General features: G+C 46.6%; 2 protein-coding genes and 1 pseudogene across 4 annotated transcripts; 2 read left to right on the top strand and 1 right to left on the bottom strand.

The window, feature by feature from the left end:
* Window positions 1-38,533: 38,533 nt before the first annotated feature.
* On the bottom strand, window positions 38,534-39,556 carry LOC134376245 (ADP-ribosylation factor-like protein 5A; annotated as a pseudogene).
* Window positions 39,557-64,633: 25,077 nt separating this feature from the next.
* Window positions 64,634-89,555, top strand: PEDS1 (plasmanylethanolamine desaturase 1). The gene is made up of 6 exons (XM_063096074.1): window positions 64,634-64,838; window positions 72,386-72,505; window positions 82,356-82,447; window positions 83,603-83,747; window positions 85,190-85,402; window positions 87,383-89,555. The coding sequence occupies exons 1-6, from the start codon at window positions 64,715-64,717 to the stop codon at window positions 87,502-87,504; spliced, it is 816 nt and encodes a 271-aa protein (XP_062952144.1). The 5' UTR covers window positions 64,634-64,714; the 3' UTR covers window positions 87,505-89,555.
* Window positions 89,556-97,461: 7,906 nt separating this feature from the next.
* On the top strand, window positions 97,462-130,572 carry UBE2V1 (ubiquitin conjugating enzyme E2 V1). Of its 3 annotated transcripts, none has more exons than XM_063096083.1 (4): window positions 97,462-97,532; window positions 113,667-113,815; window positions 127,520-127,645; window positions 128,795-130,572. In XM_063096083.1, the coding sequence occupies exons 1-4, from the start codon at window positions 97,511-97,513 to the stop codon at window positions 128,939-128,941; spliced, it is 444 nt and encodes a 147-aa protein (XP_062952153.1). In that variant the 5' UTR covers window positions 97,462-97,510; the 3' UTR covers window positions 128,942-130,572. The 3 variants fall into 3 exon arrangements, with proteins under 3 accessions (XP_062952153.1, XP_062952157.1, XP_062952162.1); XM_063096087.1 differs by lacking the exon at window positions 97,462-97,532 and adding an exon at window positions 99,930-100,103; XM_063096092.1 differs by lacking the exon at window positions 97,462-97,532 and adding an exon at window positions 112,949-112,988.
* Window positions 130,573-135,922: the final 5,350 nt, after the last annotated feature.

The following is a 135,922-nucleotide window of genomic DNA, read 5'->3' as shown; positions in this document are numbered from 1 at the left end:
CTGGGCTCCCGCTATACTTCGTGCCTCTACATCTTAATCTGCCCCTGCTGGACTTAATTTTGGGTAATCTCTCTCTCCTGAGAGCTCCTCAAGGTCAGCCCAGTCGAGGTCATCTCTGTCCCCTCCCCACATACACAGTGAAATCCTGTACATGCTGAGTAGATGCTTGGTGATTTGAGGACTCAACACAGAAAATACACATTTGCTCACCCACGACCTCCCCACGCAGCCGGGCCCAGCGCCGGCATCTGGGGTTGCACTGCACAGAAAAGCCACCAGGTGGCGCCAGAGCCCCGCCTCTGACCTCTGCTGGTGCTGTCGGATTTGGGAAACCTCTTTTAGGACCAGGCTTGGTTGGGGAACCTAGGACAGGAGGTTCCAAGCCCAGCTTTAAAGAGAAACTTCCCATCCTTATTACCCACTCCCCTCCTCCTCAAGGAAATTAACTAATGGTAGGCATGCTTCCCACCGACAGATGCAACCTGGGTGAATCTCCAAAATCTTTGCCGAGTGAAAGAAACCAGACACAAAAAAAACCTCCTGCGTGATTTTATTTATACAAAGCTCTAGAATAAGCAAAACTCACACATTATGAAAAATATCAGAGCAGAGATTGCTTCTAGCTGGACGAGGGCTCAAGAGTAGTTGTTGGGATCATAGTAAATGTTCTGTATTCATTTCCTAGAGCTGCCATTAATAAAATACCACAGACTAGGTGGATTAAAACAACAGAATTTATTCTCAAAACTATTCTGGAGGCCAGAGGTCTGAAATCAGGGCCATGCTCCCTCTGAAGGCTCCAGTCTAGGGAAGAATCCTTCTTTGCCCTTTCCAGTTGCTGGTGGCTGCTGCCGTCCTTGGCATTCCTTGGCTTGTAGCTGCATCACTCCAGTCTCTGCCTTGGTCTTTGATGGCCTTCTTCCCTCTGTGTGTCAGTGCCCAAATCCCCCTCTCCTTTCATTTATACAGACACTGGTCATTGGACGTAGAGCCCACCCTGATCCAATATGATCTCATCTTAAATCGGATTATATTTACAAAACCCTATTTCCAAATAAGGTCACATTCATAGGTACCAGGGGTTAGGACTTGAACATACCTTTTGGGGGGAACGCAATTCAGCCCACTATATATTTTATATCTTGGAAGGAGTTTGGGTAACCCAGGTAAGTGCATTTGTCAAAAATAATCGGAAGTACACCTAAGATTTGTACCTTTCACCCAATGCAAGTTTTACAGACAAAGAAACAAACATTGACCTCTAGTTAATGATGTGCATGCTGAAGTGTGTGTAGGGGTGAGGTATACTGGTGCCTGCAACTTACTTGAAATGAATCAAAAAGTAAAATGTATAAGGGGATCAATAGAGGGAGGGAGAGATGGGGAGGTACGTAGTCAAACCCCAGCAATGCCACTTCTGAAAATTTATCCTGAGGAACTCAGCATGGAGATGAACTCAAGCAAGCTCATCACACTGTCATTTAAACATCGTCATAGTGAGGAAAATGGAAACCATCTCAGCACTCTGAGTTGCTCCTCTGCCAGGGCACCCGGGGACCCTTAACCTGAAGTCTGCAGAAGGCATTCGGTGCAGGAAGTGATGAAATGATGGGAGAGGTTCTAGGTGGTCATGTCTGCTTTATTACAGGGAGAATGTCTCCAGCTTTCATCCAGTTCTTGGGGCCAAGTTGGTGACTCCTAGAAAGGTTAGATGCCTGGGCAGTCAGGCACCAGCTGTTTACCAGGTGCTGACATGCCCCTCTCTGGCCCCTCAAGAGGAAAGAGCAGCCTCCTTAAAAAGGAAGCCAGCATTGGTGCCAGCCTAGCCACCAGCAGCTGCAAGCTGGGCCTCTGCTTACTGGGCACTTGTGTTGCACTCAGTTTTGTGCCAAGGGTTTCGGTTTTCTTCTTCATGCATCCATTCTCTTGTCTCCCAGTACCTGCCATCCGCCTCCTCTTCGCCCCCCACTCAAAGACAGCCATTCTGTTGTTTTGTGTCTTTTTGTTTGAATGTGTGTCCCTGCAACACATGCATGGTTATTCTGTGGCATAAATGTTTAATTTGTAAAGGGTTTTACAAAAAGAGTACGTGGCTCATCCTGTTTCTTTTACTTGGCAGGACTTGAAGAGCCATTTGTGTGATGGTGGGTGTATGTGGCCCGTTGCTCTAATGTCTGGCTGCACAGTCCTCTGTGAGCATCCCCCATCTCAGCTGCCCAACCCCTGGGGTAAACACCCGGGTTACCCCCAGCTTGCCCCACTACAAATAATGTGGGCATCTTCCTCCCCACACCCTCATGAGCTTGTGTAAGGAGGTCTTTGGGACTTTTACTTGGGAGTGGGTCCCAGGGTGTGGGGGTATGTAACGTGACTGAGGACCACCAGGTTGTTTTTACAGAAAGGCCATCCCACCTACCCCCACCGGCTGTGCCCCAGGGCTTTCATCACCCCTTGGTACTATCCACCTTTCAAATATCTAATTTTGAAATAATTTCAGACTTAGAGAAAAGTTACAAATAGTCCAAATATTTCCCAGATTCCCAAATGTTATTTTGCTACAGTTGATTTATCATATTCCCCACCCCCATACACATATATATATACACAATTTTTTAAACTGTTTCAGAGTAAAATACCAACCAGTTGCTAAAAAAACAAAAATAAAAAACAGAGTAAGTGGCAGACACCATGCTTCTTTATCCCTAAATTCCTTGGGGTATTTTTCCTAAGAGTAAGGACATTCTCTTATGTAACCACAATATCAGGAAATTAACACTGATACAATGTTATCTAGCCTATAGTTTCTACTCACGTGTCACAATTATTGTCTCAGTAATGTCCGCTGTAGGTCCAGGATTTAATCCACCTGCATTTAGCTGTCCTGTCTCTTTGGTCTCCTTTAATTAGGAACAGTTCCTCAGTCTTTGTCATTCATGACCTTGATACATTAGAAGAGAACAGGCAGGCTACTATGTAGAATGTCCCTCAGTGTGGGTCTGTCTGAACTTTCCTCTTGGTTAGGCTCAGGCTCTTTGCCTCTGTCAGGAGCCACAGAAGTGATGCTGTGTCCTTCTCGGTGCATCTATGTGGATCCCCGGGAGATCTTTGTGTTCCATTACTGTGATGTTACTATCGAGGATTTGGTCAAGGGGATGTCTGCTGGGTTTTACCACCACCATGTAATTGTTCTCTTTGTCATGAATAAGTTCCTTGCAGAGAGATATTTTCAGACTATTTAAATATCCTATTACACTTCCAACTTCCACCCACTAGTGTTAACATCCATTTACAATGTTTGTCTCAATCAATCCACTGCTCTATAACAAATTACCCCAAAATTTAGTAGCTTAAAAGAATAATCATCCAGGGCCGGCCCGTGGCTCACTTGGGAGAGCGTGGTGCTGATAATACCAAGTCAAGGGTTAAGATCCCCTTACCGGTCATCTTTAAAAAAAAAAAAGAAGAATCATCATCCATTTTTTCGCTGTTGTTGTGGGTCAGGGGTTCAAGGGCGGTGTGGCTGGAAGGTTCTTGCTTAAAGACCCTCAGATGGTGGCAGACAGCTGGGGCTACAGTTATCTGAAGGGTCAGCTGGACCTGGAATTGCACTGGCCAGGTGAGCCACCAGTATGAACCACATATTTAATTTTGAATTTTCTGGTAGCCACATTTTTAAAAGTAAAAAGAAGATACAAGCAAAGTTCATTTTAATATATTTTATTTAACCCATTTCAACATGCAATCAATATTAAAAATATTAAGTGGATATCTGACATTCTTTTTGTCATGCTGTTTTTGAAACTCAGTGTGTATTTAACACAGCTCGTTCCAATTTGATCAAGCCACGTTGTAAATGCACAATATGTGCTTAGTAGCTATTGGATGGGACAGCTCAGTGCTGAAGAGGGCCCACTCCCACAGCTGTTGGTGGCGGCCCCAGTTCTCCCAACACGGCCCCTTCAGAGGGCTGCTGAGTATCCTCGTGATACGCAACTATCTTCCCCCAGAGAGACAGCGAGGAGAAAGAGCAGTGCCTGTTATGCCTGTCTCAGACGCTGCATCCGTCTGCCGTATCCTACTCCTTAGAATCACTTACTCCAATCCCCACTCCAGGGAAAGGGAATTAGACTCCACCTTTTGAAGAGAGAAGTGCCAGGGCTGGCTAGTTAGCTCTCTTGGCAGAGATAACAGCAAGGTCAAGGGTTTGGATCCCCTTACCAGCCAGCCACCAAAAAAAAAAAAAAATGAATAGTGTCAAAGAAATTGCGGACATGTTTTAAAATCATACTCCCATTTATTTGTTTATTCCTTTACATCAGTATGGACTAGGGGATTTTATTTTATTCCATATGTTATAAATCCATTACTACCATTATTTATGTTTTTGCTCAAACTGACTCTGATCTGGCCAGTTTGAGCCCCTTTTGGCTGGCTTCTGGGCCCTTTCAACATGTCCCCATCATTTTTGAGTATTTCCTTATTTTCTGGCACAACAAAATGTTTCAGGCTTAATTTCTACTTTTTGTACCCCAACTCTGATTCTTTTAGTGGAGACTGGCGTTTTGAAACCAAAATCTGGGTACTGTCCGACTTTTTAATCTTTACCAGTCTAATAGGTGTACAGTGATATCTCATTGTTGTTTTAGTTTGCATTTCCTATTACTGATGAGCCTTCTTCCCGTGCGGTGGTTTTCCTCCTCCGTAAAGTGCTTTTCACATCCATCGCCTGCTTTCCCTCGGAGCCGCTGTCTTTTCTGTGTTTATGCACAGGAGTGTCTGGTATATTCTAAGCTCTGCAATTTTAGACACTGCAACACCTTACTGTAGCATCTACCTATTAACTTCGTACATGGATTTTCTTCTTTTGGCCAAAATTCCTTCATTTTGATATAATCAAAATAATTTTTTAAAACATTCTTTGCCTTTTCTGCATTTGTGCTTTTTGTTGTGGTAAAATATAGAGCAGGTTAAATTTACCACTTTTAAGTGTGTAGTTCAGTGGCACGAAGCACATTCACAATGTTGTGCAACCGTCACCACTATCCATTTCCAGAACGTTTTCATCATCCCAAACAGAAACTCTGTACCCATTAAACAATAGCCCCTGTCCCCCTACCCCAGCCCCAGGTAACCTCTAATCTACTTTCTGTTTCAATGAATTTGACTAATCTATGTACCTCCCATAAACAGAATCATACAGTATTTGTCCTTTTGTGTCTGGCTTATTTCCCTTAGCGTAATATTTTCAAGGTTCATCCATGTTGTAGCATGTGTCAGAAAACCATTCCTTTTTAAGTCTGAGTAATATTTCATTGTGTGTATGTACCATGGTCTGTTTACCCATCCATCCATCAATGGATGTTTGTTTCACCTTTTAGCTGTTGTGAATACTGCTGCCATGAACATGGGTGTGCATGTATCCGTTTGAGTCACTGCTTTCAATTCTTTTGTGTAGATACCCAGCAGTGGAATTGCAGGATCATATGGTAATGCTATTTTTAACCTTTTGAGGAACCAACACACTGTTTTCCACAGATGCTGCACTATTTTACATTTCCATCAGCAATGCACAGGCATTCCAGTTTCTCCACATCCTTTCCAACACTTATTTCCATTTTGTTTTTTGTTTGTCTTTAATAATAACCATCCTAATGGGTGTGAAGTGGTAATTTGTTGAGGGGCTTTTTTGGTTTTGCTTTTGTGTTTTGTGGCTGGGCAGTATGGAGATCTGAACCCTTGACCTTGATAACTCAGTGTGGTTTTAATTTGCATTTCCTCAGTGACTGGTGATCTCAAGCATCTCTTCATGTGCTGTTGGCCATGGGTATATCTTGTTTGAAAAAATGTCTATTCAAGTCTTTTGCCCATTTTTGAATTGGGTTGTTTGCACTTGTACTTTTAAAGTTTGCTTTTAGAAGTCCTTTCTCACCTCTAGTCACAAAAATGCTTTCTGGCTTTTCTTCTACTAATTTGGGGGATTGGGCATTAACTTTTTTGTTTGTTTTTTATTGTGGTAAAATATATATAACATAATATTTATCGTTTTCACCATTTTTAAGTATACAACTCCGTGGTGTTAATTATATTCACAGTGCTGTGTACCCATCATCACTATTTATACCCCAAAGTTTTTCATAGTCTCCAACATAAACTCTGTCCCCATTAAACAATAAGTCCCTCCCTCCAGCCCCTGGCAACCTCTATTCCACATTCTGTCTCTATGGATTTGCCCAAAAGCCAAACAGAGGACTGGGAAGAAGCTCACAGAAAGAAATTCGCAGCAGCAGAAAGCCATTGCCACCTCTACACTGGAGGGACCAAGGTAGGAGATGAGGTTACAGTAGCCCAGCTGGCAGCACAGGGGGCTTGTGCTGCGGGAGCCGGAACCAGGGAGGAGATTCGGTCATGGATGGAGACACGGCCCAGGATGCAGGAAGAGAGGGAGCGATACTCTTTCCTGCTTGCCATCTCCCACCGCAGCCTCCCACTGGCCAACTGGGAAAGGCAGCCTGTAGAGCACAGCCCCTCTGTATACCGAGCAGAACAGGGGAGGGCAGGCAATGGATCCAAGGGCAAAGAGGACCGTCCCTGCCCAATAGGATATCCCTTCCTGGTCTCAGTTCTGACCAGGCAGCCTCCACCACACTTTAAACTCGGGGGATCGGTGATACCACAGTTCCCCCCCCAATCCCTCTGGCATAGGGTGGGAGCAGCCTTCAGCTGCAGCTAATCCCAGGGTGCCTCACCCTGACCTTCCAGCATCTCAGCTCTCCCTTCATCTGTATGAGCAATTCCTGAGTTCAATTCCTTCTCTTTGAAAGGCCTACAGTGGGTTCAATTTTCCAGACTGGACTATATAGCTAAATGCACTAGCCATGCCATCATTTATGGAATGGCCACAGTGCTACCATGCCAGGTGTATGGATTGACTGAGTAATGGACCAGAAGGGAGGGCAGGAGTTAGGTGAGATTGGTCCCCAAGAGAGGGCCAACCCATTGTAACTGCAGGATCTCAAGATTGACTCCAAGCTCTGCAGAGATGCTGAGTAGTCACAAGTCAGGCCCAGGCCCTGCAGAGATGCTCCAGGGGGAGCCTGGCCAACAAAACCAGCCTCTGTGAGGCCTACTGTGTGCCTGTCTGTCTGTATTCATACATCACCCTGTATTAGTTTCCTCTGGCTGCTGTAACAAAGTACAGACTGGGGGATTTAAACAGCACTTCTGTGGGGCCTTGGCCTGTGAGTGCAGTTGGTTGGGGGCACTTCCCATGGGTGCAGTTGTGTAGGGGCTGAGCCCTGGAGTATACTTTGGGGAGGTTGTGTCCTTGGGGGTACTTTGAGGGAGGCTTGGCCTGTGAGGGTACTTTGGTGGAGACTGAGCCCATGGGTACAGTTGGAGGTGGGCTGGGACCGAAGGTGCAGTTGGGTAGGAACTGGTCCTATGGGTGTACTTTGGGGTGGGACTGGTCGCATTGGGTACTTCAGGGGGCACTGTGCCCACTGGGGTACTTTGGTGGGGACTGGCCCCCTGGGTGTAGTTCGATGGGGGCTGGGCCTGTGGGTGCACTTTGGTGGGGAGCTGGATTAAGACTAGCCATATAGGGCCGACCCCGTGGCTCATTCAGGAGAGTACGGCGCTGGGAGCGCAGTGACGCTCCCGCCGCGGGTTTGGATCCTATATAGGGATGGCCGGTGCGCTCACTGGCTGAGCACTGTGCGGGCGACACCAAGCCAAGGGTTCTGATCCCCTTACCAGTCACAAAAAAAAAAAAAAAAAAAAGACTAGCGATATAAATTTGGGGCTCATAGTCATATAGGAGGTGTTTAAAGCTATGAGACTAAATGACACCGATGTCAGAGGTAGAGTCCAGCCGGGGTGGAAGGAGGCGCCAGTAGTTGTCCTCAACCCTCCCAGTCCTCTTATCAGGTTCTTGACTCCACCACAGGAAAGAATTCAAGAACAGAGTCATGGTAAAAAGTGAGAACTAGTTTAATAGAACAGAGAAGAAATACAGAAATGCAGGTTCCATAGAGACAATGTGGCCTAGCTCCAGAGACTGAGCCGGGCCCACACCAAGTGTAACACAAAGGTCAGTTCAGTGCAGACATCAAGTCTAACTCAAAAGCAAGAAATATATCAGTTCAGTACAGAGCGCAGGCTGGCTCAAGAGACTGAGCAGCCACCTGCTGAAGGTAAGTTCTGTACAAAGTAAAGCCCACACTCCTCAGCCAGGGAAGCGCAGGCTGCCTCCAGGAGAGGAAGCAACAACCCTGCCTTCAGCCGGGATTTTGGAGTCCATAGTTTCTTTACCTAAGAAATATTCAGTTAAGGGGGTGGCTCCCATTGATGGAACATTAGTCTTGGACATGCTGAGTCTGTCTCTTCCTGGAGTGTGTTTGTTGGTCAGACCCTGTGGCGTGTACCGGGCACATTCAAGAATGCCTGTGCTCTCTCCTGAACATGCCCAGCCACCGGATTTGCATAAGCCAGCACCTTGTGGTCTCATTTTCCCCATGTTGGTGCTAAAAATAAGTCTAGCTGGCAACTGTAACTTTCCTCCAGGGAAGAACCCAGAGGAGGGGGCCTAAGACTTTAGGGAGTGTCCTGAAACCCAAACCCCGGGGAAACTGAACACCTCCTGTGTCAACATCATGGAATGGTGACTGTGAATGTAAAAGAGAAGTCTCAGGACGGAAGCCAGGTGAAAGAAGGTGAGTAGGGATGGCTACAGTGGGGTAACATCTGAGTTGGATCTTCAAGATTGGGTAGAATTTGATCAGTAAGTGATGAAAGATGACGTGTTAGGAGAATAAAAAAACAGAACACAGGTGTGAGTGCAGTTGGGTGGGGTCTTGGCCCGTGGGTGCATTGGTGGGGGGCTGGGCCCATAGGTATAGTTGGGTGGGGGCTGGGCCAGTGAGTGCAGGTGGTGGGGGCTGGGCCTGTGGGTGCAGTTTGGTGGGGGCTGGGCTTGTGGGTGCAGTTGGGGTGGGGGTGGGTTCGTGGGTGCACTTTTGGGGGACCTGGGCCCATGGGTCCACTTTTGGCAGTATGAGTCCGTGGGTGCAGTTTGGTGGGGGTTGTGAGATGAGTGTTTTGAAGGGCTGGGGTTGGGTCCTGTATTGGTTTGCTGGGGCTATTGTAACAAAGCACCACAACCTGGGGGCTTAGACAACAGAAGCTTCCTGTCTCAGAGCTCTGGAGGCTGGATGTCTGAGATCCAGGTGTGGCAGGGCTGGTTCCTCCTGAAGCCTGCTTGGCTTGCAGATGTTGTCTCTATATTCCCATGGTGGTCTCCTCCAAGTTTCCCCTTTTTATGAGGATACAGGACACATTGGAAGAGGACCCTCATGCAACCTCATTTTAACTCGATTACATCTTCAAAGGCCGTCTCCAAATATAGTACCATTCTTAGGTCCTGGGGGTTGGGACTCCAGCAGGTGAGCTATGAGGGGACGCAGCTCAGCCCAAGGCAGTCCCCTGCAAGTCTCCCTCCTAACTAAATGGCAGCGTGAGGGCCAGCCAACACAGCAGGAGGGTAGCGCTGAGTATCTGTTCTTTCATGTGCGTGTCAGGGACCCAAAGCCCACACAGTCTCTGTTCTGGGAGACACAAAATAGATGTTCCACAACTATTTGTTCAATCAATGAGTGAAAATGGCAGGGGCGTCTCAGAGACTCCAGGAGATCAGGGCAGGAGCCAGGTCAGAGTCGGGGCTTCTCAGAAGAACAGGCCCCAGCCCACCTGGAAGGTCCCTCTCTCCTTCGGAGGGGTGAGAAGACAGGCTAAGCACATGCTCTCCCAAGGCTCTGTGGGTGTTCACACGTGTGTGCACATGCATGTGTGGGGGAGCGCATGTATGTGGGAGTGCACATGCAGGTAGGTGTGTGTGTGTGTGCACGTGCTTGTGCATGTGTGTGCATACGTGTGTGGGTGTGGGTGTATGCATGTGCATGCCTGTATGTGTGCACATGTGCATGTGTGTGTGATCCTTTTGCGCTGAGTCTGTTGTGAGATTTCAGTACAATTGTTGCTCTGCTCAGAATGGCAGATGCTTGCAAATAAGAGCCTAGACTTTGGAAACTGTGTTAGGCATGGGTTTTAAGACCCTGGCTTAGAATTCAAAGCCAAGGCGGCCCTCTGCTCACCTCAAGCTCAGCCTTTTTAATGTGGAGAGAGTCACGTGGAGGGGAAGAAGCACCAAGAGTAACAATGTTTCAGGACATTATTCTGCTCATTAAGATCAGCAGGTGTAATGACTCGTGTCTCAGAGGCCTTCAGGGATAAGAAAAAAGCTGAAAGAGCCAGAATTCAGCAACCTTGGCACGATTTAGTCTCTTACCTTCTTTAATGTGAATGACAGGTGTCACCTTTGTTGAAGCCACTTTTCCTTTCCACCTCATGAATTTCCTGACCTGAGTAGAAGGAAAGAGTGTCCCCTTAGTAGTGATACTAATTTTGATCATGTCCTTGAATGGCCCAAAATGATATTGTAATGAGGAGAGAAATGGGTAGAAATGTAAACACGTGATTCACCACATGGGAAGAGCTGCTCCACTCAGCTCCTGTCATCAATGTGTGTGCAGATGGCTTTCCACAGTCAGGGGGAAAGAAATACTTTGTACCTTCACATAACACAAAAATAGCACAGCCACTCTATCTAGTTTGGCACCCCAATAACAAAGTGTTGAGCATTTCCTGTAAACCTAGACTCTGTAGCTGAAACAACCTCCGCTCTGATGTCTGAGGAAGTAACATAGTGTTGCAGGTGATAATTATGCGAGGAGTTGGTGTTTTTCTACCTTGAAGAGGCAGGTGAAAACATGGTAATCTTGTGGAGTTTTTTAAAATATTAAATACTGGTTTTTTGTGCATGTTCGGTTTTTTTTGTTTGTTTGTTTTGTTGTTTTTGGTGTGTTTTTATTGGATAAGCTAGTCTTACTGAAATCTACTCCCTTGCCCCATTTTGAAAACCAACTTCTTTTCCTTTTGGAATACTTTTCATCTCTGAATGTTCCTTTGACAGGTCCAACAAATGTTAAGTGCTGAATATTTGTGTCCCCCCAAATTTATATGCGGAAGCCTAAATCCCCAAGGTGGTGTTGTTAGGAGGTGGGGCTTTTGGAAGGTGGTTAGGTCATGAGGGTGGAGTCCTCGTGAACAGGATTAGTGTCTATATAGGAAACAAGAGAGCTTTCCTAGGAATGAGGACACAGGAAGAGGGGCCTCACCAGACACTGCATCTGCCATGGCCTGATCTTGGACTTCCAGCCTCCAGAACTGTCAGAATTAAATGCCTGTTGTTTATAAGCTGCCCAGGCTAGGCTGCTTTGTTACGGTAGCCCAAACAGACTAAGACACCTGCCATACCCATTTCTCCAGAGAGCTCTTTAAGAAGTAAATCCTCGGGGCCAGCCCGTGGCTCACTCGGGAGAGTGCGGTGCTGATAACACCAAGGCCCCGGGTTCGGATCCCATATACGGATGGCCGGTTCGCTCACTGGCTGAGCGTGGTGCTCACAACACCAAGTCAAGGGTTAAGATCCCCTTACCGGTCATCTTTTAAAAAAAAAAAAAGTAAATCCTCCTCACCCCCAAGACTGAATTCCAAGACAGAGTTATTTTAAATTAAGTGTGTAATACGTGCCTAGTCTGAGCAGTACAACAGGAGGTGACGTTTGTGTCAGGCCACAGCACTTCTCGTGCAAGCTGTGACGCAGTTCTTTTTTTTTTTTTTTTAATAAAGATGGCCGGTAAGGGGATCTCAACCCTTGACTTGGTGTTGTCAGCACCACACTCTCCCAAGTGAGCCAACCGGCCATCTCCTATATAGGGATCCGAACCTGTGGCCTTGGTGTTATCAGCACCACACTCTCCCAAGTGAGCCACGGGCCGGCCCCGAGCGACATGGTTCTGCAGGGTCCATGACAGCTTCTAATGGAACTGCCGTGTGCTTTCACTCACAGTGTGCAAGTCCTGCAGGAGGCTGCGATGCTTTCTTTCTCTGTTTACTTATTTACACACTGTCTCGTTCCAGAAAAGAATTAGGATAGTTCAAGCAAGATGATAAATGATAAAATAAAAACAAGTGAAGAAATTGGGACGCAGAGGGTTGGTAGGCTGAAATAAGTCTAGAAGTGAGATTAGTACACAGGCAGGTGCAAAGGGTGCCTTGAGTCTGGTTCTGGGATTACTAAGAGTTTATGCTAAGAGGGGATGAAAGCAGGTGTAATGTTGTGTTAAACATGTCTTTTTATTCTGATGCTTGGTACGCTGAGCCTGGAGAACTACCTGTCCCAGGGCTAGCCCATCCCTACAGATAGGTAAGGACTAGGCTTTGAGCACAACCTGCCTGTGCAAACCAACCAGTACTGAACCAGCCCACTTCCCCATGGGCTCTCACGCTCAGGGACACTACCCCCTGCCCTAATCACCCAGGGCCAGGTACAGGCAACCAGGGGCAGCCCCTGAAACTATTCAAAGTAGACGCCCCTAAGCCTGCTTGCCCTGGCTCCCTGTTCCTTCCCGAGGAAACCACACTAAAAGCTCTGCTCACTTTCCGCCCATGTCTGCCTCCTGCCCGACCCTGTGTGCCCTGCACGGTGGCTGGCCCTCCTGTTTTTAGGGATCTGTGAGTACAGACTTCCTTCATGATGGTCATTTCTGTGTCTACATGTCTCACCCTACCCGATTAAAACAAATCCCAAGTATAATGATTCATGATGTCCAGTGAGAAAAACAGGCACAATTATTCATAAGAGTCAGGCCAGACATCATGATCTCCCATGAGTCCTCTTAAAGGGGACACTGTGTCACAGAGAAAGTCCTCAAAGCCAAATCCATAATGCAGCCCCCTGAGGGTCAGTCAGGATGCTTTCAGCAGCAAGGAACGGGACACCGAGTGGAAGAGGCCTCAACACCAAAGTTCCAGGCTGGGGCTTCCATGGAACCTACAGCTCCAGGGAGCCTGGCTTCCTCTGGAATCTGCTGGTTTTCTCTTTTCTTTTGCTTCAACCCTGAGCACTTTTTGAAACTTAGTAGATCTGTTTAATCTTACCGTGGTAGGAAAATATTTTGAAATATTTATTGATCATTTTTATTATTCTTGGCATTTCTTTCTACCATTAGAGGCCAAATTCAGAGACAGAAAACAAAGTCACAGTCTCTGTCTTGATCCTAAAATAGTCTCAGGAACACCACAGCAGAGATGATGTCTTGAAAACCAAGGACTTCGGTGGCTGGGGTTTGGTTTTGGGGGAGGATGAAAAAGGTATTTGACCATCAAAAGGCTAAGAAATGAGGACTAGGTGTGTGAAGTTTCCCTGCAGGCAGTAGGTTGGAAGAACACTTAGCCCATTTGTTTTCATCACAGGCTGAGGGGAGGGAAGCCCTTTCTGGGCTGTGGGAAGAAGTGTTTCCCAAATTTGGGAAGTTATAGCAGGGAAATTAACTGATATGCTGAGTCTCTCACAGAGGGGAGACCCCATGTGCTGGCACGTGTGGGCTGATGGTGCTGGTGATGACCCTGCAGAAGTTTCCATGTGTGACTCCTCAGACACCCAGGATTTTTCTGCCTTGCTGTGCATTGTCTCTAGTCACGCACTTGCCTCCTGGCCCAGTGAGGTTGCTCAGGCCCAGCCATCACATACAAATCCCAGCCAGCAGGAGGGAGGATGGGCCCAGCTGTCTTTTATGGAATGCTCCTGGAAGCTGCCTGTGACTCCATCACTTCCATCTTGGTCAGAACTTGGTCAGATGGCAATATGTTACTTCAAGGGTGATTTGGTGTAGTGGATTGAATTATGTCCCCCCAAAACTCATTGAAGCTTGAATTGTATCCCCCATGTTTTATGTATTAGAAACTTAGCCCCCACTGTGACTGTTAAGAGGGTGGGAGATCCTATTATGGTAATTGAAAGGTGGAGCCTTGAAGAGGCAATTAGATCATAGGACTGTGCAGTAGTGAATGGATTAAAAATGGTGGTGAGGAGTGTGGTTCTGAGGACTTTAAAAGAAGAGAAGAGTCTGTCTCTCTCACTGCCTCTGTTCTCTCTGCTTCTACCACCTTGCAATGTGAGACCCCTGGGTCACTCTCACCACCACCAGACTTCAGGCTTCCCAGCCTCAGAAACTGTAAGCAATAAATTTCATTTTCTTTATAAATAGCCCAGTTTCAGGTATTTTGTTATAAGCAACAAAAATGGACTAATACACTTGGAAAAGTAATGTTTACTCAGGTAGCCAGGTACTCACTGAAGAGTGGGGTTCTATAATGACTGAACTAAGTGAGAGTGGTTTGGGGATAACTAGCAATCTCTGCTGAGCACAGTACTTTAGGTATGGTTTGTGTATGTCGATTTAACTTCAAAAGTGCTCTCCAAGCATCTACTATGACACAGGCACTGGCAAGCTGGGCACTGGAGCGGGCCCCTGGAGGTCTCCACTGCCACACCACCCTCCCTCTGCCAAGGCAGCCACTTCTACGTCTCCTCCAATCTGGTTTGGGTTTGCAGACACATTTCTTTAAAAATGTTCTGCACTGGCCTTGTTGCCTGACACAGAACACAGAAAGTGAACAACTCCATTCCACCAGCCGGCTACTTGGATCTTCAATGAGCAGTCACCCTGGCCCACAGTCTCCCCAGGTCTGGGCATCAGTGGTCGATGCTTATGCTCTCAGATCCAGAATTGCCGAGTCCTGAAGCTGCGATGGTCTAAGGGGCACCCAGCCTAGCCCCTGATTTCACACTTCCTGGGAGGCACCAGGTGGCCCCCACCAGCCCCTCTGCTTCCTGTCACCAGCCTCAGGGCCAGCATTGGAGCAGAGGCCAGCAGCCCCTGCCACATGGCACTGGGGAGTGCCTGGGGAGGCGATACCTGATGCCTGATCCTGTCCCCTAGTCCCCGGTGACCCATCCCAATTCTGCAGACACACGTTTCTGAGCCCTGCTTGAGGCAAACCTAAGGTTTGGATTTGTGTCATCTGGGCACTCCTCCTACCCCTCCAGCACCCACCTGGCTGAACTTCAGTAGGCCAAGGTGTCCTGAATAGGCAGGTACACATAACTGTTGCCTGGTGGTTGACAGTCTGAAGTGATTAACAGTAAAAGTGAAAATCTGATAATGCTTGCATGTATGGGGAGGGTCGAGATTCTCTCTATTAATGCCGTTCTCACTCACCTTCCTGAGGGGGCGGGAAGAGCTCAAGTTACAGCAAGGGGGGCTGGGGATTAACTGGCCCTGGCACACCTGGGGGACTGTCACAGAGGGTCTTGGGCTTCTTACATCAGCCTGCCAGGAGGCGGGTGCTAACCTCTACTCCACACAGCCTCCCTCCTTCCATCGCCTGTCAGAGAAGGGACTGGGGAGTGGGTTGGGAGACACCCTGTACAGGGCCTCCCATGTCATGTGGGGGCTCAGACCCTACAGGGGACTGAGCAGTGCTGGCTCCTGTGAAGGACAGAGCAGCCCACTGCACAGTGTGGGGTCCCCAGGGCTGCTGTCCTTGACACACAGGACCTTGCTCCTGTGCTCTCCCTGGAAGACTCAGAGCAAAAGCAGTTTCCCTGGCCCACATTGTCACAGTAAGACTCAAGACAGGCAGGTGGCCCAGTGCTCTCAGAAGCCATGACCCTCATCTCCAAATTCTCTGGGCACTGGAGGAGGGTCAGCCAAGGAGTTCCCCCCTCCTGTGTGTGCATAAATGAGAGGTACAGATGGCATCACAGGAAAGCTCCTGAAATAAAAAGAGAAGGGGAACCCCCACACCATCACCCCTCACTCCCAAGTGTTGCACTCTTTTTGGCACCTCTCTCCCCCTGGGTGACAGAGATGCAAAGGATTACTCAAAACCCATTTCTTCTGAGCAGTGAGAAGCCCTGAAGGGGTTAATTTTCCAGGAACCCTCAAGAGAGAGGCATTTCTCCTTGGAAAAATAACACCAGCCTGGGGTCTTCACCCAGTATTTATCTTCCAGGGCAGGAGGTTACAGAAAAGGAACATAGGTGGAGTTATGGCTAAGTATAGTTTAACAATAGAAGCTGGTAACATCAGTGAAATAACAAAGTGATATTCCTTCCATAATGCAATTTGCAAAAGGTTAAGTCGATCCACCAACAAAAGCTTGTTCTTAGCAAAGACTCTCTTTTCCTACAGCAATCTCTGTAGTATTTTTACATTACAATCAAGTATCTTTAGGTTAACCTGCTCCAAGGATATCTGTCCTTGAGCCGACAACTTTGCTGTGTTACAATTCTTTATCTACAACAGAGACTTTAGCCTGGGGAAAGTTTCCTGTCTTTTGCAAGCTTAACATTTCTATGTGTAATTTTAAAAGTTAGGCTAAACCTGAAACTACAGGGCTTTGGAGGCTAGGTCCTGTGAAATACATTTGCTTTATAAATGTTAGTATACTCCACACCCAAGTGATCCAGAATGAGTCCCCCTCCCACCCACTCTCAGTGGAAACTGAGTCTGGGGAAGGAGTCTGACTCAAGGTTACAATTAGGCAGATGTTTGGCACAAGGCGGGGGCAGTCAGGGCTGTCAACTCGCTGGTCTGAGCCATCCTTTAATGCATGGGGGCACCTGGTAAATATGTGTGCTGGGAAGGGGGTACCTATTCTGATCCAGAATGTGGCAGTGGAAGTGTTGCCTGATATGGCAGAAGCTCTTTTCCCTACATGCTTCTTACCATGTGTGTCAATCCAGCAAGGCGGGGCTTCCCATGTGTATGGCCCCCAGACCTCCACACCAAAGTCCCCTGTGGTGCTCATGGACACATAGGTCCCAGGGTTCCAGCCCCACCAGGATCAGGGCGGGCCCTGGACTCTGCAGTGTAACCAAATCCTGATGACTGTTGTGCAGACGCTAGCTGGTGAGCAGCTGCTCCAGGGGACAGAAACTTCCTCCCATTCATGGCAGAGCCTGGGTTGCTGTGGCCCATGGCTTGTGCAGATGTTGTAGAACATCTGGAATCTGGAGATCTGCTTTGTTGGATGGCTGCAGTATTTAGCACTTCAGATCTGCCATAAAGAAGCCCTGGAAAGATGGCTGCCTAGAGGAAACATGATTCAGGAGGAGCACACAGGCAGGGCACAGAAGGGCCCCGCATGGGTCACCTCTCTCTTCTCTGGCAGTCACCAACCCTTCCAGGGCTGGTGGGCAGGACCCTGGATGTGAACCCAGGATGGGGGTGGTGGTGGTCAGTAGAGCCTCTGCAAGGAGAGATGCAGGGCAGCGCAGTGGGCTCTGCTGCTACCCCGCAGGGCTCTGTGTGTGGCACTGCTCCTGGACTCCAGACCCTATGCCTGAAAAACACAGGTGAAGAGTCTCGTGTGGATCGAATCACAGGCCCCAGGTGAATTCTCAAGCAGATGGCGTGATCCCCTCGACATTCACACTGGTGGCTACTGAAACCCTAGAAAAAGTGTAAATAGGAGATAAACCACCCCAGCTCCTTAGACTCCTTTCTCTTGTCAAGTGATCCGTCTCATCCTTTAAGAATGATTTGCCTCCCACGGAGGCTGTGACTTTGTCTCAGACTTCCCTGATGGTTCCCACCTTAACTTTAATGCAGAAGATTGTACCAACCCTCGTGTGACCACTACCACCAACCACAAGCACAATGCCCTTCTGGGTGAAAGGACTCATGCTTTGTGAAGCACTTTTCCTTATCCAAGCTCTCCAGAGGCACGGACAACCCCTCCCTCCCCCTCTCTTCCTTCCTTCTGCAGATTTCTATCGTACACCTACTGTGTGTGTGTGTGGGCATTACAGAGTGAAGAGAGCCAGCTCCCGGTGCTAGTTGGCCACACAGCATTGGCAGAGACAGACAAGCAAGAGGTCAGAAGCACTGTCCTGGGGGAGTGGTGCCTTGAGTGAGCCTGAAGTGAGCAGGAGGCTTATAGGGAAGGATGCTGAGCCAGGATAGAATGTCTTTCCCACTCAGGGAGCTGTGAGCAGCTCAGTGCAGCTGCAGCTCAGGAGAAGCCTGGGCTGGAGGCAGCAAAGTGTAGAAAGGCCGCGGAGGCCAGAGCAGGAGAGGCTGTCTCCACCCTGCTAAGGCGTTTGGCTTTTCCTCTGTAGGATCCCCTATGGTCTACGAGGAGCATCAGTAAGATGACTGCCTGGAAAGAAATACCCAGCATGAATCAGGCCTGTGCCTGAACTAGTGGAGAGAGGTTTGCTAACACAGTGCCATCGCAGATCAGCTCTCCTGCTTCCCTTCACCCCCATCTGAAGAGAGGTACTGGTGTCCTGGACAGGTCTACTCAGGGAACCAGGGGCTGTCCACCCACCCTAGGCCCGAGATGGAGACAGTGGGACTGAGGGGGCCCAGCCACCACATTCATTTTAAAATAATCAACGGGGAAAACATTTGCCACAACTTGACATATAGTCAATACATTCCTACCTAAAGAAAGCAGGAAATTGACCTTTAAAAAAGACCCAAATAGAAAAGAGGGCAAAGGACATGTATAAACAAATAATAACTTAACTAATATATAGAAGCATGAGAAAGATAAAATAAGAAATACACAAATCAGTGCACATGAAAAATGTGTAACATTGTCAGTGATCAAGGTAAGAGTCACTTAAGCAACAAGAGGTGGCCCCTTCCACATACTGAATTGGCAGATACTTTAGAACCAAACGCACAGCTCTGAGCAGCACTGAGAAAACCGTGGTGAGGTGGGCCCTGCTCCACACTGCTGGCGCATGGAAATTGGAAACTCTAGAAAGCCACTTGGAAAATTAAAACAAAAAGCCATAAAAATTTCTTTTTCTGTGATTCTACTTTCAGGGATCTGTCTTACAGGACTAATAAATGAGGCAGTGAAGACGTGTGTACAATGCACAGTGTCATCTGTGTTTTTCCTAAACAGGAGGCAGTGAGTCCCCCCTCCCAGCCCTATCTGCGAGATCACAGCATGTGGCGTAAGGTGAACTCCTGTGTGACGCGGAGGATGCACTCAGAGGATTTGAAATGAAATGGGAAAACAACCAAGATATTGTAAGTTCAGTGCACACACCGAGTCTAACACAAGCAAGAAAAACATACTTAAAGTTCAGGACAAAGTGCAGGCTGGCTCAAGAGATTGAGCAGCTACTTGCTGAAAATAAGTTTGATACAACGTAAAGCATTGACACCTCAGCCAGCAAAGTGCAGGCTGGCTCAAGAGAGTGAGCAGCTGCTGCTGAAAGTACGTTTGATAGAAAGTAAAGTACACACCCCTCACCCAGCAAAGTGCAGGTTGCTTCCAGGAAAGAAGCAACAGTCATGCCTTTTGCTGGGATTCGGCTTTTATAGTTTCGCTACCTAATGAATATTCAACTAAAGGGATGGCTCCCAGTTATGTAACATTTCGTCTTACACATGCTCAGTCACTCTCTTCCTGGAGCGTGTTCATTGGTTAGATCCTATCACATGCACCAGGCACATATGAAAATATTCTGTGCTCTCTACTGAGAATACCCAGTCACTGGATTTTCTGAAGCCAGTCCCCTTGTGGTCTCATTTTCTGCTTGTTGGTGCTAAAAATAGGTCTAACTGAAAACAGTACCTTTCCTCCAGGGGATAGCCTGGAGGAGGGGGCCTGAGACCTCAGGGAGTGGCTGGAAACCCAGGGACATGTCCTGAAATCTGAGTGGCCTCTCTGCTCCGCCAGGTGCTCAAACTCTGTGAAAACCACCATGAAGGGTCACAAAGGAGCTGCATGGGCACCAAGTGAGAGCCCCACCCACTTCCCCAAGGGGGGCCCCTCCCTGGGGTGGGCGGGGCCAGCAATCAGCTTTCATTGTGACTCCACCCTTCCCTGTGTCCTGGCCACACCCCCATTAGTTTCATCTTTCTCATCCACCAATGGGCTGTGAGCATTGAGGCCACACCCACTTCAGTGTTGCTTAGCACCAGGGCTCCCACTGGCTCTGGCTCTGTTGCACATCTGCACCCTTAGCTGAAAGAAGCAATTCCCCTGTGCTTGGATGGTGGTGATGCGGCCCCCCTTTCCTTTTCCCTGCCCCAGGATGTCGGAGGAAATCTGACAGAGGAAATTGGCTGTGGCTGAGAATAAGGTATAGCATGTTGGGTCGCAGGCTCTGGACCCAGCCCTAGGTCCCTCTGATGGTGGGACAGGGACAGGACTCAGTGTCACTTCTGAGTCACACAGGGCTTGCCCCTCTGATGGTGGGACAGGGGCAGGACTCAGTGTCACTTCTGAGGCACACAGGGCTTGCCCCTCTGTGCCTATTGACTCCCCTCACCAAAGTCTTCTCAGCCATCCCTGCACCCTCAGCAGCCCAGCCCCTGCCCTTGCCAGGCGCCACCTGTCATTACTGCCTGGAGCCCAGCCTTTGACCTAATGACCCAGTCCCCTAAGTGTTTTCACCCTCTTTCCAGCTTCTCTGGTCATGGCACAAATTTCCATTTGGAAGGGCACTTGGGACTAGGGGAACCAGGGCTGAGAGGTTTCTGGCTCCCTCACTCCCTTCAGTTAGACATTGACTATCTGAAAAGCTTACACTTCACCAGTGAGCTCGAAATGTTGACAATATCTCTGGGTGACAATTGGGAAAATGGGTTTGGTTTGGTTTTCTCCCAGGTTTCTACTCTCTAGAGACAATTTACAGTTTATTTCTGAGTCTGTATCTCACATTAGAAATCCCTAGGATTCTGGGACCAGAGCACCTTTCAGTTAGTGCTCTCCGGAGGGAGATGTGCTTATCTTCTGTGGAACAAATCCTGGGCAAGTGAACTTCACAGCTTGAATCTTGCCCAGATCATCTCAATCTGGGGTGCCACAGGATTCATAGGGGGCATCTTTCTAAAGAATCAGATTTGCTTGATTCTTTTGAGAGAGAAAAAAACCTATTTATATACTTAGAATTGACATTTGCCTGGATTTGTAAGATCGTAATAGACTTCTCTCTGAAATGATGCTTGGGTTGTCCTCTTTTTGTTAAGTCCCCAGATCCCTAGGGGTGTGCCCTCATGACTTCTGCCATTAGGATACATTGATGTAAACATTTGAGAAGTACTGGTGTGCAGCTCTCACAGCTCTGTAAAGGAGGACCCCAATGTCTGATTTGTATTTTGCCACCTGGCAGCTACTGATTCATGACAAAGCCCCAGAAGACTGAAGTTAAATTCCATTATTGCCTTTTTTTAGTTGTGTTATCAATCCATTTCTTCAACCATTTAGTAATCATTACAACACCTTACATGGTTGCTGGCTGCATTAAGTCAGATGGTATAAGTAAAAATATTTTGTAAAACTGTAAAGTAGGATGGAAGTTTAGGAGCTTACAGGTCTCCCGAACATTACTGCTTTTCCCTTTCACAGTTAAGAAATTACCAATGGAGAAATGGGCCTGGTGGTCCTCCAGGAGCAAAGAACAAAATGAAAACTGGCAGTAGCCCTGATTCAACCACTTCTGGGGGTTGCCATTTGCCTAAGGAGGTGAGTCTTGGCTGGTCAGGCTCCTGGGAACAGGGGGCTCAAGAGACAGTAGAGGGTAATAGTAATGATCGTGGAAGAAGTGTCAGGGACTGAGTAAGAAGTCTGGGTTTGAATCCTACCTATCCCTCTGCTATGGATATAATTTAGGACTCTTCTCTGAGTCTTCTCCCTTGAAGCTGTACACACAAAGATGGCCCATGAGATTGGCTATCTCATTGTATCCCGCTGCAGGAAACACAAGATTATGTAGATAACACCAATGTCCAGAGCTCAATCTCTGTACTGGATACCACCAAGTACACACACACACACACACACACACACACACACACACACACACACACACACGATTAGTGCTGCTTGGGAGGGGAGGGACAATGGGGGAGAGAGACCTTGAGAAGTGGGCACAAAGGGGCTACAAGTGGAGGGCCTGGTCCAGGTCAGGCAAGAAAGAGACTTTTGCCAGCTGATGGGAAAGAAAGGACAGCAGAGGGCTTAGCCATTGAGGGGGACAGAACATCTCCATGTGCACTCTCATCTCCTAGCCCACATCACACATCAGTGGGGAGGCCTTTGTGACATCAGTGGGGAGTCCATTGTGACCTCACTGGGGAGACCTGTGTGACATCAGTTTACTTGAAGGAGCTGGAGGTAAGTGCCCCTGCAGGCCAACCTCTTGACCACCTCCCATGGTAATGGCTGGGTGCCCCGCTGCCAGCTGAGACAGCTCCCATCCCCACCCCTAATGATCACTCTCTCTACCTCTCCCCGCAGACCTCCTCCAACTCCTCCTCTCTGCATGTGCCTCAGAGCCTGTACCTAGATCTGGCAGTAGCCTGGTACTCGAGCTACATAGAAAACAAACATCAAAGGCGCATGATCCAGGAATTGGTAAGAGTCCAGTGGGGTCCCCTGATTCCACGCTGCCAATCCTGGGCTTCAATTTCCCCCTGCGGCTTTGAAGAAAAGGGCTGGGGCCCCTGACGCCAAGGGAGAATGGGGCGCTGGGGGGCCTAGGTCTCAGTGGGAGGGACCCCAGACCATGCAGCATGGCTCTTTCTGTTGCTGCCCTATCTGCCCACTCTCTCTTCTCCAGACACCCCTGTTTGAGTCCTCACCACACATTCCCTGGGCTGTTCCCCTGCTGGAAACACTAAGCTGACTGTCAGAAGTCCTGTGTCCCCCCTCCCCCCCCCGACTTAGTTCCTGCTTTGCTTTGTCTTTGGTTTTGGATAAGCCACCTCTCCTGCCTGGGCTTCAGTATCCTGAGATAGAATTAGAGGGTGTCAAGTATCCCTTTCAGCTCTAAGAATGGAAGATTTCCAGGTGCACTTGAAACATCAGGGAGACAGGGATCTTGTCTGTCCTTTACAGGATCCCAGGATCCCTGCTATTAAGAACAGTTCCAGTCCCATAGTGTGTGGTTCGTGGTGAATACATGCACCCTTGTGAATTGCAAGCTGGGAGAAGGGTAGTCTTTCCTTTCTCAGCCTCCATTTCTAGAGGTTTCTGTGGCTGTCTTTTAAAGAGAACCCAGATTCAGATGTTCAGCTCTCTAGCTGTGAGTGAAAACCAGCAAAGACCCAAATTCTCTTTCCTTGTGAGTTTGAGGAGAGTTTGTTAATTTGCATCCCCACAGGGGGAGAGATCTTTGCCTTGAAAACCCATTCCTGTTCCCTGCCCACCACTCTGGTCTGGGGAATGGAGCTGAGGAGGACAACCTCAGTCACTTTCCTGTGATTCTCCACACAGAAAAAGCAGCACCAGGAAACTCTGGATGAACTGGAAAGAGGAACATGATTTCTTTCTTTGCTCATACCATGGCTGATGGGTTTGGGGAAAGACTCAGATGGAGAGGCTGCAGGCTTGTCTTGCCCACTCCTAACCTGAAGAAGGCTCACCCCTGCACCCCACCCTCAGCCCCATCAGTGAGAATCTGGTCTCACTGATGGGCCTATCCTGGGCCACTGGTGGCATTACTGGGGCCTGTCCCTTGCTGTTGCATCTCTGCCTCCCCAGTAAGAGATGTTTCCTCTTGCTACAGCAGGAGAGTAGGTGTCAGCATGCAAACCCCTTGCAGGAACAATGGCAGGTGAGTGGACCATATGGCATCCCTCACATCCCCTAGAGAACTTTCCTTTCCCTCTCTCTCAGGACCTGTTTGGCTTTTCTCCCAGAGGCTCAGATTTGGACCACTGATGTCTTAATATCTGAAAAGGCACAGTTAGAGAGAGCCCTGGCCGATGCTCACCACGCAGTCTGGCAGAAAGCAGGTGTGAATCTGGGCACGCTTCTTCCCTCAACCTGGTGTCTTGGCATGCCTTTGGGGGAGTCCTTTGGGCTCCATCTTGACCTCTGTCATTCCAGGGGAGTGTGAACATCTGGCAAGCTGCCTGTGCTCACATGAGTGCAGATAAAAGAGCTGCAGTGGAGTCTGACCACTGTCTCTGCACAACAGAAGGAGGCAGAGAGGGTGAGTCCAGCCACTTGCCCTGAGGCTTGTGCCTCCACCCCCAGGGGAAAAACGGCCTTAGAGAATTAGATAGACCTGGATGTTCACATCCCAGCTGTACGTGATCTTAGCACTTAACCTCTAATACTTTGTATTTCATCCTCAAAATGGAGGTAGTAATAGTAACTGCCTCCTATGGTGGTTGTGAGGATTAGATGGATTGTTAGCATGGTGCCTGGTGATGCGCTCAATACAGAGTCAAACAATGGTGATGATAGTCATAACAATGGCAACATGACCTTATATTCCTGGGCCTCAGTCAGTGAGCTGTAAATCAGGTCTCTTTCCCTGCCTCTTCCACCCTTACTGAGCTCTTAGTAAAACCAACTGAGAACATGGGCTTGGCAATGCCTTGAAAAAGATGTCAAGTGTGATTCAGAGGGAGGAAATGTCACTGCTGAATTGTTGCTGTAGGTGTTAGTGTGAGTGTGCCCCGACTACATCTTCTCCCTGCCGAATCCTGACTTCACCTTTCTGTATTTGCAGTCCTACCATGACTTGAGGAAGGAGTGAGACACTCTCCACCTGCACTTGGAGGACAACAAGTAGGAGGGGGAAGTGGATGGCAGGTCTGGGGGGCTTCAGTGCGGGCAATGTGGTGGGAGGTGGGAGGGTACATGCGAGCACGACGAGGTGGATGCACAGGCTTGGACATGTGCAGAGCCAAGCTCTGGCCCCAGCTGTGCCAGTGATTTGTGTGTGGCCTCAGGCAATTCATGTCCACTCTCTGGATTGGCACTTGTGACACTTGGTTCCTTGGGCCCCCTTCCCCTCCCATGGTCCTCTGGTTGTGTGGCAAAGTCAGTGCGTTGATCACCAAAGTGGTTTTTTCTGTTCTTCATTCTTCCATTCTCCACCACCTCTGGCCACAGGAACAATGATGAGGACCACAAGTGTCACCATTCCCAACTGAAGAGGAAGCTTCAGGTCCTTGTGATGGAGAAGGCAGCCTTGCAGCTCCAGATGAAGAAGCTTGAGACATGCAAGCTCCTGCCACAGCAAGTGGGTAGCTGCAGCCCAGGGTTTTGGTTTTATGGGGGTGGGGTAGAGAGGGAGGTGGCAGCCTGTCCATTCTGCAGCCGCTCCCTCCGTGGCTCATGCCCCTGTGCTCTGGGCAGGTGCACGCCTCGAGGGAGGAGCAGGGCCTGTGTCAGGTCCAGGAGCCAGAGACCTGCTTTGCCAATGTAAGCAGGCAGACAGGTAAGCTGCGGCTGGTGTGGCCTGGGAGCAGGTGTGGGGAAGAAAAAGAGGCGTGCACCAGCAGACAGCAAGTCTACTCATGTGAGCCTCAGTGTCCCCATCTGCAAAGAGGGGTGGGGTGCCCATTGTCAGCCCCCACAGTTGTCTTGAGCACAAGAGTGTGAAGAACTCTGTTTGAAAGTGGTTTGAATGATTGACCATCATCTGGGCATGAGGAATGATTAGACAGGAAGCCATTGTCTGGGGCAAGGCTGAATTAGGAGCAGTGGGTCAAGAAGAGGGTTTTGTGCAACTCCAGAAGCCAGAATCCCTTATGGTCCAATTCCTTCTCAGCTGAGCCTCGACCCATGGAGCCTCCATCAGGGTCCAGTGAGAAAGAACGGTGGCTGCAGGTGGAGGCCGAGCAGCTGCAGAAGCGGCTGGATAGCCTGGCGGGTCAGCTCCAGGCTCAGGTAAAGGACAACAAGGGTCTGAGCCACCTGTACCAGGAGCAGGAGGAGCAGCTGCTGGAGTGGGGGCAGGCTGCTGGGTTCTGACGCAAGCAGCACAGGCAGGTGCTGGAGGCCACACAGCACCACCACGCCACCACCAGCTGCGTGCTGTCCCAGGCCCGTGAGCTCCAGGAGCAGCTGGCTGAGCTGTAGACTGGCTTCATCAGGCTGGTGCGCCACCCGCCCTGCCGGCTTGCCTTCCACACTCATCCCCTGGGCCTTTATTTCCCCACCTGCAAACTGGGGTGGTGGAGATGTCACATGAAATGGTACCTGGGAAGGCCCCCTGTGAGCCAGTGCCCTGTGCCCCCTTCCCTGTGCCAGGGGTCTCCAGCTGCATCAGGTGGCCACCGATTGCTTCTCTCCATCCAGACCAATTAGAACATGGAGGTAGCCAGTGCAGCATGTGAAGATGGAGCTGGCTGAGAAGTTGTGTCAGAAAAGAAAACAACCAAAAGAAGAATTAAATATCAAGAAGGAGAAAACACCCAAAAGGAGAAAATACCCAAAAGAAGAACAAAACACCCATAAAAGGAAGAAAACACCCAACATAGGAAGAAAACACCCAGAAGAAGACAACTCCCAAAAAGGAAGAAAACCCCAAGCAGAAGAAAACACACCAAATAGGAAAATACTCCAAAGAGGAAATCACCCAAAAGAGGAAGAAAACACCTCAAAAATGAAGAAAACACCCAACGAAGTAGAAAACACCCACAAGAAGAAGAAAACACCCAAAACAGGAAAATCTCAACAAAAGGAAGAGAACTACAACATAAAGAAACCCCCTCAAAAGAAAAAAAACACCAAAGAAGACAACCCCAACAAAAAGAACACCAAGAGAAGGAAGAAAAATCCCGCCCCAAATCCCCAAATAAGAAAACCCCAACAAAAAGAAGAAAACCCCTATAAAAGAAGGAAAATTTAAAAACCCAAATAGAACAAAAGCCCAACAAAAAGAAAACTCCAGTTCTGGCCCATGGCTCACTTGGGAGAGCGTGGTGCTGACAACACCAAGTCAAGGGTTAAGATTCCCTTACCAGTCATCTTTTTAGAAAAAAGTTAAAAAAAGAAAAGAAAAGAAAAACTCCAACAGAAAGAAGAAAACCCCACATGAAAAGAAGAAAAGCCCCCCAAAAGAAAAATGTACCCCCATGAAAGCAAGAAAACCCAAAAAAAAGTCCCAGAAGAAGAAAACCCCCACAAAACAAAACCCCAACAAAAAGAAGAAAATCAAAAAAGAGTGCCCAAAAAAGTAGAAAACAAAAAAAAAGAGGACAGAAAAATATGAAAAACAAAAAAATGCAAAAAAAAAAAAAAAACCCAGAAAAAATACAAAGAAAAATAGTAAAAAGAAAAAAAAAAAGAAAGAAAGAAAGAAAGAAAAGAAAAGCAAGCAAGCGGCTTGGTGCCCTTACCAGTATAGTTCAGCCTCCGGGGCCTGTAGGGGGAGACCAGCACAATTGGTCCCTTGGGCAGGCTAGGCCAGGGGGCCCTAGGGTCAGGCCAGGGTAGATAAGGCCAGGGGAGCTCTTACCACGAAGACAGCCTGAGGGGTCCCTAGACAGGCCAGTCAACAGGGCACTTAGGGCACTTAGGGGTGCCTTTAGTGGCAGGGTGGCCCTTATGGCAGTGGTCCATTAGGGGCAGGCCAGTAAAGGGGGGCCATATGACAGACCAGGCCAGCGGGTTCCTTGGGCAGGACAAGCCAGGCCGCCCTTAGCGGTAGGAGGCCCTTGGCAGCCTAGGAGCCAAGGCAGCCCTTAGTGGCACATGAGGGCACAGGGGCCCTAGGGGCAGGTCAGGCCATGGGAGCACTTAGTAGAAGGCAAGCCCAGGCAGGGATGCCCTTAGCAGAAGGCCAGGACAAAGATGGCCCATACATAGTGCCAGGCCAGGACAGGCCAGCAGGGCCCTGGGAGCAGCCCAGGACAGGCCAAGGTGGTCCTTGGCTCTGGGCCAGGCTGGGCCATGCAGGCCCATCATGCCAGGTCAGGCCTGCAAGATCCTAAGCATAGGCCAGGTCAGGCCAGGGCAGCTCTGAGGCAGTGGGTCTCCGGTTCACACCTGGCCAGGCCCACCCTTAATGGTAGTGGGGCCATAAAAAGGCCTGACCAGGGAAGCCCTTAGTGGCAGGCCAGGAAACGCCAGAGGTGCCCTTAGTGGCAGGACAGGTGAGGCCAGGGGCTCTCTTAGAGGAAGACCAGGCCAGGCCAAGGGGGCCCTAGGGGGACTCTTTCTTTCTCTCTTCCTTCCTCCCTCCTTCCTTCACTAACCTTCACTAACCTTCCCTAACCTTCCCTAACCCTTCCCTCCCCTCCCGTTTCCTTCTTTCCTCCTTTATTTATTTAGGGGCTCTTTATTTCTTTGCTTCTTTCTTTCGTTTCTTTCCTTCCTTCCTTCTTTGCTTCCTCCCTTCACTAACCTTCGTTAACGTTCACTAACCTTCACTAACCTTCCATAACCTTCTCTTAACCTTCCCTAACCTTCCCTTAACCTTCCCTTAACCTTCCCTAACCTTCCCTCAACCTTCCCTTAATCTTCACTAACCTTCCCTTAACATTCCCTTAACCTTCCCCTTCCCTCCCCTGTTTCCTTCCTTCTTTCCTTTATTTATTTAGGGGCTCTTTCTTTCTCTCTTCTTTCTTTCCTTTCTTTCCTACCTTTTCTTTCTTTCCTTCCTTCCTTCTTTGCTTCCTTCTTTCTTTCCTTCTTTCTTTCTCTTTCTTCCTTTTTATCTTTCCTTCTTTCTTTCTTTCTTTCTCTCTCTCTCTCTCTCTCCTTCCTTTCTTCTTTCTTTCTTTCTTCCTTGGGAGCCCTAGGGGACTTAGGCCAGGAGAGCACTTACTAGAAGGCCAGGTCAGGCCAGTCCAGAACAGGGGGCTACTTAGAGGCAGGTCAGTCCAGGCTAGTAGGGGCACTTTTGTTCTTTCCTTCCTTCTATTCTTCCTTCCTTTGTTCCCTGCCTTCTTTCCCTGCCTTCCTGCAGTCCCTCCTTTCCTTCCTTCCTTTTCTTTCCTTCCTTCCTTCTTTTCTTTGGGGGCTCTTTCTTTCCTTCCTTCCTCCTTTCTTTCCTTTCTTTGGGATCTGTTTCTCTCTCTCTCTCTCTCTTCCTGTCTTCTTCCCTTCTTTTTCTCTCTCTCCCTCTTTCTTTCTTTCCTTCCATGTTTCCTTCTTTCTTCTAGCCCACGTGTGTCCCTCCTGGCTTGCCCTGCCACTAACAGGCAGGAGGCCCTGGCCTGACCTCCCCTTGGGCCCCCAAGAAAGAAAGACACCCCCCTAGGGCACCCTCAGCCTGGCCTGCTTCTAAGAGACTCCCTGGCCTCGTCTGGCCTGTCCTGCCACTAATGGTGCCCCTGGACTTTCCTGGCCTTCCACTAATGGTCCCTGGCCAGGCCTGCTAAGGACTCCACTGCCACTATGGGTGAGCCTGACCAGGTGTAGAGAAGAGACCCACTGGTTGGGCCTGTCTCAGGTCTGCCCTGGCCTGACCTGGTCTGCCTCTAAGAGACCCCCAGGGCAGGCCACGCCAGTCCAGGGGGTCTTTTACAGGCAGGCAGGTGAGGTCAGGGGGGCCATAGCACTAAGCAGGCCAAGGAGGCCATGGACCAGGCCATTCAAAGAGGGTCCTTAGTGGCAGGGCAATCCAGGCCAGGTGATCTCTTAGAGGCAGGCCAGGGGGGCCCTTAGCACCAATATAGGCCAAGGGGGCCCAGGGACAGGCCAGTCAACTGGGGCACTTAGTAGCAGAGGTACCCTTAGTGACAGGGTGGACTTTATGGCTGTGGTCTGCGAGGGGCAGACTAGTAAAGGAGGGCCATATGGCAGAACAACCAGTGGGTTCCTTGGGCAGGGCAGGCCAGGCCGGCCCTTAGTAGTATGAGGCCCTTGGGAGCCTAGGAGCCAAGGCAGCCCTTAGTGGCATTTGAGGGCACAGGGACCCTAGGGGCAGATGAGTCCATGGGTGTCCTTAGTGGCAGATCAGGCCAGGACAGAGGTGGCCCAAAGTGCTAAGCCAGCAGGTCCCTTGGGACAGCCCAGGAGAGATCAGGGGGGTCCTTGGCTCTGAGCCAGTCTAGGCCAAGCCAGCAGTATCCTAGGGACAGTCTAAGCCAGGCTAGGAAAGCTCTAGGGGCAGGCCAGGCAAGGCCAGGGCTTCCCTAGGAGCAGGCCATGCCAGGTTAGGGGGCACTTGGGGTAGGCCTGCCTGGACAGGGGAGCCCTAGTGGCAGGCCAGGCCACCCTATGGGGTTCCTGGAGGCAGGCCAGTGCAGGGGACCCTAGGAACAGGCAAGACCCCTGGGCCTCTTAGTGCCAGGCCAGGCCAGGGAGGCTCTTAGCAGAAGGGGGGCTGTTAGCAGCAGGGGGGCCCAGAACAGTAGGCCTGTCCATGGAGGCCCTTAGTGCCAAGTATTCTGTTATAGCCACACAAAATGGACTAAAAGAGAAAATTGGTGCCAGGAGTGGGTTGTTGCTCATAACAAACAGTTGAAAATGTGGAAATGGTTTCGGAACTGGCGGTTGAAAGTTTGGAGGAGTTTGGAGGACTCAGAAGAAGACAAAAAGATGAGGGAAAGTTTGGAATATCTTAGAGACCTATGAAATGGTGATGAGCAGAATGCTTATGGAAATATGGACTGTAAAGACCATTCGAAGGAGGTCTCCAAAATAAGGAGTTTATTGGAAACTGAAGCAAAGATCACCCTTGCTGTGAACTGGCAAAGAACTTGGCTGCATTATGTCCATGCCATAGGACTGTGTGGAAGTTCAAACTTAAGAGCTGTGAACCAGAGTATTGGGTGGAAGAAATTTCTAAGCAGCAAAGCATTAAGAGAGTTGCATGGTTACTTGTAAGAGGTTATTCTGAGTTATGGTGGCAAAGGCATGACAGAAAGCCAGAATTTAAAAGGGAAGCAGAGTGTAAAGATTTAGAAAATTTGCAGCCTGGCCATGTGGTAGAGAAGCAGAGAGCATTTGCAGAAGGAAAATTCAATGGTACTAAGAAAATTAACACAAAAGAATGGTATTATCAAGCAAAGGAGAAAAAGGCCCTGAAGGCATTGCAGAAGGCTCTGGGGCCATCTCTTCTATTTCAGGCCCAAAGATCTAGGGAGACAAAATGGTCTTGGGGAATAAGCTTGAGGAGCCCTTCACAGGCTCACTGCTCAGGGTCACCTTGGGAAACTGCTTCTAGCACCAGCACCCTGGATGCTTTGGCTGCTCCAGCTGTGGCTAAATTGTACCCAGGTATGGCTGGACCTGCAGCTTTGGAAAATACAAGCCAGAAGCCTTGGTGGAGTCCATGTGGTATTAGTTCTTCAGGCTCACAGAATACCAGAGCTCAGAAGGCTTGGGAGCCTCCATCCAGATTTCAAAGGATGTATGGAAAAGTTTGGGGGCCCAGGAAGAGAGCTGTCACAGGGACAGAGTCACTGCAGACAGCCTTTGCTAGAGCAATGCCAAGTGGAAAGGTGGGGTCAGAGTTGCAGCAGGGAAACCCCATCAGCACCATGTCTAGTGAAGCCATGAGAGCAAGACTACCATGGAGACCCCAGACCTGTGGAGCGACAGAGTGGAATGACAGCCTGGGATTGCTGAAGTGTGGCCTGCAACCAGGAAAGCAGAGCTGCCCAAGGATGTGCAGATCCAACCCCCACACCAGCATGCAGAGGACATGGAACATGGACTTGAGGTATATGATTCACCATCTTTGAGATTTAATGCCTGCCCTGCTGGATTTTGGATTTGCTCAGAACCCAATACCCCTTTCTTTTGGCCTATTTCTCCCTTTTGGAAAGTGAGTATGTACCCAATGTTTGTCCCACCACTGTATATTGGAAGGAGATAAATTGTATTGATTTCACAGATGGGACTTTGAACTTTGGACTCTCGAGTTGAAACAAGTTAAGAATGTGGGAGTGAAATGAATGTATTTGCATGTGAAAAGGACATGAGTTTGGGGGTCCAGGGGCAGACCATGCCAAATTGTATTGATTAAAAATGGTGGTCAGGTGTATGGTTCTGAGGGCTTTTTTAAAAAGAGCACATGAGAGTCTGTCTGTCTCTGCTTTCTCTGCTTCCAGCATCTTGCAGTATGAGTCCCCTGGGTCACTGTTGTCACCACCAGATGGACTTTGTACTTCCTAGCCTCAGAAACTATAAGCAATAAATTTCATTTTTCTTTATAAATTACCCAGTTCCAAGTATTATGTTATAGCAGTACAAAACAAACTAAAACAGGGGCACTGAGGTAGGCCAGGCCAGTGGATCTCTTGTGTAGACCTGGCCAGGCCTGCCCTTAGTGACAGTGAGGCTCTTAGCAGCAGACTTTGCCAGGGCAGCTCGTAGTGGTAGGCCAAGAAAGGCCAAGGGCACTCCTGGTGGAAGGGCAGGGCAAGGGGGCCCTGGGGCAGGCCATTTGAGGGGGCTCCTTAGTGGCAGGCCAGGCTGGTTGGGGACCCTTAGCAATGTTTTATCATTTATTCTTGGCCAGAAATTTTTCTTTTTTATTAAAGTATCAAACTTACTTATGAAATGTCTATATTAATAATTATCTTTATTTTTGTAGTTTCTTCAGAATCTACATTTATGTTTTTTTCACTCCCTCATTTGTGTATTTTTATTTGAGTCAAATTAATTTCATTAAAATAAACACTGAAAGTGAATACATGGTTTTTGTTTGGTTTTTATTATTGAAATAAACAGCTTTCAGATTTATTAGTCTGTCAATTCTGTCATTTTCTCCTCTCCTGATAATTCGATTTCATTTTTTTGTGTTTAGTATATCCATTGTCCTATGAATCTTAGGTTTGTTATTATTTTCTTACCTTTTTATGATGAACAAGTAGTTTTAGACTATTTTGATGTTTATTGTTTAATAATGACATATAAGGGTGTGAATTTGCTTTAGAAAAGAAATTTGACATTATCTGCTTCATTTTAGCAATTTAACTATGATGGAGTGTAGCATGATTTTCTTCTCTTTTCCTTTTTATTCCCAATTGAGGTTTGCTGATCTAATTGGGGTTCTTTAATCTGTGGATTGATGTATTATACCCATTTTGGAAAATCCTCGGCCATTACACCTTCTGATGGCTTCTGCCCCCTTCTCTGTGTCCCCCTCTGAGTCCAATTACCCATATGCAGTTGTAATGAGGTTCATCCATCTCTGCTTCTTCTATCTTCCTCAGGGAAGGCCCTTCAGGAATTTGGATGGAAATTCTAGTGGGTCACTGGTCAGTCATGAAAGACTGTGACAAATCCACCTGTGACCTTTGGAGGTTTCAGCTTGCTGCTTTAGCACCCACACCCTGCAGCTTTCAAATGAAGCAAAAATCTTGAGGGACCAATCAGCAGCCCTATCCTTCTGGGGAAACATTATCTCCCAAGCGCTTTGATTCAGGCAGATTTTACTCTGACTTTTAGGAACACTTGGCCTGGCTCCTCAATCCTCCATGTTCATCCCCAGAACACAGAGAATGTCCTGTGGAAAATACCAACCATGTCAGTGCTGCTCGAGTTGTGTGATCTCTCACGCCAGCACCAGCCTTGAGTGACCAACCAGAACTTCCCTGGTTTCTCGGTCCCCTGTGTGGGCCAAGTGTGATCATCAGTCCCTGCTGAGAATTAGCAAAAACCCTGCCCTATTACATGAATTGGAATTTCAGAGAGGGAGATTTCCAGGGCAGAGTTCTTGCAGGAGGTGGCAGGAAAATCAGTAAATCAGTAAAGGAATCAGTAAATCATGAAATACTACATGGCCCTCAAAATATATCAGCTGAAACTGAAGTACGGGCCCCAGAGATAAACTTTTGTGAATCTCCACCCAAGGAGGATTCGGGATCTCCACACCCACCTGCCCCTGTTTTATGTCATGCGTCATCCATGACAGGAAATCTCAATCTGTCATCTTTAGACTGTAACCTGTACTAGCCAAGGGCTCAAGGTTTAGCCTTGTGTGACAACCTCCTGAGTTCCCACTGTTGCCCAAAGGCCACATCCTTCCCAGGCCCAAATACAACTTTGGCTTCAGGACTGGCCATTGACTATGTCCCATAGTTGAACTCTCCAAGTTGAACCGGCTGGTATCCTTCATTTACCTGAGGACCTCAGCAAGGACCTGGATGGAAAGTTAGGCAGGAACTTTGGCTATATAAGACATCGCCTTTCCCTTGTTCGGGGAGACACTACTTTGGGAGCGATCCCCAGTGTTCTCCTTACTTGCAGGTAATAAAGCCTTTTCCTCCCTCCCTGGTCTTGATGGGTTTTGTGCTTTCCAAGGGGTGGTCACCCGCTATCCAGTAACCACCTCAATCCTCGGGGCTTCACTAACCTGCAGCCTGCATGGGGCCTGGAGAGGAAAGCACCGGCGGTGGGTTTTCCTTGTCAGCGTCTGCCCCACCCATGGTTTTGTGTGCTGCAGTGGAAATCGGAGCTGCTGTGGCCTCACCATCCTTCTAGGGAGCAGCACACTGCGGGGTAGCACGGGGAGTTTCACCTGAGTTGCAGACTCCAGACCCAGGTGATACTGCTGGGCCTTCTGAAGATACTGCTGCTCCTGGATACACTGTGGGACCCTTTTCTGGTGATTTCCAAGGCATCATGGAGAATAGTACAAGTACCAAGAGGACTGGAGTTGGGAAAAGGAAAAATACATCCTAGGAAACTGTCGGTCTGCTTGACATTGCTTCCCGAAAGCTCCTGGGACAGATGGTTGAACTTAAGATTTGTGACCATTGGGAAGAGGGTAGAGAGATCGCCGGGCACCTGCGCTAGGTCAGAGAGAGATTGCTGGGCATCTGCGCTACGTGAAAGACAGCAACCCATCCCAAACTCACCCATTCCTTGTTTAGATAGAGATACTCAGTGAATTCTCAGAAAAACTCCAGAGGGAGCATTTAAAAATTTTTTCCTAAGGTATTTATTGTAAAATCTTATATATGAAAAAGAGAAATATGGCCCGTGTGGTAGCACACTTGGAAAAGTTGAACACTTAAATTTATTTATTATTTTTTATTCCTATATTTATCATTACACAATGTAATCATTTTGGGGGATCATTTGCCAATTTCCCATTCATCCACCTTCCCCCTCCCCCTTTACCACTTCTGGCGGCCTCAGTTCTATTCTCTCCTTTTGAAGTTCAATGAATTATTGTTATTGTTGTATTTTTCTTTTTTCATTTATGTTTATTTTTAAATTTTTTCAGCTCCTACTTATGAGTGAGGACATGCAGTATTTCTCTTTCTGTACTTGGCTTATTTCACTTAACATAATTTTCTCCAAGTTTATCCATGTTGCTGCAAATAGCAGAATTTCATTCCTTTTTATGGCAGAGTAGTATTCCACTGTGTGTATGTATACCACATTTTCCTTATCCAGTCATCTGTTGATGGACATTTAGGTTGGTTCTAACTCTTGGCTATTGTAAATAGAGCTGTGATGAGCATGGGAGTGTAGATAATCCCTTTGACATGATGATTTCCATTCCATATACCGAACAGTGGGGTTGCTGCATCGTATGGAAGATCTATCTGTAGTTGTTTAAGGAAACTCCATACTGTTTTCCACAATGGCTGCACCAATTTACAGTCCCACCAAAAGTGTAGAAGAGTTCCCTTTGTCCACATCCTCGCCAGCGTTTGTTATTCTCCGTCTTTTTGATAATGGTCAGTCTAACTGGGGTGAAACGATATCTCAGTTTGGTTTTGATTTGCATATCCCTGATGCTGAGTGATGTTGAACACTTCTTCATGTGAAATGCCTATTTTGAGAAATGCCTATTCAGCTCCTTTACCTAATCTTTAATTGGGTTACTTGTTTTTTTACTGTTAAGTTGTTTGAGTTCCTTGTATATTCTGGATATTAATCCTTTGTCAGATGCATAGTTTGTGAATATCTTCTCCGATTCTGTAGGTTGTCTTTTTGCTCTGCTAATTGTTTCTTCTGCCATACAGAAGCTTTTCAGTTTGATATAATCTCACTTGTTTCTTTTTTCTTTTGTTGCCTGTGCTTTTGGGGTCTTATTCATAATGTCTATGCGCAGTCCTACTTCCTGAAGTATTCCCCCTATGTTTTCTTTCGTAGTTTTATAGTTTTCAGTCTTATATATGTCTTTAATCCATTTTGAGTTGATTTTGATATATGGCAAGATGTATGGGTCTAGTTTCATTCTTTTACATATGGATGTCCAATTTTTGCAACACCACTTCTTGAGGAGGCAGTCTATTCCCCATTGCATGTTCTTGGTGCCTTTGTCAAAGATCAGTAGGCTGTAGGTATATGGGCTGATGTCTGGGTTCTCTATGCTGTTCTGTTGGTTCATGTGTCTGTTTTTATGGGTTACTATAGCTTTGTAATATAATTTTAAGTCAGGCAGTGTAATGCCTCTGGCTGTATTTTTTTTTTTTTTTCTCTCTCTTCAGGATTGCTTTAGCTATTCAGGATATTTTGTTGTTCCTTATGAATGTTTGGTTTGTTTTTTCTATTTCTGTGAAGAATGTCATTGGTGTTTTGATGGGGATTGCATTTAACCTGTAATCACTTTGGGTAGTATGGACATTCTCACAATGTGAATTCTTCCAATCCAAGAGCATGGAATGTCTTTCCATCTTTTTGTGTTCTCTTTACTTTCTTTTGGCAGTGATTTAAACACTTACATTTCAAAATAAAACACATGTACAACAGAAAGAAAGAAGTAAAATTATCTCTGTTTGCAGATGACATGATCTTATAGTAGAAAATCTTGAAGATTACACACCACACACACACACACACACACACACACACACACACACACACAAACTGCCAGAACTAGTAAATAAATTCAGCAAAGTTGCAGGATACAAAATTGACATAGAAAAATAAACTGCATTTCTATACACTAATGATGAACAACCCGAAAAGGGAGTTAAAAAAATTCCATTTACAATAACATCAAAAAGAATACATTACATACAAATAAATGTAACCAAGGAGGTAAAAGACTTTCACATTTTTTTTAGTAGTTTAGGATTTACTTTTGTAAAAGCATGTTGACAAATATTAAATGTTATAATTGCATTTTGAACACTGTAAGTATAAAACACAAAACATCTAATGATAAACACTGATCTCCCATGCCTGACTTGGATTTAGATATTGAGTATTTTATATTTTATAGAAAAGAACTTTCAAAGTGCTATCAGTGATTATAACTTGTACTATTATTCCTCATCAAAATCTTGACAAAATTTAAAAGGCTGGTATTAAAGGTAGGTTTTTTTTTTTCTTGAATATTCTAATACATGCCAGTTTGAATTAACCTTCAGATTTTCAGGGTATGAAAAATATACAAACAGAGTATACAAGAATATGTTTTAACACATTTAGAATGTCTGTTTACAGTTACAACAGAAATATCTTCACCTTTTAGATATTGAAAAAAAATACCCTGAGCAAACATAAAAGGTATTTTGGGTCAAGTTACTTCTCAGTACAAATAATATATCATGTCAATAAATTTTTAAACCGAATTCTGAAAAGCATTTTAAAAAATTGCATTTTATAGTTATCAAACAATGCATTTATGTAGTGGAAGAAGATACAAGAAATTTAACAGAAATGAGGGCCAGCCCGTGGCTCACTTGGGAGAGTATAGTGCTGATAACACCAAGGCCGCGGGTTTGGATCCCTACATAGAGATGGTCAGTTAGCTCACTGGGTGAGCATGGTGCTGACAAGTCAAGGGTTAAAATGCACCAAGTCAAGGGTTAAGATCCCCTTACCAGTCATCTTTAAAAAAAAAAAATTTTACAGAAACAAAAAATGTCAAACTATTCCAATTCCCACTAAAATAAGAAATTTGCAAATTAAGAAATTATCCATGTTGCTTGGAAAATATGCCTTACTTTAACTCTCAAATTCACTTTAACTGCTTGACATATAATTTAATACTTAAAAAGACTGTAGACAAATTATTTAATAGTATTTATAGTATTACTTCTCTGGGTAGGCATGATTCACACAACAGTTTTCAATTCATGCTTGATAATTTTAATCACAATTTATGATTGATTAATGTATTAACAATTTATTCAGTAATTTAGATGACCTAAAGACCAACTGAAGGAATAATCCGATAATAGCTGTGTAATTCTGTCCATTAGTAATACAAACTAAGAATCCGACAGATATACCACTCAGTTGAATTACATGTTTCTGTGTGTGACTGATCAACAAAAAAATAGGTACACAAGATCAAGTTTTTCCTTTTTCTTTTTTTTTTAAGAGGAGCTCAATGATTTGGGAGGGTCGTAGTACCATACAGAGAACATAGAGGAAAAGTACAAAATGGCACTTAACACCAGTACCAGTATATATCTCATTATGGTTATAACTAGGATATTATTAATTTTTGTGTTATTTGCTTTTCTTTAGAACACAAATCAAAGCCATTAACTTGAACTTGAGGTATATACATAATACATATATAACCTTATGCAAAATGCTTTTCATAAGTAACATCACATTTTAAAATGTTGGAAACTGAGCATCTGTGCTGATTGGTATTTTGACTCAACAAAAGAACAACATTCAACTAGGGAGGGGGTATACTGATAATAAAGCTCTTAAAGTTCAAGATGTCTTCCTCTCCCTTTGTACTTAGCACAGGCTACACAATGTCCTGAGAGGATTCACTATGAGAAAAATGTCAATCACAGCTTTAATAACTCACTTTGGAAAAAACTATTGAGAAAGCAAATTGGAAGGTGAGACTTCATCTTTGTTTTCAAATAAGTGGTCTTAATTTTTCTTATAGAAAAAGCTTAAATCAGTTTATTATAAATATATCTAAACCATGAATTTTTGCAGCTTTCAGGTAAAGTACATCACTTCATTTATACAGTCTATGAGAAGAGGTCAGTAGAGAACATATCATCTTAAGTCGTGACATCATCCATTCAGGCCCCTGGCACAATCCCTCGCCAGGAAGAGAATAGCATGCCTGGGTATGCCACTGGTGATCTTTAATAGACGTGAGTTTCAGAAAACTGGGAGATTTCTGCTACAGTCATGCATTCTTTAACATCTTGTTTATTAGCAAAAATCAATCCAGCTTTCCTTAGGGCCTCACGCGCTAACATAGAGTTTTTCTCTAGTTACAGAAATCCTCTGTCTGTACTGTCCACCACAACTATTACAAACTCCATGTCGGTACAGTAAGTGTTTCAGGAAAAACGAAGATTCTTGGCCACCAGTATCCTGAAGGAAATGGTTAATGGACTTCTGTGGTCAGCACCCAAGGACGTGTTCACTTGGTGAACTCGCAAACGAGTTAACCAAGAAATGTCAAGGATTGCAAACAATCCTTGAGAACGCTTGAAGTTGTGAGAACACTTTCTTGGGATATTCCCAGGACGCGCATTATAGATAACCAAGTGCTTGAGAAGGGAGGTAACGGGCCTTCTGCTCTTGAGAAAAGTATGACAGAATTTATGCATTAATGCTTATCTCGCATGCACAAGCTTGCTAAATGAAATAAAAGCTGTATCAGTGGGTGGGTCGGGGCTACTCGCCTGAGAGAGCAGTGGCCCCCCCCCCGCTCTTCACCTGAATCTCGTCTGCTGTGTCTTCCTTCGCGTCTCCGATCATTTTAATCAGCAGTATCCCACATTAGGAAACGTGTATTGTTTATCACTATCTCTTCCACGTTACTTCCTATGTACAACTTCATTCATAGAAAATCGGGACAGGATGGTAGTTTTCCCTGAATCATCCAGTCCAACAATGATAACTTTGTGCTCTTGGTGACTGAACAGTCTCCGTATCCTGGTGAAGAGAATTCCCATTCTCCCTCCAGCCACCCGGGCCGCCTGGCCTCCCCTGGCTCAGGCTGAAGGTGAGAGAGACGCGCCGGAGCCTCCGCCTCTGCTGCTGCTGCTCCCGCCCTGGCCGCCGGCCCCACTTCCGGAGGGAGGCCGAAGCCCAGGCCGCCCCGCCGCACGCGAGACCCCGCCGCTGCCGCCGGCACTCGCCTGGCTCGCGGACGTCGCCGCCACGTAGTCTGCCCGTCCAGGTATTTTTATCAGCTCCCTCTCTCCTGACTTAAAACTTTTTTTCTCGTAACTGCGATAACATTTACATAATAAAAGTTGACCATTGCAACCACTTTTTTATCATTTTTTATTTTTCTTTCTCACAAGGCTCCCGCCCATCCTGGCAGGCCACGCCCCCGTATCCTAGCAACGCTGGGACGCGCCTTTCCAGGCTAGGAGCGCAGCACCCCGGGGTCGCGTGCTGCCATCGCTGCTGCCGCCACCCTCGCCCGGCCTCCGTAACGCGAGCCTGCCCGAGCCGGCGCGTGCGCAGGCGGGGCGTCCGGCGTGCCCCGAGTGCGCCCCGCCCCGCGACACCGCCCTGCGTGCGCGCTCCCGGTCGCGCCCCCGCTGGTTCTGATAACGGTGGAGGCAGCCACGGCGGCGGTTTGCGGAGGCGCGCGGAAGTGAAATGGTGTCCTCGCTGCTCGTGCTGCTGGTGTTTGCGCTGCCCGGCATCTGCGGAGACTCCGCGGCCGGTGAGGAGAGGCCGGGGGTCGGAGGGACTGGGAAGCCGGGGGTCGGGAGAGCCGAGGAGCTGGGGAGCCGAGGTTCGGGGGGACCGGGGAGCCAGGGGTCGGGAGGACCGAGGACCTGGGGATCGGGGGGACTGGCAGCCGGGGGTCGGGGGGACCGGGAAGTCGTGGCCAGGGGTCGGGGAGGTGGGGTCGGGGGACGAGCAGGGTGAGGCCACCGCTTCGTAGGGTTTCGACCCGAAGGCCCTGGGATGAAAGCCCCTGACCCGGAGGGCCCTGGGGGTGAGCAGCCTCCGACCCGGGGGGCCTTCTGGGCAGGGGCCGCGCTGGAGGTGAGAGGGTGGCCCTGGAGAGTTCCTGAGGGTAGCAGCAGTGCTTGGGAGTGAAGTCCCCGAGTAGTTGGAGGGCCCTATGGGTTCCGAACCGGAGCTGTTCCCCAGATGTCTCTGAGGCGCCTCTGTCCTGGTGTCTGTAAGTGTGAAGCCCTAGGCTTGCTGGTGGGGTGGGGGTTCTTGGCTGAGGTGTAGGTTCGAGGAACTAACCTGACCCCTGGAGGCCCCACGCCTGGGTCCTTGGACTTTCTCTTTGGACTGGAGCCAGGGGTCAGAGGTCTGTCTAGTGCCTGCTCAACCCATCCTCCGTGGACTGGGTCCTGCAGGGCCTGGGGAGGAGACCCGAGGGAGGGACCACGAGGGGTGGCATGCCCTGCCTGGGGGGTGTCAGGGCAAGAGACTCTCCCCCCAACCCCAGGACTCCCTGGGGCCCTGCCTGGTTGGTCCTGCTTGAAGAATGGGACGTTCTGCAGTGGGCGCTGGGACCAAGTGTGTGTAAATGGCCTCCGAAAGTGTCAGGCCTGGGGCTTGGACCAGATCATCATCATTCACAGGATTTAGCCCCAGCATGCATCTGCTGCCCTCTGTATTCTCTACACAACGTGAAGCCCATGTTAGGCTCCAGTGAAGGACCTTGCCTGCACGGGGAGGCAGGAGCTCCCAGAGTTTGATGCATGTTGTTGTCTCTGATTTTGTCTTATTTGGGAGCACAGGATAAGGTGGCATCTAGTCCACCCTCATCCTTTTCCAAGTGGGGAAACTGAGGCCCAGGAGGGGAGTCGAGGTGTTTCAAGGTCACAGTGAGGTCGCCTTGGGTACCCAGTTCAGAGCAGGGAATGTCGAGAGCTGTTTTTAGCAGACTCCCATGGCCTCTGGGTCTCAGTGCTGTGCACAGGACTGGGCCATGTTTTGAGGGTGGGCACACGTGGTGTAGAAACTGCTTGTGGGAAAATGGATTGGGGTATATTTTTCCAGGAGAAAAGCAAGACAGCCTCTCTTCTGCTTGATAGAAATTTTTTTCCTTTATTGAGACCCCAGCTTGGTTCTGGGTTGAAGATTCATAGGGACAGACACATAGGGAGCCAAGTGTACAAGCAGAGGTCCAGGAGCTCTTGGAGAGGTGGGAGTGGCCTGAGCCAGGTCAACTGTCCTGAGCAGGGAACCACAGGACCAGGGAGGGGCTGCCTCTTGTAGGAGCTTTGCCACGTCCATCTCCTCTTCTTTGTAATCAGAATGGTCCTTTATTGAATGCCTCCCAGCCAGGGACATTGGCCCAGCAGTGAGGCAGCTCTCTGGAAGACACAGCCCCAGGCGAGGTGAGTGCAGGACCAGTGGGTGCATGTGGTGGGGGCTGGGCTTGTGGGTGCAGGTAAGGTGGAGCTGTGTTCATGGGTGCACTTGCAGGGGGCCTGGACCCATGGCTCCACTTTCAGAGGTATGGGTCCTTGGTTACAATTTGGTGGGGGCTGGGCCCGTGGGCATGGTTGGGTACGGGCTGGGCCCATTGGTGCACTTTTCTGAGGGCTTAGGCCTGTGGTTGCAGTTGGGGGCGGCTAGGCCAGTGGTAGTACTTTGGTGGGGACTGGGCCCATGGTAATGCTTTGCAGGAGCAGGGCCCATGTGTGTGCTTTGATGGGGACTGGACCTGTGGCTACAGTCGGTGGGAGGTGGATTTGCAAGTGCACTTGTGGGGTGCTGGACCTGCAGGTGCACCTTTGTGCAGGCTGGGCACATAGGTAGAGCTGGGTGGGAGCTGCGCCCCTGCATGCACTTGGGTGGGGATTGGGCACGTGGGTGTGTTTTGGGGGGCACTGGCCCCATAAATGCAGATGGGTAGGGAAGGGCCTGTGGATGCATTTGGATAGGGCCTGGGCTCATGGGTGCACTTCGGTGGGGGCTGGTTCTGTGGGTATACTTTTGGGGACCTGGGCTCCTGGGTATACTTTTGGGGTGCTGGGTCTGTGGGAGTACCTTGGGAGGATGCTGGTCCCAATGGTGCTTTTGGGGGAGGGCTGCACCAGAGGGTTCTGTGCCTGTGGGTACAGTTGGGACTGGCTGGCCCATAGGTGTAGTTAGGTGGAAGCCGTTGCCTTGGGTGCACTTTGGTAGGGGTGGGACCATGGGTGCAGTTGGGGGTGGTGAGCTCAGGGATACAACTGCAGGGGGCCTGGACCCATGGGTGCAGATAGGGTGTCCTGGTTCCATGTGTGCATTTGGGTGGGGGTATGATGCATGGGTGTGCTTTGGGGGGGGCTGACCCCGTGGGTGTGCTTTGGGGGGGGTTGGCCCCATGGGTGGCTATGTGTGGTTGCTGGGCCCATGGGTGCACTTGGGTGGGGTCAGAGCCTGTGGATGTTCTTTTGGGGAAACTGGGCCCATGGGTGCACTTTTTGTGGTACTGGGCCTGTGGGTGCAGTTTGCAGGGGCTGCATCCGTGGCTGCATTTCTGTAGGGGCTTGGCCCGTGGGTTCAGTTGGGTGGGAGGTGGGGGCCATGAGTGCAGGTGGATGGGGGCAGGACCTGTGGGTGCAGTTGGGTGGTACCGGACACTCGGGTGCAGTTGGTGTGCCTGGACCACTGGGTACAGTTGGGTGGTGGCTGGGCCGGTGGGTGCAGTTGGGTAGGGGCTGGGCACTTGTGTGCATTTGTATTGGGGCTAAGCCTGTTGGTGCACATTTCTGGGGGCAGGGCCCTTGGGTGCATTTCGGGGGCCTGAGCCCGTTTGTACACTTGGTGGGGCCTGGGTTGGTAGGTTCACTGTGTTGGGTCTAGGCCTGTGGTTTAACTTAGGTGTGGTCTGGGTCCATGGGTGGCAAGGTGGGGCTGGGGCTACAGTCACGTTGGGGCTGGGCATGTGCATGCACTTTGGTGGGGGCTGGGCCCGTGGCTACAGTTTGTGGGGGCTGGATGTGTGCATGCAGTTGGGTGGGGGCTGGGGCCGTGGGTGCGGTTGGGTGGTGCTGGACACTTGGGTGCAATTGGTGGGCCTGGGCCTGTGGGTGCAGTTGGGTGGGGCTGGGCCAGTAGTAGTGCTTTGGTTGGGGTGGGTTCGTGGTAGTGCTTTGGGTGGTGCAGGGCCCGTGCATGTGCTTTGAGTAGGGCTGTATATGTAGTTGAGTGGGGGCCAGGCCTGTGGGTGCCGTTGGGACTGGCTGGCCCATAGGTGCAGTTGTGTGGGAGCTGGGTACATGGGTGCACTTTGGTAGGGGTGGGACTGTGGGTGCAGTTGGGGGTGTTGGGCTCAGGGGTGCAGCTTCGGTGGGGGGGCTGTGGCCATGGGAGCAGCGGGGGGGTGTCTTAGGAGCGTGTGTGCACTTGGGTGAGGGCAGGGCCTGTGGGCGTACTTTTGAGGAAGCTGGGCCCATGGGTGCAGTTGGTGGGGGCTGGGCTCCTGGCTGCACTTCTGTGGGGGCATGGCCCATGAGTGCAGTGGGGGTGGTGGTGTGTGGGGCCCTTGGGTGCAATTGCATAGGGGCTGAGCCCTTGGGTGTACTTTGGAGAGGCTGAGTCCTTGGGGGTACTTTGAGGGAGGCTTGGCCAGTGGGGGTACTTTGGTGGGGACTGGGCTCATGGGTTGGAGGTGGGCTGGGCCCAAAGGTGCAGTTGGGTAGGGGCTGGTGCTATGGGTGTACTTTGGGTTTGGACTGGTCCCATGAGGTACTTTGGGGGGGGGCTGGGCCCATTGGGGTACTTTGATGGGGAATGGCACTGTGGGTGCATTGGGGGGCACTGGGCCTGTGGGTGTAGTTGGGTGGTGGCAGGGCCAGTGGGTACAGGTGGTAGGGGCTGGTTCAAGGTGCACTTTGGTGGCAGGCTGGTTTAAGACTAGAAATATAGGGCTGAGCCCGTGGAGCACTTGGGAGAGTGCGGCGCTGGGAGCGGAGCGACGCTCCCGCCGCAGGTTCGGATCCTATATAGGACTGGCCGGTGCACTCACTGGCTGAGTACTGGTCACGAAAAAGACAAAAAAAAAAAAAAGACTAGAAATATAAATTTGGGGGTCTTTGGTATGTAGGAGGTGTTTAAAGCTGTGAGACTAAATGACACCAAAGTCGGAGGTAGGGTCCTAACAGGGGAGTGGGGTGTGGGGCTGATAGTCGTCCTCAACCCTCCCAGTCCTCTTATCAGGTTCTTGACTTCACCACAGGAAAGAATTCAAGAACAGAGTCATGGTAAAAAGTGAGAATTAGTTTAATAGAACAGAGAAGAAATACAGAAATGCAGGTTCCATAGAGACAATGTGGCCTAGCTGCAGAGACTGAGCCGGGCCCACACCAAGTGTAACACAAAGGTCAGTTCAGTGCAGACATCAAGTCTAACTCAAAAGCAAGAAATATATCAGTTCAGTACAGAGCGCAGGCTGGCTCAAGAGTCTGAGCAGCCACCTGCTGAAGGTAAGTTCTATACAAAGTAAAGCCCACACTCCTCAGCCAGGGAAGCGCAGGCTGCCTCCAGGAGAGGAAGCAACAACCCTGCCTTCAGCCGGGATTTTGGAGTCCATAGTTTCTTTACCTAAGAAATATTCAGTTAAGGGGGTGGCTCCCATTGATGGAACATTAGTCTTGGACATGCTGAGTCTGTCTCTTCCTGGAGTGTGTTTGTTGGTCAGACCCTGTGGCGTGCACTGGGCACATTCAAGAATGCCTGTGCTCTCTCCTGAGCATGCCCAGCCACCGGATTTGCATAAGCCAGCACCTTGTGGTCTCATTTTCCCCATGTTGGTGCTAAAAATAAGTCTAGCTGGCAACTGTAACTTTCCTCCAGGGAAGAACCCAGAGGAGGGGGCCTAAGACTTCAGGGAGCGGCTGGAAAGCCAGAGGTGTGTCCTGAAACCCAAACCCAGGGAAACTGAACACCTCCTGTGTCAACATCATGGAATGGTGACTGTGAATGTAAAAGAGAAGTCTCAGGACAAAAGCCAGGTGAAAGAAGGTGAGTAGGGATGGCTACAGTGGGGTGACATCTGAGTTGGATCTTCAAGGTTGAGTAGAATTTGATCAGTAAGTGATGAAAGATGACGTGTTAGGAGAATAAAAAAACAGAACACAGGTGTGAGTGCAGTTGGGTGGGGGGCTGGGCCCTTAAGGGCAGTTGGTGGGGCTTGGGCCCAAGGGGGCAGTTAGGTGTGGGATGGGCCTGTGGATGTACTGTGGTGGAGGTTGGCCTATGGGTGCAGTTGGGTGGTGGGTGGGCCAGTGGATATGGTTTGGTGGGGGCTGGGCCTGTGGTTGTAGTTGGGTGGGGGCTGGGCCCATGGGTACACTTTTCTGAGGGCTGGGTCGGGGGTGTATTTGGGTGGGTGCTTGGCTAGTGGTAGTGCTTTGGTTGGGGTGGGCCCATGGTAGTGTTTTGGGGGATGCAGGGCCCGTGCATGTGCTTTGAGGAGGGCTGTGTATGTAGTTGAGTGGGAGCTGGGCCCGTGGGTGTATTTGGGTGCAGTTGGGTTGGGGCTGGGCTTGTGGGTGCAGTTGGGGTGGAGCTGGGTTCGTGGGTGCACTTACTGGGGGCCTGGACCCATGGGTCCACTTTTGAAGGTGTGGGTCTATGGGTACAGTTTAGTGGGGGCTTGGCTTGTGGGTGCAGTTGGGGTGGGGCTGGGTTCGTGGGTGCACTTACCGGGGGCCTGGACCCATGGGTCTACTTTTGAAGGTGTGGGTCTATGGGTACAGTTTGGTGGGGGCTGGGCCTGTGGGTGCAGTTGGGTGGGGGCTGTGCCAATGGGTGCACTTTTGTGAGGGCTAGGCCAGTGGTTGCAGTTGGGGGCAGCTGGGCCGATGGTAGTGCTTTGGTGGGGGCTGAACTCGTGGGTGCAGGTAGGTAGGAGCTGGGCACATGGGTGCAATTTTTGGGGTGCTGGGCCCATGGGGTGCAGTTGGCGGGGGCTGGGCTCCTGGCTGCACTTCTGTGGGGGCTTGGCCCATGGGTGCTGTTGGGTAGGGTCTGCGTCTGTGGGTATATTTTTGGGGACCTGGGCTCCTGGGTGCACTTTTGGGGGGCTGGGCCTGTAGGGGTACCTTGGGGGGGAGCTGGGCCCAATGATGCTTTTGGGGGAGGGCTGTGCCAGAGGATTCTGTGCCATTGGGACTGGCTGGCCCGTAGGTACAGTTGGGTGGGAGTGGGCTCGTGGGTCCTCTTTGGTAGGGGTGGGACCATGAGTGCAGTTGGGGGTGTTTGGCTCAGGGGTGCAGTTTGGGCCCAGGGGGCCTGTGGCCGTGGGTGCAGCTGGAGGTGTCCTGGGAGCATGTGCGCACTTGGGTGGGGACAGGGCATGTGGGTATACTTTTGAGGAAACTGGGCCCATGGGTGCATTTCTTGGGGTGCTGGGCCCATGGGTGCAGTTGCATAGGGGCTGAGCCCTTGGGTGCACTTTGGCGAGGTTGTGTCCTTGGGGACACTTTGAGGGAGGCTTGGCCTGTGGAGGTACTTTGATGGGCACTGGGCCCATGGGTGCAGTTGGAGGTGGGCTGGGCCCGAAGGTGCAGTTGGGTAGGAGCTAATCCTATGGGCGTACTTTGGGTTGGGACTGGTCCCATGGGGTACTTCAGAGGGTGCTGTGCCCATTGGGATACTTTGGTGGGGACTGGCTCCATGGGTGCATTGATCCCTGCTGTGGGTCAAATGTGCCCCCAAAAAGTTCATGTATTGGAAACTTAATCTCCACTATAGCAGTGTTAAGATGGTGGGAAATCCAGTTATGGTATTTGAAAGGTGGGGCCTTTGAAAGGTGATTGGATCCAAGGACCACGCCCTTGTGAATGGATTGATCTGTTCGTGGTGTAATGGGTTGATGTTTAATGAGTGGTAATGGGCATGGTTCTGATGGCTTTAAAAGGAGAGCAAAGGAGTAGGTTAGCTCACTCTCGCTCAGGCCACTCACCATGTGATTCCCTGTGTCATTTCAGAGAGACAAGAAAGCCCTCACCAGATGTACTCCCTGGATTTTGGACTGCCTGGCTTTCAAAACTGTAAGAAACAAATTTCATTTCTTCATAAATTACCCAGTTTCAGGTATCCTTTTAGAAGCAACAGAAATGGACTAATACAATCCCCAGTGTGGCAGTGTCGGGAGGTGCTTGGGTCATGGGGGCAGATCCCTCATAAATAGATTAATGCCCTCCCTGGAGACAGAGTGAGCTCTCTCAGAAATGGAATCATTCCTGTGAGTGTGGGTTGTTAAAAAGAGTCAGTTTCCTTGGTTTCTCTCTCGCTCCTCTCTCACCAGGCGATCTCCTTGCACACGCCAGCTCCCCTCTGCTTTCTGCCATCAGTGAAATCAGCCTGAGGTCTTCACTAGACGCAGTAGCCTAATCTTGGACTTTCCAGCCTACAGAATCATGAGCCAACCAAACCTCTTTTCTTTATAAATTACCCAGTCTCAGGTATTCTGTTATAGCATCGCAGAAATGGACTAAAGAGTAGTGAAACTGGAATTACCCAGATCTATGCTTCTGACCTCCACATCAGGCCACTTCCTTGCCTTGACCTTCCTTCCAAATCTCTCCCTACTCGGGCTTCCCAAACTACCCCCACAGCTGCCCTGAACCTCTTTTTTTCTTTAAATTCCCAATACCCTAGCTGAGCTGAGCTGAGCTGCAGTATCATTTTGTGACAGCGGGTATCACTAGAGAATTCCCTTTGGCTATGGTCAGCTGTCTCATGCTCCAGACCATGAATGTGCCGGTTTATTTAATTGCTTTTAAGAATATTTCCAAGTTTTTGCTTCACAAATAAAGCTGAAGCTGCATCTTTGCATCTGTGTTCATGGGCTATGAAGTGAGAATTTCTCTGGGAATGGATTCCTAGAAATGGAATTGTGAAGACTAAGAAACATCTTTAAATTGCATAGATTCCACTAATTTGCTAAGCCTGGTTTACAGCAGAGGAATATGGGATCTAGAGAGGCCACATAGGTTATCCAGGGGCACACAGCAAGCTAGTGGCTGTGCCAGGTTTAGAGCTAGCTCCTCCAGCCATGAATTTTTTCATTCCACTTGGATGTTGCTCTCACCGAGGCTGAAGTACATATAGTCTTTGTGCATGGATATATGTATGTGGGCCTGGATGTGACTATTCCTTCTGCTATTCAACAATCTGTCCATTCATTGGACAAAATGCACTGGTGAGATGCAGACTCAAAGCTATAAGAAAAACTAAAATAACAACTGCCTCCTAGTCAAGAAAATCGTTTTTTTCCTCTCTCATATCAATCTGAATGAAAGCAGTCCAGAGCTAGATGATAGCTTTATGGTGTTGGGGACCTAGCCTCTTCCCATCTTGTAGCTTTTCCATCTTCATTTTTTTTTTTGTCTTTTTCGTGACCGGCACTCAGCCAGTGAGTGCACCGGCCATTCCTATATGGGATCCGAACCCGCGGCGGGAGCCTCGCGGCGCTCCCAGCGCCGCACTCTCCTGAGTGTGCCACGGGCTCGGCCCAGCTTTTCCATCTTCAATCAGCAATTTCCATCTCATGGTCCAAAGTGGCTGCTCTAGCACCTACCATCACATCCACATTCCTGTCAGTGGGAAGTAGGAAAAAAGAAATAGACATCAGCCTCTTTTAAGGGTACAAACCAGAATGTCATATCACTTCTACTCTCATTCTATTGGCCAAAATTAGTCACATATCACATCCTGCTGCAAAGGAAGCTGGGAATGATGGTCATTAGCTAACATAGCTGAGCAGCCATGTTTTAATGGGGTTCTATCACCAATGAAAATGTCCATTCTCTGCCACCCAGAGGTTCTCTGAGCACTTACTATATGTGTGGTACAGCACATTGGGAACAGTAGTGGTACAGCACATTGGGAACAGTAGAGACTTTGGAATGGGTTTGAGTCCTGATTCTGCTTTTCCCAGCTGGGTATCATGATCCTCTCTAAGCCTCAGTTTCCTCATTTATAAAATGGAGACCATAAGAGAACAAGCATGCTTATTCCATGCAGGAGTCATGAGGAGTCACAGTGTAGACTCATCATTGAGCCTGGCATACAGTTGGCACTGAGAAATGGTAGCAGGCAGAAATGTAAGTGGGGACATTACTACCAACTCTACAGAAATAAAAAAGATTTTAACAGAGTACTATGAACAACTGTTTGTCAACAAATTGGATAACCTAGATGAAATATGTAAATTCTTAGAAATACAAAACCTACCAAGACCAAATCATGAAGAAAGAGAAAATCTGAACCTTATAACAAGTAAGAAGATTAGGTCAACAATCAAAAATCTCCTGACAAAGAAAAGTCCTGGAACTGGTGGCTCCACTGGTGAATTCTACCAAACATTTAAAGAAGAACTAACACCAATCCTTCACAACCTTTTCTACAAAATTGAAGAGGAAGGAACACTTCCTTTCTTTTTCCTTTTTCTTTCTTTTCTTTTTTTTTTTTTTCCTATTATTTTGGAAGGAACACTTTCTAACTCATTTGTGAGGTCAGCATTACCCAGATACCAAAGCCAGAAATATAAACTACCAGAAAGAAAAGTACAGGCCAGTATCCCTTGTAAACATTGATGCAAAAATCCCCAACAAAATACTAGCAAACTGAATTCAGTAGCATATTACAAGGATTATACACCATGACAAAGTTGGGATTTATTTCTGGAATGCAAGAATGGTTCAACATTAAAAAAATCAGTGTAATGACCACCTTAACAAAGGGGGGAAAAACACACATTATCATTCAATTGGTACAGAAAAAGCATGTGAAAAAATTCAACACCCTTTAATGATTAAAACAGTCTGAAAACTAGAAATAGAAGGAAATTACCTCAACATAATAAAGGCCGTATATGAAAAGCCCACAGCTGATGTCACACTCAATGGTGAAAGCCTGAAAGCTTTTCCTCTAAGATCAGAAACAAAGCAAGAGTTGCCACTTTCACCACTTCCAGTCAACACAGTACTGGAACTTTTAGCCAGAGCAATTAAGCAAGGAAAAGAAATAAAAGGCATCCAAACTGGGAAGGAAGAAGTAAAAATCTCTGTTTGCAGATATGATTTTATATGTAGAAAATACTCTAAAGATTCTACACATACACACAAAAAAAGTTATAACAAATTAATTTAGCAAAGTAGCAGAATGCAGTCAGCCCACAAAAATCAGTTTCATTTCTATACACTAACAGTAAACAATCTTAAAAGAAAATCACGGGCCGAGCCTGTGGCGCACTCCGGAGAGTGCGGCGCTGGGAGCGCGGTGACGCTCCCGCGCTCCCGCCGCGGGTTCGGATCCTGTATGGGAATGGCCGGTGCACTCACTGGCTGAGTGCCGGTCACGAAAAAGACAAAAAAAAAAAAAAAAAAAGAAAATCACAAAAACAATTCCATTTACAGTAGCATGAAGAAGAAAAAAATGCTCAGAAATTAACTTAACCAAGATGAAAAACTTGTACAATGAGAAGTACAAAACATTGCTGAAAGACATTAAAGGAGACATAAATAAATGGAAACACATCTCATGTTCATGGATTAGAAAATTTACTATTAAGATGTCAGTACAACCCAAAGCTATCTATAGATTCAGTGCAATCTCTATCAAAATTCCAAAAACAATTTTTGCAGAAATAGAAAACCCATCCCAAAATTCAAGGGACACCAGATAGCCTAAAGAATCTTGTAAAAGAGCAACACTGGAGACTCATAATTCCTGATTTCAAAACTTACTACAAAGCTACAGTAATCAAAACAGTGTGGTACAAGTATAAAGGCAGACATACCCAGTCGAATAGAACAGAAAACCCAGAAATAAACCCTTGCATATATGGTCAAATGATTTTTGACAAGGTTTCAAGGCTGTTTGTATTAGTCCATTTCTGTTGCTTGCAACAAAGTACCTGAAACTGGATAATTTGTAAATAAACCATATTTATTGCTTTCCATTTCAGAGGCTGGGAAGTCCGAAGTCCAGGGAACACAGCTGGTGAGGGCCTTCTTTGGTGATGACTTCAGTGACACAGGTTATCACATTGTGAGGAAGGCAGAAGCAGATAGAGAGCTGCTCATTGCTCTCCTTTAAAAGCCCTCAGAACCACATCCATGGCCACCATCAATGTATTCAGCCATTTACTAGGGTATGGTCCTCACAATCTAATCACCTCTTCAAGACCTTACCTTTCAATTACCATAATAGGATTTCCCACCCTCCTAACACTGTCATAGTAGGGGTTAAGTTTCTAATACATGAACTTTGGGGGACACAATTTGATCCACAGCACCATTCAATGGGGAAAAGACAATAGATGGTGCTGGGAAAACTAGGTATCCACATGCAGAAAAAAAAATGAAGTTGGACCCTCATCTAACACCACACACAAAAGTTAGCTCAAATAGATCAAAGATCTAAATGTAAGACCTAAAACTGTAAAACTCTTAGAAGAAAAAATAGGGCAAAAACTTCACAACATTGGATTTGGCAATGATTTCTTGGATATGACACCAAAGGCACAGACAATAAAAGAAAAAATAGACAAATTGCACTTCATCAAAATTTAAAAATTTTGTGCATCAAAAGACACTATCAACAAAGTAAATGTGCAACCTACAGAATGGAAGAAAATATTTGCAAATCATTTATTTGATAAGGGATTAATATCCAAAATATGTAGAGATTTCCTAAAACTCAACAACAAAAAAACCCTGATTCAAAATGGGCAGAGGACTTGAATGGATATTTCTCCAAAGATGATACATAAATGGCCAATCGGCACATGAAAAGATGCTCAACATCATGAATCGTTAGGGAAATGCATATCAAAACCACAATGAGATATTGTCTCATGCCCAGTAGGAGGGCTACTGTAAGAAGAAAAAAAAAGAATATAACAAGCACTGGTGAGGATGCAGAGAAATTGGAACCTTTGTGCATTGCTGGTGGGAATGTAAAACAGTACAGCCGGTGTGGAAAACAGTCTGGCAGTTCCTCAAAAAATGAAACAATTACCATATGATCCAGCAATTCCACTTCTGGGTATATACCCAAAAGAATTGAAAGCAGGGTCTTGAAGAGGTTTTTGTGCCCCATGTTCACAGCAGCAGCATTCACAATAGCCAAAACATGGAAGCAGCCCAGTGGCCATTTGACAGATACGTGAACAAAGAAACCATGGTACATACGAGGGTACTTCAAAATGTTTGTGAAAGGGCCGAGCCCGTGGCGCACTTGGTAGGGTGCTGCGCTGGGAGCGCGGCGACCCTCCCGCCGCGGGTTCGGATCCTATATAGGACTGACCGGTGCACTCACTGGCTGAGTGCCGGTCACGAAAAAATGACAAAAAAAAAAAAAAAAAAATGTTTGTGAAAAAATAGAATTAAGATACATCAATCATTCCATAAACTTTTTGAAGTATCCTTATGCGTACAATGGAATTATTCAGTCTTAAAAAGAAAGGAAATCTGCTTAAGGACATCATGCTAAGTGCAACAAGCATGTCACGAAAAGGCAAATGCTGTATGATTCCACTTATATGAGGTACTTAGAATAGTCAAAATCAGAGAGACAAAAAGAATGGTGGTTGCCAGGGGCTGAGAGAAAGGAGGAATAGAGAGTTATTTAACGGGTACAGAGTTTCAGTTATGCAAGATGAATAGTTCTGGAGATGGACGGTGGTGATGGTTGCATGACCTTGTAAATACATTTATTTATTTTTTATTGTTTAATGTTTTGCTTTTTGTTTTTGTTTTTTTTCTTTTCTTTATTTTACATTGTGAATATATTTAATACCACTGAACTGTATACTCAAAAATGGTTAAGATGGTAAATTTTAGGTTACGTATATTTTGCCACAATAAAAACATTAGGGAAAAAAAAGAAATGGCAGCTGCTTTTAAAATAAACCTGAACCAGGCTCCCAGGGCCAGAGATGACTCAGCAGGGTTCCCACCCTGGATTTGAATGGGGAGACATTCCAGGACAGTCTCCTGTTGATAAAAAGCCGGACTACGTGTCCGCACCTAATCCCAAGCAGCTAATCATGCATGAATCAAAAGCAGTTATGCCCATAAATCATAAAGTAGCAGTTGGGCCCAAGATTCCTGGTGTCTTTCCAATTCCCCCTCCCCGGTGCCATTTTACTGAGGAGTAAAGGATGCAGGGAAAGCGATAGGAGCACAGAGTGACTGCATTGTTTTATTTTATCACTCTCCTCTTAATGGGCTTGCTTCCAGGTTTGATCAATTTTAAACAGACTTGACTGGACCTCCCTGTGCCTACAGTAACAGATTTTTCCAGCATAGCTGGGGAGAAATGGAATTGCTAGAGTGAGTAGCAGATCCACCAAGTGCTCCAGTTGGAGCAGAGGGAGGCTTCTCTGCAATTTACTCATTATAGATCAGGATTTCTAAACCTCAACCCTATTGACATACTGGGCTGGATGATTCTTTGCTGGGGGCGGGGGGGGGGCTGTTCTGTGCTGTGTAGGATGTTTAGCAGCACCCTTGGCCTCTACCCACTAGATGCCAGTAGCACATCACCACCCCAGTTGTGACAACCACAGATGTGTCCAGACATTGCCAAATGTCCCCTGAAAGTCAAAATCACCTCCCAGTTGAGAACAATTGCTCTAATGCACAGAGCCTGTGCGTAGGATTACTAAGCACAGATTCTTTAAGCAAACTTGTGGATGTTATTGATTTCTTTCTCTTTGGGCAGGTACGTGTTTTATCTTTTTAGAAGGGGTACAGTGACTTTGGTAGTCAATAGTTTAAGAATAAGAGTTTTAGGTTATTGGGACAATTAGCGGGATTTAGAAATTAAATTATTACATTGTATCAACATTAAATTTCCTGATTTTGAAAACCATACAGTGGACATGTAAGAGAATGTCCTTGTTCCTAGGAGATTCACAACAAGTATTTTAGGGGTAAAAGGGCATCGTGTCTATAACTGACTCAAATGTTTCAGAAAAATCACATGCACAAAGAAAAAGAATGATAAATCAAGTGTAGCAAAGTGTTGACTATTGGTGGATCTCAGCGAAGAGGATATGGGAGTTTATTGTCCTATTCTTGCAACTTTTCTGTAAATTTGGAATTCTTTTTTAAATTATTTTTTTTAAAAATTACCTGCTTTATACATGGTTCTAATCTGTTATTACCACCTGCTCCCAGAAAAAGGAAAGATCACTGCATGATTGTGCCCAGGATCTGGGCCTCATTTAGGGCATGGTCCCCAGAGTCTTCTTGAAAAGGGTTCTCAGTTCAAGTGTAGCTGGCGGGAAGATCTTTTGTGTTTATTTGGGTCTGTGAAATGCCTGGAAAGAAATTCCACTGAATATATAGGTTTAGGTTTTTTTCTTTTATTTATTTATTTATTTTTGGAATTATCATTTTGTTGTTGGTGTTGTTGTTTGGTTTTGGGTTTGTTTTTTTTTAAAGAAAATGTACCCTGACACATACAACCAGCCCAACAATGATTTTTTTCTTTTAATTGGTGGCTGGTGGGTATGGAGATCCAAACTCTTGACCTAGGCATTATCAGCACCACGCTGTGACCAACTGAGCTAAATGGCCAGCCTTACTAAACACTAACAGTGGGAAGTGACGGTGTATGTTGTCTGTTGCCTCCCAGCAACCACTCCCTTTCTGCTCCTGTCACTCCCCAGTTTTGTTCAAGTTTCTACCCCTCCCCCAGGAAGCCTAGGTGCTTCAGAAAAGTAATCTCATCCCCAGCTCCTTGGAAGGCCTGATGGGTCAAAGGGTAACCTTATCCCCCTGCTAGTGAGTGCATGTGACACATGTGGGCCAACAAGAAACAAGGAGCAGTTTATAGGAGGCTCTGGGCTGATGTTTGACTTTGATCAATAAAAAGGGAGGGAGTGACTTTATGAGACATCTGAGCCTAGGACTCTCAGATGCTGCCCTGAGAATGCCATGTACAGAAGGCAGTATAGCCTTCTGGAAGATGAGAGGCCATGTAGTGAACTGAGATGCCCCGGACAACAACCAGCAGCCACTGCCATCTGAATCTCCTTTGAATCTCATCTCACCATGAACGAGGCAATCTTGGACCTGCCAGCACAGCCGGAAGCTGAAGGAAGCTGCATGAATGAGCCCAGGTGAAACCAGCCAGAGGAACCACCAGCCAATCTAAGGATCATGAGAAGTAGTAAATCAGTGTTGTCTAAAGCAACTAAGTTTTGGGAATAAATGGTAAGATTCAATGAGGTTATAATGTGGCCTGGCATGCAGCAAGCACTCAATAAATGCTGTCCATTATCATTGATCACGCATTTCTGCTCTTGTCCCCAAGCTGTTCACTCCCTCCTTTGGAGAAGCACTGTGAAGGCTCATGATGACAGGCAAGAAACCAACTCTGGTAAACCCTCAAGGAATTTACATCAGCATCAGGAGGGCATCAGTAGGGCAGGAGAACCTAGCAAAGCAGCTCAGATGCTTGAGACCAAAAAGAAGGACTAACATCTGCCATGCGGCAGAGGCTTCTGGGTATCAAATAATATTCATTTTCTTATTGTCCAGTTTTTTAGTTGATCTCCTGAGAGAAAAACTACCTTTCCTAGCCTCTTGTACAGCAAACAGTGCCATGTGACTAAGACCAAGTCCTAACCATACAATAGAAGCAGGGAAGTGTTGCCTTCTTTGTTCCTTCCTGCTTGCTGGAATGTGACAAAATGGCTGGAGCATGAGCAACCTTTTTGGACCCTGAAGCAGACGCCACCTGTTAAGGACAGTGGATTGACCAGATAGAAGGGGCCCAGTGATCATGCAGCTGCCGCACCACCTCTGAGCTCCTGTATCTGCTTGAGAGAGAGAAATATCTGCCATGTTTAAGCCACTATAATTTTGGCTTATAGTCAAATCTAATCCAAAGAAATGCACCTCCATGTCTCCCTCTCACAGATGAGAAAATTGATGCAAGGGGACAGCAGGTATGGCTATAACACAAGGATAACAACTTCAACAACTACCAATATTGATTGAGCCAGGCCCTGCCCTCCTGACCTCCTGGCCTTTCATTACCCATTCATTCCCCTGCACTCCAAATTACTCCCATTCCCTGAACCATGCCCCAAGTACATTCACACCTCCTGGCCTTTGCTCTTGCCATGCCTACTGCCTGGCATCCCTCCCTCACCTTTGCTCCTTGGTGAAATCTTCCTCGTCTTTGGGCAAATTAACTTTTATGAGCCTCAGTTTTCTCTTCTGTAAAATGGGGCCAAATAGCAAGTGTATGTAAAATGCCTGGCACACAGTAATAGCCACCTACAAACAACAGTTCCTATATTAGTCCTTTCTGTTGCTTATAACAAAATACTTGGAACTGGGTGATTTATACGAAAATGAAATTTATTGCTTACAGTCCCTGAGGCTGGGAGGTACAAAGTCCAGGGAACACACCCGGTGGGGGGTCTTGGTGGTGGCGACAGTGATGGCAGGGTAGCACATGGCAGAAATGGTGGAAGCAGAGAGAGACTAATCTCTCATGTGCTTTTCTTTTAAAGCCCTCAGAACCAAGCCACTGACCACCATTTTTAATCCATTCACTATGGCACAGTCCTACAATCTAATCACTTCCTACCCCACCTTTCAATTATCATAATAGGATTTCCCACCCTCCCAACAGTCACAGTGGGGGCCAAGTTTCTAATACATATAACTTTGGGGACACAATTCAAGCTTCAGTTAGTTTGGGGGGACATTCAATCCACTACATTTCCCCACACTTTTTTCCCGAATCCCTTCCTGATCTCAACCCCCACACTCTTCAAGTAGGAAAAAAGATAGCAAAACAAAAGCAAAAACAGCATTTATTGGATTCTTATAACTGTAAAGTCCAGAGGAAAGTCACAGTTCAGGTAAGGTTTGCTCTAGGGACTCAGTGCTAAAAGTATAGCTAAAATTTATTGACTGCTTACAATGTGCCCGGCACTCATCTAACCACTGTGTATTTATTAATCCTTTATCTTCACAACAAGCATTTGAGGTAGGTATGCTATTATTATCTCCATTTTCCATGAGGAAACTGACATTGTGAAAGAGTAAATAATCCTCACACAAGTAGTGATGCTGAGACTTAATCCTAAATCCATCTGACTGGAAAGATAGGGCCACTTTCAGGAGAGGCTTGATCCAGCAACTCAAAGATCTCAGCAAGTATCTGGTTTCTCTTAGTCTCTCCTCTTTGCCTTCTCTGATGTTGAACTCACCATAATGATGACCCCTTTCGTGGCTGCCAGCAGATTCTGATGAGACTTGCTTCCTTATTCATATCCCAATTCCAGGATTCTGAGATTCACTGTAATTGGAACATCTGAAGTCATGTGCCCATCTCAACCAATCACTATGTCCAAGGAGGCTGGACAATGCTGCTTGACTTATACTAAAGCCGGCGGGGGGGAAGAAGTCAGTTCCACACAAACAGCATCTGAGAATGAAGGCAAGAGAGAGTCCTCCAAAAATTTGGGGTATTGTTTCTATGAAGGAGGGAGAATGGTTGTCAGCAGCCAAAAGCAGATGTCTACACCCCCATGACTCATGTGTACAATAAAGCATTTTTAAATGGACATTGTGGGGGAAAGGGAGGCTTGGTCTGGGGATGGCTGTGCGCCCAGGCAGGCAGCATCTAGTCAGCCACTCCATGACCCTCCAGGGAAGGTGGCCTTCCTATCCACACCTGCACCCCTTGGTGGTGGCAGGTCAGGAGGTAAGCATACTCAGGGTATTGGCAGAAAGCCTGCAGCAGGGCCAGAGCATAACCTGGGGCACTTTCTGCTGGGTAGGAGGCCCTGCTGGGAACAGGGGAGATATGTCCAGTGACTGGCTCAGGGAACAGGCGTCCCCAGGTAGGCACACTCAACCTCTCAGGAGCCCCTGATATCCGAACTACACAGTGGCTCCTGCTTGCCTCTGAGGCTATTGTCACAGCCTGGGAAACTCTCCCTGCCCCCCGTCCTTCTTCCGGGCTATGGCCTGGGTCCTTGAGATCCCTGTGGGCACCAGACCTGCTTCTTAGCAACCCAGACATTCAGTCAAATCATTACAATGCATGTACAACAGAGGATTTTTAGGGCAGTGATCTACTCTGTGTGATACTGTAATGGTGGACACACGTCATACACTTGTCCAAACCCATAGAATGTCCAATACCACAAGTGAACCCTAATGTAAACTATGGACTCTGGGTGATAATGATGTGTTGATTATAGGTTCATCGATTGTAACAAATGCACCACTTTGGTGGCAGATGTTGACAATGGGGGAGGCTGTGCATGTGCAGGGACAGGGGGCATATGGGACATCTCTGTGCCTTCTCAATTTTGCTGTGAACCTTCCTACCTCAGGGCCTGTGTGCTGGCTGTTTGCTCTGCCTGGAACACTCTTCCCCTACAATCCCACAGGGCTCCCTGCTTCCTCTTCTTCAGGTTTTTGCTTACATGTCAACTTATCAGTGAGACCTTCCCTGGCCACCCTCATTAACAACTCAACCTGCTCTTCATCCTCCCAATTTCCAATGCTGCTTACCCAGCTCTGTTTTTCTTAAAGCAGCCATCACCTTCTAGCACATTGCAGAGTTTATTTCCTATTATTTATTGACTATCTCACACCCTCACCCCTGACTGTCAGCTCCATCAGGTGAATATTTTGTCTTTTTTTGCTTATTGCCATGTTTCCAGTACCTCAAACAGGTCCCGGTATGTAGTACTTGCTTAATAAATATCTGTTGAATGAATGAATAAATGGATGGGAAAGGATTTGAAATTATAAAGATACTCATTTTTGCGCTTAATTTTTATAGTTTGGAGACTGCATAAATATGGGATCTTAAACATTCTACTAGACACAGGTGCTGCGTTCACAAAGGAACATCTCTTAGGAATGAAGCTCCATTCGCTACAGGTCCCCTCCCACCCAGCATGGGGCCTGGTGCAGAGCAGGTGTTGAAATGTTTGCTGGCCCATGATGGTCAGGTGGGCTGAGAGGTCGAGAAGGAAGTCTGCCGAGTGAGCCCTCATCACCACCTCCCTTGACCTCTAGCCCCTGCCCTCATCCTGATTCCACCCCCATCCCCTTTATTCTTGCCTCTGTCTGTCCCTCCTCCTTTGTCCCTCCAGGTTTGCCACCCTCTGAATAGCTGGAGAGATCTTTGACCCTGCAGGGCTCCCTGCTGCCCTTGGGATAAAGTCTAGACTATGTAGGGCGCCGAGCATACCAAGGCCTACATCAGACTTCACTTCTTCACGACTCCCCTCATGCTACACTCCAGCCTAGCAGATTTCTTTTTTTCCAATTAAGTGAGTAAAAACAATCTTTCACCTCTAGGGCTTTGTACATTCTGTTCCCTCTGTCTGGAAGACTCTCACACCTCAACTAACCCCCTTCCAGGCAGCTTTCACTTAACCTTCAGATTTCAGCTCAGTTATTCCTTCTTCCAGGAAGCCCTCCCTGATTTCTCACCCTGGGGTAGGTCACTCCTGTAACATATGAGGGTACTTCAATAAGTTCGTGGAAAATAGAATCTAAAGATAATATGAATCTTTCTGTGAACTTTTTGAAGATCCCTCATATGTATTCTCATAGTCCTGATTATGATTATAGATCTGATTTATTAATACCTCCCTAATTCCATCTCCCCCCATGCCCCATTCTCCCCTTTGCTCTCTGCTCCAGCCACATGAGCCTTCTTGCTGTTCCTTGAACACACCAAGCATGCTCCTGCCTCAGGGTCTTTGCACTTCCTCTCCTCTGAGTATCTGCATGATGGCTCATTCAGTTCCTTTTAAGTGTCTGCTCAAATGTCACCTCAGAGAGGCCTTCCCGGACATCCTCCCCGTCCCCCACCTAATGAAGCATCCCCATCATTCTCCACCCATCTCCATTTCTTTCTACAGCGTGTGTCCCTACCTGACATTAGATCATCTTCTCACCTGTTGTCTGTTTCCCTGGCAACTGTGAGAGCAGGGACATCATCCGTCTTGTGTGTTGCTGTATCGCCATCATTTCGCACAGCATCTGCCCCATAGCAGGCCTCAGTAAAGATTTGGTGAATAAATGAATGGGCTGTCTGGATCAGTATGACTTGGGGCAAGTCATGGGGGCTCCATCTCCCAGTGGACACCTCAGGGTGTCCATCTCAGGCTAGCCTTGCAGCCTGAGTCTCAGGGCTGGAAGGAGCTGAAGAACAGAGACCTAAAGGATAAGCAGCCAGCCATATGACTCTGGGGAGACAGTGCACCAGGAAGCAGGAGCAGCAATTGCAAAAGGCCCTGCAGCAGGATGATAGTAGATATGGGAGACGAGGCTGGAGAGTTAGCAGGACCTTGAGTCAGGTGATTTCATCCCACCACCTCCACAGTCACAGATGGGGGAGATAACAAATGTTTCTGCAGTGTCTCCTATGTGCTAGTTGTCCCACCTCTTGCTGTGCTCACCGTGAACCTTGCAACAGCCTGTGAAGCTGTATTCTTTCCAGTTCACAAAGGAAAATGGACCTCTGTCGGCTCAGTAATTTATCCATAGTCACACAGCTGGGCGAGTCTAAGCATCAAAGACTCTTTCCACCACTCATCACTGCCCTTGGCCTTCACCTCACCTTAGGTGTGTGATTCCACTTCTTCCCTCCTTTCTGGCTTTGCTCTAATTTGATGACCAAAATTATATATCATTCTCTAGGCCAAAAAACAACTTTGATGCCTAACTTGACATCTCTACTTGGGATATCCAACATGCAGCTCACGTGTAATATGCCTCAAACAGAAACCTGGGAATCAGGTTTCTCTTTCCCTCACCCCCACATCCCATCCACTAACAAATCTTGGTCACCCCACCTTCAAAATGCATCCAGAATCAACCACTTCTCTCACCTCCACAGCCACCACTCTGCTCTGACTCTCCATCGCCTCCTGTCTGGACTATTGCGGTCACCTTCTCCCTGGTCTCCTGCCTCCACACAGCCCCTGAGTCCATTCTCTGCATGCAGTCAGAAGGATCCTATTAAAATGTAAAGTCAAGCTCACTGTACAATTCTTTTTCAGCACTGTCCAGCAGAATTTTCTGCAGTGGCAGAAATGTTCTATATCTGTACTGTCCAATTTATTAGCCATAAGCCACATATGACTATTGCACACTTGAAATGTGCCTAGCATAACTGAAGGACTGAATTTTAAATGTTATTTAATTTTACATCTTTGATAGCCACACTGTATAGGAAAGGCTGTGGGAAAAGGTGCTCTCAAACACTGCTAGTGGGAATATAAATTAGTATATGATTCCAGTAGCAATATCTATCTCCCTACCAGTCTGTTTGTCAATACTTATAAAATGACAAAGATATTTAACATTTGTCAGAGCAATCCCATTTTAAGAAGTGTGTCCTACTGATCTACCTGCACATGCAAAATACAACGTTATGTACAAGGTTTATAACACCCAAAGACAGGAAACCACACAAGTGCCCATCCATAAGCAGCCAGTTAAATGAATTGTGGTCCAGCCACATCGTGGAATATGATGCGGTTGTAAAAAAAAAAAAAGAATGAGGTGATAGGACACCTAAGCACAAACAACCAAAGACAAAATGGATAAATGGAACTTCAGCCTGCTAACCCAGTTTCAAAAAGGGCAAAGGATTTGAATAAATCTTCAAGAAAGACATACAAATGGCCAATAAGCACAAGAAAAGATAGTCTGTAAAATTAGTCATTAGGGAAATGTAAATCAAAAACACGAGATGCCAGTTCACATCCATTAGGATGTCTATAACCTAAAGTGGAAAATATCATATGTTGGTGAGGAGGTGGCCTACTGAACACACAGGAGCAAGACTTCTCAATGTGTACCCTTTTATATTATTTTGATTCGCAAAGTATGCGAATGTCTTAGCTGTTAAAATAAAATTATATTTATTCCTTTCTCTTTTTTTTGGCAGCTGGTCAGTATGGGGATGGAAACTTGACCTTGGTGTTACAAGACTGTCATCTAACCAACTGAGCTAACTGGCCAGCCAATAAAATTATTTTTAAAAATGTAAGTCAGATCGTGTCATTCCTCCACTCAAAACCCTACAGGAAGGGATTTCCCAGCTCATTTTAAGTACAAACCAAAGGACCTCTAATCTCTTAGGGCCCTGCCCCATCTTCCCCTCTCCCCTTCTCTCACCTTCCCCTGCATCACCGCCTCCTCTCTCACAGGCCTCCTAGCTCTTCCTGGAACATGGTAAACATGTATGTTCCTGCCTCAGGACCTTTGTGCTTGTGGCTCCCAGATATTTGCACAAGTGGCTGCCTCATCTCCTTTAGGTCCTGGCTCAAACATCGCCTTCTTGAACAGGCTTTCCTGACCTCCATTCCCACCTCCCAGGAGAGCAGAGACTCTGTCATGGTCCCTGCTGTTGGTGAGTAGGGGAATCCGAACCCATGACCTTAGTGTTATAACATCGTGCTCTAACCAACTGGATAACCGGCCAGCCCTCCTGCTATTTCTCTAGAACAGTGCCTGGGCCAGACTGGTGCTTAATAAACTTGTGTTTATTAAGTGAATGAATAAAGGAATGAGTTATCTGAGGCAGTCTGTTTGTCCATCACCCATCTGGTGCTAGCCACTGAGGGGGTCTCCAAAAGCTAGCAGTAAATTGCCACCCCAGCTTGCTTGGAGGATATGGAACACATGCTTTGGAGGGTTTCCCCTAAAATCTGAGATCCAGCCCCCACTAAAGCAAGCTGCCTTAGCTCCTGGGTTAAAAATTTGAATGTGCAGTTAATAAATGACACAAGACCAGCCAGCTTCACAGGAATTTGCTAGGACTTGGGCTGTAGCCTGTCCCTGACATTTGTAGATGGCTTTTCCTTTTTGGGAGGAATTGTGGGAAGGAAACAGGACGGGAGCACAGTGGGGACACTGTGCTGGGCTGGGGACAGTGGCCGCCCAGGGCAGAAATGCTCAGGAAACAGCCTGGGATAACTGGGAGATGAAGAATCCAGGGCTTAATTTAAGCCCTCAGAACCAAGGCAGGATGGAGCCTCAGAAATTCTGGAAAGGGATCTCACCTCCCCTCCCTGCTCCCCTTAGGCGCCTCTTGGGTCCTTCCAGAGCCGCTAGGGCGGCTCCCATTTGATCACACCGTGTGGAACTCTTGTGAGCAACTATTGCGTACTTTGTAGTCATCTAGACCTGGGGTAAATCCTTGCCGCTGTTATTTCCCTGGTATTAATGGCATTTGGCTGAGCCTTGATTCAAGCATTTATTGAGCTACCATATGCCAGCCACTCATCCAGGCACGGCGTTCCTGTGAACAAAGCAAGTCCCTGCCCTCCGGAGGTTGTTCTCGGGTAGGGGAGACAGGACCTGCAAGTTCACTCCCACGACAAGCGCCGTGAAGACAAAAGTGTGACGTCACAATGACTGGAGGAGGGGGCAACTGAGCAGCGGGTCAGGAGGGGCCTCTCTTACGAGGCAAGATCATTGGTTAATAAAAGTAAATGAATGTTGCTCGTCTCCCAGCGCCTGACAGATACTAAGCGCTCAACAAATCTTATAGCGACCCTCACTGTCCTTTTCATCAGTTGACTGTCCTCTTCCTCGGGAGAACATGAGCTCCTGGTGGGGCGTGGGCTCGAGGTTTCTCTCTGGCGTACAGCACGGAGCTGGCACATATTTGTGCACGCACGGACCTCGTAACCTCTGCACACAGTAGGGCTTGATACCAGCTGCTTGTAAGCTGGCCACCGCTAGGGAGTTCTATATGAAGTGCCCTTCCCAGCACTCCCTGGCCCCGGCCTGGCGCCCTCCCCTCGCATTCCTGGCCCACAGTGGGCGCTTAACGCTGCGGACGGAAGAAATGCCCGCTTCTGGGCCATTGCACAGGCCGGTAAAGCGAGGCCGAGGTGGGCGCCACCCACGCGAAGTTCCCCAAAGGCGGGAGCCCGCGTCTCGGCTGGGGGCGGGGCGGGGCGGAGGTGGGGGCGCCGCCGCCCTACCCTACCGCGCCCAGCTGCGCCCAGCTGCGCTGCGGCTCGGTGGCCGCCGATTGGCCGGCAGGACTCCGGCGCGGCCCCCGATTGGCTGTGACGCGCGGCCGGGCGAGGTCCCGCGTCCGCGCCGCCGCCGCGCCGGGCCCGGGCGGTCATTGGGCGGCGTGATCTCGCCGCGGTCCCGCGGCTGTGCCGCTGCTGCCGCAGCCGCCACCATCAGAGCGCATCGGGCTAGCCAAGCGAGTGGCTATGGCGGGCGCCGAGGAGGGGCCGGGCCAGCAGGCGGAGCTCGACGAGGACGAGGCGGCGTATTGCCGGCGCTGGGGCGCACAGCACGCTGGGGCCCGCGAGCTGGCTGCGCTCTACTCTCCAGGTAGGACCTCCGGGCCTACGTTCACCAGCTCGGGCTGCGGACAGCAACCCCGATCCCCCCCAGATCAGAACCCAGCCTTGGGCCCAGATGCGGAACTCCAGCCTCGGTTTCGAACTGGCAAATAGCGCCCCCAAGTCCAGGGACTCCACTCCAGAGTCCCTTCTAAGCCCATTCAGAGCTCCCTGACTGCAAAGACACTCCCCAGATCAAGAAACCATCATATCAGCTCCCGGTCTACAAAGAGAACTTCCATCGTATCCTCAGATCCGGCATCCTAGCCCCAGGCCCAGGGGACTCTCGGCTGCAAAGTGCGCCCCTAGACTTAGGAACCCCCACTCCAGAACCCGGTCCAACCCCAAGACAGCTCATCTGATACAGGCACTGCCCCCGGTCGCCTAGAAGTCACACCCCCATCCTCGGTATCCTAGATCGGAAATTCACATCCTAGCGCCCCATCTGTGCCCCAGCCAGGGTCCTGGGCTGAAAACAGTGACCTCACCACCGCCCCCCTTGCCAAATCTGGGAACGTCAGCTCAGGGAACCCTAACTCAGGGGCTCCCAGCTACAGAGTGCTTCAGACGCCCTTCCCACAAAGCCCCATCCTAGTTGTAGCTTCAGTGGCTACAGACCTCCATCCCTCTTCCCTCTGCCGACCGACATGTAGGGAGCATCATACAAGTAGGGAGCATCAGCCCTCACCCCATATTCCTGGATCCCAGGTGGTGGGGGAGCTGCAGATCCCCCAATTTGAGCTCCCCACATACATAAGCCAACTCCAGCCCTTGCCCCTCTCCCACATCCATATATTAGTGCTCCTCCCATTAGGACTTAGGAGCCCCCATATTCCCTAGACAAGATCACAATTTGGAGACCCTTGCATTGGCTCTGCCCTTTTCCTGCAGGCCAAGGTTTCTCCCTGTCTTCTGCTTTGCTCACCATTCATGCTCCAGCAAGCACCAGCTCCCACCCTTCTCTGACTCCCACGTGAGCCCCAGGAATCTCGTTGTCAGGCCCCAAGAGTGACCAGTGTCCCCAGGGCTTAAGGAAGTGCCTTTTAGAATCAGAGTCAGGTGACTGCCTGGCCACACTGTCTGGGTGTTGCCATCCATTCAAGGCCTGTTTTTCAAACATCTGACATCTTTCCTTTTGCGTGGGGCAGCCGCCGTGCACAGCCCCTGCCTGAGGTGGGCCTTAGCTACCACCTCCTGGGCTTCCTGCCCTGGCTAGCCTGGGTTTGATGCTGTCTTTGCCTAAGTGGCTGCATGACTTTGGGCTTTTTGCTTTTCCTCATTGTGTCCTGGATCATCAGAGACAGTCCCTGCCTTGCATTCCATCTTCTCTTTGTGATTTTTCAAACCTGACTTGGGCCGGTGCTGCCATGGAACTGCTCATACCCACAACACTCACCCTGTGCACTTAAAACCTTCTCTCCCTGGGGCAGGCCGGAGTTGGCATCCTGACTCTGGTACTTAGCTGTGTAACCTGGGCCAAGCCACTTTCCCTCTCTGAGCCTCCATTTCTTCACCTCTGAAATGGGCAGAAGGTAAAGTTTATCTGCCCTTTAGTGTTGTTGGGAAGAGGAAATGAGATCGTCTGCTTTGGTGCAGTGCCTGGCATACAGTAAGGGCTTCCTATTGTTTACCCAGTAGTCCGAGCTTCACTGTGAGGCTGCAACAAGCTGCCTCACCTCTCTGGTCCTCAGACCCCCCCCACTTGGGGATTGAGGGTGAGGATTCAAAGGCCTCTCCCTTTGCTGTCCAGCTCTGCCCACTTGAGTAAACCCTCCCTGCTTTCAGCCAGCCCAAATCATTCCCAAGCATTCTGAGCCTCCCCAAGGGACTACCATCTCCCCACTCCAGCACGATTATGTACCTTTTGGTTCTGGTTTCTCCAAGTGCCCCTCACTCTCTGAAGAACAGCCCTGCAGGGATCTGACCTCCTGGGGCCTCAAACCTGCTCCCCGTCACCTGGAGGTGGAGGGGAAAGGAGGTGACTGGCCCAACTGGTTTCTCCAAATTCCTTTCCATAGGCCTCACTTTGTCTGCCTCTGTCCCCTGAGCTTGTGGCCTTGGGGAGCAGAGCAGTGAACAAGGCAGAAAAAGTGCAGCTGGCATTTTAATAGGGAGACAGGCAGTAAACCCAATAAATAAGAGAAATATCTCATGCCCAGTGGTGGCAAGTGCTATGTAGCAAATATGCAGCAGGAAAGAGGAGTGAAATGTTGGGGAGGGGATGATGCTTTAAAGAGGGAGCAGTTAAGCCCTCACTGAGCAAGTGACATTTGGACAGAGACCTGAAGGGAGGAAGGGCAGGAGGGAGGGCACGATGAGGATATTTGAGGAAGGATTGATCCAGACTAGGGAAACAGCAGGTGCAAAGGCCCTGAGGTGGGAGCATGTGGGCATGTTTGCAGAACTCCGAGGGGCCTGTGGGCTGGAGCAGAATGAGTGAGGGTAGAGTGGGAGAAGAGCCTGGGTTCTTGGAACTGAATTCTTGAGATTCCTGGGCCCAGAGGTGGCTTGGCACGGGGACAGTTGACATAATTTACATTTATTGACTGTGTGCTGGGCATTTTCCTCATGCTGTCATTTCATCCCCACTACAACTGTCTGAGGTATACCCTGGTATTAACTCCATTTTCCAGAGGATGAAGCTGAGACCTCTCCTAGCTCCCTTGTAATCCTCCCCGCCCTACCCCCCCATGGGTTATTCCTGATGCTTGTCCTGACTGGGATCAGGCTGCGTCTACCCCTTCCTGAGCACCCAGTCTACCTTCCTCTGGACATTTCATGAGGCTTGGCAAAGAGTAGTGACTTGCCCGAGGTCACACAGCCGGGCAACAGCAGGGCCAGAACTGGAACATGGGTGAGGGGCATTCTAGGTTCCATATTCTTCATCTTCACTATGGAAGTGAGCCAGCCCAGAGTGGGTGTGCAGAAGGGGGACAAATGTTCCAGGTCAGGGGAACTGCCTGTGTGTGGAACCAGTGGCAGAGAAAGCAGGCCTAGCGTATGCAGGGAGCTCAGAGTAGTTTATCAGGGTGGCACGGGGCAGAGGGAATGAGGCCGGGAGGTGGCCATGGCCTGATCCCATGGGCTCTGAGTATCTGGTCAAGAAGTTGGGGCCTGACCCTGTGGGACCCAGGAACCATAGAGGGTCCTACCCAGCACTCCAGTCTGGGTCTGAGTTTTGCAGCAGGGCCTAGGGTTTGCGAAGGACCTAGTGAGCTTGCCAAGGCCTCTCCTGGCTGCACGGGCAAGCTGGGAGGTAAGGCAGGCATCCACCTTCCCAGGAAGTGCCAGCTGAAACCTGGCTAAGTATGTGCTGCTTTTCAGGTGCCCCAGCTCCAAGGGTGGAACCTGGAGGGTCCTGGACCCAGCTGTCCACAGCCCTGGCCAACTACGGATGCCTCTTAGTATGGGAGGAAGGGAGAGGGGACGGGTGTCAGCAGTGCTGGGCAGGAGTCCTGGCCTGGAGTCCCACAGCTGAGCAGGGGGTTCATTCCCCTAAATGGGCCTGACCAAAGCCAGAGGACAGGCCTGGGGCCACCTTGGGACCCTTCCCTGGCCGGGCCTGGTCCCTGCCACACTCTGGGCTGAGCTTTCTCTTTTTTCTCTTTGTCTCCCTTTCTGTGTCTCTGATTCCTTCTCTCTCTCATCTCTGCTTGTCCCTCTGTCTCTCTCATCCCCACCCTCTCTCTACCTCCTGTTCCCCCAACTCTCCCTGAGGCCGGGAGTCTCCTGGTAGCCAGAGGATGTCAGAAGTGCAGGCTATTCGGGCTCATCTCAGGTCTGCCCCCGGAAAAGCAGGATGACAGAGGCCTGGCGTCTGGCCTCCTGTGCACCGCGCAGCCCTCCACGCCCACCGCACACAAGCCAGCCCCCACCCCAGGCCAGCAGGCGGTCACTACTGTAACTCAGCCAGATCATCAGCCCCTGCCAGGCCAGACGCTGGCTTGGGAAGCAAGGCCTCAGCACTGCAGCCAGAGGACAGCCAGGCCTCTTGTGTCCCAAGCAAGGCTCCCCTCTCCCCTGGCCTCAGTCTGTCCATCTGTAAAGTGATACAGTTTAGGCCATCTGACCACACAGAGCCTGCCAGGCTGATGGTCCATGACTTTGATGACCTTCCAATGACTTTGGGCACATCAGTTTCTCTCTCCAGACATAGTATCTCCCTCTGAGAGTGGGACATATGGTCCCCAGCTGCCAGGGTGTAGTGAGGGGTGACTGAGATCATGCTTAGCATTGTACCTGCCATGTATTAGGTGCTCAGTGAAGACTGCCTGCTAATATACATGTATTTTTTTTATTGATTAGAATTGAGGCACTTAGTCTGCAGAAAGATCCAGTTTCCAGAGCCCAGAGAGATATGGAGTTTAGAGATGGAAAAATACTCAGATTTTAGGGACATTCTCCATGGCATGGGGAGAGAGCTGAGCCATCTTTGGAATCAGGACAGCTCTGAACATCCGGGCTAAGATGTCCCATTTATGAGTCTAGGATCCAAACTCAGCCCTGAGCCTGTTTTCTTTTTTTTTTCCTTTTTTAAAGATGACCGGTAAGTGGTTCTTAACCCTTGGCTTGGTGTTGTCAGCACCACGCTCAACCAGTGAGCGAACCGGCCATCCGTATATAGGATCCAAACCCTGGGCCTTGGTGTTCTCAGCACCACACTCTCCCAAGTGAGCCGGCCCTAGTCTCAGTTTTCTCATCTGGGAGATAGGATCACACAGTTGCTTCTGCAAGAGACTGAGACTTGAATGAGAGACTGTACCTTAGGCTCAAAATCTCAGATGACTGCAGGGGCCCAGCCAGGGCTGCCACCAAGGCAAGCCACCCAGCGTAAGTCTACAAGGAGGGGAGAGGACCAGAGTGAATCCAGAACTTGTGCCCGGTCAGATAGGGGTAGCCACTGCTGCTCAGGCCTGGGGTGGCCAGAGCCCTGTGTTCTCAAGGGAAGCAGGAAACTAGGAATTTTGTATGAATTTTAAATTTATCTCATTCTTTAAAAACTGAGGGCAAAACATGCTGGAGGGAGCCAGTTTGCAGCATCTGTAATGTGGGGCACACACAGTATCCCAGCGCTGGATCAGCTTCAGTGGGTGTTAGCCTTCATTATTGTAACTGTTTTCTGATCATATTGCAGTTGTCTCTGCCTATTTTCTGTCCCTGCAGGCTGCGGGGTGCGCAGGCAGGTTAACAGGGAAGATTTACCTGTCCCTTGCTTCCCACTGCCTATCCCTAACCACTCCTCCCCACCACACACACACACACCTTCCCTGCTTCCAGCCCGGGCCCTGGCTATAAACAGGAATGGAAAGAGGAAGGCCCTGCAGGGAATGTTTCCAAGGAAAACAGCCTCTGACTGAGGTGCAGGGAGCAGGGAGTTCTAGGCCCGCTTCTGCTGCTATGTGACCTCTCTTGAGATCCTTGCCCTTTCTGGGCCTCCGTGTCCTCTACTGTACAAGAGGGGGCCAAGGGGATGTGAATCTGGCATGTCACTTCTCCCCCACCCCCAAGCCTTGGTCTTTTCATGGGGCAAGGGGTGGGCAGCTGTCCTGGTTCTGGTTCTGGTTCTAGTTCTGGCTCAGGGTGGGTCAGAAGCAGCGTGCTGTTGTGCAACCTGGACAAGGCCTTTTTCCTCCCTGACCCTCAGTTTCCCTATCAGGACAGATGGGGAGCCTAATAGTTTTTTCCCAAGGTGCATTGGTGAAGGCTGCCCAGAGACAAGCCTTGTATTTTTGTTTAAGACTGAGGTTGCAAATTTGTTCCTTCCTCAAGCATTTATTGAGTACCAACTGAGTGCCAGGGCCCTGGAGAGTTACCAAATGCAGTTCTGGGCCTCCCAAGTTCACATTTGGGTAGGGAAAGACAAACATTTTACAGGCCACAGTCCTGAGTGATGGGCCCCATGTTGAGGGAGCACGGGCTGGAGGAGGCGTCATGGATGGCTTCCTGGAGGCAGAAGTTTCCAAGTCAGGATCTTCCACAGTTTCAGATCAGCCAGGTGCAAAAGGGGTGCAAAGCCCTGAAGAGAAGAGAGGGCAGAAAGAGCCTTCCGTATCTGCTGTGGCCCTGACCCCACTCACAGGGGCTGGCTTGGCCCTGTTTTTTAAGGTGGGCCTGGGCTCCTGACCCAGAATGTCATCAGGGCAATAGGGTGGAGGCAAATGGAGAGAAGGACCAGGGCAGGGTGGGGTGAGAACAGATCTTAGGAGCCAACCCTCTGGCTTCGGGCCTCTTCCTGACCACTCTGACCCTCAGTTTTCTCATCTGCACAAGGGGCATCACCCCGGCAGGTGCCTGGCACGTAGTAACTGCTCAGTAGATGTTAAACACTAAGGATAAAATTATTATCATTAAAGGTCTTCTGTGCCTTTGGGACCAGCCGCCTGGGGTGTTCCCAGGAGCCCAGTCACATGTCATATGTCACTCACATGGTATTTTTATTTCCTCTTTTTTCAAATTTTAATTTAAAATGAAAAGAAAAATATTTTATTATGGTAGTACATTCAAAAGTGAGTAAGTGAAGAGCCAGTCTCAACTATATAGATTTTTTTCTTTTCCTTTTTTTTGGCACCTCAAGATCACTGGGTATTTTTCTTTTTGTTTTTACATAAGTGGCTACCATGTGGCACTTTGCTTTTTGCATTTGCCAGTATGTCCTGGACATCTCTGCATGTCCACATGTAGACAGCAGCCAAGGCTTTTTCCTGGCTGCAGATGCCATGGACTGAATTAATCTGGCCGATCCCCAGTTGATTCACACTTGGGTTATTTCTGCAGTGAGTGAACCAGTTTGTACAAGCTTATACACCTATTAAAAATACAGGGCAACATGTAAACAGGAGATTTCATACCCACTTCCTGATTTCCAGCTTCCCTTGAGAATCAGAAGCTCTGGCCATCCAGGGCCCACACTCCCACCTGGCAGCAGTTGGCCAGATAATGGCCATCTCTTTATAGAAGCCCCACTGTCCAAGGCCCTGTTTGTCCAGGAATTCCTGACTCACTGTCTAAAGCCTGCTTGACAGAGGTTGGGAGGGGTCTGAGCCCCTGAGATTCGAGGCTATTTGTAGCCTCTACCTCCAAATAATTACCTTTTAAAGGGGATAGGTGATGTCATAAAGATTCCAGTTAAAAAAAAAAAGCTCATTAAAGTTCCCTCAGGTGTTTCCAGAGAGAGCCCAAAGGGGCCAGGAGACCGGAATTCTGGTCTTGTCTGCCAAAGAATTATATATGCAGGGCCAGCTTCATGTGCCACCTGTACATGGGGTCCTGCTCTCAGAGAACACTTGGTTCAATGCATCCAGCCTGAATGTATGACCTTGGGCAGGCCCTTCCCCTTCTCTGGGCCTCATTGACATCGTCTGTGAAATGGGTGGGTTCGGGCCTTTCCTTCATGTGAGTCTGTTAGCTCAGCCTGTGGTTGGCACTGTACACTCATTGAACAAAGTTGAAGAGCCCCGTTGGGGCCCCAGCTCTGCCTGCTTTGATCCCCCAGCCTTTTCTCCTGCTCCCCACTCATCTCTCCCTCCTCTCCTGCAGGCAAGCGCTTCCAGGAGTGGTGCTCTGTGGTCCTGTGCTTCAGCCTCATCGCCCACAACTTGGTCCACCTCCTGCTACTGGCCCGCTGGGAGCACATACCCCTCGTCATACTGGGTGTTGGTGAGTGCGTGCGACACCATTGCCTGCCTCAGTTTCCCCAGGGACCTAAGTCATGTCCGCCCCACTCTGATGGTGACTTTTGTGTGTGCATGCTCCTGTGTGTGCGCTCGGGTCAGGTACATTCTTGGGAACCCAGCCTCTGCGTCCCAGTCAATGGCACCTCCATCCATTCTGTCACTGGCACTCAAAACCTGGATGTCATCCTCAGTTCCTCTTTCTCTCAAATTCCCCATCCGCACCATCGGCAACTGCTATTGGCACTGCTTTCAAAATGCATCTAGCATCTAGCGTTACTCCCCACCTCCACTGTCCCCACCCTGGCCCAGTCCCATCCGGGGAGTGCTGGAATTACTACAGGGGCTGCCTCCAGTCTCTGCCTCCACCTTTGCCCCCACCATCCAGTCACTTCTTCACATGTGGCCAGGGGCTCCTGATAGAGCCTCAGTCAGATCATGCTGCTCCCCTGTTCTCATCTGTACACAGAATAAAACAGCAACTCCTCAGCACAGCCTGCCCGGCTTCTCCTCAGACCTCACCTTCCCCACTGTGTGCTGACTCACCCCCGTCCCGCCACACTGGCCTCCTGCCCGTGCCTCCACCACATGCTGTCAGACACTCTCCTACCTCAGGGCCTTTGCATACGCTGTTCCCTGTGCCTAGAACTCTCTTCCTGCAGAAACCGACGTGGTTTACTCCTTCGTGCAGGTCTCTGCTTAGAGGTCATCCCCTCAGGGAGGACTTCCCTGATTACCCTTCAAAAAGGAGCAGCCGTCACAGGCTATCCCCCCACCCTCCTCTGCTACACAATGTATTTCTTTATCATCTGTCTCCTTCTACTCAAGTGTCAGCTCCCCGAGGGCAGAGATTTTTGTTTCATTCACTGCTGTGTCCCCAGGTCCCAGCATAAGGCCAGGCACATAGCAGGTACTTAGTATTTATTGAATCAGTGAATGAGTGAATGAAAGAATGAATGAATGAATGAATGAATGAGCCAGCTGCAATTTGTTAGCTGCAGGGGGTGAACTACATCACCCATCCACAGCCTGGGAGATAGATGCTAAATTTGTCATCATTTTCCAGATGAAGAAACTGAGGTTCAGAGAAGGGACCAGCCCAGAGTCACGTCACAAACCAGAACACGACATAGTTCTTAATATACTGTCTACTCTTGCAGGCCTCAGTTTCCTTTCTCTCCACACACCACCCTTCCCCTCTTCCCTCTAACTCAGGCATTCATCCTCTCTCCTTCCTGGGCTCCCAGGCTGAGGGGGCAGCTGTGTCCTTGGTCCCACCTGGCCCTCCCTAAGTGTTCATCTCCTACAATCTCATTAAAAGGATTCTGGCTGCCTAAGCCAATAGTACGCAGGTCAGCTAATTGAGCCATCTGGGTCTGGGGTGGGACTGGGAATATGCTGGGGGGGCTGGGCCAGCTGGAAGGGAGAAAAGTTAACCATTCTAGTGCTGTGGAGCCTGGGCTCTGCCTGCAGGAGCCAGGTAGCCCCTTAGGGGATGGGAGAGACCTGCACCCCTGGCCTTTCTGCCTCTGAGAACTACATTGAATGGCTGGAATAGAGACAAGCTGAGCCTCTGAGCCTCATAGCCTTGTCTGGGGATGGTTACGAGCAGGTCTGGGTTCAAGTTCCAGCTCCACCACCTCCTGGCTGTGTGGCCTTGGGTAAGTGTCATTACATCTCTGAGCCTCATTTCCCACACATGTAAAATGAAGCTATCTGCAGTACCTGCCTCCTAGGGCTGATGTGAGGCAAAATGCAGGTGCACACAAGTATGAGAAGGCCAGTGACTGAGTGGAGATTGGGAGGGGACCCTGTCCGCCAGACCACTGACCAGGACTTGCACTTCTGCCTAACTGGTCAATTTAACAATGGATATTTTGCAGGTGACTGCCATGCATCAAGCTCCACATTGGGCACTTTTCACTCTTCATGGCACCCTAGGGAGGAGGTTCAGATTGCCATCCTCTGAAAGGCCGAGTGACTTGCCCACTGGCCCTCTCCCGGGCGGCGGCAGAGTCCAGGATTGCAAATACAGATCTACCTGGCTCTCAAACCACGGACTCCCCCACCGGGGATTGTACAGCCTCGAGTAAACATTGGGAGGAGAGGGTGTTCTAGGCAGTCTGCCCCACTTGGGCAGAGGATCAGCAGGAACCCAGGGGTGTGCTGTGCAAGCCGGAATGGGGACATCCTGGCAGGTCACCACCTCCCTTCCCTGGTTGGGACCTGAGCTTCCAGCCACGAGCTGCCGTATGTGGCACCAGCTCCCCCATCCCATACCTTTACTTCTGGGCTGATAAGAGCAGACAATTTCCTGATAGTGGTGTTTACACAGTCCTTAATCGATTTAAATAGCCACCAATTTGTGTGCTGACACGCAGGAGGTAAGGGCACTGTGCCAGCCTTCAGAGCTTGCCCCCTACCTGTCATTTTCTACTCAGAGGTTCTGGTGTCCCAAGCAGGTCCTGGAAATCAGGAAAGATGGAAGCATGAAATGGTGTCCAGTTAATAAACACAGACATACATGACGCAATGCTGGGATGCAAAACCAAGATAAGGGAATAGGCAGGGAAGGCCTCTCTGGAAAGGGACATTGGCATAGAGACCTGCAAAGGTGAGGGAGGGAACTATGCAGATATCTTGGCGAGGGGCATTCCAGGTAGGGGAAACAGCGAGTGCAAAGGTCCTGAGGCCTGTGTGTGCCCAATGCATTTGGGGAATAGAGAGGAGGCCAGTGAGGCTGGAGACAATTGATCAAACGAACAGGGGTTGGCAGCAGCTCGGAGAGGCGGTGGGGGCAGTCTGGAGTTGACTAATCTGGGACTCATCAGTGTAAAGATGGCGTTTGAAGCTCAGAGGCTGGCTGAGCATCCCCAGGGACTGAGAGCCAGCAGAGAAGAGAAGAGGCCTCCAGTGCTTTCCAGACAAGGGAGGCTGAGTTGGTGCCACCAGGGACGTGGAAAGAGACCCAGGAAGGGGCTGCAGGGGCCAAGAGGAAAGATCCGTGTTTCCGGAAGACTTGGGGATCAACTAGGAACAGCTACCAAGCAGACCAGCAAGATGGGGCCTCAAAGGGACCACTGGATTTGGCCACTTGCAGGTCATTAGTGACCTTGGCAAGGACAGTGTTGTTGTGAGTGAATGGACAAATGAACGGCCGTGGGGGCCCTGAGCTGTTTGTTCCACTTGGGGAAAGTGGAGGAAGAGTGTGGGGGCTTTTGAGTTGGTTCCTGAAGGAACAAGTTGGAGTCCACTGGCAGACAAGCATTAGGAGAGTGTTCCTGGCAGAGGGCACAGTGAGTACAAAAGTCGCCAATGAGGTCAGAGAGGCCACGTGGCCTCAGGTCATGGCCAACCTGGTAGATCAAAGTGCAGAGTCTGGATTTGATTCTGAGAGATGGTAAAGACAGGATACAGACCCAGGACTGTCCGAGCAGAGCCCACAGATCCACCCCAGCCGTGCCCACTCGTATTTCTCAACCATTCTCTCTTTATGCCCACACCAGGAGGTGGGTGGAGTGAAGAAGTTCCAGCTGGGTGACCTAGGGGGAAATGGAGGCCCCAAGGGGCCCAGAGACTGTCTCAAGATCACTGGTGAGTCAGGGTGGCCTGGAGTGAGTCATCCCCTATCCCCTTCCCTGACCCAGTGTTCTGCAGGGAGAGGTGGTAACCAGGCCAAAGCTGCCCCCAGGGTGAGCTGTCAGCCACCGCCACTGGAGCTGGGACAAAGGCTTCTGTGTGCCTGTCTCTGCCACCCCTTCCCCCATTAAAGAGGCCTCAGACAGCCAGCCTGGAGTCTCTGGAAACAGCCACCTGCAGAAGCCCAGGGATCACAGAGCCATTTCCTCTCAGAGGGACGGAGAGGGCTCCTCCTCTGCTAAAATAATTCCTGACATCTGTCCAAAGCACACATCCCTCCCTGCTTGGCAGCCTGAAAAGCCAGGTGCTGGTCATTGAACAGATAACAAGACAGGCTCAGAGAAGGGAGTATACTTAAACTACTCATTATAGCTATGTTCGGGGAGTGTTTACTGTGTCCCAGGGGCCTTCTAAGCACTTGCCTGCATAAACCCGTTTTATTAACTTCTTGTAGCTAAAGGAGATAAGTACTATTAATGTGCCCATTCCCCAGACCTGGACTTGAAGACTCAGCCACCTAAGGTCACATCATACTGAGTGACCCTAGCAATGGTCTCTGGCCACCACCAGCAACCCTGACTTGTCCGTGCTGCTGGTGACCTTGGGCAGCCCTTACCACTCTCCACTTCTTGGTTTCCTTTGGAAAGTCAGGATGTGGTGGGGCGTATTACCATGGACATGAAATGAGATAATGTACTTTTTTAAAAAATAGACTTTATTTCTTAGAATAGTTTTAGATTTATAGAAGAACTGAGCCAATAGTACAGAGAATTCCCATATGCCACCTGTACCCAATTTCATTTATTAATATCTTATATCTTACATTACCGTGGTACATTTGTTGTTATTAGTGTACCAATATTGATACATTATTATGAGTTAAAGTCCGTAGTTTATTCAAATTTCCTTCATTTTACCTAATGTGCTTTTCTGTGCCAGGATCCCATCCAGGACATCACATTACACTTAGTTGTCATGTCCCGTTAGGCTCCTCTTGTCTGTGATGGTTTCTCAGACTTTGTTTTCAATGACCTTGACACTCTCGAGGAGTGCTCATCAGGTATTTCATAGGATGCCCTCTCTATTGGAATCTGTCTGATGGTTTTCTCATGATTAGGCTAGGGTTCTGGATTTTGAGGAGGAAGATCTCAATCTCCAAGGTAAAGTGCCATTTTATTTATTTATTTTTTTAAGTGCCATTTTCACAACAGTACACGTATCCACATGATTTATGACTATGATGTTGACCTTGATCTCCTGGCCAAAGTACTGTTTTATAAGGTTTCTCTGCTGTAAAGTTATTCTCTCCCCCGTTCCATACTGTCTTCTCTTTGGAAGGAAGTCACTGTGTACAACCCACGCTTAAGGTGTGGGTAGTTATGCCCCCAGTAATGCACTTTTTAACACCTTTGACAAAGTGCCCAATACACAGAAGTACTCTGTAAATGTTACCCCAAGTAATATTTTTCTAATGTTTTTTATCATCTTTTCTTCTCTGTGAAGATTAAACGTGTAAGACAATTAAGGAAATAAGATGTGTAATCAGCTAGGCCTGGCCTTGGTACAGTTTAGTGATTAAAGGAGATAAAACATTTAAGATCCTGGCACAGGGCCTGGTAGCTGCAAGTACTCAATAAATATTAAGTTAAAAAAAAGTAGCTGACATCTTTACCTAAAGGAAATGAGGGCATGTGTCAACAAAGGCTTGTATGTGAATGTTCACTGCAGCTTGATTCAAAACAGCCCCAAACTGGAAACAACCCACATGTCTAGCAACAGTCAAATGGATAAACGCATTATGGTACATCCAGACGATGGAATGCTACTCAGCAATGAAAAGGATGAGCTACTGGTACACACAACTATGTGGATGATTTAGAAGCATTATGCTAGTGTAGGAAGCAAGGCCCAAAAGAGCAGGCACCATTTATATGAAGTTCTGGAAGAGCAAAATCTATACTAATGGGAATCAGATCTGGGGTTTCCTGGTACAGGGGAGGGGAGGAGATTAGAGGCACAAGAGAACCTGCTGGGGGGCTAAAAATGTTCCATATCAGAGCTCAGCACACTAGGGCCCAAGGACTACAAATACTTGTAAACAAAGTATTATGGGAATGCTGCCACCCCCTTGTTGACATATCGTCTGCTTTCACACTACAACGGCAGAGTTGAGTAGTTGTAAGAGACCTTGTGGCCTGCCATGCCCAAAATATTTACTGTCTGGCCCTTTAAAGAAAGTTTTCCAACCTTTTAGGTTCTATATAGTTGTAGAATCTATATCTTGACTTGGGGGGTGGTTAAACAGGTGTGTCCATATGTAAAAAGGCCACGAGCTGTGCCCTTCCCTGTAAGTTATACGCAATTATAAAATAAGCCAAGGTTTGGGGAGAGGAAGGGGCTTGTCCCAGTCTCACAGGAGCCAGAACTTGGTGAACAAGGAACCTGGACTCTGAATCTCTGCAAGGCCACACCTCTGTGGCTATCAGTTACTTCTCATCTGTAGCTATTTCTGTCATTATGGCCTCATTTAGAGGTGTCCTTAGTCAGAGCTATTGGTCATTAGATAGGGCCTCTGGAGACATCTCAGCTGCCCTTATTATGCAAATGAAGTTGCTGAGGCCCACAGGGGGTAAGGGGCTTGCCCAGGATCACACAGCAATGTGGTGACGAGATGAGGCCCCCCAGTGCTCAGTCTAGCTCACTTGTAGCTCTTGTCCACATGGCTTTTTGGCTTTCCTGGGAGACAGAGGAAGTGTGTACACAGCATCCCATAATATGCAGTAGGAGCTCTAATAATGCCCCGGACCTGCTGCAGTGCAGTTCCAGGATGTAAAATGGCACTGCTTTGGGAGGCAGGTAGATATGCCTCTTCCCATCCCATGGCTGCCACTTCCAAGCCATGTGACTGTGGGATGGTGGTTCCACTTCTAAGAGCCTATTCTCATCCAAGAAGTGGGGATAATAAATGAGGCTATCTCAGGTGGTAACAAGTACTGTGACCTAGAGTACCTACCTGGGAGGATGGATTTAGTCAGGGGAGTTGGGCAACCTGTCCTGAGCTTGAAGGCTGAGGAGGAGCCAGCCACAGGGATCTGTAGGGAGGGGATGGGGTGCTGCGTAGTGAAACAGCAAGTGCAGAAGCCCTTCTTTGGCTTCTGCCTCCTAAAGTCTAACGATCGGTGGACTCCATACGTTGTCATTCACAGCTGTCTCCATTCTCTGCTGTGTTTCACAGCTATTCCCCCTTGGACCTTTTTTCCCTAGTGGACAGTGAGCTAAAGGTCTGGTGCATCTCTGGCTCTGGAGCTTGGCACATACTAGGTCCTCTGGGAATGTTGCTTTATTGACTATGTGACTGAATAACACTGACAATTAAATGTACTGAGGGCTTACTATGTGCCAAGCACTATACTGAGTGCTTTATTAAGCCCCTAATATGTGGGGGTCTGTAAAAGTTCATGGAAAATACATATTATGAAAAAACTATGCATGGATTGCAAAATTTTTTTGCACCAAAATAAACTCATACTAACTTTTTATAACATGTCTGAACAGGATCTAGTTCAAGGCACTGAGAAGGATAAGACATCAGTTTGAAAAGAGCCTCTCTCAGAGCAACATGAATCCTGCTAAAATCAAAGCAAGAACATCAAATTTATGGTGAAGCTTGGGTAGAAGAATGGTGAAATCGTTGATGCTCTATGAAAAGTTTATTGGGGGGCTGTCCAGTTAGCTCAGTTGGTTAGAGCGTGGTGGTGTAAGACCAAGGTCAAGGGTTTGGATCCTTGCACTGGACAGCTGCCAAAAAAAAAAAAAAAGAAGGAATAAGATGATGTTGGAGATGAATCCCACAGTGGCAGACCATCCACATCAATTTGCGAGGAAAAAAGTAATCTTGTTCTTGCCCTAATTGAAGAGGACTGGCAATTAACAGCAGAAACAATAGCCAACACCATAGACATTTCAAACGGTTCAGCCTACACAGCTCTGACTGAAAAATTAAAGTTGAGCAAATTTTCCGCTTGATCAGCTGTAGACAAGAGCAGAGCTTTTAATGGAAACTTTAAACAAGTGGGATCAAGATCCTGAAGCATTTCTTTGAAGAACTGTAACAGGAGATGAAACCTGGCTTTACCAATACGATCCTGGAGATAAAGCACAATCAAAGCCATGGCCACCAAGAGGTGGAAGTGGTCCAGTCAAAGCAAAAGTGGACCAGTCAAGAGCAAAGGTCATGGCAGCAGTTTTTTCGCAATGCTCAAGGCATTTTGCTTCTTCTTCTTGACTTTCTGGAGGGCCAAAGAACACTAACATCTGCTTATTAGTGTTTGAGAAAGTTAGCCAAAGTTTTAGGAGAAAAACGCCCAGGCAAGCTTCACCAGAGAGTCCTTCTCCACCACGACAATGCTCCTGCTCATTCTTTCATCAAACAAGTACAGTTTTGTGAGAGTTTCAATGAGAAATCATTACAGTCCTGATTTGGCTCCTTCTGACTTTTTTTTGTTTCCTATCCTAATCTTAAAAAATCTTTCAAAGGCACCCATTTTTTTTCAACTAATAATGTAAAAAACCAAGGTCAAGAGTTCAGATCCCCAGACTGGCTAAAAAACAAAAACAAAATATAATGTGAAAAAGACTGCATTGACATAGTTAAATTCCCAGGGCCCTCAGTTCTTTATGGATGGACTAAATGGCTGTTATTATTGCTTACAAAATTGTCTTGAACTTGATGGAGCTTATGTTAAAAAATAAAATTTATATTTTTTATTTTAATCTTTTAATCCCATTTTTTCACAAACTTTTTGAAGTCACCTCATATATGCCAGGAACTGGGATACAACCATGAACAAAAGAGACTAAAACCCTGGCCCTTGTGGAGGTGGCATTCTTGTGAGGAGAGACAATAAACAAACAAGAAAGAAGTTAAAGGTGATAAGGACTTGGAGAAAAATGAAGATGGAGAAGAGATAGGAAATGCTGGAAGATGGGGCAGTTACAATTTTAGATGAAGTGTCCAGGGAGGATGTTTGAGTGAAGACCTGAAGGAGGGGAGGGAATGCGCTGTGTTGCATCTTAGGAGAGTGTTCCAGACAGAGGGAGAAGCAAATGCAAATACCCAGAGGCGGGTAAGGATGGGCAGGGAAAGGGAATAAGCCAGTAGGGCTGGGGTGTTACCTGGGGCAGGTTGCTGCCCACTCAGCCTCGGTTTCCCCATGTGTACAGTGATGGTGGTACATCCTCCTGTGTTAGATTTGGAACTCAAGCCAGGTTAAAAGCCCAGCTCTGCCACTTGCCGTGTGTGTGACCCCAGCCCAGTGACTGCTCTCCAAGCCTCCATTTCCACCTCTGTAAAGTGGGAATAAAAATGCTACCACCTTCTAGCAGATGGTGAGAATTCATTGAGATCCAGCAAGTAAAGCACTGGTGCCTAGCACTGAGAAAGTGTCCAATAAATGGTAGCCACTATGGTTTTGTACTCACCATCATTCCCATCTTACGAGAGGAAGCTGGGGCACAGAGAGGTTAAGTAATATGCTCAATGTCACACAGCTAGCAAGTGGCAGCACTGGAATTTGAGTCCAAATCAAATGGCTCTTAACCTCCATGTTGTACTGAACCCTCAAGTGACTGAATGGTGTTAGAGTCTCTAAGGGGCCTCCATTCCACTTCTGAACAGATTGAGAGCAAAGACAAAGGAAAGGCTGCTGGAGGCCAAATTACCACATTTATTGCAATAAAAGCTAGTATTGGGGGCATAGCTTCTATCTGAAGTTAAGGTACATCCTAATGTCAAACCCAGAAGGACATGTCTCCAGTCCCAGCAGCACCAGAGCAGAGTGGGCTTCTCTGTGTGGGGTGACTGTGGGACAGAAAGAAGCAGACAGCTAGCTCCTAATAAGGAAAGGTTGGGCTCTTCTGAGCACGCTCAGTTTATTCTCTCCAGACCACCTAAACAGATGAGTCCAGGCATCCCCCCTGGGGCAGAGCGAGTGATGGGTAGATGGAGGCCAGGAGTGTTGTACCTAAGGCTCCATCCTCAGGGGAAAAAACATCCCAAGTAGAGAAGGGACTCCTTCCTAACAAATGAGGAGTGAGCAGACAAGTGAGAATAAATGATCGATTCCCTGATGGGGAGGGGACAGGGATATCCCTCTGTTTATCCCCCTACCCCCTGCTCACCCTCCTCTTGTCCACAGTTGCAGGGGCTGTCATCGCTGACTTCTTGTCTGGTCTGGTGCACTGGGGTGCCGACACGTGGGGCTCCGTGGAGCTGCCCATCGTGGGGAAGGTGCGTATGTCAACCCAGCCTGTCTCCTCCACAGGGAGGCTGGGCTGCATAACCTTGGGTGAGTCCCCTTTCCTCTCTAAGCCTTGGTTTCCCCCTCTGAAAGATGGGAACCACCATCCCAGCCTGTCCTCCAAGACTAAAACAGGAACCCCCCAGCATTTTGTGGAAGCAAAAAATCAGGCGTGCGATGGTCAGAGAGCTTTGTTGTGTACCTGCCTCACTTGAACTTGGAGGCTATGTCTTGTTCTTCCTTTCACCTCTCTTGCCGTGCCACACTGTTGCTTAGTTTTAATTGGATTTTATCTTGTATCACTCAGACATCTTTGGTTGTGACAGAAAATCTAAGCCAAATTGGCTTAATCAAACAGGGGCACTGATTCATGTAACTGAAAATTTCAGGGTTAGAGCCAAACCAAGGCATGGCTGGATCCAGTAGGACAGACAGTCAGACCACATTCTTCAGTCTCTCCATCTCTGTCTGGGCTTTCCCCTTCTGAGGTGGCCACAGTGGCTCCTAGCTGCCTAGACATCCATCCTTCCAGCTTCCAGGAGAAGAGAACTTCTCCTTTCCCATAGTTTCAGCCAAAGTCCCATGGCTCACTCCCATTGGCCCAGCCTGGATCACATGTCCGTGCCTCAGCCAGTCACTGTGGCCAGAGGGATGGAATGTTCTGATTGGCCAGGCCACGGTCACACGCTCACTCTCAGCTAGGGGCTGGGGTCAGTCCTATTAGAACAGCTTGTACTAAGAGAAGGGGAGGTTGTTGCTGGAAGGAGGCACTCGGATGCTGTGGAGAGGGTCCTACCTGTTACTGTGAGGGGCCCCTTCAACTATCTTAGGATGGGGAAGAAGGACAGAAGTTGTCTTCAAGCCCTCTCACAGCACAGATGGGGAGACTGAGGCCCAGAGGGGGGCTGTGCCAGCCCAAGGGCCCTGCCAGGGTCATTTCAACCCATCTTCCGGTGTAGCTGCTAGACATAGACCCTAAAGGCTGGGTGGGTCTGTATCAGCAGCTTGGTGGCAATGGTCTAGCACACCAGGTGGAGGGAACTGTGGGTGCACAGGCAGGGAGGTGAGCCCTAACATGTTTAGGGGGTTGTGGAGAGCGGCTAGCCACTATGGGCTGACAGGTTGAGCTGTATCCCCACTCCCAGGCTTTCATCCGACCGTTCCGGGAGCACCACATTGATCCAACAGCCATTACACGGCACGACTTCATTGAGACCAATGGGGACAACTGCCTGGTGACACTGCTGCCACTGCTCAACATGGCCTACAAGTTCTGCACCCAGAGTCCTGGTGAGGCGCACCAGCTGGTGGTGGGGTGGGAGGTGGTCGCCAGGGACAGAGCCTCATCCCCATGAGCCTCCTGGGGCTTATGTGCATGTATTCAGCCCCTTGTCATGTTTTAAATATTTTTCATTAGTTGTCTTCCTATAAAGTTGGGATATTTTTTTTTTTTTTTTTTTTTTTTTTAAAAGATGACCGGTAAGGGGATCTTAACCCTTGACTTGGTGTTGTGAGCACCACGCTCAGCCAGTGAGCGAACCGGCCATCCGTATATGGGATCCGAACCCGGGGCCTTGGTGTTATCAGCACCGTACTCTCCCGAGTGAGCCACGGGCCGGCCCTAAAGTTGGGATATTTGACATAAAGAGCTGGGTTCCAAGCTTCTCTTGAGCAATCTGATCTGGCCACCCTGGGTCCTTGTTCCCACCTGGCTTCACTGGGCCAGAGCTAAGCTGCGGCCACCCTGTTTGACAGGATGCATGCTCTCTAGTGTACCACAGTCCCCACTAATCCCTGCTGTCCTGTACCCAGCCTACCTTATTCATTTGCATTATCTGCCTGGTCCTGGGAGCTGTTTTGGTTTTGCTACCTTGGCTTAGTGGAAAGAGTATAGGCTGTGAATTCAGTCCTGAGTTCAGATCTCTGCCCTGCCTATTTTGGGAGGCAGTTGTCCCAAAGCAAGTCACTTTATCACTCTGAGCCTCAGTTATATCGTCTGTGAGGTGGAGCTAAGGTGGGCCAGATCCTATTCTAACAACTAGGCACATCACAGATCCTTAGAGCAATCTCCCTGTGGGTAGAGGTGATGAGTATCCCCTTCCCTGCCCATTCCCCTCTCCAGGGGTGGAGCACCCCCATCCCACAGCCTCCATGTACGGTGGCTGCTAACAGCTCCCAGCTACACCTTAGCACCCCAGCTCCCTGCAGGATCAAGCTGAGACAAGACTCCACCCACCCCATCTTTGCTTAGCTCCTCCCCTGCTCTGTCCTGCTTCCCTTGCTCCCTTAGATGTATTTCCTGAAGAGAGACTTGCCCGATAAAACACATGCACATGAACCTATGTCAGCCTCTGCTGTTAGGGAACGTCAGAGAGGCATTATTCCCATTTTACTGATGAAAAATTGAGACTCAAAGGGGCAGAGTTACCGATCCACGCTCATACAGCCAACAAATGTCAGAGCAGGGATCTGAGCCCAACTCTGGCTGACTCCAGAGCCCACGTTTTTAGCCATTACTTGTTGCTTACACCATTTTCTGCCCATTGAGCAGAAAGGGAAGACTGAGGCTCAGAGGGGTGTCTGAGCTTGCCTGAGGCTATTTGGGAGGTTGGAAGGAGGCCTGGGTGAGACGGGAGCTGCCTGGGGCAGGTGGTGAGGGCCAGGTTGGCATCGGGCCCCACCCCACATGACAGCTGTGCAGGTCCCACGGGCACCCTCTCCTCCCCCTGCAGAAGCCCTGGAGCAACTGTACCCCTGGGAGTGCTTCGTCTTCTGCCTGATCATCTTCAGCACCTTCACCAACCAGATCCACAAGTGGTCGCACACATACTTCGGGCTGCCACGCTGGGTCACCTTCCTGCAGGACTGGCATATCATCCTGCCACGTAAACACCATCGCATCCACCATGTCTCGCCCCACGAGACCTACTTCTGCATCACCACAGGTGCGGCCACCAGTGGTGTGGAATGGGCTGCCCCAACCCCAGCTGCAGCACCATCATCAGGGTCAGGCGGGCAGAAGTCACGTGGGAGATCATGCAGTTCTTGCCCTCCCAGAACGTTTTTCTCTGAACGTGTTTCTCTGAACACGCATTTATTGAGCATCTCCTATGTGCCGGGCACTCTTCTAGGTGCTATGAACATAGCCATAAACAAGACAGACAAACCCTCTTGCCCCTGCCCATGTAGTTGTGATTCCAACCACTCATCCAGCCAGCAAATATTTACTGAGCACCTACTATGTGCCAAGCACTGTTCTGGGCTCAGGATACAGCAGTAAACAGAACAGGCAGGAATCCCTGCCTTGTGGCACTTCTAGAAGGGGAGACACAATAAATAAAATATGTCATGCGTCAAGTGTGTTTGTGGAGGAAAATAAAGCAGGGAGTGGAAAAAGAAATCTGAGGCTTTGCACCTTAAATAGGGTGTTCAGGGAAGGCACTGAGAAGGCCACATTTGAACAAAGACCTGCAGCAGCTGCAGGAGACAGTCTTGCAGACCTCTGGAGGAAGGTCACTCCAGGCAGCAAGAGCAAGAGGTGCAAAGGCCTGGAACGTGCTTGCCTGGTATATTTGAGGAACAGCAAGGGGGCTGGGGTGACTGCAGTGGGGGGAGTGTGGGAGAGAGCAAAGAGAGAGGGAGGGGAGCAGTCATTTCTACAAGGAGGTCAGAAATCTGAAAGAAGTGTGGGAGGGGCCCTGCAGATAAATGGGGACAGACCAGTACAGGCAAAAGAGACAGCAAGTAACAAAGTCCCCAGGCAGGAACGTGCTTGGTGTGATTGAGAAACGGTAAGGAGGCCCACAAGCCACTGTTGCTAGTGGGCCCGTGGGAAAGGGCAGAGGTGAGATGAGCAGGTTTTCCAGGGCCAGCCAGGCTTCTTTCAAGGTCAGGTATGTTAGATAGAGATGCTATCGAATCAGGCCACCTCAGGTTCAACCCTCACCTCTTCCATGTGTGCCTTTAGGAAACTCACAAACCTCCATGGATATTGCTTTTCTCATTCCCAAAGCAGGGCTGCAGGCTCCTCCCTCACACACCACCTTCACAGGGCTGTGATGGGAATGGTCAGATGGCCAACGTTAAGTGCCTGGCACACAGTAGGTGCTCGATGAGCTACAGCTACTACGTAAGTCTTTCTGGAGGCAGAACTGAGAGCCACAGAAAATGCACGTCCTAAAGTCATGCTCCTTGGAAGGCAGGTGGAGAAGTTAGAATTTAGATTATTTAGGAGATGAGTTAACTACTCAGGCAGGCCTGGGTTCAAATGCTGGTTTTGCCCCCTACTCATTGGGAGACTCCTCCCCAAGCTTCAGTCTTCTTGTGAAAATGGGACTAATGTTAGTATCTGCCTCAGGGTGGGTATGGGAGGCTGGAATGTGGATTAAATAAGGTGAGCAGTATTTACTGAGCAGCTCCTGTGTGCCTGGCACTATTCTAGGCACTGAGAGTCAGCAGTGGGAGAACATGGTGTTCTGCCTCTCAGAGCTGACATTCTAGTTGGGGGGAAGAACCAACACAAAACAGGAAATAGCAAATTAACAAAGATGTTATAGGCTATCATAAAGTCTATATAAGAAATAAAAGAGGTGACATGACAAACCTGCTAAAGCAGGTGATCAGGGAAGGCTTCCCAGCAGACATGGCATTTGAGCTGAGTGACAAGAAGGCTGCCACCATGCCTAGCATATAGTAAGTGCTCAGTAAGAAAATGAATGAATGAATGGGAGATGAAGGCACATCTGAGGGGCCCCTAAGCCTATTGGTAGGAGGCCCCCACTCCCAGATTCCCTGTCCCCTCCCTCTGCAGACTCACTCTTGATTGAGGCCCCACACCCCAGTCAGGGCCAACTCTCTCCCAACATCCCCTCAACTACTACTCCCTGCTTAACAGCCCCACTCCCCCCATGCCATTTCTACTGCAGGCTGGCTCAACTACCCACTGGAGAAGATAGGATTCTGGAGACGCCTGGAGGACCTCATCCAGGGCCTGACGGGCGAGAAGCCTCGGGCAGACGATATGAAGTGGGCCCAGAAGATCAAATAACTTCTCTGAGCCTGCCTCCTGGTTGCCAACCTTTCCCAGCCCCCAAACCGAAGCCATCTGCCAAATTCCAGCCTCTTCAAGCTGGTCCCTCCAGGTGGAGAGGACATGTCCTGGGCTGGGCCCAGGCATCCCCAGCCCACCCCTCGTGACACAGAATACTTGAGCCACTGATTTTTCATTTCCTTTTTTCGTTTTCTTTCCTTGCCTCCTCCCCAGCCACCTGAGCTACTCTGTCTGCCAAGCCTGACTCTGCAGAAAAGGGAGCCCCCCACTGCCAGCCGTCCCTCGGGTAGAGACTAGGCTCACCCACTCCCTGCACACCTGCTGCCCCCTGCCCTGCTGGACAGCCCTTCAGCACAGCTGGCATTGGGGCCACTGAATTGCCTCTATCTGTCCCTCTTGTCTGGCCCCAGTGGTCTAGGGAGCCCCTAGGCACACCTTAGTGTCCCTGGAGCATTGTTCTGTCATGGCTCTGCAAACTGACCCCAGAGGCCTGGGTGGGTGGGCAGCCCCAGCCACCACCTTCAGCCCAGCTTATCTACCCAAGGATGGCAGAGCTCAGCAAGGGTCTGAAGGCAGCTGGCCAGAAGAGGCCAGAACCTCCCGCCCAAGTCTAGATGTCCCCATCTCCCTGGCCCCCACACCCATCTGCCCGTGGGATTCCAGCCAGACTGATGTTTCTAGTACATGGACATCTTTGCAGGGCACAGCCCCTGCAAAGAGTCTTGGTCATTTGGAAGGGGAAACAGTGCCCTCTGGCCAGGGTGTGTCAGACAAAGAGTGGGGCTTTTTTGTTTTTTGGGTTTTTTTTAAAGGTGCTTGCTTGTTTCATGTAAATAATAGAAAGCCTTAATATCTTTTCTGTAACACGGAGTAATATTTTAATGTCATGTTTTAGATGTACATAATATATTTATAACAAAGCAGCAAAAGTCTACTTAACCACGGCTGCCTCCTGGTGTTTCCTGGTTGGCTGGTGGGTGGGGAGGGTGTTAAGGAGCCTGGAATGTGAAGCCCTACCCCATTCCCAGCTCTTCCCAACCGTGGCCTCAGGATGGGGGCTTTATCACATGAGAGTAAATTCATGTTGACAACTGCTCCAAACACTTTTGGAAGAGACCCTCAATTTTGGTGAGGAGTGGCCTTTCAAGTAGATCACGATGATAGACTAATGAAAGCTGATCCCTGTTTGTGAATTCCTTCAGCAAATGTTTATTGGCTCCCAGTGTGTGCCTGGACACTGGGGTACAACAGTGGGCAAACCGACAAGGACCTGCCCTGGCGGAGTTGACCTGGGGGGAAAGACAGTAAACATAAATAAATGCACATGGAAATTCAGATGGTGATTTGTGAAGAAAACCAAAAAGCAGGGCGGAGGCTGCTTTGGCAGGGTGGTCATCGAGGACCTCTGAGGAGGTGACATTTGAGCTGAGACCTGGAGAAGATGGAGCCAACCAGGGAAAGAACTGAGGGAAGAGACCGCTTGATGGGACAGCAAGTGCAAAGGCCCTGAGGCAGGAACAAGCTTGGGGTTTTTGAGATGGCAAGGCAGCTAGTACTATGGCTGGACTGGAGTGAGCCCGGGGAAAGCAGAAGATGAGGATGGAAAAACGAGGACTTATACTGAGCCTCAGGCTGAGGTGAGTGGGGAGCCACTGGGCATTTTAGATAAATAAGTAACTTGTTTATTCATTGAATAATTATAAGGTACCCTGTGCACCAGGCATTGGGATTCAGTAGTGAACACAGCAGACGTTATAATCAGTGTCTAGTCTATATAGTTTCTGCAATATCAGCCAGAAAAAAAGACTGTTGGGGACAAGAAAATGATGAAAGACTCTAGAGCATTCGCAGATATGGCATTTATTTTTTAAAATGTTGCTGGGAACACCAAGATCCAGGGTTTAATCCCTGTACAAGCCAGCAAAAAAAAAAAAAAAGTTTTTAAAAATGTGACTCAACTTCATTTTCCTTAAAGTTTGCCCACCACTAGACTTTTGATTTGTGACTGTCTGAGGGGACCACAAGAGGAAGGGGTGTTAGAATTGTCAACTCATAAATAAAGGAAAACTAAAGCAAAAATTAAGAGCTAGAATAATTGTATTAATTCATAAGACAAGAAAGTCCGCAGATGGTTCTGACTTAAGGTTTGGCAGGACCCAGAGGCTCACATGATTCATCAGAACTTGGTCTCTCTGTCTTGGCTCTGTTTTTCTCTGAGTTGATACTGGCTGGACCCCCTGCACAATCTCAATGGGAAGAGCCTTCCCAGTAGTTGCAAAGTCCCAGGGCCTGGATTGGGTCATGTGCCTACTCCTGAACCAATCACCTTGGTCAAGGAGGTGAAATGTTCTGATTGGCCAGGGGTAGGACATATCCACTTGCAGTTGCGGGGGTGGGATCAACCCTTCCCAAGCCACAGGAGGGAGGGAGGTTCCCAGAAGAAAATTAAGGTGTCTTTACAAAAATAAGTCTGGTGGAAACGGTAGGCAACCAAACTCTTTGGAGGTGCCAGATGAGAGCCTTGGGGCTGTGGGGGGTTGGTTTCCTGTTCTCAGGCCCTACTAACCTGTGTCAGTTCCCCTGGAGCCCACAAATAAATCAACCTGAGTCCAGACAGGTAAGGTGACTCATCCAAGATCCCATAGCTAGTAATGGCAGAGCCAGGCCTCAAATTCTAACCATCATAAGGTTGGTCCGTAGCTCACTTGGGAGAGTGTGGTGCTGATAACACCAAGGCCACGGGTTCGGATCCCTATATAGGTATGGCTGGTTAACTCACCTGGGAGAGCATGGTGCTGACAACACCAAGTCAAGGGTTAAGATCCCATTACTAGTCAAATTAAAAAAAAAAAAAAATCTGACCCTCATGCTTCTGAATCCCAAGGGCTAGAAAAAAATACTTTTCAAAACCAGAAGAAAAGGGCTGGCCAGTTAGCTCACTTAGGAGAGTGTGGTTTTGAGTACACCAAGGTCAAGGGTTCAATTCCCTGTATTGGCCAGCCACACACACAAAAAATACCACCACCACCACCAAAAAAACAGAAGTGTTGGGGCCAGTTGTGAGATAAGAAGATTGCAAACAAGTTCCCATGAGGGCTGTGCAAGGAAAAATGCTACTTAATATCTACTGAACACTTAGCACTTGCCAAAGACTGTGCAGAGAGCTCTGGCCCAATCCCATTAAGCAGTCCCTTGCAGCTATGAGAGGTGAGAACTCTCAGCATCATTTGACAGATGGGGAAACTGAGGCACGGAGGTCCTGTAACATGTTCAAGGCCACACAGCTGTCACACAGCTAGTAGGTGGCAGGACCGATATTTAGGTCCAGGCATGATTCAGAGTCCTTGCACTCTAACACTCGCCCGCTGCCCCACTGGAGGGAGAGAGGTGATGCATGCAGCAAGTGAGAAAAATGTCCACTATGAGAAAACAGCAGAACACATGGGAAAGGGCAGCTGACACTGGGGACTGGGATGACCTTAGAGACATCAATCCCCGAAGGGCAGCTGCTACTCACATCAGCTGATTAAAGAGAAGCCAGAAATCCAGATTTCAAAAATGCTGGCTCCATGTTTAAAACATACCTTGGGCAAAATAAAACAAGTGTATGGGCCAGCTTCTGCCTGAGGCCTCCCAGTTGGTGCTGGATGGCTTTGTTTTAGGTGGACATGTGCTGCTATCTGCTGGTGGAGCAGAGTAGGTGGCATACAGGGCAAACAGGTTCCCTGCTGACTTGGGAATGTCACGCATCCCCCTCTGTTCTTCCTTCTCTTTAGAGGTGGTGTGGGCATACACCTCAGGGCACCTGCCCTGAACTTTAACCCCATCCCCTTTTGAAAAGCCAAAAATTCTCAAGCTATCCTTTAAAATATTATTTTGTTAATAGGTAATGCATGCAGAAAGTAAAGAGTGAGAATCAAACAATACCAAAGGAGCTGGAGCAGGGGTCAACTCGCTACGGCCAGTAAGACAAATCTAGCCCACCTGTTTTACTGTGGTCCACGAGCATTTTTTTAAATGGTTGAGTGCAAAAATATTTCACAACGCAAGAAATTCATATTTCTGTTTCAGCTGTAAAGTTTAATTGGCACACAGCCATGCCTATTCATTCACATACTGTCTGTGGCTGTTTTTGCCCTGCAGCAGTAGAACTGAATGGTTGCAAGAGACCAAATAGCCTGCAAGCCTAATGCCTAAAATATTACTATCTGGCCCTTTACAGAAAAGGTTACTGTTGGGAAAATAGAATAGTTTGGCCAGGGCCCTCACCTCAGGTCCAGTTGGGTGTGGTTCAACATCCTTTGTAAGCAAATTGTCTGTGTGTGTGTGTGTCAGAGTTTGGTCAGGACCCTCGCCTAAGCAAATTTTGTGTGTGTGTGTGTGTGTAGTTAGTGCGCATGCACGCCAATGTATCTTTTTTAGTTTCGTTGCTATTGTATTGAGGGGGGGGGGAAGGGGAGAGGAGAGTTTTAGTGAAGCAGGAGGGCATCCCCGCGCAGCTATGCTTTCCAGCCTACAGCCTCCAAGGACCTTTTGGCCAGTTACCTAGCTCATAGACCTGCGTTAAGGGGTCTGGGTACCCAGCCTGGCATGTGAAGGGTTTGTGACCCAGTCTGTGAACGGGCTTGAGGGGTCTGGGAGCTCCAGACCCAGCCCTAGCTTTACAGTCGGCCCAGTCGGTGCAGGATTACCAGCGGGTAAAAGAGCCCGACAACTAGCATGGTTGTGGTCGTCTGGCTTTACAACTGGCGTCACGAACAGGATTAAGAGCTAGACAGTTACCAACCCCTAGCCTAGAGTGAAGAGTGAATTCCTTCCCAATTCATATTCTCCCAATCCCTGAGGTCCCCTCCTCACAGGCCATCATTTCAACAAGACCTTTGCAAGTCCCTTATATTAGGCATAGAGATATGTCTACCCACACCCCAGCCCCACTTTTTTCACCCGATGGTTGGATATTATGCACACAGTTCAGCACCTTGCCTTTTTTCACTTAACATTTTTGGAGACAGTGTCACTATCAATACCCAGAAAGCTTTCTTATTCCTTTTCACAGCTGTGTAGTATTCTGACTTTGGGATGGACCTGACCTTTATTTTTTTAATCCCTCTCTCATTGGATGTTGAGGTCATTTTCATCTTGGGTATTACAAACTGATGTTCTGTGCAATAGAGAACTTAAGTCTTTGCTCATAAGGGCCAGGGAATCTGAAGGGGTCAATTCCTAAGAATTGAATTGCTGGGTCAAAGGGTGTTTGTGTTTTAAATTTTGTTAGCACACACCAAATCGTCTTCCACAGAGGCTGTGCCTGTTTAAACTCTTACTACTTTTGAGAGGTGCTTATTTCCCCACACCCTTGCTAACACAGTGTGTTATCAAATGTTTTGTTCTTAGCCAATCTGATAGGTGGTTTTAATTTGCATTTCTCTTACAGTATTTCATTGAATCTAAGGTATCATTTATATCTAACATGCATCCTGATTTTAGAGATGTTTGAATATAAAAATTTGCATCATTGAATAATTGAAATACAATATGTGGAGTGAGACTAGGTATTTTATTGCGGGTTTAGAAGGTATTTTCATTTCCTCATTTGTTTATGTCCTTTTCCTATTTTTCTTGTAAGGCAGGGCAGTAGTGGGTAAGAGATTGGAGTTCAAATCCCAGCTCTGCCACTTACAAGCTTGTGACTTCGGGCAAGTTACCTAATCTTTCTGTGCCTCAGTTTTCTCATCTGTAAAATGGGGATAATAATGGTACTTACCTCATAGGATAGTTGTGAAGATTAAATGAACTAGTATATATAAAACATTATGTCTCTGGAACATAGTAAATGCTTGATAAATGCTTGCTATGATTATCATCTTTCTTTGGAGTTATCTTTATTCTTGGTAAGTTGCAAGGGCTCTTTATAAATTAGGGAAACTCAACACCAAGGTCAAGGGTTCAGATCCCCATACCAACAAGCCACCAAAAATAAATAAATAAAATAATTAATTAATTAAAGAAACTCATCCTTTTTGTCATCCTCCCATCCCCTGCCCCAGATCCCTAGTTTTTATTCCTTTTTCTCCGACCACAAAAGTAATGTATGATACAAAATTCAGACATTACAGAAATAAATTTCATAGGAAGAAGCCAATGGAAACAATCCAAATGTCCATTGATAGAAGAATAAGTAAATGAACTGTACCATGATACTCTACCCACCCACTGCCACCCTTTCTTGGCTGTATATTTTAGCAACTACATCATACATTAAATAGCATGTCTTAATGCTATGCTCCAACACACCTCAGAGGGACACGACTCCACATATGTGCCCCAAATGCCACCAGCAAATGTATTACATACCTTGTTAACCACAGATCCCTTCCCAAGGATTCTACTATCTGTCTTTCTGCGTATCCATGACCCTTCCTGTCAACAGTTCATCACCTTTATTTTCTGTAATTTGTACTATAAAAGCTATAGCATGAGGTTGGGTTTTTTTTCGTAACTATAAATTGGAAATATAAACGTAAAGGTGGTGGCTAACATATATTTTTATGTTTTTCACATTTCAAATATACTTTTTCAACATATCTTTCATATCCTAGAGATTCCAAAACAGCCCTGGTGTTTTCCCACCTTGTTGAGAACAGCATTTTTGAATGAATGCCTTGGAACGGGTCTATGTGTCTCTCTGCACCAGCTTCTTGTATCTATTACGTTATGCTTTGGGGCTGTAGGTAACAAAAACCTACCTTTAAGAGCAGCTTAAGCAATGAACAGTTATTACATGGCTAATGAAACAGGAAAGGGGACCAAAAAAGCTTTCTCCCCAGTTTTTATCAGGTGAGGGAAACTTGCCAAACACCCACCCCACACCCTTTGGGAACAAGGTGACTGGACTGGAAGTCAACGGTGTCCAACACACCTCCTCTCTGGTCTCCCCGCATCCAATCTTGCTGCCGCCCAATTGGGTCTCTTCGCTCAGTCTCCTCCAGACCGCCAGGCGATACTTTGTGAAAACGTAAACCTGCCCACATTTTGCTTAAAACCTCCCAGTGTCCACCTCCCTCGCCACAAGGGAACCAGCAAATTCCCCAGGGTTAAGAGGACTGAATTCCAAAACTGATATTACTCCCCCCCGCTTGTTGTGTGACCTTGGAAAAGCCACCTAATTCTTCCGAGCCTCAGTTTCCCTATCTGACAAATGGAGATGGTAATAGCTACTTTGCAAGGGTCACTGAAGATTAATAACAATAATAGCAGCTAATACTTATATAGCACTTACTCAATGCCAAGCCCTCTTCTAAATTCTATAGTTATATTAATCATTTTAATCTTCCCAACAATCCGATAAAACTGGACTCTCTTATCCCCATCAGCTGAGTTTATCAGCTCAAGCGCAAAGCGGGGATAAGGCTCAGGCGCAGCAAGGAATCCCGGTCCGGAGATTGGCTGTGACCTGCCGGGAAGGGGGCGGAGCTTTCCGAGGGAGCGTTTGGGCGGGCACTACTACAACTCCCAGCAGGCTCCGCGACCCCGCCGGACTACAATGACCAACATGCCGCGGGCCGTCCCTCTTAACCTCTTCCTCCTGCAATGCTCTCTGCTCAGGAAATCTAATTATTGTCAATTTTTGCTTGCAAGGAATTTCCTACGAGAATGAAGGAATCTATGCGACTAAACATTTATGAGCGTCGTGGAAAGAGGCTTGTGTTTTAATATTCACTCCACCTGTTAGCTCTGAGTCTCAATTTTCTCATCTGGGGATATTCCTAGGAGTTGCATCGAGTTGCAAAGATTAAAAGCTGGATGTAATCAGCCTGGTAAATGTCAGCTCTTATAGTGTCCCTTCCTCCTCCCTGTGCCAAGGGAATTTATCAAAGCACTTTATCTCCACGATAACCCTATGAGGTCGACACTATCATCCCCCTTTTCAAAAGGGGAAACTGATGCCAGAGAGGCTCAAGCCTCTTACCTGAAGTCACACAGCAAAGTAAGTGATGAAGGAGGACTCGAATCAAAAAAATTTTACTCCAGAGGTGAGTCCACCTCGGGAGCCCAAATGCTTCCACTCACTTCCACTTTACAGTGACCCCCAAATCCAGGGCAAATATTTTCTGTACTCCCTCAAAGCTAACTTGTATTAAGCGATACGGGAAATAATGTCAGTGTCCAAGGAAGGCTTCCTTGAGGGGGTGATGCTGGATCTGAGAATTGAAGAGTGGGAACGGCATAGGTAAAGGCCCTGGGGAGGAGAGGGCATGTTGCGTACCAGAAGCCTCAAAAAGGGCCGGTGAGTGTATCTGGAGTGGTACAGCAAGTCTCAGGGGTACAGGCAGTCGGTGCTGAGGCTAGGGCAAGGCAAGTGAGGCAGTTAGGGCACAAATTTTAAGGAGGCACTCACTTGTAGAGTCGTGTAAGTGAAAGTTGGGACCTGAGTGAAAGCGTCCTTAAATGATGCCCTAGACCCCATCCTAGTCCCAGCTCTGGGTGCAGGACCTTGTGGGTAGGGTGTCCATCCATCCTGGTTTGCCCTGGAGAGTCCTGGTTTCCCCATGTTGTCCTGGCACAATTATAATAGGTCCCCTTTTAATCTGATGAGTGTCCTCATTGGGTGATAATTCTATGGTCACTGAACTTGTAGAGTCTATATTTTATCCAGACGGAATGGGGAGCCACTGAAGGCTTTAGCTGGAGGGTGTTTTGAGTAGACTCTGGCTGCTATGGGGAGAATGGACCATGGGGGAGAAAATGGAAGCTGCTGGAGCCCTCCAAGTGGGAGACAAGGGCAGCTTGCTCTGAGTGGCAGAAGTGGAGCAGAGAGATGCTTACTAGGCTTTGCCGTCAGAAAAAAGTGATGAAGTGGATGTGCTGGGTAAGGGCTTCTGGCTTCCTTGTTCCTCCGTATTTGAAAGTTCTGGTCCTTCTGCCAGTGTTTTGCTGTGACCTTAAGCCAGTCCCTTGACCTCTCCTGGCCTCAGTTAGGGCTTTTCAGACCATTCATGATAAAAAAAAGGAGTTGCTTCTTGGGTTTATCATTTATTTGCCAATGTATGTCCCAGGGCCTTTGCACATGATGTTCCCTCTACCTCCACATCATTCAGGTCTTTGTTGAAATATGACCACTTTAGGAGGCCCTTCCTGACTGTTCCTTACTGCCCCTTCTCTGGTTTATTCACAGTTATCATTTCCTATGTATACCCTATCATAGTTATTTATATATTTTTGCTCACTCTCTGTTTCTGACTAGAATATAAGCCTCTGAGAGCAGGGACTTGCTTCTTCAGGGATGTATATCCATCCCCATAACCTAGCACAGTGCCTGGCACATAGTAGGTACTTAATAAATATTTCTTTGGATGAATGAACGGACTGATGAGCGAAAGAATGAATGAATGAATGGAGGAATGAATATTTTCCCTGCCACTTTAATGCCCCCAAATCACTTAGGGCGTGCACGTGCACGCACACACGCACGCGCGCGCCTCCTCTGGCCAGGGAGCATCGACCCTGGAAGCAAAACCATTTGGCCTGGGTTCAAATTCTGACTCAGCCACTTAACAGCTGAGTTTAGATAAATCGCTTAATCTCTATCAGCTTCCTTTTTCACATTAATCCTGACGTGGTAGAGATGTTGTGAAGACGCAACTAGATAGGAAAATGACCGAAGCAAAACAGGCGCTCTTTGTTTTAAAGCTTTCTTTTCTCCTTTTTCTTTCACAATCGCACCCTCTCAAGCCTGACTACCCCTACCCTTCTCACCAAGCGCCTCAATCCCTCTCTCGTACCCCAGCCCGGAGGGACTTGCAGGTTGCTGGGCCCTCACGCACGCATATATTTCCTCTCCAAAAGGGGAGGTAAAAAAAACCTTCCCCGCCGCGTGTCGCGCGGATTCGCGGAGCGGGCGTCAGCAGCGGCGTCTGCGCGTGCGTGCACGCCTGCGCATCAGGGCCAGGGGAACGGGTGGGGGGTGAAGAAGGGGCCGGCCTTCGCGCGACAGCTACGCAAGATGGCAGCCACCACGGGCTCGGGTGAGCGGGGGCGCCGGGCGCGGCAGGCTCGGGGGGGCTCGGGCTCGGGCCGAGGGCTGGGGACCCGCAAAGGCCGCTGCAGTGGGGCCAGGGCTTCTGCGCCGCCTCTGTCCGCTGGGCTCTGCGGCGGCGACCGTAGCGGCCTGAAGGAGGAGGAGGAGGCGGTGGCCGGAAGCACGGGCGGGGGCTAGAGGGGCCTGTGGGCGGCACGGCTAGGCCCAGAGGCTCCCCCCTGGCGGCATGAGCGCCCCGCCGAGAGGAAGGGACGGACCCCGCGGCGCTACTGGGGGACCGGAGTGAGCGAGGGGCGAACCCTGAGGCACTCCTGAGGAGACCGGGGCTGGCGGCTCTTTGAGGGAGATCGAAGGGTCCCCTAGGGGATGAGGAGGTGCCCCAAAGCGGATGAAAGTCCCTTACTGGGTGCTGGGGGTCCGAGTGAGGTGGCAGCCTTGGGATGTCTGTTTGGAGGGAACATCAGAGAAGCTCCTCAGGATGAATAAGAGGCGGAAACGGGATCCTCAGGAGGTGACTGAGAGGATCCCCCATTGGTTAAGGGGATGGCTCTAGCGTTAGCTTTAGGGACGGGGTTAGCTAAGGAGATCTCTATGTTGATTAGAAAGGGAGAGCCTTGGGGTGGCTGCTTTTGGGTGGGAACTGAGGACATCTCCACAGGATGAGTGAGCGGGGGGAAAGGAGTTAGATGCCAGAGGGATCTGGTTGGGGTGGCTGATAGCGAAATGAGCCCATCATTATCAGGCCTCTATTTAAGGAGACAGATGGATTCCTCCGGGTTAGGTTTCAGTAGACAAGCTCGAAGTGGGGCAGTTGGTGGAAGCCTCTGATATTGGGTGAGGAAGAACAGGTGTATTGGGAGCGCTGGGGGTGTTTGTTGGGGGAGGATAAGTGTAAACTGAAGGAAGCCTCCTGCAATGGGTGAGAATGGGAAAAGGACAGGTTTCAGAGATGTCTCTTAGAGAAGAAACATCTCCTCTTCCTGTGCTGGGCACAGGAAGCATACCCTAGAAGTGTCTTTTTGTGAACACTGTCACTCCCTTCCACTCCTTTGGATAATTGGGACAGATATGTGGGTTCAGCTCAGAAGTTCCCCATTGGCTGGATGGAAGTGGGGAGAGGAACAGATGACATGGGAACTCATGGATGACTATTTATGGAAGGATGGGCAAGTGGGAAATGAAGGGGTACACAGGCGGGGGGTGCTCTTCCAAGTCCCTAGTAGGTTAAAGGAAGCAGCACTTATTTTGAGACTGAATTTTCTGCTGTACACACCTAAGGTAGGCGAGAGGTTCAAACCCTGAGGGGTCTGCTTTAGGATTAGCATTCTGCGGTCAAGGGTGTCAGGGGATGGACTCAGATAGTCTTCTTGATGAGGCAAGGTGGGCATTGCCTGGAGAAGATCCCCCAGATGGGCTGATGAGGCAAGAAAGTCAGGTTGTAGAAGTGCAGGATTTGGGAGAGACTGGGTGTCCCTGTTTTGATGCAGAGGCTGCAACCCTCTGGCACCTGACAGTGAAGTTGGCCAAGGAGGCTCTCCTAGATGGGGTGAGGATGGCTGGTCACTGATGGAGGAATTAAAAAGGGCCACAGTGTTTCCCCACTATGGGCCTGCAAGGACTCCAGCCTGGGTGCTGAAATCCTCAGGCTATTTCAGGCCACAGCAGCAGCACTGTTAAGAGAGGTTGGTGATCTAAGGGGAACAAAGTGAGGGGAATCCATCTTTCCAGGCTATTGCTCCTCTAGTATCCCAAGGAGCCATACTTGTCTGATTGTAGGGTGGGAATAAAAGAAATTGGATGTAGGGGATCTGACTGGCTGCCTTTTACCCTTAAAGTAGTGTGGTCTTCCTGACCATAGAGGAGACCATCCTTTTACTAGATTTTGATTTCAGCTGGTACAGTGCTGAGTCAATTCATTTACCAAGACACTGCCACAGGCACTCCCAGAAAAGAGAGGCTGAGTCAGTCCAGATTGCTGGGGAGGACTTCTCACCAGAATAACACCCCTGCCAGGTTGCTGTGAACTGGGAATACAGTGTGCCTGTGGCAACCAGTGATATGGTGATATTGCAACTCAGACCTATTTGCAGTCACTTGAGATTGATTACCTGCAGTCCAGTTTAACAGCTACTTGATTCTAACTTCTTGAGGCCCTGCCAATTGAAGAGTGCTTCATAAATGCTGTGGCAGTCCGATAAAACATCATCAGTTGCTGTCTAGTGGAATATAGGAGCACTTGGCATGATTTAGACAACACAGAACAGTCTTTGAGGTGCCCTAAAACGGGCTTCACAAAATTCTTTTGTCTGTTTATTCAACAGATATTTACTGAGGGCCTTTATCCCACTGTGAATAGCAAGCAAGATGGACATAGCCCCTGTTGTTGAGGAGCTTCCATTCAAGTCAGGGAAAAGGCCACTAAAGGAGTAAATAATTAAGACGATTTAAGATAGCAGTAAGTGCTATGAAAGAAATTGTGTGATGTGATAAAGTGTCTGGAGAGATGGTCAGGGAAGGCTTTTCTGAGAAGATGGCATTTGCACTGCGACAAATAATGGTAAGAGCCAACCCTACAGTGTGGGTCACATGTGGGAGAAAGGAGGTGGACTGTGAGTGTAAAGGCCCTTGTGGTAGGACCGAGCTTGACATATTAAGAGAACAGAATAAAAGGCCTTAGTGTATGAGGGAGGCTTGTTAAGGAGATGAGTTGGAGAGAGATGGCTTTGGATTATATTGAGTGGCATCAAACAAGTGTCTGATATAGTAAGCATTCAGTAAAAATTTGTTGAATGAGTGAATGAGAATCTTAAAAAGAGGGGAATGATAAGATCTGATCTGTGCCCCTAGGCAGTGGAAAGGAATGAAAAATGCTGAGAGTGGAAGCAGGAAGACCTTAATTGGGTTAACCTAAAATGAGTTTACAGGCTTCTCTGCTTTCTAATCCGGAGAAGTCTTCCAGGTATGGTGAGGGACCCTGAGGCCTTCCTTAGTCAGGTTTAGAGAAGCTTCTTGATTAATCTGTGCCCCTGATTGCCAGGAAACAGCTGTGAAGCCTTTGAGTTCCTGTAAGGGCTGAACTTAGTTGTTTTTTGTTTTTTGGGTTTTTTTTAAAGATGACCGGTAAGGGGATCTTAACCCTTGGCTTGGTGTTGTCTGCATCACGCTCTCCCAAGTGAGCTAACCGGCCGTCCCTATATAGGGATCTGAACCTGTGCCTTGGTGTTATTAGCACCACACTCTCCCAAGTGAACCGGCCCTTGAACTTAGTTTTTTTTGTGAGCACTGCTTTCAGCACTTGGCTACCCCACCTTCCCTCTTTCCTTGTTTCTGCAATGTGTGGTTTCTGCATAAATCCTTGAAAAGAAAACTGAGAAACCCACCACAATCCTTTAGGATCCCCATGCTGTGAGGGTGACTTCCTTCTGCCTTGGCCAGAATTGCAGGACCTCAGACAGTGGCTCCTGCCTATCAGGTCCTTCCTCTCACCCAGCATCGCATAGTTTTCACTGACAGTTAACCAGAAACTAAATGCCAGAGGGGTAGGCCCTGGCTGGGCGGGATTTTAAATTTGTATGCATCAGAGTGGCCTCATACACACATTTAGCTTAGGAAAATTTAAATATATGGGCAGTGGATATTAAATAGTTTTCCCTTCCATTCAAGGATGTTCCCTAGAGAGAGCTGGAGATGGGAGATGAGAACCCATAGTCCCTTACTTGGTCTCAGTTCCCATGTGTCTTACTGTGTGAGCATCTTGTACCAATTGTAGTAAAGTGCCTTTAGCACAAAATGGACCCTACATTCTAGAGAACTGTTTCATATTGTGCTCAGCCAAAGAAACAGCAATCTACTCCAGTGATGGAGGGGAAACTGGCTTTGCTGGACTAGCACAAGCTGTTCCCCTAAGGGATTGCCATGATTTTGACGTTCATGATTTCCCCCCTTCACATTAACTTTAAAACCACCCTATTTCCCCTTTCCACATCTTTCTCTCCATATCTCTCTCTCTCCCTCTTCCCCTCCCTCTTTTCCTCTCCCCCTCCCTTGCTCCCTTTCTCCCTCCCTCCTTGCCCACCTGAATTGTAGCTCTACAGTAGTTTGATGAAAGTGGAATACAAAATATGAAGTCAGGAATCCTCTGTTTAGTTCTGAAAGGCCACAGTGAAGTACAGAGTAGCATGTTTGGTGAAGTAAATATTTTAAGAATATTGCTTGTATATTATGTGTGGTGCTTTAGAGGATTCCATGTACTTAGACTTACCTGTTATGTCATCTCATCTAACTCTCCACAACCCGGTGAACTAACTAGGGGAAGTGTCAGCCCTATAGTATTGCTGAGGAAAGAGCCAAAAACTCAGGGAGATTAGTGGCTGGCGGAAGAGTGGTGATGCTCAGACTAGAGCCCAGGTGTTTTGACTCCAGTTCCCTTCCCAACCTGTCCCCAGTATCTTAGGAAGGAAATGGACAAGGCATGGATTTTGGCATATTCCCTTCCTAGATCTTGGAGTGTTTAATTTTGGTGAGAGAAAGGGCTTTAATAAGAAGTATCTGCTACCCATTTCAGGAATCCTTTTTATAGCATCCCTGGCCAGCCACCACTTAGCCCCTTCTGGGTAATGTGCTGTCCAACGAGAGTGAGGTACATTTTTAAGGAAACTCTTGTTTACACCTTGTACTAACTCACACCTGTTGGGTTTGGGCCTCCTCATATCATGTACAAAGTAAGTTCTCATCCTCGTTTACATGCAAGCCCTCAGAATTCTTTTTAAGTTGCACTTCTAGGGCTTATTGTGTGCTAAATGCTGTATTAAATACTTTGTCTCACTTCCCACAGCAACCCTTTGAAGCAGGTATTTATTATGAAAGTGAGGAAACTGAGGTCCAGAGAGGAGGGATGACTGGCCTGAGGCCCAGAGCCAATGACTTACTTGCAGAGCCAGGGTGCAGAACAGGGAAAGTTTTGCTCCTGGACGAGTGCTCTTGGCCATACTGTCATTCTTCCAGCCCCCACTGTCTGATCTCCAAGCTAGGCATCTCAGGCTCCTTCAATCATCGGCATGTCTGTTGACATTTTTGCCTTGGCTGATTAGTTCATTCATGGGTAAATAGTAATGACCCTCAAGTAGGAGTCTTTCCTCACCTTCACATCCACCCCATCACAAGTCCACCCCAAAATATATGGCAAATCTTTCTCCTCTCCATCTCCACTGTTGTCATCCTAGTCTAACCAGAACCGTCTTTCTCTTGCCTGGAAGACCAAAAAAGCCTCCTGCTTCCAGTCTTGCATTTTCTATACAGGAGACAGAATGGTCTTTTACAGACATAAAACAGAAACTGCCACTCCCCTTCAGAAAGCCCTTCCCACTCCCCTTGGAATAAAATCAATCTCCTTTCCATGGTCCACAAGGTCCTGTGTGGTCTTGGCCCTGCTGCCCCCTGACCTCACATAGTATCATACACACCTCTGTTCTTGCTCTTATACTGCCGAAAATGCTCTACACTGTCCATGTGTCTGACTGCTTCTCATTTCTTTAGATCACAGCTGCCCAGAAAGGTCATCCCTGATCACCCCATTCAATATAGTCGTCTTAGTCACTGTCACAGCTCCCTCTTCTCATCTGTTCTAAAGCACTTAACCTTACCTGAGGTTTTCTTAATTGTTTTCTTACATATTTTCTGTGCCTTTCCACTAGAGCAGAATTCTTTCCTGTTCTCTGCTGTGTCCCTAGCACCCAGCACAGTCCCTGACATAGTAGGTGCTCAATAAAATTTGTTGCATGTTGCAATGAATTAATCCAGAGTCTCACTTTGATGTAGTCAAATATATAGATTTGACATATATGGAGAAACAACATGTCTGATAGGACAGAAGCAAAAGTGGCTGTTCAGCCCTTCAAAAAGGAAAGTTCTTATCCTAATTAGTTGGTATTTATAGAGGTACTTTATTATAGAATTAACCATATCTTTTTCTTCCCCAGCTGTCCTGACTGACTTCCCACATCTTATTCTTTGTGTCCCCCCTTTCAGAGAGAAAATCTGATCATTGTCCTTGGTCACTGACCCTAACTGCAGAGAAACACACAGGGTCTTGTGTTCTGTCACCTGCTGTTTGTTACATTGTCTGGACTGTTAAGGATGACAGAGTGGTGGGTCTTAAAGTAGTGAGCATCAGAATCACCTGGAAGGCCTGTCAGATTGCTGGGCCTACCCTTGGAGTTTCAGATTGAGGAGTTCTGGATTAGGGCCTGAAATTTACATTGCTAGCAAGTTTCTAGATGAGGTCCAGACTGCAGGTCTGGAAACCACACTCTGCAAACTCTTGCTCTAGATAAGGAAAGAAAATCTGCTCCTCTGGGCTGGCAGTAACTAGACAGTCAGACAGCACTTGCTGGTTGCTGAGGAATAAAAGTTACCTGACCTTGACTTTATATTCAACTTTCAGGGACTTTTGAACCCAGGGCATCACCTTCTAGGCCTCCCTATTTTCTGAAGTGAGAGCAGCACCAGATTCCTAGCTCAGTTCTTTGACTTCCCTGAATGGGCAACCAAACCAGTTTTCACTAGCAGCTTTCTTTTCAGGAGAAACCTGTGAGCCTCTACTCTTTTAAATCAAGACACAGGCCCAGGGTTTTTCAAGATTGACATGCTCTGAAAGCTGCTGCTTTGTGGCCATGATTTTCCCAAAAGATATTTTAAAGGACTTCAAAATCCTTTTGTACCACAAATATTTTAATATGTTGCTGTGTTTCAAATTACTGCATTGAATGTTTTATTATGACATGGTGTAAAACTTATCAAATATTCATGCTTTTTCAACCTGGTTGTCATATTTTCTTTGTAATATCCTGCAGCTGCTGACTTTTCAGTTTATATTTAGCCAAGAAAGTAACTAGCTGACTTTTGATACTGACAAAGATCCAGGAAAAATCCCTCTGGAAGAATTCTGAAGTAATAGGAATAATATTTTCTTTTTAAAAGTCTTGGATTATCCTGATTTTAGCACCTTGATGAGGTTATTTTAACATTTTCATAGTTAACATTTTTTTTTTTTTAAAGTTGACTGGTAAGGGGATCTTAACCCTTGACTTGGTGTTGTCAGCACCACGCTCTCCCAGGTGAGGTAACCAGCCATCCCTATATAGGGATCCGAACCTGTGGCCTTGGTGTTATCAGCACCACACTTTCCCAAGTGAGCCATGGGCTGGCTCTCATTGTTAACATTTTAATAGTCTATTCAGTTATACTTATTAGATGTAGATTTTCCTAGTACATTTTCTAGCTATTGTAGAACCTGTAGTTCTCTTCGTTTTGCAAGATTAACAAGTCATCTTATGTTCTCCATACTGTCACTTGATGCTGTTTCTCCAGCTGCCTTTTAGATGTCCGATTCACAAAGAAATATTGGGAATCTTAAAATTTAGGTTAATTCAGTTGTTTAAAGTGTCATAGAGATAAAACCTTTATCAGAGTATTCTTGGGTTTTTCTGATCTGTTTTTCTGTTCTTTGGCATATGTGGATTTAATTTTTTAATATATTAACTAAATGTTTTGTTTAAATTAATGTTATCATAATTTTGATCTTACACACCATCATTTGAGATAGGATGAGGTCTTCACTTGTGACTGATATATCCATAAGGTCTGCAGTATCTCTGAACTCCACCAATATTTGAACTTATGTCTCTGAAGAAGCCCCTGAAGTTTAGAACTAGGGTATGGTTAGGCCATTGGGAGTTAAAATGCTCTTTTGCTTTGTCAAAAATATTGGTGTATTAGCTTTATGTGCAGTTTATAATAGTTTGGGATATTAGTAACCTGCTTTCCTACATATTTTATAAAACAAAGTTCATTTTATAGTGAAGAATCCTTTCATTTGTGTAGTTTGGATAAAAAACCAGTTTTCCCTCATTTAAAAAAATATGTAAGTTGCCCTGAAATTCTCATTCACACTTCATTAAAAAATAAAACCAGTAATCAAGTTTTAATTAACTCAAAATAAAAAAAAAATTAGATAATTATAGGATATCAGTGTCCAGTATTTTGGCTATAGTAGACCACATTAGAGTTAACAGTAGGAAAGGAAGAGATACTGTCATTTTCAACCAGGAAACATTTATTGAGTACCATTATATGCCAGGCAGGCATACCATACTCTGGGGAGGCATGATTGAATGAGTCACAGCTCTGACTTGAGACACTTAGAGAGTGAGTCAGACAGTAAAAAAGAAAGAAAAGAAAAATTACAGCATAGACCTTGTGTCGGGGTAAAGGTATCTGAGAGGGCCTCTGCAGACTGCCTGGCTTCTAATTAAGATTTGTAGTTCTTAAGATCATTATATTTAGAATTTAACATGTAACTTTTGGGGGGCTATTTAAAATAAAAGAGCTCATATTAAGGCCCTTCAATAATCTTTGTAATATTAGACTCTCTTTTAACGGTGCTGTGAATGTTTTCCCTATTGTATTTTCAGAAAAAAACCTGAGTTAGAGTTTTGTGACACTGAGGATTATTATTTTGAAATAATATCCCTATCCATCCATCCATTCATTCAACAAGCATTTGAGTTCATACCCTAGAGGGCAAAGCACTCTTTGAGGCCTTGGAGATTCAGCAGTGAACAAAACACATGAAGTTTTACTGTCTTGGAGCTTGTGTTCAGATAGGAGAGACCATCAGTAAACAACCAATAAAGTGGAAATGAATATATTTAAAATGTCAAGTGGCAAAGAGTGCTATGAAGAAAAATAAAGCAAGTAAGGGAATGGGAAATAAAACTTTAGGAACCAGTCAGCCATTCATAGCTCTGGGACAGAATTCCAGGGTGAGAGAATAGTGAGTGCAAGGGCAGAAAGTAAGCTCTCTCAGAAACTGAAAGCTCTGGTATGGCTAAAGGAAGGTAAGGGAGCAAGGGAAAGAGTGGCAGGAAATGTTGTTGGTGAAGCAAGTGGGATTCCATAGGCCAGGTAAGGAGTTTGTAAGTGATGGCACCTTGTTTACCTTTAAAGGGATTATTGTGGAGAATAGACTGTAGGAAGAGCCAAGTGGACTAAAAAACTAGTGAAGAAGCTGAGATGGCATGGACTACAGTGATCACACTGGCGATGGTGAAAATGACCAGATTTGGGATAGATTTTGGAAATGGGTTGGATATGGAGTGTAAAAGAAAGATTTCTCTTTTGGGGGGATGTTGGGGGGAGGGAGATTTCTTATGGTGACTGTAAGACTTTTGGCCAGAGCCACACTTGTGCTTTACACTGAGATGAGGATTCAGTAGTTTTTGTTTTTTGAGGAGGAATGCAAGGGAGTTCTGTTTTGGAAGTGTTTTAAGTGTGAGAGGCCTATCAGGAATCTAAATGGAGATGTCTAGGAGAAAGTTAGTTGGGAATATAAATTGAGGAGTCATCTGCTTACTTGGAGCCTTAGCTTGGGTATGATCAGGGGAATCGAGAAGGTCTGGAAAAGCAGAGGTCGGTGGACTGTTCCCTGAGCCTCGACAGCCAGTCTGGAGGTCTGGAGGTGAAGCTGAGCAGACAGAGGGGGGAAGAGAACCTGAGGTTTGGCCAAGCAAGAGTTAAAGGAGAGGGGCTGGCCTGTGGCTCACTGGGGAGAATGCGGTTCTGATAACACCAAGGCCATGGGTTCGGATCCCATATAGGGATGGCCGGTTTGCTCATTGGGTGAGCATGGTGCTGACAACACCAAGTCAAGGGTTAAGATCCCCTTACCGGTCATCTTTAAAAAAAAAAAAAAAAAAAGAGTTAAAGGAGGAGGAGCCATCAGTTGCTGCCCAGATCTCCAGTAACTTGGGGTGCTGCTGAGAATTGGCCACAGGATTTGGCTGTGGGATTTAGAGGGTGCTGCTTGATGCCCTTGACATGAGTGATGAGGTGGAAAAGCCTGATTGGGATAGGTGCAAATGAAGTGAAGAGTCGCAGACGAGGAGTCTGTTTTTTGCTCATAATGAACAAAGAAATGAGATGGTAGTTAGAAGAGGATATGGGGTCAAGGGAGGGGTTTTGTTTTTTACTTCATGACGGATAATACAATGTGCTGATGGAGGTGATTTCGTTGTGAGCTTAGTGCGTGACAGATATTACAGAAAGTACTTTCCAGGTCTAACCTCATTTATTCTCCCTTGCTATCTGTAGCGGCAGGAGTATTGTGATCCCTGCTTTGCTGGGGCTCAAGGTAACATACCCAGGCACACACCTAGATTGCTGGAAAGTTGTGGAGCCAGAACTTGATCCCAGGTCTATGCTCTTAATCCCCTGCTGAAAGATTATAGAATTTTCTCCAAAGTATATTCTGATTGTTTTTTGTGGAAGATACCATAGTGATTACTCTCACCTGCCTTTTAAAAATAGAGTAGCAAACCAGGTATCCTTACATTTATGACTCTGTCTGAGGCCTCCAAAGATCACTGATGTGAATATACACATATGGGAAGCATGGGTTGATTTTAGTGGGGTTTTTTTTTTTAATAAAATGGAGTTTGCAGACCTTTTTATCCTTTTTGCTCAATTTTTTAATTTTTTAACAAATATTTATCTGAAGCCTACTGTGTATAGGCCAGTTGTTTTTTTTTTTTTTGTCACGTTGTAAAGCTAAAAACTACCACCACAGTCACACAAATTAAATGTGTTACCATAAATCTCTGAACATTCCTTCCGCTTCCCATCATCTAGGCCTATAAGAAGTTTGATAACAGATGTTCTGTCACAGTATTTGCTCTAAGTAAATGCTGTTGGCTTTATATCCCGAGTCATTAGTAGTAGCACATCCCTAAGCTGGCCTCTTATCATTCTACCCTATCCTGAATATTACTTGGGAGATTTGTGTTTGCCTTATCTTTGTCCTGTTCACAGCCTTCTGCAGCTCCCCACTGATACCCAAAGTCCTATCGTCTTAGTAACATGGCCCCAATCTCTTCAGTTTTCATCAAATACCAGAGGGGACTGTGAGCCATCAAAGGTTAAGAAACACTGTCCTATAGTAAATTATATTTCTCTCATACATTTTGATACTGTTTTGTTTCATCGAACATTGTATGTGTATGTCTTATTTCCACACTGAGACTTTATACTTTAATACGGAGGCACCTGTTTTCTTTCGTAGCCCCTATATTGCTAGAAAAGTGCTGGATAAGTGTTGGATAATTGTCACACTGAAAGGAGCTGTGTGTGCATATATGTTACTGATAATTTATGTGTAGGGAAATTTTGACAAGCTGGTGAAAAGCCTAGCAAACTTTTAAAAATTGCAGTCCTGAAGTGTATAGATTTTTTTTCTTTTAAATGTGGACTGAGGGCTGGCCAGTTTGCTCAGTTTGTTAGAGCAGGGTGCTAGTAGCCCCAAGGTCCAGGGTTTGATCCCTGTACTAGCTAGGCACCAAATGAAAAGTGTGGAGTGAGTCCAGTTTTACACACATTGAACATGATTAGCCCAGAATGGTCCCTTACCAAGAATTTTTTGTTCTTAGTACAGTAGTGTTCAGTATACCAGCTAACTGGGTGGTAATTAACCATTTCTGTTTAAATATCAGGAAAGAATAAATGAATCGCTCCATAATTTGTAAATTTTTCTAATTCCTGATTTCTTCTAGCTGTTACTATTGCTTTTAATCAATTTTTGAGTGAAAATTAAAGTTTATGGCTTAGAAAAAAATAATTAAAAATTAACAGTCTACTTCAGTAGCTTTCTAGTTTGCAGACTTAAATTCTTCAAAGATTTAGCTAAATAAAGGTTAACTGCCTGATGCCAAATTAGCACAACTTTTATCAATCTATTAGTTAACCCCTCTAACAAAAGAAAGGGTTTAAAATACCCTGTGAGCTAAACGTAGGATGGTAGGGCTCAAAGGGATTTTTTAGAGCAATTAAGTGACCCTAGATGTTGTAAAGTGGTGTTCCATCAGCAGAATCTGACCACAGACATTTGGCCAGAGCAGAGGAGTGACTGTCCCCTTTAGGTAGGGCATGTGTTCTCCAGCTCACCTCAGTTCTTCACGGTCCCTGTTTTTTTAAGCCAGACAAAAAAATTTGCAAAGCCATGCCATTCTTCTAATTTTCTTTTGTTCTCTAGAAAATGTAGCTGTTTTATAAGATGTATTATTTATCATAACACATAATGGTTGTTGTGATTAATTTTAAATGAATTAACAGATATTTTTTAGATTTCTCAGTTTTAAGGATCTGCCAGTTAGCTCAGTTGATTAGAGTGCAACCTTGTAACACCAAGGTCAAGAGTTCAGATCCCTATACTACAAAAAAAAAATTTTTCTCAGTTTTAATTTGTAATTCGGTAAATATCAGTTGCTATGATCCTCATAAACAAGGCTCTTTGAGGACTTCAGTAATTTTTAAGCGTGTAAAGGGGTTTTGAGACCAAAAAAAATTGAGAACTGCTGTTCAAATGGAATAAATGCTTATTGTAATTATTCAGTATATAGTATAGTTATGCTGATATTTATGTGTATATTCTAACTCCTACTTGGAATATTTCTAGACTGCCTAATAGACATTGGCCAATCCAATGTTTTTCATTTGTTAAAGTGGTTCTGGTACCCGCTCTACAACTTGAATCAAAATTGAATAGTCTTATAATGCCAGTATTGCAGTAACAACAAAAAGCTGACTTTGTCCTCTATGGCTTTCAGTTTTGTTCCAAATACTAACCTAAAATAAATTGAACTGACCTCCTTATTTCTCCAGTTCAATTGTGTATGTGGGTTTTGTACACTTGCTTTTAAGTAATTGAATATCTAATCCAATAGGAATGTCTTTTGGAAGTGTAGTATTAATAACTAATATATTCTGTTGCCCTACTTAACAAGTAAAAGTTAGGCATCAGAAAAATATAATTCGAATTTAGTATCTGTTTTGAAACTACTAGCAATGAGCTTGTGATATATGGATGTTAGGTTTCCTAATTAGATCTGGTTGTTAGATGAAAACATTTCAGTCATAGGATGTTTTTTGCTGAAGTTTACAGAGGAGTAGTCCTACTAGAAGTAGTCCAGCCTGACTTTTAAATACCTGACACAAGCAAGTAACACATTTCTTGCCTTGCCAAAAAGAGCAACTCAAAATAGAGGTCACATGTGCAACTTCCATTTAGTAATGAAGAGCTTGACTATGGAAGCTGTTGTACTTTGCCGTTATTCATTCTACAGTCTGACCAAGTTTTAGGAACATTAAAAAACACAGACCACTTACAGTCAGTCACTTAGGAGATGCCATTGAGTTCCCACTCGGAGAATCCTAGATCCTTATTGAGATCAGGTGTCATATAACTGAAACCCTGAAGAAGGTGAGGGAGCATGGCTTACGGATATTGGAGGGAAGAGTCCTCTAGACAGAGGAAATAGGAAGTGCAAAGGGCCTGAGGTAGGACCTTGCCTAAAGTGCAGTTGGTGTAGTTCCTAAGTTGTTTTGTTTTGTCATGCAAATAACATGGGGTCATGGTTTAAAAAAAAAATCAGGAAATAAAGAAAAGGGGGAAAAATCATCCATAATTCCGTCTCCCAGAGATAACAACTGTTAACATCTTGGTCTATATATCCTTTCCAACTTTCTTAAGCTTCTTAAGATGTCACTTAACCATACAGATGGCATAACAAAATACCACGGACTGGGTAACTAAACTTATTTCTCACAACTCTGGAGACTAGAAGTCCAAGATCAAGGTGTCAGCAGGCTTGGTTTTTTCTGAGGCATTTCCCCTTGGCTTGCAGGTGGCCACCTTCTCACTGTGTCCTCATATGGTCTTTCCTCTGTAGCACGCATCTCTGGTGTCTTTTTCTGTGTCCAGATTTCCTCCTTTTTAAGGAAACCAGTAAACAATTAAAGTATGTGTTAAGGTTTTTGCTGTTTCTTTTCAAATACCTTGTGTACCATTATTTAATATTTTTCTTCAGTCAGCTGATTCTTTTGCTTACATTTATTTTATTTTTTATTTATTTATTTTTTAAAAAAAGATGACCAGTAAGGGGATCTTAACCCTTGACTTGGTGTTGTCAGCACCATGCTCAGCCAAGTGAGCTAACTGGCCATCCCTATATAGGGATCCGAACCTGTGGCCTTGGTGTTATCAGCACCACACTCTTCCAAGTGAGCCATGGGCTGGCCCCAACTTACATTTATTTTAAAAAGAAACTTTACCATTATTGTAAATTGGAAGTTGTATAATATTACTTGCCCTAAATAAGTTATTCTTAAGTACCTGACAGTAAAATGAAGTGCTTGATCACATACCACACACAGTCATCTAATGTCCAACTAACAACTCTTCTTCTGGTTTCTTAGACAGAAAACCTGGGAGCTATAGTTGACTCCTCTTTCACACTTCACAAGCAACCTGACAGCAAATCTTGTCAGCCCAGACCTCCAAAATACCTAGAATCATGCCACTTCTTACCACCTTCACTGCTGTCACCCTGGTCAAAGCTAGTAGTATCTTTTGCCAGGATTATTGCAGTAGCCTCCTAGCTGCTTCTGCCCTTGCTCCCTTCACTTTATTCTTTACACAGCAGTCAGGGGGACCCTGTTAAAAACAAGTCAGATAATCACTCAGTAACAGAGTCCTTAATCTCCTACTGCTCTCTCATCTTTCTCACATGGGATTTTTAGCTAAATTGGCATCCTTGCTATTCTTTGACACTCTAAGCAAGTTCCTACCTCAGGGCCTTTGCACTTGCTGTTTTCCCTCTGCCTCAAAGACTTTCCCCTCAGCCATCCACAGGTCATGCTCCCTCACCTTTAGTCATGACACCTGATGCAGGAATGCTTTCCTTGATCACTCTATTTAAAATTGTAGCACCTCCACCCCATTACTCCCTGCTCCAGAACAACTACAATCTGTCATACTGTATAATTTATATATTTATTTTGTTGATTATATGTCTCACAGTAGAATGTAAGCTTCATGAGGGTAGGCATTTTTGTTTTGTTCACTGCATGTTCCCAGTGCCTAGAAAAGTACTTGACATATAGAAGGTGCTCAAATATTTATTCCAATTGAATTAATAATGGCATGTGTCCTACACTTTGGCAAATACTGATATATACTGGGAACATGTCCCACAGTCTTGGGTCCCTCCAGTGGGACCCTTGGGTTTCTTCACAGTCATGTGGTAAGGTCCACTTGCCTCTGAGATTCTAGTGAGTTAGAGGCTCAGTAGACAAGGCCAAGAGAGCTCATTACTTGTCTGGATCCTGAGTTTCTTCCCAGAGAAAATAGTGCAAATGTCAGGGAAAATGGGGAGGGAGAAGAGGCAGGCTGGATGGGTTGGGAGAGCAACTCTAGGAGAGATGCTCTGTGCCCAAGCACGGGAAGGAAGTCAGTCTCCCTGCTCTTCCACAGCCTCTCCCCTGTCTGGCCCCAGTACCTAGGCTCTGTTCTGGAAGACACCTAGAAATGGCTCAAGCCTCAGCCTGAACTCAGGTACTGTGGTTTGAACCTGTGAGATATGTTTGTGTGTTGTTTTTGTGAGCTGCTTGCCAGCATTGGGATTTTTTTAAACAAACCAGCTGCCCTTTTTTAGCTTTTTCACAAGTTAGGAGAAAATCTGTGGCTTAAATCATTGAAAAATAATTTAAAATTTTATGCTTGGCACCTTCAGCTGACTCTTAGTGGATTAAGAAGACACTGTTCCTATTTAATATATCCATGGCAACTATTCCTGCTAAGGTTGTTTGGGAGACATTCCAGCAAATGAGCATACCCTTAGCCTCAGAAATGTGTGATAAGAACAAAAAGAAAATAACCTCTTCTCTTCCAAGGCACTTTTGTTAGCACTTGATTTTGGTGGTTTTCATCTTACACTAGTGGACCCAAAGCACTCAACATTTAGACATGTAAAGCCTTTATGAAGTTTGTCAAAGGGGTGGGGGTGGGGTGTCTCTCTGAGTGTGATGATCTAGCCCTGGTCACTTCATCTGTCACAGAACCATGTGCCCCTTCCCTCTGGTTGTAAGTGGCAAGTTTGAGGTGTGACAACTTTCAGCAGTTTTTTGCATGTTAGCTTCTTTACTCCCAATCAGTGATAATGAGCAGCTAGCTCTAGGCTTACAAGTTCCCCTGGAGTTGCTAGTATCTTGAATTTCTTTCCATTTATTTTAGGAGTAAAAGTCCCTCGCAATTTTCGACTGTTGGAAGAACTCGAAGAAGGCCAGAAAGGAGTAGGAGATGGCACAGTTAGCTGGGGTCTAGAAGATGACGAAGACATGACACTTACAAGATGGACAGGGATGATAATTGGGCCTCCAAGAGTAAGCGTCGAGCTACGGCTATGTCAATGTCTTAAATCACTGTGCCTCCTTTTAAAAAAATATTAGCTTTATCATGGAAAAAAGCTCACCAATGGTATATTTTCTGAAATGTGGCTATTCTTTTTTGACCAGTTTCAGTTTATATATTTGAACCTCCTCTGATGCTGTTTAATCCCTCTAAATGGTAAGCAGAAACCTGTTCAGACTCATAGTGTGAATTTATGTGACAGTGTAGACAGGTTTGAGGTCATTGCACCCTCACGTGTAGTTTGGAACAAACTCTTAGGCTTATCAAGTAACCAGGCTCCAGTTATAGCCCACGTACCTGATGTTGGTCTCCAAATGAACTTGGGAAAGCCTTCACAGTTGTAGTTTTTATTCAGTTTCCCAGGTCTGCTGTGTACCTGTATCCTAATTCATAGGGCCATTCAGCAAAGATTTGTTGCCAGCCTGTCAGGCACTGTTAGGTCCAGAAGCCTTTGCAAGGAAGACCAAGACAATGGGGATGGGAAAAATGACTTTTAGAGCTTCATGATCTGTGAGAGTTCCCAATCTTCATAATGCCAGCTAACTTTTTTTTGAGGGTACATAATGAACCCTCAAGAAGTGTTTTTTTTAATTCTCACCAGATCCCATTGTTAGGTGCTCCTATTATGTAATTACATTCCATTTTACAGATGAGGAAACACACTCAGAGGAGTGAAGTCCCTTGGCCAAAGTCATACAGCTGACAACTCCCAAACAAGGTCTGTCTGACTACAGAGCCTATGCTTTTAACCTCAAAGACACATTATCTTCCTCTTGTTTATATTTTGAGTTTTCCTTTGTTACCATTATAGAATTACCCAGAGTGTTAAGTGGTAAATTGATGTAGGATTCAAGAAGTAGATTGCCATAATGTGACATTGGTTTCAGACAAGCAGTAGGAGATTCTAACTGAATGTGGCAGGACCTGTCCTATGTCTGCTTGTGCTTATAAGGATGATGATATTCATTCATTCTTTTGATTGTGTGCAAGGCTTCGCACTAGCACTATGGGAATAAAAAGACATGTAGGGTGTGGCCCTGACTGAAACAGGGAAGAGTGCCTCATTAAGTGTTAGGACACTCTAATGTTCATCTCAGACGGTCATCAACGCTCATGGCGAAGGACTGGCTTTGCCATTTAACATTGCTTCTGGAGTCATTTTCCTGACGCTGTAGTTTTGTGGGGGTTTTTGTACACATTCAATCTGTTTTTATTCACTTCTTGATCCTTTTTTTCCTATGAAAATCAGATTAAATACTGGAGAAAACCAGTCTAGAAATTTTACTTCTCCATAGAGATAATTTTCTTTGCTCTATGCTGATGGCTTCTTCACTGCATTTCTTCTCTTCCTAAAGATGGTTTGGGTTTCTTGAGGATGAGAATTATTCTTCCCTCCTTGATCTCTAGAGTACCTGGAGATGACTCAGGATGGGATAGTTATTCAGTATATTTGTTAATTAACTTACCAATTTACAGGTTCTAACAAATTAAGAATGAACCAATGTGCAACTTTGTGAATACACTAAATACCACTGAATTATACACTTAAAAAAAAAAGAAACCCAAACAGTGAATCAGTAAGTTTTGTTGAAAATATTCTGTTCCACCTCCAACAGCTTGGGCTACCCTGAATTCCAGTTTATCTCTTTCCAGAGGGGGCTCAGTTTTAATGAGTAGCTACAGTATGCCAGGTGCTTTCCAAACATTTGCTTTTAATAATAGCTTTATCGAGATATAATTTATATAACACAGAATTCACCCTTTCAAAGTATATAATTCAGTCATTTTTATAATATTTATATCCAGAGATTTGCAACCATCACTAATTTCAGGACATTTTCATCACCTCAGAAAGAAACCCCATACTCATTGGCAGTTACTCCCCATTTTGCTTCCCACCCCCCACTTCTCATCCTTGACAATCACTTATCTATAGCTTCCATTACTTAGGTTAATTTTTTCAAGGTTCATCCATGTTATAGTATCTATCAGTACTTCATTTTTTTATGGTTGAATAATAATTCATTGAATGGATATACCATAAATATGGATTGTTTCACCTTTTGGATTTAGGAGTTAATGCTGCTAGGAACATTTTTTTAGAGGTTTTTGTGTGGACATATATATTTTCAGTTCTCTTGGCTGTACATCTAGGAGTAGAATCTGGATCATATGGTAATTCTATGTTTAGCATTTCGAGGAACTGCCAAACTATTTTCCAAAGTGGCTATACCATTTTACATTCCTAGTAGCAATGCATGAGGGTTCCAGTTTCTCCACGTCCTCACCAACTCTTGTTATTGTGTGTCTTTTTACCCCTATAGTTTTGAGTACCCTTGTTCCCCAAGGTTAAAAACAATGTCAGAAAGGAGCTATCTGCTTCTAGATGCTTCCTGTGACCAATCTGTTTTGTGATTAGCATACAAGATATATGCTGTGCACCTAGAATATCAATATAATTAGTAAAGCATCTAAATAGAGCACTTGAGTAACAACTCATCTCCTTATTATGTTATTGTTTCCCTCAAAAGAAAATCTTCTGTCAAAATTTAGAAGTCATATACTATATGATCCAGCAGTTCTGCTAGGAATTTACTCTCCAGTTTTTTGTTTTGTTTTGTTTTGTTTTTTAATGTATTGCCCATAGAAAATATATGAAATTATTTCCTACAGCATTGTCAATAGTAGCAAAATATTGGAAATAACTTCAGTGTCTTTCAATAGACCATATTATGTACTGTTTAGCTGTTGAAAATAATGAGACAGATTTATGTGTGCTAAAATAGAATGATCTCCATGATATTTAAGTGAAAAGAGTGAGTTACAAAGTGTATACAGGGTATGCTGCCATTTGGGGTTGGGGGAGAAGAGGAGGTCATACGTACACTTGTGCTTCTTTGTGCTCAGAATACCTTTGAAGAATATCAGAGAGGCTGGTGACACTGGTTACCTTCTTCAGAAGGGAGTTGGCTGGCTGGGACCAGGGTGGAAGGGAAACTTAGTTTTTACCATATACTCTTTTGTGCTCTTTGAGTATGTTCGTAAGTTTTTGTTTTTTGTTTTTTGCAGCTGGCCAATAAGGGGATCTGAATCCTTGACCTTGGGGTTGTAACACTGCAGTCTAACCAGCTGAGCTAATCTGCCAGTCTTGGATGTGTTTTAATCGTGTGTGTTAGCTATTTGAATACCTCCCCCTGCCCCCCTTCTTTTTTTTAAAGAAAAACAAGTCCTTTGAACCCCAAAGCAAAGCCTCCTACTCAAGTATTCCTTGCAGATTTCTGGCAAATGTCTGACTGTCCACAGCATTACACATGGGGTATTTCTACTCTGACCACAGAAGTGCTAAAAATAGTCAGGTTATAGAGCAGGGTTTCTCAGCCTCAACATGATTGACGTATTGGGCTGGATCTTTCTTTGTTGTGGGGGTGCTGTCTTGTGAATTATAGAATGTTTAGCAGCATTCCTGGCCCCCACTCACTAGATGCCAGTAGTAACCCCTGCCCCAGTTGTGACAACCATAAATCTCTCCAGATAATGCTCCCCCTTTACCTGGCAGGGGGGCAGAAGTCACCCTGGTTGAGAAGCACTGTTATGCATCTTGGGTTCTCCAAGGTAGTGTTTTTATGTGTGTTTTAGAGCCTGGGTGGACATACCCAAAAGTACTGTACCCATGCTTAAAAAGAACAAAACATAATTACAGGAGTTATGAAGTAAGAGGAAAGTGATCCTTTCCCCAGTTCACTATGCTCCCCACAGAATGAAAACTGGTAAGTTGGGGTGTGGTGTGTTTATACCTGCTTTTGTGTGGGTACACAAACATAAATGCATATTCTTTTTTAAGAAAAATGAGATCTTACTATGCATGTTTTGCACCTTCATTTTTCTCACTTAACAGAGGGTGGATATCTTTCTGTATCAGTGCATATTGACCTCTTTTTAAAAAGCTTTCAGTTATATGACTGATATATGAGTATTCTAGTAAAAGTTTTTCAACAATACAAAGTACATAGAGTATGAAGTTAACTTAGTTCCCCCCCAACTCTTTGTGTCAGTCAAGAAGAGATACCAGGTATTTCTTTTTATCCCCAGCTTTATTGAGGTATTACTGACAAATAAAAATTATATATATTCAAGGTGTACAACATGATGGTTTGATATATGTATATATTGTGTAATGATTACCACAATCAAATTAGTCAACACATCATCACCACACACAGTTACTGTGTATGTTTATGTGTGTCTCTCTGTCTGTGGTGAGGACACTTAAGATCGACTCTCTTTGCAAATTTCAAGTAAACAATCCAGTGTCATTTACCATGCTGTACATTAGATGCCCAGAACTTATTCATCTTATAACTAAAAGTTTGTGCCCTTTGTTCAACATCTCCCCATTACCCCCACACCACAGCTCCTGGCAGCCACCATTCTACTCTGAATTCCACTTTTAGATTCCACATATAAGTGAGATTGTGCAGTATTTGTCTTTCCGTGCCTGGCTGTTTCACTTAATATAATGTCCCTCATCTGTGTTCTCATGAATGGCAGGATTTCTTTCTTATTTATGGCTGAATAGTATTCTGTTGTGTGTATATATATCATATTTTCTTTATCCATTTCATCCATCAACAGACACTTACATTGGTTCCATATTAGGTTGGTTCCATAACTTGGCTATTGTGACTAATGCTGCAGTGAGCATGGAAGTGCAGATGTCTCTTTTGAGATACAGATTTCATTTCCTTTGGATATATACCCCATACTAGGTATTTCAACAGAAATAATATAGGAATTGATCAAATAGGTGTTGGACTGAAAAAGCAAAAAAGGTACACTGTGGGAACACAAAGATAATGCTATAGAAAACAGTAATCACCCCTGCAGCTGGAAGGCCAGGGGAGGAAACTAAGGCTCTCAGAACCTAGCACATGGAGGAGAGGTGCCCTCTGCTGCTGCTGGTACCTGTGAGGCACAGGCAAGGCTGGTTGGAGGAGTGCTCAAAAATGCTAGAGCCCAGAACCAGCTCTTGCTGCTAAGATGCAGGCTTCATGCCAGGGTGATGCTGATAGGAACAGCAAGCAAGTAGGAAGGAGTGCTTCCTTTCTCCTTTTCATTTTATATTGGGATCATATGGTTAATTTGACAATGTAGAATTGTTTGTAGAATGTTTGTAGAATTTCGGTTGTAGAATGTTTGGGTGGCACTAGGACTTAATTAGAGAAATGAATAATTAATATTGCCCAGAGATGGGTCCTGTGGCTTACTCAGGGGATTCCATGCATGGTAGGAAGAGGAAGAGTCTCTCCACAAAGGATAACTGTCCCTTGTCACTGCACAGAAGGGTGTGTGCAGGTGCTGGTTAGTAAGCTCCAAGCCCACCTTTCCCTGGTCTGCTTTGTACACTGGGGCTGGGACTCTGCAAACTACAATTTTCCGTCGTCGGCTGGCTTCCTGTTAAGGTTCCGCCAGTCAGGGATACAGGAGGGCCTGAAAGGCAGGAGGAAAGGAGAAGGGATGTACTCCATCCTGTTTGCCTGTTGTTCTCTCTGCACCACTCCGGTGGCAGCTCTTCATCCTGGCATCAGCAATGGGTTCCAGCCTCCAGCTTTTTTGGACATTCGCAGAATCAGCCTCATTGTGCCACCCCCCGTCCCTAGGAGGTACCAGCAGCAACTAGGCACTGACCCCTCCTCAGAGGTCTGAGTTCAACTCTCGGGACCTCTTCCTTAGCCTCCAAGTTTGATAAAATCCGGTTTATTCCCTTTGTTCCCCCAGCCTTAAGGGTCAACACCCTGCTTCCTGTGGTTATTACCTCTGTGTTAGCTTAGGTTCCCTTTTTGCTTTTTCAGTCCACTGACTCCTGTTTAATCAATTCCCTATATTAAACTCTTTTTTTTTTTTTTTTTTTAAAGATGACTGGTAAGAAGGGGATCTTAACCCTGGACTTGGCGTTTTTAGCACCACGTTCAGCCAGTGAGCTAACCCGGCTATCCCTATATGGGATCCAAACCCATGGCCTTGGTTTTAACAGCACTACACTCTCCTGAGTGAGCCACGGGCCGGCCCTTAAATTCTGTGTTACAATACCTAGTGTAGTGTCTTTTTTCCTGATTTATCCCTAGCTACCATATACCCACGCCTTTCCAGCGTAATTATGACTGACAGTTTGGTGTGTCTCCTTTTATACTCTTTTTGTGCACTTACCTATATGTCTGCCTCCTAAGCCATTGAGATCCTTAGGCTCTAAAGATCCTGTTTTTTAGAGGACTCATCCTTCATTCTAACATTGCACATCCCCACGTTGTACGTTACATGTAATTTATATATAACTACATAAGATTTGAATTGAGTACTGTTGACTAGTTGACTTAATGTTTCCTTTTTATACTTTTAGATTTTCTTCACATATCTTTGTAGCCAGTACCTTATTACCTTTCTTACAGCTCATACATTTTTAAAAGATATTTTATAATACTTTTAGAGTTACAGAAACGTTGCAAAGGTAGTACAGAAAGTTCCCCATAAAGCATTTCCCACCCCTATTTCCCGTTGTTAACAATTTACTTTATTCAGGTATTCATAGTTTTTATCTTATGTCTGTTTTTTGTTCCAGAATCCCATCCAAGATACCACATTACATTTAGACATCATATCTCAGGTTCCTCGTGGCTATGAGTTTCTAAGGTTTTTCTTGTTTTTGATGCTCTTGACAATTTTGAGAAGTACAGTATTTTGTAAAACGGCTCTCTATTGGAACTTGTCTGGGTTTTTTTGTTTTTTTGTTTTTTTTGATTAGACTGTGGTTATCTCATGCATACATTTTTAGGTCCATGAAAAGTTTGTAACTTCTAGGCTCTGGGCCTGTAGTACCTAATGGATGAAATAGCCTGTGTTCATGCAAATATACCCAGAGTTGGAGGAAGGTGTATGTCTGCTTTTACAGGTTGTACATATTCTGCAACTTGCTGTCTTTACCAAGTGCTGTGTCTCACCAGTCTTTTTTTGTGTGTGTGTGTGTGTGTGTGTGTGTGTGTGTATGTGTGTGTCTGTCTGTGTGTGTGTCTGTCTGTCTGTCTGTCTCTCTGTCTGTCTGTGTCTGTCTGTCTGTCTGAGCATGTCTGAGCCTCCGCCTTTGAAAAAGCTGCAAAGTAACACATTATGTGAATATGCCATATTTATTTAGTGAGTCCTTTGCAGGTGGACATTTAGGTTGCTCACAGTTATTTTTGCTATTGCAGACAGTGCTTCACATTTTTGTGCACAATTGAGTTCATCTGTAGGAAATTCCTAGAAATGGACTTGCCAGTCTGAGCATGCCTGTTTTACATTTTGATAGGCACTGCCAAATTGCCCTACGAAGCTTAAGCCGTATCAACAAACTGGAAAGTGTTTGTTTTGGGATCAAATAATGAATCTTAAGAATAGTGTTCCTCACATACATGGAATGTTCCAGCAGTTCTCCTTCAGGCACATTTCCTTTCTTCACTGAAACCTTTTTAGCAGGTCTCTGAAGCACTCATGAACAAAATAAAAGAAGAAAACCAGAAACACTGTTTTCTGTGAATGAAAGTCTTGCTTAGGGCTTTTTAATGACCCTTCAGGTGTCTCTGTGATCACCTGATTTGAGTCATTTTTTCCTGCCAGTGAAATTGCCAGTTGAACATCAGTGGTCAGAAATTGGACGGTCCCTTTTTTTTCCTTTTAAGAAATTAGTAATAGCATGGGTGTTTTTTAATTTGACTTCATAGTGTCAAGACTGATAGTATGATTTAATATGTAATAGTCAGATTCCTGTTACTGAGCTGCCTACCTTCCTTGACTTTTTGACACTGTAATAGAATGATCAGTGAAATCTTACCAGCACTGATAAACCACAAAACTTGCTGGCAGATGCTTAAATTGGTGCATCAGAGGCTCCAAAATGTGTAATTAAAGATTTTAAAAGACTTTGTGATTACCACAAGCCCATGCCCCCCCAAAGAGACTTTTTTGTATAAGAAATTCCATCTTTGATGTACGCACCCAATGTTGGAGCAGCCAGATTTATAAAACAAACTCTATTAGACCTAAAGAAGGAAATAGACACTAATACCATAATAGCAGGGGACCTGAACACCCCACTGTCAATATTAGATCATCTAGGCAAAGAATCAGTACAGAAACACAAGATCTAAACAATACTCTAGACCAATTGGAATTGGCAGATATCTACAGAACATTCCATCCAACAACCTCAGAATATTCATTCTTCTCATCAGCACATGGATCATTCTCCAGGATAGATCACATATTAGGTCACAAATCAAGTCTCAATAAATTCAAAAAAATTGGAATTATCCCATGTATTTTCTCAGACCACAATGGATTAAAACTAGAAATTAATAACAAACGAAACTCTGGAAACTATACAAACACATGGAAATTAAACAGCATTCTACTCAATGACATATGGGTCCAAGAAGAAATCAAGCAGGAAATCAAAACATTTATTGAAACTAATGAAAATAATGATACATCATACCAAAACCTGTGGGATACTGCAAAAGCAGTATTAAGGGGGAAATTTATTGCATTAAATGCTCACCTCAGAAGAATGGAAAGATGGCAAGTGAACAACCGAACACTTCACCTTAAAGAACTAGGAAAACAAGAACAATCCAAACCTAAAGTTAGCAGACGGAAAGAAATCATTAAGATCAGAGCAGAACTTAATGAAATTGAAACCCAAAAAGATTCATACAAAAGATCAATGAATCAAAAAGTTGGTTTTTTGAAAAGAAAAATAAAATTGACAAACCATTAGCATGGCTAACAAAAAAAAGAAGAGAGAAGATTCAAATAAAAATTAGAAATGAAAAAGGCGATATTACAACTGATTCATCTGAAATACAAGGAATCATTCGAGACTACTATAAACAACTATACGCCAACAAATTTGAAAATCTGGAGGAAATGGATAAATTTCTGGACACACACAAGCTCCCCAAACTGAACCATGAAGACGTAGAAAATTTGAACAGACCAATAACAATAAAGGAGATTGAAGCTGTTATCAGAAGGCTCCCAACAAAGAAAAGCCCAGGACCAGATGGATTCACAGCAGAATTTTACCAAACATTCAAAGAGGAATTGACACCGATTCTTTACAAACTATTCCAAAAGATTGAAACAGACGCAAATCTCCCAAACTCATTCTATGAAGCAAACATCATCCTGATACCAAAACCAGGTAAAGATATAACCAAAAAAGAAAACTACAGGCCGATATCCTTGATGAATATAGATGCAAAAATCCTCACTAAAATACTAGCAAACAGAATACAGCAACACATATGTAAAATTATTCACCACGATCAAGTGGGATTCATCCCAGGGATGCAAGGTTGGTTCAACATACGCAAATCAATAAATGCGATACACCATATTAATAAACTCAAACACAAGGACCATATGATCATCTCTATAGATTCTGAAAAAGCATTTGATAAAATTCAGCACTCATTCATGACAAAGACCCCCTATAAGTTAGGTATAGAGGGAAAGTCAACATAATTAAAGCCGTATATGACAAACCCACTGCCAATATCATTGTGAATGGGGAAAAGCTGAAAGCTTTTCCTTTAAGAACAGGAACTAGACAAGGATGCCCATTCTCACCACTCCTATTCAACATAGTATTGGAAGTACTAGCCAGAGCAATCAGAGAAGATAAGGGAATAAAGGGCATCCAGATTGGAAAAGATGAAATCAAACTGTCCCTGTTTGCAGATGACATGATCCTATATATCGAACAGCCTAAAACCTCTACAAAAAAACTGTTGGAATTGATAAATGATTTCAGCACAGTAGCAGGATACAAAATCAACACACAAAAATCAGTAGCATTTCTTTTCTCCAATAGTGAACATGCAGAATGAGAAATCAAGAAAGCCTGCCCATTTACAATAGCCACCAAAAAAATAAAATAATTAGGAATTGAGTTAACCAAGGATGTGAAAAATCTCTATAATGAGAACTACAAACCACTGCTGAGAGAAATTAGAGAGGATACAAGAAGATGGAAAGATATCCCATGCTCTTGGATTGGAAGAATCAACATAGTGAAAATGTCCATACTACCCAAAGTGATATACAAATTCAGTGCAATCCCCATCAAAATTCCAAAGACATTTTTCTCAGAAATGGAAAGAACTATCCAGACATTTATATGGAATAATAAAAGACCACACATAGCCAAAGCAATGCTGAGCGAGCAAAATAAAGCTGGAGGCATAACACTACCCAACTTTAAGCTATACTACAAAGCTATAATAACCAAAACAGTATGGTACTGGCATAAAAACAGACACACTGATCAATGGAATAGAATAGAGAATCCAGAAATTAACCCACACATTTACTGCCATCTGATCTTTGACAAAGGCACCAAGCCTATTCACTGGGGAAGGGACTGCCTCTTCAGCAAATGGTGCTGGGATAACTGGATATCCATATGCAGGAGAATGAAACTAGACCCATACCTCTCACCATATACTAAAATCAACTCAAAATGGATTAAGGATTTAAATATACACCCTGAAACAATAAAACTTCTTAAAGAAAACATAGGAGAAACACTTCAGGAAATAGGACTGGACACAGACTTCATGAATATGACCCCAGAAGCACGGGCAACCAAAGGAAAAATAAACAAATGGGATTATATCAAACTAAAAAGCTTCTGCACAGCAAAAGAAACGATTAACAGAGTTAAAAGACAACCAACAGAGTGGGAGAAAATATTCACAAAATATACATCTGACAAAGGATTAATATCCAGAATATATAAGGAACTCAAACAACTTTACAAGAAAAAAACAAGCAACCCAATTAAAAAATGGGCAAAAGAGCTAAGTAGGCATTTCTCTAAGGAAGATATACAAATGGCCAACAGTCATATGAAAAAATGCTCAACATCATTCAGCATCCGGGAAATGCAAATCAAAACCACACTGAGATACCATCTAACCCCAGTTAGGATGGCTAAAATCCAAAAGACTCTGAACGATAAATGCTGGCGAGGTTGCGGAGAAAAAGGAACTCTCATACATTGTTGGTGGGACTGCAAAATGGTGCAGCCTCTATGGAAAATGGTATGGAGGTTCCTCAAACAATTGCAGATAGATCTACCATATGACCCAGCTATCCCACTTCTGGGAATATACCCAGAGGAATGGAAATCATCAAGTCAAAGGTATACCTGTTCCCCAATGTTCATCACAGCACTCTTTACAATAGCCAAGAGTTGGAACCAGCCCAAATGTCCATCATCGGATGAGTGGATACGGAAAATGTGGTATATCTACACAATGGAATACTACTCAGCTATAAAAACGAATGAAATACTGCCATTTGCAACAACATGGATGGACCTTGAGAGAATTATATTAAGTGAAACAAGTCAGGCACAGAAAGAGAAATACCACATGTTCTCACTTATTGGTGGGAGCTAAAAAATAATATATAAATTCACACACACACACACACACACACAAAAAAAAACCGGGGGGCGGGGGGGCGAAGATATAACAACCACAATTACTTGAAGTTGATACGACAAGCAAACAGAAAGGACATTGTTGGGTGGGAGGGGGGGAGGGAGGAGGGAGGGAGGTTTTGGTAAGGGGCAACAATAATCAACCACAATGTATATCGACAAAATAAAAGTTAAAAAAAAAAAAAAGAAATTCCATCTTTGAATGATGTGACAAAACCATGGAGCATGAATGCTGGACACATTCAGGTGAATTTGGGATCCATTCAAATTCTAATACTTATTGGGTAATCTAATAAGTATTAGAATCTAATTTACTAGATTATAACCTAATAAAATCTAATATTATTGAGTATGTAGTTGTTGATGGATACTGTGCTAGGTGCTGAGGATAGATATTTTATAATATTTTCCACAAATTTCTATGTAAATTATGCCCTTGTTTGTTCTGTTTCCTCAGGGAATTTTTTTTCTTTGAGGAAACACCTTAATTGCAATGAGGTGTTCATTTTATAAAAGTGTGAAGAGCAACATTCATTCAGTCAACAAACATTTGAGTACCAGTTTGGTTGAGAGCCCTATTGAGGCCCCTGCCGTCCTTGTTCTGTGTTTAGTGAGGAAGTCTCACACGTGATGGAGTGCCAGTCTTCAGGTGGGGATCAGGAGGACTCTGGAGAGGGGGAGCAGCTGGTGTAGGAGCCCCAAGGTAGAGAGAACTTGGCATGTTCAAATAAGGAGGCCAGAGGGTTTTGGCAGGGAGGGAGAATAAAAAGAGAGAAGGTCAGGGGTGCACAGATCAGTGGGAACTTGGGCTTCCTCCTCAGGTCACCAGGAAACCATTGGAGGGGCTAAGCCAGCAGAGACAGCTTCCTCCAGTTTTAAATGTCAGTTGGGCTTCTGTGTGGAGAGCAGACTGCAGGGGAGTCAGAGAAAAAGCAGAGATTTGGGGTAGTTCAGATGACGTGACGGTAGTGGAGGAAAGTGGATGGATGTACGGTATTCTAGCTTTTTATCAGGGACAAGCCACTGTTAAGATATTGTTTTCAAGGGTTTTAATCACGACATCCACTAGATGTCGCTGTTTACACAGGAGCAATTATTTGTGCTGCCGGAGACTCCTTTAGTGAGGAAAAGGCACTGATCCCTGAGTGGGGAACCCATAGGAGGGTGGCTACTCTAATGGGGAGATGTCACCCTTCAGTGTGGTCTTCAGACACATAAGTGATAATGGTGTGACTTCATATAGGACAGACAGGGACTAGGTGGTGATTGAACTGGGTCTTCAAGGATTTGTGGTTATTCAGGTGGGGGCAGGGCACTCCAGGCAGAAGGAACAGCCCGGTGACAGCAGCACGTTTTGCTGTTTATCAGGTGGATGTTACAATGTAAAAGTCATTGGCATGGGGAATTGGACTTGAGAAATGCTGAAAAGAATTTCTCAACACGGGCACCAGTTGGCATTTTAAGAACTATTTTTTTCCTATGCTGGCCTGGCATCCCTGATCCTCTATCTCAACCAGTAAATGCCATTTGTTTCTCATGTCATTATGACTACCAAAAAGAAGTAAAAGTCACAGGGAGCGATGGAATATACCAGATGAGATCCCTCATGCAGTGCCCAACCCCAGAGTGATGGAGCAGGGGAAAGCAGCTCTGTGTCTGCACCGCTGCTACTACCCACTGTGCTTCATTTTGAAATTCTCAAAAACAGTGACCTGTTTGTGCTTTGCACACAGACAGTAGTTTTTAATACATTGGCTGATGTCTCTGGTGTGAGTGGACGTGCAGTGTGGCTTCCTATAATAAAGAATGCCTCTTACAACACCATTTCCCAGAGAGTAGGACAAGTCTGCAAAGTAGAGAAATTACTATAAAAACAGGTCCCTCTGATTGGGCTTAATAATACTAACTTAAAACTTCAATGATGTTAGCTTAAATGTCTGTCTTTTTATTCCCTTAAGGCTCAGAATTTATATAAACTAGTGCAGGAACTGGTTACTGCTGACTTGGCACATCACAAGTAGACTCTGTGTGCTAGAAGCAGAAGCACCAGTTCTACAGTCAGGAATAAATGCAGTTTCACAGGTTCTACCTTTTTCAATTCTTTGTAATTAACTGACATCTCTGTACCCTTTTTTTCCAGACAATTTATGAAAACCGAATATACAGCCTTAAAATAGAATGTGGACCTAAATACCCAGAAGCACCCCCCTTTGTAAGATTTGTAACAAAAATTAATATGAATGGAGTTAATAGTTCTAATGGAGTGGTAAGTTGTTTTTTCTATCCCTACTTATTCCTCGGGGTTGAAAATTGCTTTGTTAACATCAGGGGCGTTTGGATTGGGCCCAATTTCTTATGTTCCTTGGTTATTTGATGATAAAATATATCACAGTGTATACATGCACAGATTTGGGGTGGGACCTGTTTCCCAATTGTATTTAAGTATCACTCGTAGAGCACTTACTGTAGGCCAGTTCTGTGCTGGCCACTTTGCGATAGGAGCTCATTCAGTCCTCATGATACCTCCATGAGGTAGAGATGAGGAAACTGAGGCACAGAGGTGGAAGATCTTGTCCAGGGCCACACTTTTACTACGTCTTGGGCCTTATTTGTGAACCACCGGTACATAATATTTTTTCCTTCAATGGTCTTGGTTTTTAAACTTATTTTTACTACCATAAATGGAATTCTTACTCCATATGTTGCTTGCAAAAGGCTTTGAGCCTTTGAGGCCTGCTCTCATTCAAAGGGGAGATCAGCAAGTGTAAAGGAGCATTAAACGTGTTAACATCACATCAAGCCTTTGTCTTTGAGATAGTCAGAAGATTTGAAAGAAATTTTAAGAGATGAGCCTGTTACTGTGTGTTCAGTATTTAATGTTGTATTTAAATTCCACCTGAAGTCCTAAACCCAGAACTCAACCCATACTTTGGGAGGTTTCTTTTGGGAAATGCTGCACTAACCTGAGAGACTGGCTCTGTGGCAGCCCTTGTACTAGAGCATGGGTCTGGGCCACCCACTGCCTTTGCTCTGCTTACTGCCCTGCACGTCTTTATCATCTACCAGCAGCTAGGTGTAGAGTCAAGAAAAGACAGGCCCTGGTCATGGCAGCAGCTGGCCCAGGAGCAGGTCATTGTTGTAGAGCCAAGTTGGGCTGGGTTGAGTCTTGCCAAGTGTCTGTCCGTTTCTTTCTGCCAAATAGTGAGAGCTTGGAACACACAACAAGAAAAACAGACTGACTGGATGGAGGGAATCATGCAGGCAGGTGTTTTGCATGTTGGGTATCATTTGCTGACCAGCATGATCAGCTTGAAAAATGCGTTTTTACTTGAGTTTGTGCTGTAGCTTAACCCCAGAATACAGCTATTTTGCTTGAGAGTCTGAGAGTAATTTGTTTTTGTTTGCCTTTTTGTAGGTGGACCCAAGAGCCATATCAGTGCTAGCAAAATGGCAGAATTCATATAGCATCAAAGTTGTCCTGCAAGAGCTTCGGCGCCTAATGATGTCTAAAGAAAATATGAAACTCCCTCAGCCACCTGAAGGACAGTGTTACAGCAATTAATCAAAAAGAAAAACCACAGGCCCTTCCCCTTCCCCCCATTCGATTTAAGCAGTCTTCATTTTCCACAGTAGTAAATTTTCTAGATACATCTTGTAGACCTCAAAGTACTGGAAAGGAAGTTCCCATTCAAAGGCAATTTATCTTAAGATACTGTAAATGATACTAATTTTTTGTCCATTTGAAATATATGAGTTGTGCTATAACAAATCATCCTGTCAAGTGTAACCACTGTCCATGTAGTTGAACTTCTGGGATCAAGAAAATATATTTAAATTGCTTCCCACCATACCTGGTGGGGCACATCTAACTCAACTGTGAAAAGACACATCACACATCACCTTGCTGCTGATTACATGGCCTGGGGTCTCTGCCTTCTCCCCCATCCCTTTCCCCCACCTCCTGCCCTCCCTGCAACAGCCCTCCAGCTTGGGGTGGCTTGTTAGAATAGATGTGAAGGTTTCAGGTCGCAGCCTGTGGGACTACTGCTGGGTGTGGGGGTTGCTTTGGCTGCACCCCTGGTTTCTTTTTTTAAGTCTTAAATAATTCCCCTTCCAAGCCATCATCCTGTTCCCCCCTCTCCCTTACTCCCACCCTTGGCCGAAGCATAGATTGTAACCCCTCTGCTCCCCTCTGAAATTGGCCTTTGGTGAGGAATTCAGGGCTTTCCCCATATCTTCTCTCTCCTACCTTTATCGAGGGGTGCTGCTTTTTCCTTCCTCCTCCTCAAGTCCCTTTTTGCACCATCACCACTTTCCAGGACACTTTGCTTTGGCCAGAAGCCATCAGATAATGTTGGAAAGAGTCTCTGACCTCCCTCCTTTAGTTTTGTAACCACATTTGTTCACTCTCCACCAGCCTGGGAAATGAATACTGGGTCCTCAGCCCTGCCACCCTCTGCTGTCATCGTCAGCTGATGCGTTTTTTAGCTCAGGTTTTGATAAGGTGAAAGGAACAGTCACCAGGGTTACTCAGACCTGCCAGCTGTCAGAGTCCTTCTTGATTAAACTTGCAGAAAGGCCACATGAAGACAATTGTAAGCACACATGATCCCGCTGAATATATATTTTTTTTTTTTCTGTAATTGCTTTTGCTTGTAAAAATTGAAGAAGGTTGGAACAGGACTCATTTGGTCATCCTTGCAATCCATTTGGGTCTAGTTTGAAATTTGACAACTGGAACAAAAGGAACCTTGAATTCGGTGCATACTTTGGTTTTGGTGCTGCTGCTTCTCACAATCCTCAGCAGGGATTAAGAAAGAACTTGGTGTGCACAACAGATCCCCGAAACTGGCGGGCTTGACTTCCTGGCATATTGCTGCGTTTTTCCACTTTCTGTTCAGGACCACTAAATGCTGAAATGTGGATGCATACCGAAATAAAAGCAATTCATTGTGTTCTAAAGTTTTTTTTTTAAACTTAGTATTTGTGTAAAACTACCTTTTGAAGCAGCAACTATCAAGTCTGAAAAGCAATTGATGTTTCCATTAATCTTTTTCTGGGGAAAACATTAGTTCTAAGGATTTAACATCCTGTAAGTAAAGTTTAACATAACAGTATTCCATAAGCAGCCTTTTTATTGTCAGACCATTGCCTGATTTTAATATAATAAAAAAAGTGTGCGTTAATATTTAACAGGCTGTGCTCTTCTTCCTCTTGGCATATTAATTTAGGGACAGAATGTAATGTTTTAGATGTTTTAGGATTCAAAGTGACATCCTAAAGCAGGGGTTGGCAAACTTAACAAAGGGCCAAAATTAGTAAATATTTAGGCTTTGCAGGTCAAGAGGCAAAAATCAAGGATATTATGTAAGTACTTATATAATTAAAAACAAATTTCCGTAGAATTTTTGTTGGTGAAATTCAAAATAAAATACAGTATTTTTAGTAATGTTACTGGCCTATTAAGGTGAAGGACGGAGTCCTTTTTTTTAGGGGGATAACATTTTGCTTAATTGAGATTCAAAGTTAGTCTTCCCTATGAAAAAATTGCAAATGTTCATCTGTAAAAAAATTTCTTCATTCAAGAGACCATAGGCAGTGGGCTAGATTTGGCCCATGGACCATGGTTTGCTGACCCCTGTCCTAAAAGATTATAGTTTTAAAAAAGGGTTCTTCCTTTGGTTTATTTAGCTTTGTTGGACTCTAGCTACTAAATCTCTACTAGAAGCCATTTATTGGCTGGACTTAGTAGTCTATTGGGAGAAAAAAAAATCAGGATTTTCACATGTATTTCTGATGTTTGAAACAAGTATTTTGATCTGATGATTGACGATTTGTCTACCATCTGCTGTGTAAGGAATGGGAACATGTCTGCAGCAGTTTTTTACCCAGGACTTGAACTCCTTGCTGTGGTCTGGAGCAGGTCATTCCCTTCTGGCTCTTGGGACAGGGCAGGTATCAGAAGAACTGGCTGCAAGGAAAGGGCCAGATTGTTCCCAACAGGCCGCCCTCCAGGAGGCCCTGTCCACATCTCTGCCAGGTGGTCTTGATAGTCTTCTGGGATGAATGCTGCCTTTCAGGTCCGCTGAGCATGGACTGGGCCATTTGTGTGTTCTTCACCCTCAGTCATCTTTCCCAAGGGAGGAGGAGGATAGGGGAGAGTCTAACCCAAAGCAAGGTCAGGTCTAAATCTAAAGGTTGTACCCATCCCTTCTGTGCTGAGTAATGACCCACAAAGAGGAGAAGGTCCATCTCAAATCATAGAGTATACACTTTTTTACCTTATTAGTGGCTGATGGACTCTAAAACCTTAACATTCAGGTAGAACCTTCTTGTGACAACTTTTCAATCTATGATTTTGGGGGGCTGGGGGCGTGCAGCTGGCCGGTAAGAGGATCCCAACCTTGACCCTGGTGTTGGCAGCGCCACACACTTCCGAGTGAGCTAACTGGCCAGCCCCTTGAATCTGTGGTCTTGTGGGTATTATGCCCACGGTTGTGTAATTTGTTCTTCATTGTCGGTGGTGGGTTTACAGGTGTTCTCAGGCATGTGGATGAAATTTAGGCCTAAACTTAGGGCACACAAGAAGGCTTCATCTGAGGTTCATAGAGTATCACTTTTAATCTTTTTTTTTTTTTTTTTTTGGTGGCTGGCTGGTACAGGGATCTGAACCTGTGACCTTTGTGTTATAAGGCTGTGCTCTAACCAACTGAGCTAACCAGCCAGCCGTAGGGTGTCACCTTTGCCAGGTGACTTACCTGGATCACACACCTCTGATCCCCAGCCCTTGCCAGTTTCCTGCACCAGAGAGAGGACACATCTGCTGTTGTTTTTTACCGTGTAAAAGTTTGAGGTGTGGGGAGGTCTCCATAGTGACTTGACAACGTTGGGGGAAGCAGGGGGTGTAAAAAGCACCCCCTCTGGTTGACCAACAGCAAACCAACAATGGACCTCCATTGCTGCCCTGTGACCTCTGACCAACTCCCAGATCTTGGGGCCAGGGCAGGTCCCTTGAGCTGTATCCCTGCCCAAGAGAGTTCCTGGGCCCTCTGGGTGGGCCTTTAGTCGTGGTGTCATACAAGCGATGTGGGTGGTGTGAAGTGAGTGGAAGGGACCCTCCTAGCATGTCTCTTCTCCTCTGTCCGCCCTGCCAACAGATCCCTGCTGGCCTCCTGCCCTTGCCCCGATATTGGGGGAGCCCACAGTGGACAGTCATGTTCCTTCTCTCAGCCTGTCCCTGTGCACGTCACTCCCTAACCACAGAACCCCATGAAGGAAGTTCGGGATACACCATTAGCGATTTCCTTTTCCTATTCAGCAGAAGAGGAAAGTCTTTTAAGGAGAGGCAGCTTGTAAACTATCTTCATTCTTTCCAGTTGAAGAGAAATAAGATGCAGGCATGGGCTGCTCTGTACATAGCTCTGAGCTATGGAGGTGACAAAAAGACTTACCTCAAAGACTTCCTTACAAGGACTACATGAGATTAGCTGCTGTATGTAGTCAGAGCTGTCACACAGTGGAGGTGACCTTGGGAGAGGTGGGGATCTTAGTGCTAGAACAGCCTCATTGCTAGTCCTGTCACTGGGAATAAGGCACTGGCCACATCTTTGGGGTTCTGGTGTGTGTCTGATGCCACGCAGGTGGGTGAGGACAGGTGAATACAAAGGTGTTACTCAGTACTAGGCACATGGACTCAGTTAATGCCAGATCGTTCTAGTTTTCCAAGAGAAGTGGCAAATGCAGATTTTTATGTGAAATCTCCAGCATGGGTGCATCAATTAGCAAACTTTTCATACCCTCTGTAGAACAAAGTAGACACATCCATGGGCCACGCACAGCTTGCAGGCCACAGTTGAGACCTCTGTACATAGCAGTCTGTCACCAGCTGCCCCTAGTCCTCCTAGGATTGTCAACGTGGTGTCCTTTGATCTCTGGGAGGCCTGTGATCCTGAAAGCTCTGCCCAGGGACATGCTGTGGGCCCTGGGAGCCTGGGCAGCGACACCTGTGTTTACAAGATTCATGGGAAACAGACCAACAGTTTACTGAATCTACTGTAAGATGCCGCGTTGGTTTACGTGCCGTCAAGAAAAAATACTGCCAGTTATAAGGGTAAGACATTATTAATTGTAAGAAACAGCTGGCTGGTTAGCTCAGTTGGTTAGAGCATGGTGCTGATAATACCAAGGTCCAGGGTTCAATCCCTGTACTGGCCAGCTGCCAAAAAAAAAAAAGTCCCAATACAAGAAATGTTAAGATGTGAGTGTCTATTTTTGAGTCAGGGTGTATTTGTCAATTGTGAGAGGTGACAGCTACACTGCCGGTGGACAGTGACATCAAAACCCCTGTTTAAAAAAATGAATCTGCCCCTTACGCTAGGGGCAAATCTGAGCTGGAAACCCCATTTTTATTTTTAGTAACTAGTGACTACATAAACCTAGAAAGTACTTCAAAGAGCAGAAAGGGAATAGAATGGAGGGTGAAGTCCCCTCCCATCCCCGACTCCGTTCTCTCAAGGTAGGCACCAGTGTGACTGAGCCCCTGAGACTGAGCAGGCATGTGCATGCCAGCGCCCCTCTCCTCCTGCCGCTTCCCCTCCTTCCTACACACTCGTTTTTTCACAAGTGGGAATGTGGCCTCCACTTTCTCTTGCCCCCAGGGCTTTTTCTCCGGGTCCTGCAGAGCAGTGCTGAGGGATCTGCCCTGTGGTTGTGAACAGCTGCAGAGCACCCCAGTATATGATGTGCCACCAGTTCGATGGCCAGGCCTTTACTGATGGGTACTGAGGTGGCCTCCAAGGCTTCACTGCTGCTTGCCAGCCTTAGGGCATTCGTCTGTGGAATAAAGTCCTAGAAGCAGACTTTGCCACCCAAGAACGTGGGCATTTTAAGTTTTGACATTTTCAAGTTTCCTACCAAAGAAGTATCGACTTACCCTCCCACCAACAATGCAAGCCCAAGGGCATTTCCCCTCCCTTCCTCTACGAGCATACTTTTGTGCCTGCCCGTCTTTGAGCCAAACATGGTATTTCATAGATTTCACGTGCATTTTCCTATGTGCGCAGCTGCGTCTTTCCTCATGGTGAAAAGGCAACTATGTCCTTTGCTCATCTTGGTTACTTTTTGGTTTTTTTTAAAAAAAAGATGACCGGTAAGGGGATCTTAACCCTTGGCTTGGTGTTGTCAGCACCATGCTCTCCCAAGTGAGCTAACCGGCCATCTTTGTATAGGGATCTGAACCTATGGCCTTGGTGTTATCAGCACCACATTCTCCCAAGTGAGCCACAGGCCAGCCCCCCATCTTGGTTACTTTTTCACTGAACTGTAAGAGTGCTTTATGGGAAGGAGTTCCCACAGTCCAAGGCTGTCATCTGAAGCATCAAGTGGCTCTGGCATGGCTTGTCGGGGGCCAGCCGACCAGTGGCCACTATCACCAGCTATCAAGCGGCTGCGGAGCACTCTCTGTGCTACAGGGAGAGGTGTACATGTGCAGCTCAGGGGATGGAAGCCAGCTGTGCAGAGACAAGAGGCGCAGGAAGAGCATTTTGGGCAGAGAGAACAGCAGTCTAAAGGCTGAGATGGGGTGAGGTTGACCCCACCTCAGTGTACATGTGCAGCTCAGATTGGAAACTCTTACCTGTGGTCAGCTGAGGACACTTTCAGTCCCTCCCTCAAGAGGCTGGAAAGTGGCCTCTGCTCCTCAGAGTCCAGTGGATGAGGAGGTGTTGACAACAAAGCATATGGCCGGCAGGGTGGGCTCCCAACACCACCCACATAGCTTACCAGGTGAGTGGGGCAAGTCTTTACCTCTTGGCCTGTATTTCTGATGTCTCCTGCCCTGTGGCAGTGCTTTGAAAAACTCAGATCTCGTGCCAACAAGTGGGTGCTCTGGGTTGATACTACAGAAAACTTGCTTTCAGAGCCGGTTCTCAGTCACTGCTACCTTCCCAGCCCAAGTCACCAACACCTCCCTGGGCTCTTGGCTTTGGTCTCACCACCCACAGGCCATTCCCCACACAGCCGGAGGGATCCTGCTCAACTTGGCAACCTCACCCCATCTCAGCCTTTGCATTGCTGTTCTCTCTGCCCAAAATGCTCTTCCTGCACCTCTTGTCTCTGCATAGCTGGCTCCCATCTCCTGATTGCAGCTCATGTGTCTCATCTTGCTAGAGGCCCTCCTCAAGCCCCATGTAAAGAAGCCACCCCCAGTCCTCTGTGCCCACATCACCTGGTTGTGTTTTGTTCATGGCAACTATCAGTATCTAACAATCTGATTTATTGGTCTAGTTATTCCTTTTCCCCTGCCGGAATGTGGGCCTCGTGCAGGCAGGGACTCATCTGGCTTATTCACTGCTGTGATCCCAATGCTGAAAACAGTGCCTCGCACAAAGTCAGAATGTGTCACCTGAATGAATGAATTATTCCCCAGGGCTGGGCCTGACCTCCCTCTCTGGGAGTGTCACTTGGGCCTGTCAGGCAATTGGCAGTGACAAGCGAAGGTCCTTGTGAGGCCTCCTTCTGCCTCTGCCAGGTACTCACTAAAACA

Source organism: Cynocephalus volans, chromosome 1 (genome assembly GCF_027409185.1).
Source record: "Cynocephalus volans isolate mCynVol1 chromosome 1, mCynVol1.pri, whole genome shotgun sequence".
Taxonomy (NCBI): Eukaryota; Metazoa; Chordata; class Mammalia; order Dermoptera; family Cynocephalidae; genus Cynocephalus; species Cynocephalus volans.
The sequence above is the reverse complement of the archived record's forward strand: the minus strand, read 5'-3'. Positions and strand labels throughout refer to the sequence as shown.

Excerpts from the sequence above, each read along its gene's own strand:
- PEDS1 (XM_063096074.1), top strand. The coding sequence starts at position 64,715 with ATGGCGGGCGCCGAGGAGGGGCCGGGCCAGCAGGCGGAGCTCGACGAG. Across the intron at positions 82,448-83,602 it reads AGCTGCCCATCGTGGGGAAG|GCTTTCATCCGACCGTTCCG; the intron begins GTGCGTATGTCA and ends CCCCACTCCCAG. Across the intron at positions 83,748-85,189 it reads GTTCTGCACCCAGAGTCCTG|AAGCCCTGGAGCAACTGTAC; the intron begins GTGAGGCGCACC and ends CTCCCCCTGCAG.
- UBE2V1 (XM_063096083.1), top strand. The coding sequence starts at position 97,511 with ATGGCAGCCACCACGGGCTCGG. Across the intron at positions 97,533-113,666 it reads GGCAGCCACCACGGGCTCGG|GAGTAAAAGTCCCTCGCAAT; the intron begins GTGAGCGGGGGC and ends CATTTATTTTAG. Across the intron at positions 127,646-128,794 it reads TTAATAGTTCTAATGGAGTG|GTGGACCCAAGAGCCATATC; the intron begins GTAAGTTGTTTT and ends GCCTTTTTGTAG.